Raw genomic sequence first — 139,816 nt, forward strand, 5'->3', positions numbered from 1 at the left:
TTTGTCAGTTGGAGGCTGCTTATGCTGCCCGTGGAGGAGCCTGCCTCCACTCCCAGGACCACTCACAACGGGATGTATCCTAAGTATCTAACCCTGGCGTTGGCAGAGAACGCCGCCCCTGAAGATGAGGGACTTAGAAGTGGTACTGCTCTCAGCCCTGGGTGTTCAGCCGGTCACAGGATGCTCTCTCCTGCTTCTCACACCTGTTCTCTCCTGGGTCTTGTCTGACTTTCTCAGGCAGGCTTTGGGGCTTATTTCTCTTCCTGGCCCTTAGGTCCCCAGGGCCAGGCCAACCACAGGGGGCGGGCAGGGGGCTGGCTGACTCTCTCTCCTGGTCCAGACGCAGGGGGATTCCAGCCAGGAAGAGGGTTCACCTTCTGGAACCCGGCTCAGCTTTAAGTGATACAATGCGGATGCCTGGGCTTTAGTTTAATGATCAGATTCCAGGGTGGGCCGTCTCGGAAGTCAGTTAACGGTCGAGGAGATGGGAAGACGTGCTCAGACTTCCTCATGGCTCTGGTAAACTGGCCAGACATTTCAGTCTACATTCAATTCATCCTCCTGATGCCTGGGACCCAGACACCAGGTAATTTCCTGCCTTACCCGCTCCCGCATCCTCCCACCCCACCCTGCCCGTGGGTGACAAACGAAGGGGCTGAGGCAGAGGGCGGTCCGGTGGGAAGGCAGAGTCAGTGCGAGGGTTCAGGTCTTCCACTTCTCTGCAGTCGGGGCTCGCTCATTTCCAGGCCAGTTCAGCCCAGGCACTGTCTCCCCCTGCACCCCTCCCCGCCCCCCGCCCCAGCACCAATGGGGCGCAGTTTGAGAGCTAGGCCCTCAGCTCGGGGGGTGTATCCGGCTGCCGACAGGGGTGAGACACGTGGAAAGCCTCTAAGGCCAGCAGTGACTTGTTGATGCGGCTGATGGTAGGGTAGGGAGTGAGGTCCACCTTGAACCTGGGGCAGAGAAACATACATCTAAGCCGAGGTCTGCAGGGGCACAGCCTGTGGGTGGTGGGTGGGTGGAGGGGAAGCACAGAGGTAGGGCTGGATGAAGCCCCTGGGGGTGGCCGGCGCAGGCCTAGGAAGGTGGCCCTGCTGGGCGGGGGCTCCATTCACAGGGAGCTCTCTGTGGAGCAGCAGGCGTCCTGCAGTATCATGACTCCTGCTGCCATAGGAACGGGCTGCCATGGCAGTCTACACGACTTATATGTGTAGGGCTGGTGCTGGGCACTCATAGACAGGTTATCTCCTGGCCATTTCATGAGCTTCTTGAGGGGAGGGAATGTGTCTACACATTCTTGTTGCTGCTGCTGCTAATAAGTCACTTCAGCCATGTCTGACTCTGTGCGACCCCATGGACAGCAGCCCACCAGGTTCCTCTGTCCCTGGGATTCTCCAGGCAAGAATACTGAAGTGGGTTGCCATTTCCTTCTCCGACGCATGCATGCATGCTAAGTCACTTCAGTCGTGTCCGACTCTGTGCGACCCCATAGACGGCAGCCCACCAGGCTCCTCTGTCCCTGGGATTCTCCAGGCAAGAACACTGGAGTGGGGTGCCATTTCCTTCTCCAACGCATTCTTGTTAAGTGTTTCCATAACTGTAATAGTCCCTGGCGTAACAAATGGCAACCCACTCCAGTATTCTTGCCAGGAGAACCCATTGGACAGAGGAACCTGGTGGGCTACAGTCCATGGGGTCGCACAGAGTCAGGCACAGCTGAGCAACTGAGCACATGCGTGTGCATGTGTGCGCTCACACACACACACACACACACACACACACACACACACACACAGAGGTGCTCAGCACGATGCCTTCCACAGAGAGGTCCTATCTGGGCCTTCCTGAAGGGGAGGGTCTCCTTTAGGGGTGTCCACCAGGTGACGCACCCCCACTTTGGAGCAGGGACTACGAGGTACCCCCCAGGCTGTGGTGGGCCTGGTGACGGTGTTACACCGGCTTCTTCTGGCCGTCTCCTACGGGCCAGAGTGGCTGCTGTGGCCTGGCACGGGTCAGGGTCGGGGGGGTACCTTGGCCAGTCAGGGAGAGTCTGCGTGAGATGTAGCCTCAGTAGATGCAGTCAGGGCCTGACAGTAGGAGGAAGCTGGGTGTTTTGAGGGGAGCAGCCAGGAGGAGAAAGGGTGCCGTGGTGCGCTCTTGCTGCTGCTGCTGCTGCTAAGTCACTTCAGTCGTGTCCGACTCTGTGCGACCCCACAGACAGCAGCCCACCAGGCTCCCCTGTCCCTGGGATTCTCTAGGCAAGAACACTGGAGTGGGTTGCCACTTACCTGTCAGCATTTGCCACCTGAGGCGCTAAGCACAGGTCAGCCATGGACACCTGCAAAGAAGGTCACGGGGGCTTTCATCAGGGGGCGCACCCCAGACTCATGCTGGTGCCAGTACTGGGGTGCTGGTCCCTGACGCTGCCATCTGCCTCTGGCTCTTCTACCCACCCCAAGGCCGCCTTCCCCCCTGCCTGTCTCCCATGGGCCCAGGCAGGGTCTGTCCCTTGGGTAGAAGCACTTCTCCCGGGCTACACTCCAGCTGCCCTGACAACCAGCTCTGTGGGTAGCCAGAGAAGGCCCGCCTGCCTCAGTGGACAGTACTGTCCTCGTTAAAATCCACCGCCACCACCAGCAGGTAGGGAGGGCTCCCAGCAGGGACGGGATGCCTCTGGGTGCGGGTAGGGGGGCGCTCAGGAACCAGAATTACCCCAGGGCCAGGGCCTCAGCCTTCACGAGCTGGACCACCTCTGCATTTCAAAGACGAGGGCTTCAACTTGAATACCTCGAGGAACAAGAAACTCACTTCCTCTTGAGGCAGCCGACCAAGGGGACCCGAGGAGCGCCCCACGAGCCAACTTCTGCTTAATACAGAGGACGCCCTCCCCACACCCACCGCAGCTGCCTCCTTGAGAAGTTCTGGAGGCCGAGCCTGTCCCGGGCTGGAGGGAGGCGGCTGAACCTAAGTGGGAGCCAGTGGCAGCCTGAGGCGGCCTGAGAGAGGAGCTTACCTCGTCCCCCACACAGTACCTCCCCGCCGTGCTCTGCAGGATCTGCTCCAGAGCTGTGGAGAGGCAATACGGCGACTCTCACTCTGGGCACAGAAAGGGGAGACTTGCCTTTCTGGGCTTTGGCATCCATAGCTGTGACATGGGCAGCTGTCTTGAGTGGCAAGGCTGGAGTGTGTGCTGGAGGGAACGTGGCCATCGGCCTGGAAATGGATGACGGGGTGCGGGGGTGCCTGCCCTCACCAAGTACAGCTACTGTTCCCTCCCCTGAGAGTACAAGACCTGCCTCTGGCCAAGGCAGCGGTTCTCACGCTGAGGGGTGGGTGCTTTGCTTCCTGCCTGAAGTGGGCAGTGGAGCAGAAACTGGGCCACGCACATTCCAAAGGCCTCGGGAGTGAGGGTCCCAGAAGCACCAGCGGTTTGGGTCAGGTTTGGTTGCTGCCCAACCCACTGCCCCCTCGGCCCTGCCCATCCATGCCACCACTGTCAAGGCCAAGGAGCCTGGGAGGTTGCTGTAGATGCCCGGGGCCCCGGGTGTGAGGGCCGTTTCTCTAAGAGGTCACCAGGCAGCAGCTCACAGGAGCAGGGACTCACCATTAAAGCCAGAAGTGATGGCCTGCTGGGCCCAGGTCAGCTGGTTCTCCTGTCCCACCTGCTTCAGGACAGACAGGTTCTGTGTGGCCCAAGGAAAAATCAGGGGTGAGCTCTGGGAGCCAGGCTGAGCCCACCCACTCTGCCAAGGCCCCTCAGGCAAGCCCAGTTCTCATGTGGCCCTTGACTATACACCTGTCCTACCCTGGACCCCGTGAACTCCTTCCCCCCATCTGCACTCCAGGGTAGAAAGGAGGTGACGATCCTGGGGGCCACCTTCTCAGGCTGCCCTAGAGGCCCCTGCAGTCCGGAAGCCTGTGACTCTGGCAGACATGGAAGGTGGGGGGTGCAACCCAAGGCCTCTCTCCCTTGCATCCAGTGCTTCTCCGTGACATGGTCCCTTGTGAGGAGGGGGAGTTGATACAGGGTAGGGGGCAGGATGGGGGAGGCACAGAGGACTAGCTTTCAGATCTGGATGTCTGTCTACTCTAACCTCCTGTGTTAAAAAAAAAAAAGCAACAAGGGGGCACAGGTGCACAGTCAGGGGCCTGTCACACTTAGAGGGACTCTGCAAAGTCACTCCACCTTCCTGGGCTATTTTCTTTTTTTTGGATCCTTGAGACTATACAGTCCATGGAATTCTCCAGGCCAGAATACTGGAGTGTGTAGCCTTTCTCTTCTCCAGGGGATCTTCCCAACCCAGGGATCGAACCCAGGTCTCCTGCACTGCAGGCAGATGCTTTACCAGCTGAGCCACAAGGGAAGCCCTGGGCTATTTTCTTATTTGCAAAGTCACTCCACCTTTCTGGGCTATTTTCTTTTTTGCAAAGTCAGGAGTTAGCACAGATGAATTTTTTAAAAAACAGATGAACTCTTTTTTAACACTTTTCTGCTCTACCAGTGAAAATTAAAAAAAAAAAAAATTCTGAGGCGAATCCCAGTCTATGACACAGAACAGGTGAAAGGGAGGCTGCTCTGGGTCGAGGCAGGACTTGGGTGGCTCACCTCTCCCTGCCTCCTGGCCCGTTCCCACCTCGGAGGGAGGTGGTGCCTCTGGAGGTGTCCTTGGAAACCTGGGGCATCTTGGAGTACAGCTGGGTTCCAGGGGGATGGGTGTTTTCTGGCTCCCCTCCTCCCTCTGCCCCACAATCCGGGGCCAAGTCCCTGAGGGTCCCTCTGTCCTCTGTCCCCAGCCCCCGCGCACTGACGAGCTGGGTGCCGCAGGGTGGGCTTGCAGGAGCGAGGGGAGAGAGGGAGCGCACACACACAGAGGAGCTGCACCTGCAGGGGCTGGATGCCGCTGGCGATGAGGTCAGACACCATGCGCACCTGGGCCCTCTTCTTCGGGTCCCGAGGCAGGAGTCGCGGTGTGGGCCGGGTCTCCTCCAGATACTCGATGATGGCCAGCTGTGCAGAGGGGAGCAGTGAGCCAGGGACCAGCGGGCATGGCCGACTCCTCCTCCTCCACTTCCAGCACCGCACTGCGTTGCTCAGTCGTGTTGACTCTGCAATCCCATGGACTGAGGCTAGCCAGGTTCCTCTGTCCGCAGGATTCTCCAGGCAGGAATACTGGAGTCGGTTGCCATGCCCTTCTCCAGGGGATTGTCCCGACCCAGGGATCGAACCCAGGTTTCTTACGTCTCCTGTGTTAGGCGGGTTGTTTACTAGTGCCACCCGGGGAAGCCCAAATCACCACCCCACCTTTTTTGTCCTTCTTACCGTCCTCCCCTCAAGCCCCGTGAAGCCAAGAGGCTCCCCAGGAGGATGAGCTCATTTTGGACTCTTGACCTGCTGAGCATGGGCTCCCCCTTATGCTTAAGTCTCCCCTCACTTCCCAAAGCAAGCGGGCAACCTCCCTCCCTCCCACGTCCCTCCTCAGAGCTGGGCGCCTCGGGTAGACAGGCAGGGAAGCACTGTGAGATCCTCTTGTCCAGGCCCCACACTCGTGCAGGGTCTCCCGAAGCTTCCACTTACGGACTGGCCGATGGTGATTCCATCAATCTTCAGGGCTGGCACCTGCTTCATGGGATTCAGGGCCTGGAATCCTTCAGAGAACTGTGGAGACGAGGCTCTGGTGGACTGGGCAGCCTGGCCTGAGCTGGCTGAAGCAGAGAGAAGCAAGCAGGAAGCACCCAGCCTACTGCCCATCTGCACCCCGCTCCCCCGGGGAAGGCCCTGGCTCCGAGCCCCAGGGTGACACCTGGGGGAATCCGTGCAGAATCACGAAGCCCAGTGGCGGACTAGACACAGGCTTTGTCTCAATGGCCTGGCTACGTGCTTGTCCCTGTACCTCGTACGTGGCCACCAAGGCACCTCCACAGGGCTCACCACCCACCCTCCTGGAGTCATGCTATGGTATGGCTCCTGGAACCTGGGCCTCCCCATGGCCCCGGCAGCTGCTGCACAGCCTGCCGCCCTGTCCCACGAGGGAGAGCCAGCAGCCTCCTCTAGCCATGGGGACTACAGGGTGCAGAACTACAGGGTTCATCTCTCATGGGCAGAAGTTTGCATCCACTGCTGGGCCCCTCTCCAAGGCCTCTGCCTCCTATGTCGTGGCCTGGGGGTGGCCTCCTTACCTGCTGGCCCCCATCCTTTGTGAGGTTGACAGCTACTGTCTCATAGTCGATGTTTTTCAAGGCCAGAGCTAGGAGAGACAGCAGACGGCAGTCGGGTGACCACCTCCGACCACATTCCCCAGGGTGACCAGAGATGGAATCTTCTTTCTCTGCACCATTGGAGGAGTCCTGGACCCTGCTTTTCATCTCCCTTGACCAGCACCTGCTCTCCTACCCCAGGGCCCTGACACTCTGCCTCTCTTCCTCCTGGGCTCACTGTATCCCCAGGGGAGCCCTTGTGCCCCCATGCCATGGGCTCCTGGAGGACAGCAAGAAGTGTCCCCGTCATCTCTGCCCCCTGCAGGGCCTCACCCAGCAGTGAGCGGGGCTGATGTGTTGGAGACATGCACTCATTCCCCCAGCCAAGGCCGAGGGAAGCCGCTCAGTGACCAGGCAGGGCCCACGTGGACCAATGACACTCTGGTTCTGTTTAGAGAGGAAGCCCTTTCTAGCCCATTCTCTCCGTTCTCCGGGCTGTTGACCACAGATTCAAAGTAGGGCGCCCTCTCCGGTAGTCTCAGCGGCATAGCTGGGACTCCCAGTGGCTGGATTTCCTCTCCTCCTCCTTTGATGTTTCCTCACCCCCCAGCAGCCCTCCCGGCAAAGTGAGGGCAAAACAGTCAACCGCAGTGGAGGAGACTGTGTAAGTGTGCACACCTGTGCGTTAAACTGTGGCGATGGCCGGCATCAGGCGAAGGGAGGAGGGGAGGAGGGAGCCTGAGGACACCGGGCTCCATCAGCCGTGGCCAGCTCCACTCTGGAGGGTGAGCATGGTTGGGGCCAGGCCAGAGGCCAAGGCACACCGGCCCGCAGAGACAGCGCCCACCCTCCCGGTCTGGCCCAGACAGGGCAGAGGCTCTGGGCCGGGGGAGGGCATCTTCTTCGAGGAATGTGTCCTCAGGCAGCCCAGTGCTCTTGCCCACTGAATCTAGCAAATACCAGGGGCCTGTGGGAAGAGGGGGTCATGGAGGATGGCTTCGCAGTCAGGACCGGGCTCCTGGCAGCAGGCTGCCGGGTTCAAACGTCATCACGTTCACCCGCTGGCCGCGTGGCCTTGGGCAGATAACTTCATGAGCCTCTCTGCCCGTTTCCCAGCTGACGGGCAGTGCAGGGTAGGAAAGAACATGGACTCTGGACCCAGACTCGCTGGGTCAAATTCCAGCTCTGCCCCTTACTAGCTACGTGACTTTGGGCAAGTCCCCTTGGGCAACCTCCCTGTGCCTGTTTTCCCACCGGTACAATGGTGACACCAATAATACCTCCCTCCTGGGGTTGTTCAGATTTAAATGGAGTCATGGACACAAAAGCACTCAGCACCATTCTCTCTCGGCAAAAGCCTGTAACTCTGAGCTTGGCCAAGGGCTGAGTGAAGCTGAGGGAGAGAAGGTTCAGAAGAGGACTGAACCAGAAGGGCCACGGTTTCTTCTTCCCTGAGGCCTCTGGGGTTGACACTGGCCAGTTCTGTTTAATTTGCCAGATCAAATAAGATAAGAAATGAGGAATGCCATCTGTTCCCTGCCAGTTACCAAGGACCTCTGCGTTCTCTGAGGTTGCCTGAAGCATGGTTGCCACGGGGCTTTGGAGAGCAGTGTGGGAGAGGTAGCGGGTTCAAGAGGAAAAACAGCCCCTTCCTTCCACTTGTTGGCTTTCCGAGGCAGATATGCCTTCAAGGCTGAGGGCTCCAGGAGATCTGCTGGGGGTGGTACCCTGAAAAGCTACCCAGCTTTTCACCCAGGCTTCCCTCCACCCCACCCCACCCCAGCTCTCAGCGGAGGCACAGCTCTTACCTATTCGAACTCTCCAAGAGCAGGAGCTTCGGAAGTAGGAATACAGGATGGGCTGAGAAGAGAGGACGAGGAGGCATGTTAACCCACGCTTGGTGGGCTCTCAGCCCCAGAAATCCACTGGAGGGGGGGCAACTCCCAGCCAGGAGGCTCCCAGCAAGCAAGGCCTCCTTCCTTAGGCCTGCATCGGGAAAATTCAGGCCAGACTCAGAGCTCTCTGGGATACAGGCCTTGGGGGTCATGTGGTGACTCCAACTGTGCTGTCCCTGAGGTCCCAGGGACTCCCCACAGGGGAAGCCAATGTGCAAATGCTTTCCTTACCTTGCTCGACTCAGCCATGCTGCTGTGGTGACCCCTGGCCTCTCAGGGAACATCCACTCTCAGAGAGCTGCAGGGTAGGGGGAGGAACCCTAAAGGGGTGGATCCTACTACCAGCCAATGGGAAGCTGGGCTAAACAGGCATCAGGGGAACTTTGCGTCGGGTCAGAAAGGGCCTCTTGAACTTGTGGGAAGCTTTTTATGCTTCTGGTGGAGCCGGGTCTGGTGTCCTGCGCAGACAGGAAGGCCTAGTTTTGAAGCAGTAGTTCATGTGGTGCAGTGGGCTGGGAGCTGGCATACCTGGGGTCTGGTCCCAGTGCAGGAACTAGCTCTGCGTGACTGGGCACAGAGACCTGCCTTCTCTAGTCTTCAGCTCCCTCATCTGTAAGACAAAGGACTGCCCTAAAATGATAGCTTAATACCTTCCAACAGTGGCAGAGAGATTGGGAAATCTAATTTTCTGAGCTTTGGTGCCCCTCTCTTTCAACATTCCACCTACCAGTCCTCCATGCTCTCAAGTGATCTCATTAAAACAGCCAGGGAATATGCCCACTGACTCCAAAACTGAGCTGGCAGCCCACAGTGTTTTTGGTCTACGCTGTATTTAAAAACCTTTCAATTAGTTGCTAACATTAAAAACCACATTGTTTTATATATAAATCCTGTTGCCTGTTTTTCCTAAAAAAAAGAGATCTGGCAATACTGGCCTGTTTTCTGAGTAGCAACACTGACCAGAGACAATTAATAACCCCCGTTAGAGAAGGCATGCCCTCTCAGATCTGCCATGGCCCCTTTTCATTTTTGTTGCTTAGAAGCCCCTGAAGGCAATAGCATGTGAGACATCACCTCTAAACTTTCGGGGACTCAGAGTTAGTTTCTCTGGTGCTTCCAGGTACCCAGCATTTCAAAGCAGAACCCAGGACAGAATTACCAGTAGTTACACGACTGAAGTGACTTAGCAGCAGCAGCAGCAGCAGCAGCACTCATGAATCTTCCAGCAGACACATTGTAGCCTTATGGATGAGGGAGAACTCAACAGAATTTCTCAGATTACCCTTGTGTACCATCTCTCTATAGACACCTCACCCAAGTTTCCTCCTGCTTCTGCATGTGCCAAGCTGCTTGCTACCTGACCCTGCTTTCATCATCCTCGAACTACCCTGCTTTCATCATCCTCGAACTACCAACTCTACTTTCCATGCGGGTAAGGACACAAGTGGGAACCCAGTCCTCCTAAATTAGTTCCTGAGCCTGAGAGTTCCAGTCTATCCTGAAGGCAACTTTCATGGGGAAAGTGAAGATAGTTCTGGCACAAAGGGCAAGTGATAGGCAGCAGGCATCCTTGGAGGAAGAGTTTGGTGGCCACAATTAGATGTACCCTGCTCCAGGGTGCCTCCCTTTCCTTACTTGGTTAGGCTGAAGGGGCCCCTGGGGCCAAGAGGCAGCAACTGCTGAAACAGAATGGAATCTCTAGAGAGCCGCAAACAGTAGCTTAGAATGTCTGAAGAAACCCCTTACCTAGTTACTAAATGTTATACCTTTGACCTAAGGGTGACCACAGAACCACTGTAAATGCCATTAAGTCCTCACATTTCCTACTTATGGGCCACCAGCAGATATAAGGGTGGTTTCTGATCTCTCTCTTACCAATGATACCTGCATAAACCATTCCATGTTCCTTTTTGCATTTGCAGAACTAAATTTTAAAAGTTAAGAGTGAAGTCGCTCAGTCATGTCTGACTCTTTGCGACCCCATGGACTGTAGCCCACCAGGCTCCTCAGACCATGGATTTTCCAGGCAAGAATACTGGAGTGGATTACCATTTCCTTCTCCAGGGGATCTTCCTGACCCAGGGATCGAAGCCAGGGCTCCTGCATTGCAGGCAGACGCTTTACCATCTGAGCCACCAGGGAAGGTGGTATAAAGCTATGCTATATTCCACCTGATGTTCCTGCCACCTTCCTTTGAGCTACAATCGCTGTTCTCACTCTTTAATAAAAGAGACTGATACAGCGGTTTGGGGACAGGCCTGGGAAATGCAAATTAAAACCGGTAAGGTCCCCAAATGATTGTTATGACCATAAGTGCCACCACCTCCCCTTGGCACTCTCTCAAAATGCAAACAACCCTGGAAGGCCATTTGCTAACGGTTAGACCCGATTTTGAAGCTGAAACTCCAATACTTTGGCCACCTGATGCGAAGAACTGACTCCTTGGAAAAGACCCTGATGCTGGGAAAGAATGAAGGCAGGGGGAGAAGGGGACGACAGAGGATGAGATGGCTGGATGGCATCACCGACTCTATGGACATGAGTTTGAGTGAACTCCGGGAGTTGGTGATGGACAGGGAGGCCTGGCGTGCTGCGATTCATGGGGTCGCAAAAGGTCGGACACGACTGAGCGACTGGACTGAACTGAGACCTGTCGGGCTGACCGCGGGGAAAAAGTACGCAGGGCAGTTTGCGTAACAGGGAGACGAGAGACGACGCTAGGAAGCCCCAGCGGGTCGAGCTGGGGGGAGGCGAGACTAGCACGGAGGGTACGACTAAGACAACCTACGTAACTTGAGGTCCCGCGCCTCGGGGCCAATCCCCCCCGCCCACCCCGACCACCCCGACCACCCCGACCACCCCGACCACCCCGACCACCCCGACCACCCCGACCACCCCGACCACAGTGCAACGCGCAGGCGCAGAGCCGAGTCCGAGCGGCGCACGGCCTGCTGGGAGTCTTTGTGGGAGCTGTGGGCGGGGCCGAGCGTCACCTTTGACCCCGGCCCCAGGGTCGCCTCAGTGTTTCTAGGCAGCGGCCCCTCGCTCCGGGTACGCGGCACAGACCTTCCCCACTTGCATCTCGCGTTGCGGGCGGCCCCTCCTTCCGGGTCAGGAAACTTCGCGCCTGTGACTCTCCGACTCGGCGACGATTCGGGCCCAGTGGGACCCCAAAACGTCAGAACTTCGGTTTTGGTCTGGGTAGAAGCGAGGGGCCGGACCCAACACGTCAGGACTTCGGTTTGGGTCAGGGTAGAAGCGAGGGGCCGGACCCAACCCGTCAGGACTTGGGTTTTGATCTGGGTAGAAGCGAGGGGCCGGACCCAACCCGTCAGGACTTGGGTTTCCGTCCCGGTAAAAGCGAGGGGCCGGCCGAGCATGCGCCCCAAGGGCTCCGGTAGCTCGGCCCGCCCCGCCGCCGCGCCCCCAGCCCTGGCGCCGCTGGGAGCCGCAGCTCCCTGAGCCCGCCTTCTGCCCGCGCCGGCGCCGCCCGCGCGTCATGCTGTGCGCCACTAGTCGCCTCCTAGCGGCCCGGGCGGCGAGCGCCCTCCCCGCCCACCCCAGAGGCCGGGGCCCGGCGCCGCGCAGCCGGCGCAGGGAACTACATTTCCCAGGGCACCCCGAGCTGCCCCCTGGTGACTTCTTGGCGGGGCGCTTCGCGAGACCCAGCGTGCTTGCGGGCCGGAGGGCCATCCTGAGGAGGGGAAGAATGCCGCCGGCCGCGGGCGGAGGCCTGGCGGGATCCGAACTGCGCCCCCGGAGGAGCAGATGCGGGTCCCGGGCGGCTCGGGCCGCGGGCCGGGACGGGGCCACGGAGGCGGCTACAGCGCGGAGCCCCAAACGGCCAGCTCCTCCGAGCTCGCGGCGCTTCGAGGCGGCCGGCCGGTGGGCCCTGCTGGCCCTGGTGACGCTGACGTCCTTCGCCACCCGCTTCCACCGTCTGGACCAGCCGCCGCACATCTGGTGAGTGCTGGGAGGGCCTGGGCGGGCTCCGTGGCCACGCGGAAGGAGGGGCGCGCCTTCTCATTGGCCCGGGGTCGCGGAGGGGCGGGATTCACAGTGGGAGGGGCGGGGCCCGCCGCAGGGGAGGATACAGGTTGCTGTTGGTGGCCTCTGGCCAGGTGCATCCCTCGGGAGAAGGAATAAATAGATTTTAGCTCTGGTGGGTGGCAGTGGGATTCCTCAATATGTGAGGAAGCAATCTTCCTGTCTTGCAGATTATGCTGCAGTGTCTTACGTGGCTTTTAAAGATTCTCTGAACTTTCCCGGGAGAATTGAAAATCCTCAGTGTAGAATTTCCTCAGCCAGAGTTCCTAATCTGCAGAGCGTCCGCAGGGTGTCTGCAGTGTGTCTCAGAGGGCAGCGGGTGGTGGTGGGAATGTTCCTAACTGGTTCCTAACAGGCTCTCAGGAACCTGAGCAACTTTGTGTGTCCATGGGTGATAACAAGGGTCCCACCTGGCAGGTCTGGGGTCATCCTGTGAGGAGAGACATATTTTCTTAAAGATTTCATTGGACTGAGTTGCAGGAGTCAAATTCATTTAAAAAGCTTCAAGAGCCTCCTGCTGGAAGGAGGAAGAGCTTTATACGATCTGAAAATGGTTCATGTGTTTGGCCAAAAAGTGTTCCTATGTTTTCTCCGCATCACTGAGGAGAAAGTTAGTGTAGAGGTTGGTAGAAATGGAACTCCTTGACAGATACTCCTAACAGATTATCAGGTCACCCCACTTGGAAGCTAAGGAATTAGCTTGTTATTATTTCATGAGTGCTGACTGAAGATATGAGACTCCTGGGTTGGAGTCAAAAGACACTACTCATGGCAGAGGAAGCAGGATGAATATGGGCAAGTTGGAATCAATTTCTCATAGCCCGGAAACCCCACATGGTGGTGCTATGGACTCAGATGGATGACTGCACACACAGTGGGTTGCCTTGCAGCTAAGGAACAACAAACCCAAGGGATTTACTGTTTTACAGCAAGCAATAAGCAAGCATACTTTTTGTCCTAGAGAGAGACGTTATCTCATTTCTCAAGGCTGCTGGATGCAAATACAACTTTGGGAAATGGTCCATGTGAAATGTAATCAAGGTCCTGCATTCTGGGCATACCCAGCGAGATATGTGGAAGTACAAGAGAGCCATGGCGGACTGTCTTTCCCAACAGGCTCACCGCTTGATTTTAAGCTGTCTTGGCTTCTAGTAAATCTTCATATGAATGTGCAGCTCCATTGGCTACTCTGCGTAGCCTGACTCACAGAGGCATGGACCAAGTCTGTTTAATATGTCTCATACAAGACTTGATTAAGGCTCTTCTCAGCAGGACTCAAAGCAGCAGGGTGAGGCCAACCTGTGATATTAACCTATGCCCTCCAGGGTCCTGGATTCGACCACCTAGGAAGAATTATATGTGTGAGGAGTGGGGAGGAAGGACCAGTAAGTCTTATTTCAGGTAGCTGGGATGTAATCTAAGGCTGGTCTGTTATCCATTATGGTCTGTACACAGATGTTTACACTGACCTCTGATTTTTGGTGTCATTGCCAATAATTAGGAGTTCCCTCTTTAATAAAGCAACTCCCATGCCCAATGGAAAGACATTCCAAGGCCCAGTTCTTCCCTACATTCTAACATATTACCTGAAGGGGTGTGTGTCACTGCAGTTCAGGATTTTCTGTTAAATTTTATTGGGATTGCCATCAGATTTGGTTTAGACCACCATTTCAGTGATTTGGTTAAAGCACATGGGCAGTGAGTGTCACTGAGTAGTTGCAGCGTCAGTCACTATATAAGGCATAACCTAAGATATAAGCATCTGAATGCAGAGTTCCAAAGAAGAGCAAGGAGAGATAAGAAAGACTTCCTCAGTGGTCAATGCAAAGAAATAGAGAAAAACAACAGAATAGGAAAAACAAGAGACCTCTTCAAGAAAATTAGAGATTCCAAGGGAACATTTCATGCAAAGATGGGCTCGATAAAGGACAGAAATGGTATGGACCTAACAGAAGCAGAAGATATTAAGAAGAGGTGGCAGGAATACACAGAAGAACTGTACAAAAAAGATCTTCACAACCAAGATAGTCACGATAATGTGATCACTGACCTAGAGCCAGACATCTTGGAATGTGAAGTCCAGTGGGCCTTAGAAAGCATCACTATGAACAAAGCTAGTGGAGGTGATGGAATTCCAGTTGAGCTATTTCAAGTCTTGAAAGATGATGCTGTGAAAGTGCTGCACTCAATATGCCAGCAGATTTGGAAAACTCAGCAGTGGCCACAGGACTGGAAGAGGTCAGTCTTCATTCCAATCCCAAAGAAAGGCAATGCCAAAGAATGCTCAAACTACCGCACAATTGCACTCATCTCATAGGCTAGTAAAGTCATGCTCAAAATTCTCCAAGCCAGGCTTCAGCAGTATGTAAACCGTGAACTCCCAGATGTTCAAGCAGGTTTTAGAAAAGGCAGAGGCACCAGAGATCAAATTGCCAACATCCGCTGGATCATGGAGAAAGCAAGAGAGTTTCAGAAAACCATCTATTTCTGCTTCATTGACTATGCCAAAGCCTTTGACTGTGTGGATCACAATAAACTGTGGAACATTCTGAAAGAGATGGGAATCCCAGACCACCTGACCTGCCTCTTGAGAAACCTGTATGCAGGTCAGGAAGCAACAGTTAGAACTGGACATGGAACAACAGACTGGTTCCAAATAGGAAAAGGTGTACGTCAAGGTTGTATATTGTCACCTTGCTTGTTTAACTTATATGCAGAGTACATCATGAGGAACGCTGGGCTGGAAGAAGCACAAGCTGGAATCAAGATTGCCGGGAGAAATATCAATAACCTCAGATATGCAGATGACACCACCCTTATGGCAGAAAGTGAAGAGGAACTCAAAAGCCTCTTGATGAAAGTGAAAGAGGAGAGTGAAAAGGTTGGCTTGAAGCTCAACATTCAGAAAACAAAGATCATGGCATCTGGTCCCATCACTTCATGGGAAATAGATGGAAAAACAGTGGAAACAGTGTCAGACTTTATTTTTTTGGGCTCCAAAATCACTGCAGATGCTGATTGCAGCCATGAAATTAAAAGACGCTTGCTCCTTGGAAGGAAAGTTATGACCAACCTTGATAGTATATTAAAAAGCAGAGACATTACTTTGCCAACCAAGGTCCATTTAGTCAAGGCAATGGTTTTTCCCGTGGTCATGTATGGATGTGAGAGTTGGACTGTGACGAAAGCTGATCACCGAAGAATCGATGCTTTTGAACTATGGTGTTGGAGAAGACTCTTGAGAGTCCCTTATATTGCAAGGAGATCCAGCCAGTCCATTCTAAGGGAGATCAATCCTGCATGTTCATTGGAGGGACTGATGCTAAAGCTGAAACTGCAATACTTTGGCCACCTCATGCGACGAGTTGACTCACTGGAAAAGACTGATGCTGGGAAAGGTTGGGGGCGGGAGGAGAAGGGGACGATGGAGAGTGAGATGGCTGGATGGCATCACCGACTCTGTGGACATGAGTTTGAGTGAACTCCGGGAGTTGGTGATGGACAGGGAGGCCTGGCGTGCTGTGATTCATGGGGTCACGGAGAGTCAGACACGACTGAGCGACTGAACTGAACTGAAGGACCCTAGGTTGTCAGGAGAAGCATATGAATTTGTATCAGTCATACTTCACAGGTGGCTCAGTGATAAGGAATCTGCCTGCCGATGCAGGAGACACAGGAGACTTGGGTTCAATCCCTGGGTTGGGAAGATCCCCTGGAGGAGGAAATTGCAACCCATTACAGTATTGTTGCCTGGGAAATCCCTTGGACAGAGGAGCCTGGTGGGCCACTGTCCATGGAGTTGCAAAGAGTCAGACATGACTGAGTGACTGAGCATTCACGCATACTGATAGAAGGTGGTATCATTCTGTGTTTTTCATACATGTGAAGGGAGGTCCATGTTGGGGTTTAGTGTTGATATCATCAGGTACATGAGGATAGTTCAAGACTGGCCATGTACACATGAGTTTTTCTGATTTCGTAGCAGGGTGACAGATTCAGCAACAGGTCCGATTGCTATGTACAGCTGCCAGTTGCCTTAGTTGTACCATAGTGTTTTGGCAGTATGGACTCTGGGCCTAAGAGGCAAACAGCATTAATTATTTCCCTTCTCTTTACATTTTCAGGGGCCTAAGATGTTCCTTCCCTAGGTGGCAAGGTTATTTCTTTCCTCCCACTGCCATATAATCCCTGTGTCCCACTTAGTTCCTGTAATTTCACCTTTACTCCAATTATTGCCTACTACTAAAGCGACTGAACTGAACTGAACTAATATCCAGACCTTTCTGCCATGAACACTGTCAGAAACTGGACAGAGACTTATGCCTCCCACCTTGGCCCACGTGAGCTACTGTAGAGGGACTTCACAAGCAGTGTACTCAACCAAATGATCTTTATTTTTACCTCACTGCAATGAGAAAATCCAAGTAACTGAACTAGAATTAAGTTAGAATCCTGTAAATCCTGCACCCCCACCCCCCACCCCCAGGCTGATCTGGAGTTGCTATTAAGGGAGACAAACCAAGCCCAGGAATAGTCAAGGAAGAATCTCAAATTTTACAATAGGTTTTTATAACGCTCCACCCTTTTTATCCTGATCATTATCCAGTTGGTAGCCAAGAGGAGATAAACACCTAGTTTTAGGTGGCCAAACTATGAAGTGTATGAACCAAGTGGAGGTGAGGGAAGTATAATCAGAAATTTTTTTGAGAAGGCTGTTTATAGTGCTTGACAATAGCAGATACCTGTGGATGGTCTGGAGTTGGAATGTCATTGGATAATTTGACTACTGGGCCATCGCAAAAAAAAAAAAAAAAACGTACACCATTGTCAGACTGTAGATGGTTAGGAATGCTAAAAACATGACACAGTTTAGTTCAAGGGCCACAGTGGTGTATCTACAGTAAGATGATTGGACTGGAAGAGCAGTATCAACACTGTAACCTGAAAAAGTGGCAGCAGCTGCAGGGCACCAGTGATAGCCTGGAGGGGGGAACAAAGTCCTGATATGGTCAGTTTCCTTGGAGTGGGCAGGGTCAGTGCCCCATGCAGTGTGGCTTCTGTCACTACAAGCCAAACAGGCCTGCTTTTGTCAGGCAGCACACATTACCACACTGTAGCAACGGCCTCTGCCTTGGAAACAGACAGTCCTTTACTTTGTGCCTCCGTGGCGGTGGATGTATTTCCATGCCTGGTGTGTTGGTGGCAGCAGGTGGTATGGCAGCGATGGCAGTGGTCAGGATGGTACAGGTTTGATCAGCAGCTTGATTCTAATCAGTCTTATTAAAATACTGGCTCTTACTGGGGCTGTCTTCATGAGAGATCCAGATTGTCCCATTGACAGGCCGCCATGATTTTTTTCCATGCTTGGCTCCAAAGAGGGGGGCTTTAAATTTCTTAATATATATAGCCTTACAAAGTGACACACCAGATGGTTAGGCCAATGGCAAAAGCCTAAGAGTAAGTGAAAATATAACTTGTCTGTTTCTTAAGAGTATCATCTAAGGCACTGGTGTTGACTTTTGATTCAGTGCATTGTGCTAGTCAACCCTTTTTGCAGTCGTCTTTCCAGAGTTGTCAGTGGGGCTGGATGATAGCTGCTGCCCTGTGGCTACCATCTGCTTTTAGTTTAGCCAAACCATCAGTAAACCAGGCACAAACATTGAGAGGAAACTCTGGGAATCAAGACCTCACTGAGTCAGGGGCTTTGCTGCAGGTAGTGGAGTGGAAGATAGTTTCTTCCAAAGGGACAGCTAACACCTCTGTTTGAAAAATCAAGATGCTTCTAGGGCCAGGCCAGATATGCTGTTGAATACACCACTTCCGTTTCACCGACGAGGCTTACAGAGCCGTTTCCTTGCTAACCACAGTTTCAAAGCAGCATGATCAGGCCAAAGACCATGGTTCAGGCTTTTAATTTCAACGAGAGCTTAGGAGTAGGTTGGTAGTTGCTTCTTTAAAAAGGTATGTACTTGAAGCCTATGTCCAGCAGATGGCATTGCTTTCATAGAGAACCCGCCCCCCCCATCCCTTTCCATCTTTAAAGCTGTAATGTCCCTTTTTTGTGATTATATTGTTCCTCTTGGACCCCTTGGGAGGGGACAGGATCGCCTCTCACTATGCAGCAGATCCTGAATGGGATAATCTTTGACATGTGTAGGATAAATACAACTATGCATCCGGCAGCAGGAGCCACAGCAGTAGTTTCAAGGGCCCCACCCACAAGGGCACTTTACCTTCCCTTCCCAGATTGGAACTTGGCTCAGACCCTGTCAGTTGAATTTGGGTGCTTTCCCCGCTCTTTGAACTAACAAGTCTAATCGGCCTGCATCAGGAGCTACAGTAACAGCCACCTAGAGATTACGCCGCTCCCAGGTGGGGAGTCTGGGCAGTGCTGGATGCAGGGGGCAGGAGGAAGCCTTTGCCCCTCTTCTTCACAGTGTGCTTTCCTGTGTCTGGTGAGCCCCTGGGCTTAGGGGCCCTCTTCTTTCCGTCCCTGTGCTCACTGCTCTAGTCCTCCCTGCAGTCCTCAACACCTCTGGTAACCCCCTCACCTGGCAGATCGTCTCCAAAACTCTAAGGGATTGAGTAGGGCGCTCCTATATCCAACAGGACCTTGAGCTTGAGTCCCCTCTCCTCACCATGCTACGATGGGTGTGTGTGGCCTTTATAGTCCCCTTTAGGGACAGGGAGACCTTAACCTCACCTTTCGTCATTTTTCTCTTTGAAGCAGCTCAGATTGTGGCAGAGGGGTGGGATCATGGGACCCAGAGGGACAGAGTGGCTCCGAGTCTCTGAGCAAGGCACACTTTTAGCTTGAGCACACAGCTCACCCAAGGATCTTTCAATATTTTTACTCTACCCAGAGTTCTATGTGGAATAGCAGGGTCCTTACTGCGGGCACCATTCAGGTGAGCTTTGGGAACGCCATGATTCTTCAGCTGCATCCATATTGCCTTTTGATTGGGGCTCCTCGGCTCATTGCCCCATACTGGGACTGGATTACATCTTTTCCTGCTTTTCCCCAGAAGAATGTGAGCAGTAACCAAGACAGCATTCAGACAGTTTGTTTCCATTCTGCCTCACTCCACTCAGCCACATTAATAGGTAGGCCAGTGGAAGAGTCTTACTACCTCCCTTCCCCACCACTTGGGCAAGAGCATTTACTACCAGATCCAGGGAGACTTCTGTCATCCCCTAGCCCTGTCCCTGAGGGGCCTTGTCCTTTCTCTTAAGGAAAGCTATAACTCAGCATCCTATGCTCATCAGGGTTTAGGGTTTTATTTTTACCCTGTGTGCATGTGTGCATGCTTAGTCACTTGTCATGCCTGACTCTTCGCAACCCCATGGACTGTACCCCACCAGACTCCTCTGTCCATGGGATTCTCCAGTCAACAATACTGGAGTGGGTTGCCATTCCCTTCTCCAGGGGATCTTCCGGACCCAGGGATCGAACCGACATCTTCTGCATTGGCAGGCAGGTTCTTTAGCATTAGTGCCACGTGGGATGCCCTTATTTTTACCCTACTTACCAACTAATCAGTTAGTCTGTCACTGTTTTATGGATGCTGCCAGGAGACAAAGTCCTGGATCAGAGACAGCCGATTTCATTTCTCACCGTACAGCAAGCAGGATGGGCATCGGTATGTTGGCATCAGCTCCGCTTGCCCCTAGTGTCCCATGTGATGCCCTGGGCCTGGATGAATGCCTGCACATGTAGTGGGTTCCATCACAGCCAAGGTGTTTGGAGCTTGGGGAATCCGCTGTTTTATAATAAGCAGTAAACCAGATTGCTTTCTGTCCCAGAGGGAGATTCTGTGTCTTCCTTTAGGTTGCTATCAGGACCTTGCGTTCTTGGCATATCCTGCAAGGTCTGTAGGAACAAGAGAGAGCCTGGGAGGACTATCTCCCACCACAGACACGCAGTGGAAGCCAAGAGGAAGTGTGAATATTACTACTAGTTTTACTTGAAAGTAAAAATCTTATACTCCTTTATCAGTATGTTTCCAAACACACTTTGAAACTAACCACAAATGTTGGGACAGTTTAAATAGTGCCGTGCGTGTGTGGGACTATAGTCTGCAGAGCTCTCTCACGTGTGTTCCTTGATAACTCCCTGGGAGATGGACTGGTAGATGCTATTACTGTCTTCTTCATGTAGGTGAGAAAAGAGATCCAGGGAGGGTGAGTGACTTTGCAGGGTTATGCTCACCCACTGGGTGGTGGTGCTGGGACCAGATTTCATTCTCTTTTTTCTGCAAATCTGTTTTGTCGCACTGCTTGGAAGTTATTTTCTCTGTTTGACATCACCAGGTCACCGTCCTAATTTCATGTCGAGCCATGTGCTCAGCAGATGCAGAAGTAGATTTACCCTTCTGCCTAGCTATTAGACCCAGTGAGTAAAACAAACAAAAGAACCCTGCACTTTTGCTAAGAGCATGTTTTGCCCCTCATGTTGTAGGTCAGCGATAAGTGCTTATTGAAGCTGACCTGGGGATGGATGGTCACTGGAAAGCAACTGCTCCTCTGAGCTGCAGGGAGAGACTGACACACACAAATTGCCAGGTTCTGCTGAATAACTGGCCTGCCGCTCTAAAGCCCCCATGTAGGGTGTGGAAGGTTCATTGTGGTTTTGTAGAACAGGATTTTTACATTGTGTTTAAAAGCTAATGTGTTAGAATCCCTTCTTTCCTTGCAAAGTAATTTGCAAGTAAATAATGAGGATGGGTTTTAGGTTTTAGTGAGAAAGCTCTCACCTTTTATATACTGGTTCAGTTCAGTTCATTTCAGTGGCTCAGTCATGTCCAGCTCTTTGTGACCCCATGGACTACAGCATGCCAGGCTTCCTTGTCTATCACCAACTCCCAGAGCTTGCTCAAACTCATGTCCATTATTATAGTAAGATCAAAGTTCACAGTCAGAGGTTAATTATCACAAGGTTAGGAGCAAAATCAGACTCCAGCCCACAGTGTAGTTTGTAACAGCAAGAATAACGTAGTTTTTGTAGTCTTGGGGTTAGAAGTTAGCAGACTTGGAAGAAAACTTATTGCAAAACTTTTTATAGTATAGGAAACTCTTTGCCTTTTTAAAATAAATAGAAACTCAAGATACAGAATAAGTATAGATTTAACTTAATTTATGATGACAGGTTGGTATTTGCTAGCTTTTATCTTCTGTCTAAATATAGGTTAAGGACCAGCTTGATGTCTTGTTTCCTCAAACTACTTGCATTAAAAGCACTTTTTTTAAATCCAGATTTTCTCATTAATTGCTTGAAACTTGTAGACTTTGGTTTTAACTGTAAATTTAGCCATGCTGTATTAAGGCTATTTGAGTTGTATGATGATGTTAAGAATTTCATTTCTCTTTCTGTTTTCTTTTTAGTTGGGATGAGACTCACTTTGGAAAAATGGGAAGTTACTATATCAATCGCACCTTCTTCTTTGATGTGCACCCACCTCTGGGAAAGGTGAGCAGTGTGGTGGACTGCACTCTGCTGAGGATTGGGGCCCAGTCTTAGGTTGGGGTTTAATTCTTGGTCTTGTAGAAAGAACCCTCTGTCATCCCAGAACAGCTGCTTTCATGGGAAACCTTTGGTACTTTTAGGAGTTCTCTGGGCTCGGAAATGGAGTTAGAATCCATCAACTGAAGGGTGGATACAGAATGTGGTATTATGTATAAGATGGAGTATTATGGAGATATGAAAAGAAAGAAGTATTGACACATGTTGCAACATGAATTAATCTTGTAAACATTATGTTAAATGGAAGAAACCAGACAGACCACATATTATATGATTCCACTTATATGAAATATCCAGAATTGGGCAAATCCGTGGAGAAATTTAGATTAGTGCCGGGGCTTCCCTGGTGGCTCAGTGGTAAAGAATCTGCCTGCAATGCAGGAGACCTGGGTTTGATCCCTGGGTGGGGAAGATCCCCTGCAAAAGGAAATGGCACCCCACTCCAGTATTCTTGCCTGGAAAATCCCATGGACAGAGGAGCCTTGTGGGCTACAGTCCATGGGGTTGCAAAAGAGTCGGACATGACTTAGCGATTAAACAACAACAAGCGGGAAGGAAGATTGGGCAGTGACTGCAAATGGGTGTGGAGTTTCTTTTTGGGGTGATGAAATAGTCTGGAGTTAGGTAGTGGTGATGGTCACACAACCTTGTGAATAAACTAAAAGCCACTGAATTGTACACTTTAAAATGGTGAATTTTATGGTATGTGCTGCTGCTGCAAGTTAGTCGCCCAGTTGTGTCTGACTCTTTTTGACCCCACATAGCCCGCCCGGCTCCTCTGTCCATGGGATTTCCCAGGCAAGAATACTGGAATGGGTTGCCATTTCCTTCTCCAGGGAATCTTTCCCACCCAGGGACTGAACACATGCCTCCCACTTGGCAGATGAATTCTTTACCACTGAGCTACCTGGGAAGCCTGGTTTATGTTACATGAATTTTATCTTATTTGAAAAAAAGAAGAAAAAATAAATGGAGGGAAGGATCTGTTGCCGAAATAGTTAGGGGAGCTGATTGTCTACAAGGGCAGGGAACTCTTTTCCCCTCCCCGCTTGCAGCACGTTGCTTGGCCTCTTCCTTTCGCATCGCTTCCAGTTAGAAATTCCACCCATCAGAATTCATCTTACTCTCTGAGAAGCGAACAATCCTGAGAAGACTAATGGATTAGCCCGGGTGTTCACTCAGTCCTTTCTTCCTAACTGGAGGCTGAGATTTTTGGTTCCAAGGGGACAGGAATTGGCCTGGTATGAAGTGTTCTTGGAGTGTGGAGTACTTGGAGCTGAAGGCAGGGGGTGAGAGGCGGCAAGGGGTGGTGATTTGTGACAGGTGGGCTTAGGGGCAGGCACCAAAGCATGGGGTGGGGACCAGGGAGAAGGCCCTGCAGGTTTCAGGAGAGGCGAGGAAGATGAGGTAGGTGACCTATTTCAAAATTAGCTCCAACCCAGAGAAGAAGCAAAAAATGTTATGCTTCTTTTTGTCTCCTTTATAACAACAATAAGAGAGCAATTGAACAGTCTCTTTTAGTCACTGTAGATGCATTAACTTACATAATGCTCAGAACAACCTTATGCAGTAGGTACTGTTCTATCCTCATTTTACAGAAGGGGAAAGTGGGACTTAGAAAGTGGTTTGCCATAGGGAGTATAGCCAGTAAGTGGTAGAGTCCAGGTTCAGACTGGCTTATAGTCTGCTGTCTTAACTTCATACAGGTGCCTCTTTAACTTGCCTCGCCCCAGTACTGGGGCAAGTACATCCGTTACTACTGTAGACTTAAGCCACAGTGTTGAATATTTGCATTGGTCCAGCCTGAGAACCAGCTCCACAGAGATTTTTCATAGGAAACCCAGCCCTGTCTTGCAGCTGGAGAGTGCCTGTCTGTTTTTGGAGTCCACTGGTGCTCAGCACATGAAGACGTGAGAACACTGGCAGTTCTGTGTTTGCGGAGGCCTTCCCTTCCTCCCATCTGGCTCCTGTGTGAAGGGAGAAATGGGAGGCTTCTTTGTAAGGCTGCCACCAGGGAATGCAGTCCATCTGCTTGTGCTCTACCTGCTTGAAAGAGACTGATGAGCAAAGCATCTTCTATAGGTTCTGAAGCCAAGCTAGTCAAAGAATCAGAAAGCCCAATGGGAGCTGGTGGTCCAATGGTTGACTTCATCTTTCAATGCAGAGGGTGCAGGTTCAGCCCCTGGTCAGGGAGCTAAGATCCACATGCCCTCAAGGCCAAAAAGCCAAACCATAAAACAGAAACAATATTGTAAAAAATTCAATAAAGACTTTTAAAAAAATGGTTCACATAAAAAAACAAACTGAAAAGAAACAAAAACCCCTTGAAGTGGTAACTAGGAAGTTTTCTCCTATAGTACTGAGGCCAGTGCCTGCTGCTTCACACTGGCCCCAGCCCTGAGTGCCAGGGGCTCGCGGGAAATAGGTGCTTCAAAAGAAATAAAAATGCCTGCACATAGCAAGAAATTTGATTCGAATAGAAGGAAATAAAAGGTCAAAAGCGACCTTCTCTCACATTTCTATTCCTCAGAGGCCACCAGAGTCACCTTTATTAACATTTCCTCATATATCCTCTCAGAAACTTTATACAAGTGTGTATACATTTATTCACATGTATGTATTAGTACACATGAACAGCACATTATATATGCAAATAGAACAGACTAAAATTGAGCAACTTGTATTTTAAATATATCTTACTTTTTTCCCACATCAGCATATAAAATGTATCCCATTCTTTTTAGTGGCTATATAATATTCCATTATACACATAAGCCATAAATTATTTTGCCTCTCTTCTACTGGTGGGCATTTTTGTTACTTCCAGTTTTGAGTCACTACAGAAGATAATGCAGTGAACTTCCTTGTAGATGTGTCTTTTCATAGTTGTGCAGGTGTGGCTAAAAGAGCCCCAGCAGCTGAACTGAAGAGGCGAAGGATGTATACATTTAGGTTTGGGTTAGACGTTGTTACCCTGCAAAATGCGGTAGTATATGCGCTCCCACCAACAGCGTGTGAGGGTGCTTGCTTCCCTCACCTCATTGCCAGCACTGGTGTGATCGCACTGCCAGAACTTTGCCAGTTTGATAGTAAAAATGGTATATAAGTGTTTCCATTTGCACGTCTTCCTAAATTAGACGGGAAATTTTTTTTGTTATGTTTGTTAGCCATTAATGTTTTTTTTTTTTTATGACAGCATTTTTTTCTAGTAAATTCCTCTTATTCATACTGATTTGAATGAGTTCTTGAGTTAGAAAATTAGCAGAGTGGGCTTCCCTGATGGCTCAGATGGTAAAGAATCTGCCTGCAGTGCAGGAGACCGAGGTTTGATCTCTGGGTTGGGAAGAGCCCCTGGAGAAGGGAATGGCAACCCACTCCAGTATTCTTGCCTGGAGAATCCCTTGGACAGAGGATCCTGGTGGGCAACAGTCCATGGGGTTGCAAAGAGTCAAACGCTTTCTTTTTAAGTTTTATTACACTTTTTATATTTCTAATTTAATTTTTTATTTTTGACTGCTAGATTTTTGTTGCCGCTCAGACTTTTCTCCAGTTGCAGCAAGCGGGGGCTACTCTTTCTTACAGTGTGCAGGCTTCTCATTGCCGTGGCTTCTCTTGTTGTGGCGTGCTGGCTCTGGGGCTTGTGGACTTTAGTAGTTGTGGTTCCCAGGCTCTAGAGCACAGGCTCAGTAGTTGTGGCTCACAGGCCTAGTTGCTCCACGGCATATGGGATCTTCCCGGACCAGGGATTGAACCTGTGTCTTCTGCATTGGCAGGTGGATTCTTTACCACTGGGCCACCTGGGAATCCCCTCAGGACTACTTTTAAGCTTATGGGAACTGAGAGGGAACTGAATTTTGAGTGCTCGTTAAATGCTTGGCAGAGTACCAGGTGTTTTACCTTTGGCATCTGCTCTAAGCCTTACAGTCATCTGCAAGGAAGGTTTTATTACTTGTAGTTCAGAGAGTACTAAGTATTGTCCCTGGTTAGAGACCTCATATGGGAGGCACTGAAATCCATGTCACCTGTACATTTCCTCATGCTTTGCCACCAGCCCAGCTGTCTGGGAATTTATGTACCAGGTGGGCTTGTCCTCTGAGATCCCAGGTGGAAAGGAACATTCATTTGATTGTCACTTCTCAGTTTAAGTTCATCTGGGTATTCGGATGGCTCTGTCTTCTCAATACCTTATATTACTTCATATTAAATTAATTGATATTAAATATAATTTCTGGACTCTGGGATTCCTCTTTTTTTTTTTAATAAGGATTTATATTAATTTACTGCTGAGTTTTGGTTTCTATGTCTTGACATGGAACTATGGAGAGTGACTCTGTTTAGAACTACTTAGAGAAAAAAGTGAGTGAGTGGTCCACTTCTGAGCCCCCAGAAGCAGCGTTGCTGGGCAAGGCTTTCCCTCCACACAGCCCAGCTCGAGTATAGGGGTTGGGCCCAGGCAGCCTGGGACTGTTACTGATGCTTGGTATTTGCTGACAGTTCTTAGCTTTTAGCTGCTTCTGATTATATGTGTGAAAAAGCAAGTTTTACACTATTGATGGTCAAGGAAAGAGAAATGAAGAGGCCAATCCTCTCGAGTGTTTTGAGGGATTCACGACTCACATGCTTAGTTTGCAGTTGATGTGTTCAGTTTGGGGATGTGCCAGGGTGGCCTCCCTTTGGAAGACTGGCAGTAGGAGAAACCAGTCCCTGGCCTTCTGGCATTGTTTCCACCGAGACTTTTCCCTTCCCCTTCGGGGAAGTGCATCCATCCGCGTCCTGCTCCCCATTTTCTCCCCTTCTCTCTATGCCTGCTGTGTAGCCACGTGGCCTCTTTCCTTTCTCCTCATCCTGACTCGGAGCCTCATTTTCCTTCAGTGGTGTGGTCTCCCAGGAATCAGCCCCTGCCTACAGCCTCCGTCCATGAGCTGTTGTGTTTTACTTCACAGCAAGTGAAAGAAGGCTGGATGAGGAAGCCCCTCACTGGCCCTGCCCTTCACACTGGAATTTTCTTCTTCTTAAGTACTCAGTCTTCACTGTTCCCAGGGACTTGGCCTTAACACAGGAGAGGATTTGTTTCAAGCCATGAGCTCTGTAAACAAAAGAGTCTTTGCTCTGCAGCAGCTGCCGGAGAAAGTGTCATACTGGGGGCTCCTCCTGTGGACGGTTGTCAGGGAAGCCGAGGTCCGGGTGCAGCTGGGAGGGGAGTGTGGAGGCGACGGAGTCTTCCCTCCGAGGCCTCTCATCTTTATGTTCCGCCTCTCTCCTCAGATGCTGATTGGTCTGGCCGGCTACCTGAGCGGGTACGATGGCACCTTTTTGTTCCAGAAGCCTGGGGACAACTATGAGCATCACAGCTACATGGGAATGAGAGGAGTAAGGCTTCCTGACTTGCAGTTGGCTACCTGCGCCCTGGGGCCACACTCAGTCAGAAATGTTAACAGTCAGAAGCCCTCAGGTGGTGGCAGGTCTAGGGAAAGGGACTTTGGGGAGGAGGGGGTGATTGGACCCGCGCCCTGTAGTCAAGATTCAGAGCTGGGGTGAGTAAGAAGAGCTAGAGAGGACACAGGTAATTCGGGGATGACGCAGGTGGGAGCAGGCCCAGCCTGTCACCTGTTCTCCTGCCCATGAGCAGCATCAGATTTCAGATCGGAGGGCGGCCAGGAGGCTGCCGTGGCCCTAATGTGGGCCTCAGCACATTGGCAGGCTACATGTCCTTCCTCTGTGGCCGCAACTGCTGCAGTACTGCCTCCCTCTAAGGCCTTTATTGACACGTCAGCGCTCCCACCCACCGTGACCAGGTTCTTCCCTCTTTTCCCCATGAAGATTTCAGGCACACACGGGTCTTCTAGTCTTTTAAAGGAAGTGTATATTTGCCCAGTCCCACTGTGCCCTGAGTCCAAGCACCAGTCCTGACAGAACATGGCAGGGCCTAAAGACCCAAGTGTCTGGGCACCCCATGCTGCTGCTGCTGCTAATTCGCTTCAGTCGCGTCTGACTCTGTGTGACCCCATAAACGGCAGCCTACCAGGCTCCTCCGTCCCTGGGATTCTCCAGGCAAGAACACTGGAGTGGGCTGCCATTTCCTTCTCCAATGCATGCATGCAAGCTAAGTCGCTTCAGTCATGTCTGACTCTGTGCGACCCCCTGAACAGCAGCCTACCAGGCTCCTCCTTCCACAGATTCTCTAGGCAAGATTACTGGAGTGGGTTGCAGTTTCCTTCTCCAGGGCACCCCATCAGTTTAGTCACTCAGTCGTGTCCCTAGAGCTAAATTGGACCTACGGGAACCATCCTCCAGTCTGGAACTCTCAGAGCAGGTTGCATTTGCAAATCCCTTCCCTCAGGGAGTTCAAAGCAGTTTAGATAAAGGTCATGTGATTATTTGGGCTCTAGTCATCGGCTTGCTTGTGCAGTCATATCATATTGTTTTTAACAAGGAGTGCCTACTACCCTCAAGTTCATACTCTTGAGTGATTCTGTGTCTTCCTAATGATGTTTGATCACCACCAAGCATACAGAATTGGATATCGGCCTGACTACAAACTTGCTATGGAAGTGAGAAGGCCAAATATAACAGCCTGTTGCCTTTCACACCAGGGCACATTGCTTTCTGCTAACAAAAAGTGACAGCCCAAATGTGAATTTCCATTCCTTTGGGTTTGTCTGATTACTTTTGATGGGTAGGGTAGGGGAACAGAGAGAACACTGGTGGTTAAAAACGAAACAAAACCGAAAAACAACTGTCCAGATGCTAAAGTGTCAAGCTGTCTTTTTTCTAAAATCAAAATACAACCTATAGATTAAAGAGTGGTTCCTGGTGTGATTGGATAAAAGGACCAAGGGAGGAAAAGCAGAAATAGCATTAGAATTCTCTAAAATACTGATGCTAAAGCTGAAACTCCAATACTTTGGCCACCTCATGCGACGAGTTGACTCACTGGAAAAGACTCTGATGCTGGGAGGGATTGGAGGCGGGAGGAGAAGGGGATGACAGAGAATGAGATGGCTGGATGGCATCACCGACTCGATGGACATGGGTTTGAGTGAACTCCGGGAGTTGGTGATGGACAGGGAGGCCTGGCATTCTGTGATTCATGGGGTCACAAAGAGTCGGATATGACTGAGCAACTGAACTGAAAATATTAAAATACCTTCAGAGAGCTATTTCCCTCCTTACACCTAGTTTTGTAACAGAAGCTAGCGTCTATCAAGAACTTTCTGTGTGGTAATAAACTTTAGCTCATTTAATCTAAAAAGTAAGCCCTGGGGCTCCCCTGGTGGTCTAGGGGTTAAGAATCCTCCTGCCAATGCAGTAGACATGGGTTCAATCCCTGCTCCAGGAAGATTCCACATGCCATGGGGCAGCCAAGCCCGTGTACCACAACTACCAAAGCCCACGCACCTAGAACCCGCGCTCCGCAACGAGAGAGGCCACCACAGTGAGACGCCTGCGCACCGCAGCTAGAGAAAGCCCACACCGCAGCGCAGACCCAGTGCAGCCAGAACTAAACAAACACATAAAAATGAAAAAGTACACCCTCTGAGGGAGGAACGCTTATTTTTCACAGACGGGGAGGCTGAGGTACAGAGATATGACTTTGTCAAGGTCACAACTAGCAGTGATGGGTTGGTCCAACTCCAGAGTCTCCCACTTAAAACCAGTGTGCCCTCCTGCCCACACCTCCCTGGCTGAACTTTGCTGATTTCATGTCAGTGCACAAGTTGGTGCTCAATGGGAACGTAAATGTTTCTTGATTTGATGCTTCACTATTACACTACCCCTTTCATATTTAAATATATTCAAAGTCATCAAGTCATGCCATCCGTCATCAGGGCCCTCCATCTCAAAAGACCAGTTTGTACCAAATCAGGTAGGTCCCTGATGCTTTGCTTAAGTTGGTCCCTTGACTGCTTTCCTGTCCTTCCCTAGTTCTGTGCATTCCTTGGCTCCATGCTCATCCCCTTGGCCTACCTCACTGTGCTCGAGCTGTCCCGGTCTCTCCCAGCAGCGCTGCTCACAGCCGCCCTCCTCACCTTTGGTAAGTTGCCCTAGACCACGTTTCTTGGGAAATCGACTGCCACTCTATGAATGTAGCTAGAAATCAATGCACTTGAAGATTCTTGTCTGTTGGCCCAGTTCTGAAGTAACCTTAGGATTGGGTAAATATATTCCAGATTTCCTTTTACTCACTAGTGATACTTACATATATGGGTACTTGTATGTAGCAAGCCTTTATAGTATTGGAGGTGTGAGGGGGTATGGGTAATACCAAGGAATAGATTATCTCTTAAGCTATCCGCATTTGAGTTTGGAATGGATAATACGTGTATGTGTGCTTGTGTGTATGTGTGTGTTTGAAGGAGGCTTACAGTTCTAATTCAACTAGTGTTAGTTTGCAAGATTAGTTTGCATTCCTTAAACTAATTTCACCTGAATGCAAGGGTATATGCCTCCGAGGCAGCTGAGTGACAGAGGAAAACAAAATAGAAATTTAAATTATTTCTGTGGATAATCCTCACATGGATAATCGAGAGCTGATCTGTAGAAATTGATCCTGTTGCTAGCTGGGCTCATATGAGAGTGAATTCATGACCTCATTGAGCTTAACATTTAAAGAAGTCCAAACCAGTTTAGATGGGTACTTTAGGGGTGATTCTGACTTTGCCCTGACAGATAAGGTTGCAAGATTATAGAATCTCCCTGTAGAGGACTGATGGCTTTTTCCTTAGGTCTTTAATTTCCCTCCTCAGTAGTTCATTTATTCATTTTTCATTCAACAACTGTTTTCAAGCATCTGCTTTGTGCTAAGCCACTTTCTTGGCCTCAAAGGTTATGCTGATGAGACAGGACTATCATGGAGCTTGCTTACTAATGGGGCAGATGACAAACAAGTAACTTAGTCTCTAGTTTAACATTTTAAAGAGTAAGTACAACGTAGAAAATAGGATAGGGTAAGGGACAGAGTAATACGGGGTGATTCTGTTTTAGGGTGGTCAGTGAAGAGCGCCCTGAGGAGGTGGCCTTGAGCAGGTATCTGAGGGGACAGCATGTACTGTGGTCCTGGCACGAGGCAGCCCTTGGTAGATTCAGAGAACAGCAAGAAGATGAGGCCAGAGCAGAGCATGAGAGCAGAGGAGGCTGGATGGGTAGGGAGGCCATGGCCGTCTTGAGGAGTTTGTTAGTCTGAGTGAGATGGGAAGACATTGAAAGACTTAAGTCAGGCCATGATGTAATGACATTTTGTTTAAAAATAGAAAATCACTTCACCACCTGCATGGAGAGTCAACTCCCAACGAGACTTCATCTGAAATGGTTAAGATTCTATCCTGGGTATATGTAGTTTGTAGCTGTGTAAGCACGATGGCAGAACTTTGGATGGTGGCAGTACTCAGGATCACTCTGTCTGAACGAATGACATGATCCCTTCTGCGGTCACCCTGAGAGTGTGAGATGCTCTTTCATATCTCTGGGCTTTGGTGTACCCCAAGGCTGTGTGCTTCCGCTCTCCAGTTGACCCACTTGCCCATCTAATCTTGGCTGCACAAACGCTTACGTGCAGTTAAGCCCAAGGGGCACTGTTTCTTAACGCTGGGGTGTGTTGCTCTCGGGGGCGCCTGTCTCTGATCCTGCTTCTTGACTGAGCTCGTGTTTTTCAGACACAGGCTGCCTCACGCTGTCCCAGTACATCCTCCTCGACCCCATCTTGATGTTCTTCATCATGGCTGCCATGCTGAGCATGGTCAAGTACAACGCCTGTGCCAGCAGGTCAGCAGCACCGTCTTTGGGAGCGGGTGTCAGAAGCTGTGGCAGCTTTAGAATTTCTATAACATCCAGGGATGGGGTGGGTCCAGTGCCTAGAGGACTTGTCTTTAAGCTGAATTTCAGGCAAGTATACTTTAAAAAAATATTTTAGATTGCTCATTTTAGATCATCAAAATAGATTTACAGAAGTTTTCTATAGATATTTTTATTTTTGCTATCCTAAGACTAAGAAAATATCAGTTGTCTTTTTCAAGAGCCTTGTTATTTTTACAACGGGGGTGGATTTGGGTAGGGGTTTATGTTACTTTATGAAGGGGTCCTAGTGCCTTCCCCCACCCCACCAGCTAGTCACTCTTGAGCACCAGTGCTGGTTAGGAGATCCCAGGACAACTTCATTCTTCACGTGCTTTGTCCTAGAGGGGAGGGCACCAGAGTAGGTGTTTCCTGGGAACTGTTTGTCTCCCTGCCCTCAGTCCTGAACCAAGGATGGGAATGATGTACATAGAGGTTGGCTTGAAGGGTCCACAAGGATCAAGAGGATCCCTGCAGGCCCTGGTCAGTCCTAAAGCTGCTCTGGAGGGCCTGGTCTTCTTCCAGAAGAGTCCTTTCCGGATCATCCTTTGCCTCTAAGAGAGTAGAATAGGTCATTGCATCCAAACCAAAACAGCTGGCTCTGCCAAGGCTTTTCCAGAAGCAACCTGATTTCACTGCAGCCAGGCCGTGACTTCCAGCTCTCTCTGGGTTTGGCTTATCTTCTGCCTGCACCATATCCCCTCCCACCTGCCATTTCTTGAGTACATACTATGTGCCAGGTACTGTACCCAGAGCTGAGGGTAGGAACACATAGATCTTGACTGTTAAGGAGCATTTGCTCTGGTGGGGGTGAGGGTGGGGAACCTGAGGGTCTGGAGCTCTGAGCACTAAGTGCTCTAATACAGCAGACCTTGGAACTGGTCGCCTGACTTAGCACCGTGCTCCACTTTTGGTGGCTGTTACATGACCTCTCTGTACCTCGAGTCCTCGTCTGGAAGAAGAGGCTGATGACAGGCTCTGCCTCCATGGGGTTGCAGTGAAAGTTAAAGAGTTAATACGGGGTGCGGTAATGGGGCTTCCATGGGGCTTCCCTGGTGGCTCAGTGGTAAAGAATCCACCTGCCAGTACAGGAGATGCGGGCTCCATCCCTGGGTCGGGAAAATCCCCTGGAGGAGGAAATGGCAACCCACTCCAGTATGCTTGCTGGAAAAATCCCATGGACAGAGGAGCCTGCCAGGCTACAGCCCGTTGGGGTCGCAAAGAGTCGAACATGACTGAACGACTGAGCACCCATGCACACACTAGTAAAGTGCTCAGGGCAATGCCTGACACATAGTAACACTCAGTAATAGCTGGCTTTTACAGGGGACAGTCTGCCTGAATCCAGTGGGCTTCTCTGGATTTTCCTTTTTCTTCCACTTGATTGGTCACCACTGAAGAATAAGCTCTTGCTTACTTGACGCCCCTTACTTAGGCAGGGCTGCCATGACCCTCCTCCGCAGAAGAGTTGTACTCTCACACCGTGCTCCTGCAGGCTCGGGTTTCACAGACCACATCCACCTCGGCGCCATGTGTGGTCCCTGAGGTTGCGAGCCCTCATGAGAAAGGCCACAGGGCAGCCTCTCAGAGTCCGGGGACCTCTGCCTCTCCCCGAGCTGCACTTGCTATTGAGTTTGGTTCCAGCCGCCAAGCTGAACTCTGTCTTGTTGGTTTTCAGGCCCTTCTCTGCCCCCTGGTGGTTCTGGCTCAGCCTGACTGGCATTAATCTGGCTGGCGCTCTGGGGGTCAAGTTTGTCGGCCTCTTCATCATTCTGCAAGTGGGGTGGAACACCCTTTCAGACCTTTGGCACCTGTTCGGAGACCTCAGTCTTTCAATGGTGAGAACCCAAGTGCTTGTAGAAATGTCTTTGCTCCCTAGAGCCAGTGGCCTTTCTCCACTTCTGCTGCAGGGGGCAGAGTGGCTGTGTTCCGGGTCCCAGGTGGGCTGGAACCAGCTGCCCTCTGGAGGGCGCAGGGCAGCAGGGGCTGGGCCATGACCGATGGGCTGGAGAGGGAGAAACGGAGAGGATGGACTGACATCCTTGGGGTTCTCTCTTGGCTTTCATTCCTGCATTGGTTTTTAAATGCTCTACAAATGACTCATTTGAAGAAACCCTGATGCTGGGAAAGATTGAGGGCAAGAGAAGGGGGTGACAGAGGGTGAGATGGTTGGATGGCATCACCGACTCAAAGGACATGGGTTTGAGCAAGCTCCGGGAGATGGTAAAGGACAGGGAAGCCTGGTGTGCTGCAGTCCATGGGGTTGCTAAGAGTCTAACACGACTGAGTGACTGAACAACAGCAAATGGGTCGAGGGGGTCCTGTTCCGCTGGGCTCAGCCACGGGTATGGCAGACGCTGACTGCATGGGGCTTGAGGAAACTCAGTGGGCTGACTTTCTGAACTTACAGTTTTCTCTTCCTGACCCAGCGTCTCCGGACTTATAGCTTATTACAGTATTATTTATTAAGAGCTGACTCTGTGTCCTGCACTATGGAAAACGCTTTACCTTTATCATCTCATTTCCTCCTCATAACAGTCCCATGAGGCAGGTAGTTGTTACCCCCATGACAGGTGAGGGAAACTGAGACCTGGAGAGGTGGTGTTGTTCCCAGGGTCATACAGGTAGTGAAAGGCAGGTCTCGGACTCAGAAAGGAGGGGCTGACTCCACACCTACTGCTTTGCCGCAACACCCCTCCATCAGCTCTGGCCTTAAGTCCCAACAAGTTCATTTAGAAAATATAGACAGGCCATCCACTGAGTGTGAGACCCAGAACATGCAGATGAATAAAACAGGATTCCTGCCCTCTAGAGACAATGGAGACAGAGAGAGAAATAAGAATGAAAAGAAAAATATAGTCATGTTCCAGCCAGCAAGTGCTGTGAGAACAGAGAGGAGGGCGTGAGCCCAGGCTCAGGCATTCCAGGAAGGCTTCTGGGGGAAAGCTGAGGCCCACAGTTAAGATCAGGAGCATTTATTCATGTTCACGTGGTGGGTGTGGCCAGTGCAGTGCAAGAAGCGTAGGGAAAGTGCAGGTGTCAGTGTGACTGGGAGGGAGAGGGAGTGAGGATGATGCCGCTGAAGATGCAGGTCACGCCTCGTCAGCAGTCGGGACAGCCCCGGGCCCTGGGTGAGCATGTGGACAGGCAGCGGCGGGCTGGCCGGCGTCAGCCCCCGCAGTGCTTGGTTGTTGGGTGTTATAAGAAGGCTCGGTTTCCACAGGCCTTTTTCTCTGGATGGCCCTTAGTTTCTCAGTCGTTTCTGATTATGACTTACACATGTGCTGATGTGCTTGGTCGCGGCTGATTCTTTGTGACCCCATGGACTGTAGCCCACCAGGTTCCTCTCCATGGAATTTTCCAGGCAAGAATACTGGAGTGGGTTGCCATTTCCTTCTCCAATGACTTACATGTAAATACTTAGAAATAACACACACCTCAGGCATAAGGCATAGCTAAGCCTCCTATGCCCAGTGCCGGTACTGACTGTTTGCAGGTGACTTTGGGAAAACACCTGACCGCTCGCATCCTGTGCCTCATAGTGCTGCCACTGGCTCTCTACATCGCCACCTACGCTGTCCACTTCATGGTGCTGAACAAAAGGTACCGCCAGAGCCTTGCCAGCGTCTCGCTTCTGTCCTTCTCTTGTTGCTAAGCCCATGGAGGAGCCCGTGACTTCCTAGGTCTGTGGTTAGGATGACCCGAAGGGGACCCAGGGTTGGTTTCCTCCTGGGTTCTGTCTTCTGGGTACCCTGGCCTGAAGGAAGAAGAGAAGGCCTTTGTAGCCAAACTGCCTCTTATCCCTTAAAACAGTCCCCTTGTGCTAACAGGGATGGGGGACCATGAGCACGCACAGTTGGAGTGAGGGTAATAAAAACAAGGACACCAGCAGTTCCCATTTAGCAGGTAGCGACTGTGTCAGAACTGTGCTCAGCGTTTTGCATACATTATCTCATTTAGTCACAACAGTTCTTTTGATTTTTTAAAATCCCTGATTTATAAATGAGACGTTGAGACTCAATGAGGCCAGATGTCTCACAAAGTTCCCCTAACTAGCAGGGGGGCTGGTGTTTGGACCCCAGTGTCTCTGAGTCCATCCCCCGTGTCTGTCCACGACCCCGCACCGCCACTCCCATGTGCATAGCGTGCGCAGTGGCTCAGTCGTGTCTGGCTCTTTTGTGGCCGCGTGGACAGTAGCCCGCTAGGCTCCTCAGTCCGTGGGATTCCTAGACAAGAATACTGGAGTGGTATGCCATTTCCTCCTTCAGGGGATCTTCCCAACCCAGGGATTGAATCCCCATCTCCTGCACTGGTGGGCGGATTCTTTACCACTGCTCCACCTGGGAAGCCCACCACTCCCTTGTACATCTTTTAAACCAACCACTCAGCGCTCTTCCCAGGGCTCCTGGAAAATCCTATTTTCACTCCTTTAACTGCTCCCTTCCACTCGGCCCTCCCCTGCAGCGGTCCCGGTGATGGCTTCTTCAGTTCTGCCTTCCAGGCCCGGCTTTCAGGAAACAACCTTCACAATGCATCCATTCCAGAACGTGAGTGTCTCTTGGCCTTTATGAAGAGAGAAGGGCAGGAGGGATTCCTGGGAGTTGGATTGGAAAAGACGATATGATAGCCTGAGTTACTTTAGATGGCAGAGTGGGAGAAAGATCCAGTTAAATCTGGTCTGAGCACTCATGAGAGTGAACAGGGACACAGAAAGTGCAGAGGAGGGCGTCCTGAGCAGTGAACTCTTTGATCAGAAGATGACTTATCCGATATGGCTGTGGGAAGACAACAGAGAGAACCTGGGGGGTACTGAGCCCTTTGGGGTCTAACGGTCAGTTCCCACCAGAGTGTCCTGTTCACAGAGAGTAGTTGAGTACGTGTTAGCCATGTTGGAGGCTGTAGGGCCCGGAGTAGGATCTCTCCGTGATGTGGCCATGTGAGCTAAGTATATAAAGAGGGAGCGCAGAGCTGTGGGGATCGAAGGTATAAGAGATCACTTCTGTAGGGGTTCAGGGGGCAGGGATTAGAGGCACACAGAGTGAGATAGGCTGGGCCCAGGAGATTGCTTCCTGGAGTCATGGAGAATGTCGTGTGGTCTCGCCAGGGCCTGCAACACAGTGGGCCCGCCCAGACTATGGAAGGAATGAGAAATAGGAAACCAGGTAAAAATTGGCTTGGAAAGGGAGATACTGGGTTCCACGTTAGAGAGGTTGGCTTTGAGAAGCTTGAGGAAATCCACGCAGCGGGGCCTGTGGGCTTGGAGCTGTTTTCAAAGGAGTCCTTTGAAAAGGGACAGTTGATGCTGGCGTTGGCTGTGGTCCGAGAATAAGCTTTAGAAAGAGGAGAGGACAGGAAGAGGTCAGGTCACCGGGGAGTGCTGGGGAAGGGCTTTGCAGGAGCAGTCCAGGAGGGAGCGTGGGGTTGAGGAGGCAGACAGCCCAATCAAGATGCAGCCGTGGCCAGCAGCATGCGGGGCTGTGTGTGCTGGCCAGCACGAGGCCTTGGAAGGATGGCGCTGTGGAGTTAGCAAATGCCTGCTTGCCATTTAAAAGGCCCAGTTCAGTTTCGCTCTCTTCATTAAGCCGTCCTCTTCTCACCCTTTGGGCAAGAATTTATTCCTCCCTTCGCTGGGCTCCCACCATGTCACACATTGTCACACCTTTGCTGGAACACGGGCGCATCGTCCTATGCTGGTCACTGTGTGAGGTCATCATCCCTAAGACTGGACTCTGCCAGGTCCACAGCCAGGCCTCCTCCACCTTTGCATCCACTGTGTAATTGATTCTTTTGACCAAAAGGAATGAACAAAAGAGGACAGGAGCGGCCATCTCAGGTGCAGTGAGACCTGTTTCCCTGGAGTGGGAAGGGCGGGCAGCCGTACTGCAGAGCATGGAGAGGAGGGACAGTCCTAAGCAAAGAGGCTTCTTTCCCATAACCCAGGGCCTGTGGTGGGAGGGATGGATGCTCTTGGTTAAGCTGTTTACTCTGGGGTTTTTTCCCTTAAATTCAGATTAAAAACCCAAAATACCATTGAGCAACTACTGCATGTGGTAGATTCAAAAGGCACAAAATGATACACGGTGAAAAGTCTATCTTAACAGCCACTCTGTCTTATCATTATATCTTGGAGAACGTTCGAGATGAAGACATAAATACTTTCTCCTTCTTTATTCCGTGGAATGTATATAGTAGACCTTGACTAAGGGACAAGTTGTTTCTGGTCTTTGCTGTTATAAACAGTGCTTTGATAATAGCATTGTGAATACCCAGCCTCTACTGAAGTTCTTCGGAGTGGGGAGGGGCGGGGAGGGCGCAGGTGAGACTGTGGTGACCTCCCCCTTGAGGTGACTCCCTTGGGGTGAGGAGGCAGCTGCGTGTCTTGCTTTCCGCAGTCCTGGGCCCAGTGGAGTCTGTTAGAGGGTTGGGGGGTCCTGTGGCTTCAGAGCTGCCCCCAGCCCAGTCAGGGGCTGCATCCACCCTGGGCCAGCTCAGACCATCTGCTGCCCTCCTCCTCCCAGACCTGGCCTACGGCTCCGTGATCACTGTGAAGAACCTGCGGATGGCCATCGGCTACCTCCACTCGCACAGGCACTTCTACCCCGAGGGCATCGGCGCCCGCCAGCAGCAGGTCAGTGGCCCTCTGTGCATTCGTGCTGCGGCCGCACCGCGCTGATTGCTGTGCCCAAACCCGCCCTTCTCTTTTTGCCTTCCCATCCTGTCCCGCACTGTTTCCCCTGCTGGAAACATCCTGCCCTCTCCTGCACCCTTTTCTCTTTCCCCTAGCTAGCTCCAGCTTCCCAGGCTTCCACTGGGGACTTCCCCTCTGACCACCACGTCCCGCCTCTTCCTGGTCCTGGGTCAGGTGTGTCTGGTGTGGGCGGCGTTCTCGGCACCCTTGATGAGCCTGTGTAGTAAACCTCTTCCCATTGAGTTGGGAGCGCTTCCATCCTCCTGTCTTCTTGCTGTTCGGCTGTTGGCTCCTGGGAGGCTCGGGTGCTTAGCTTGGTGGCTCGGGTGCCAGCTCTGTGGGCGGCACAGAGTGGATGACGAGTAGAGCATAAAGGTTATGCACACAGACTTGGGAACCAGACTAGTGTCTGAGTTTGAATCCTGGTTCCACAAGACTGTGACTTGGAACAAATTCCTTACACTTTCTGGGCTTCTGTGGGCTCACCTTTAAATTAGGGAAAATAAATGGTACTTCTCTCCATCTCTAAAGTTGTGAGGATTGAGGGAGATAATCCATGTGAGGTGCTCGTTGAAGGGTTAGCCGTGAGCATCATCTGAACGAGTGAGGGACACTGTCCATGTCCATGTGACAGGGGGGTCAATGTGGCAGTGGGGACAGTGCCTGAGAGGGAGGAGGGTGTTGGAGAGATTGGTGGGGCCAGCTTGTGAAGAGGCCTCCAGTAGATTTAATTTTGTTCTGCCTACACTGGGGAGGCATTGAAACTTATTAAGAGATAAGATGTGATTAGTTGCTCGTTTAGAAAGACAGCTCTAGCAGGAGTGTGATGGATTGGAAGGAGGAGCAGACCAGAGGCAATAGTCATAACAAAGGACGGTGAACAGACCTCAGGGAGAGGTGGGGAGTGATTCAGGGCCCAGAGACTGACAGATGTCAGGGGTGAGCCGGATCAGGTCTGTAGTCTGGGGGTCAGGAGGTCAAGGTGTATGTGTGATGATGCTGGTTCACCGTAATCAGAAAGAGAGGAGGAAGTGTGGCTTGGGAGATGAGTTTCTGGTGTGTGTTCTAGGCCTGGGGCCTGTCTCAGGAAGGAGGCGTGAGTGTGCAGCATACAGGTATCAGTGGCACAGTGGCGTTGCCCTGAAGGGGTGTTCAGTGGGGAGGGCAGCGTGTAAAGAAGCACTAAAGGCGCTCAGAGTGGCGCTGGGAAACAGCTGAGGAGGGGGGAGTGGACGGGGAGGCTGGAGGAGCCGAGGAGGGGTGGGACCGGCAGAGTCTGGGGGGCAGGAGGTGCTGGCAGTGCAGGTGCTGCAGAGCCCGCGGAATCGGCCTGGGCAGGGTGGTGTGGGAGGCCTGGCAGCTCTGCCCAGGAGGCTGCTGTGGCCTGGCCAGGGCCGAGCTCTCAGATCAGTGACCTGAGGAGAGAGAGGGAGGAGGGGGCTGCAGGGCTGGCTGCTGTCCTGAGAAGCTTGAAATGAGATTTTTCTTCCTGCAAAATGGGCAAAATCTTTACTCTGTGAGAAGCTGTTGTATGTCAAAGTGTTTTATTATTATTATTTTCTTATTTACTAGAAAGTTGACTCAGAGTATTGTGTTGTGGTATCAGTTTCCCATCCTGGGCTCTCTGCTTCTCTCTAGCGCAGTGGTTTTCAGCCCTGACTGCGCTTTTTTCATAGAATCCACTGGAGAGCTTTTAAAAAGTTCTGAGATTCTTGCTTAATCAGTCTGGGATGGGGTCCATGCCTTGAGTATTTTTGTTTCAGTTTTAGGCTTTCCAGAGGGGCCTAACATACACTTTGCCATTCTGTGGTGATACCTTGCTGCTGATGTCATGTAGTAACAGATGTGGTGACTAGGAACCTCTATACCGTGACTTCCCTGGTGGCTAAGGTAGTAAAGAATCTGCCTGCAGTGCAGGAGACCCGAGTTCGACCCCTGGGTTGGGAAGATCCCCTGAAGACAGGAATGGCAATCCATTCCAGTATTCTGCCCTAGAGAATCCCATGGACAGAGGAGCCTTGGCAGGCTGCCATCCATGAGGTTGCAAAAGAGTCGGATACAACTGAGCAACTAACACTCACTCATACTGTGCAAAGAGCCACGTTCTGAAAGGCCCTGTGAAGCTGGTCCTAGTGTTACCCACTTGAAGCCCATGGGTGGAGACATGAAGTTGTGAGGGTCATCTAGAGCGAGCATGTAGGCCGAGGGACAGAGAGTCTGACTTTGTCACTGACTGATTCTCTGAGCCTTCCTCACCGGTGTCTCCATCAGTAACTGGGGATTGGACTTAAGAACCTCTAGCAGCCCTCCCTGCCCTGCAGGTCAGTGTCTTGTCAACAACTCTAGGTCTTGATTTTTAAATGTTTTTAAAAGCATAATGTTTATAAAGTAAAATTGGAAAATGTAGAAAAGTATTAAAAAAAGAGTTAGACGTAATCTGAGGACCAGTGTTTACCCATGTGGATTGATGTACAACATTCTATTGTAATAGGATAACTATGTTCCTAGGAGACCTCATATTATAAAAAAAACTTCATTGTAAAAATAAATGTTTCAGTGGGAAAAAGAGGTCATGGACTTATATTCATAATAACTAAATGACTTTTCCAATAGGAATTTTAATAATAATGATTTTTGTAAACAAACAACACAGAGTGCACCCATGAGCACCACAAAACCTTAACATCCTTGAGTAAATTCAGGTTGGGTGAAGTAGATGTGTGGGCTTTTGTTCCAGAGTTTGAGCTTAATTTCTCTATGGCTGCCAAACTTTTAACTTCTTGTATGTTCTTAATACTATTGTCCCTAATTTTTTCTGAGAAAGCAAGAGCCACTGAAACAAAGCAGCCATAATATATGCTTATTTTTTTCCTATATGCTAATTCCAAATCACTTTGGAAGTAAATGTCATGTTTTATCCAACCGGAGTTATTAAAACTCCCATTGTAAGAGAGGCATTTATTTCTGTTGCTTCTGGGTGTTCATGTGCTTGTTTACATGCTTGACATGATTGTATGTATGTAGTCTATCCTGGGAGCTTTGGATTAGCTGGCTGGGTTTGAATCCTGTCTCTCTGGCTGACAAGCTGTGTGACCTTGAGTGGAATTGCTTAACCTCAGTTTCCTTGTAAGTAAGGTGAGGGTAACCATCGTACCTACAGCCTAGAGATGAGACGTGCCCAGTGCTTAGCACAGGGCCTGGCAATACATGGTATCCGTTTCCACAGCAGCATTTTATAAGCCTTTTCCTGTGCTGGTAAAAAAAAAATGCCCTGAAATGTTTTCTGTGTAATATTCTTTCCTGTGGACATTCCATCATGTTAACCATTCCTTTGTTATTGAGGTTCCCAAGATTTTTGCTGGTGATTCATCGCAGCATTACATACGTGTGCACGGGCATACACACACACATCATTTTAAACATTAGCATGTACAAAATGGCTATGGCTAAAATTTCAGGCTTCTAGGACAAGATAGTAATAGAGCTTTTCCCATTTCATTTGGCCACATTCTAGACAACATGACAGCCTGAATGTTTCATTTAGAGAGTGTGAGGCACGGTCTTGATGACCTTTTAAAATGCACTGAATCCTCTTTGCGTGCTGTAGACTGATACACTGTGTTGTCATGGTTCCCGCCTCTCGGAGGCTGGGACTTGAAAGACACGATGCAGGGAGGCACAAAGAGACCAGTCAAAAGGGCTTTTGTGGGAAGATGCCTCTAAGTGCTGAAGGAAGGAGAGAACCACACTTACCAATCACTGCTTCTGCCCCTGTTGGGAAACACAGCCCCTTGGGTGGGTGGCTGGGGCTTCTAAAAGAGCCTGGAGCAGTCCTGGCTCACTGCTGACTGTCCTGTGGCTGACTGCGCTGATGGTAACATTCTCCTCCCTCCCTCCTCCTCCTTCCCCCACCCTACCCAGGTCACCACCTATTTGCACAAGGACTACAACAACCTGTGGATTATCAAGAAGCATAATTCGAACTCAGGTAATGTGGCAGAGAACTGATGCTTCTATTGTTACTTACTCTGAGCCCGCCTTAACATTTCTCATGCTTCCCAAAGAATGGTTCTAGGATGGGCTTTCCTGAGCATTCTTTGCCATCTTGGCCGATCTCAGTTATCCTTTCAACAGTGATTTATTAAGCCCCCGCTATGTCCCAAGGACTGTGGTTGGTCTAGAGATAAGCAGTGAGCTAGAGTGATAAGATCGGGCCCTGAGAGCTGTCATTTTGAAGCCAGAGAGCAGGCCGAGGCTCAGACTTGTCTGATTTGGAGCACAGCAAGCCTTGCAGATCCCAGCGTGTGGTGCGGCTCGGCTGTCTGGATGTGCTAGAGGGCTGCTGCCCACTGCTCGTCCCAGGCCTGGGCCAGACAGTGGGAGACCCGTGGGCCTGCCAGCCCTCTGGCTGGCCTTGTCTACGCCTGCACAGCTGCCTCTGACTGGCCTGGGTGAAGCAGCTCTGAAGCAGACCTGTTGGGCTCCTGGGGCTTTGTGACGAGGACCGTGTCTGTGTCTTCTGGTTTTGGACAGACAGCTCACTGCCTGCAGACTGTGCCTTCTGCTGCCGTTGGGGAGAGAGGAAAACAGGGCACCTCCCGGTCACCTTCCAGTTGTCCTATGCCGCAGGTGTTCTCTGTGACTCCTTGGCAAACACCACCTGGCTCAGCCTGTCTCGAGTCAGCTGCTCCTGGTCTTCGTGGGGAAGAGGCAACTTCTCATAAATTCATCGTCTCTGTTCCTTTCCCCAGCTCCTCTGTTGCCGTGGTTTTCTGACTAGAAACGTAACCGACATGACCAGTGCCTTTGCACCTACTCCTCAGTAATGTGAACTGTGACACCATTGTGTGCCTGCGTGCTCAGTCGCTTCAGTCATGTCCAACTCTTTGCGACCCTGTGGATGGTAGCCTGCCAGGCTCCTCTGCCGAGTCTGTTCTGTACCCTTGTAAGACTGGTATAGATTGTGCTTTGACTTAACAGGCCAAATATAAGGGGTCTATTGAATGAGGATTTATGAGGGAAGACCAGCTTTCTTTCTAAAGTCAGGTGGGCACAGACCAAATCTTTAAAAATCCCTGTTCTGTTACCCTGTTGTAGCTTCCAGGTTAAGGTGCTGCATTTCACCCGGTAACGAAGGACTCATGTGAAGGCAGATTGCCTCAAGCACTTGGGAAGTGGGAACTGTCTAGATGAAGATCTCTGTGTTCTTGATGGCCGTGAGTGCCCCTCCCCCATAGGCCCCTGGGAAGTAAAACTTCCCTCCCCGTTGACATATCTGATCTGTCATCTTGCTGATTATTCTTTTTAAGAGACCTTAGACGGCAGCGTAGGAATGGGCATCTCTCCAGTTGAGTTCTTGAATTCTCTTGTGAGCCAGTGATTTGTCCTGGCAGGTCTCTTTCCTGACCGTGAGTGTTGGTGTCCACTCCTGGGACAGAAATTTGCAAGGATCCTTCTGTATTGCTCTGATTACTGCCACTTTCCTTTTCCACTGTCATCACTTCATTAGATCCTTATTGGTCTTGACTTCTTGATGATATCGAACAGTCCTTTTCTTCCATCATTTTCTTTGGCTCACCTTGATCAAATCTATTGCCAGAGACAAGATGATTATGATTATTATTACAGCAAAATATGCAGGGTTTAACATTTGATTTTGAAGAGAGCTGCGCAAATGATCACTTGCATGGAATTAATATTTGGAAGACTTTATTTTTACTGCCCAAAAGGAAATCTTATTATTTATCTCACAGCTTAAAAATCCTCTAGTTGGGGGCTTCAGTGCTTGGCCGATAAAGGCCACGTTTCCCAGCCTGGCATACACAGTCTTGCCCCACTTGTCCATCCCCTGGCTGATTCCCACTCCTTTTTGCCCACCTTAACCGTGTGACTCACTGGAAAAGACTCTGATGCTGGGAAAGGTTGGGGGCGAGAGGAGAAGGGGATGACCGAGAATGAGATGGCTGGATGGCATCACCGACTCTGTGGACATGAGTTTGAGTGAACTCCGGGAGTTGGTGATGGACAGGGAGGCCTGGCATGCTGTGATTCATGGGGTCGCGGAGAGTCGGACACGACTGAGCAATTGAACTGAACTGAACTGAACCATGTGAAGTCATTTGCCATTGATCAAATGAGTTTTTCTCTTTCATACCTCTGTGCCTTTTCCCCACTCGTTCACCTGACAAAATTCTCCTTTAAGAGTCTTTTCAAGCATTATCTCTGGGACACACTTCCCTTCTCCTCTCAGACAGTTGGCTTTGGTCCCACAGCATTCTGTCAGCTCCTCAAACAGGAGTTACCACGTTGTAAATACTATAACTCTTTACTGGTAGGGCCTTGGTTAATGCTAGTTTAATGAGGGAACGACTTCGAACATCAGTGCTTGTTTCTTCTCAGCAGATCCCCTAGACCCTTCACTCCCAGTGGAGTTTGTGAGACATGGAGACATCATTCGACTAGAACACAAAGAGTAAGTAAATTTGCTGTTTGGCATAAATGAGTGGTTTGAGCGCCAAAGGTAGGGAGCTCTTTTAAGCAGGAAATAAACAGAATCAGATGTGGACCGAGGCCCTAGTAAATGGAGCAAGGCTGCTATGCTAAAATGGGAGAATGATTACTTTGCCTGTTTTGGCTTTCGAAAGCTTTGGACTTTGAGGGTACCTTTCAGTTTCACTTTGCCCAGGGTTGGGGGGGACAGTATTTGAATGGCCCAAAAATTTGAATGGCCCAAAATTTCTTCTTAAGGGGTTGCCTTTAAAAAGATATAAGAGTCTGTTTCTGAATATGGCAAACTAGTTCATTTCACCAGTGTTCTCCCTGAAAATAACTAAAAATGCCAGAACAATGTAAAAACATTTTCTGAAAAGCATAAAGAACCAACAAGATAGTAAGGAGTTACTCCATCACAATCTCAGTGAAAGGGGAAATACAGAGGGAAAGTGGGATACTGTGCCCCCTTCTGCCTTGAACCTATGATCTGGAGTTTTGAGCTTTGGCTTTTGACTGCCTCTGGAGAGAAGAAGTTTTGAAGGCCAAGCTCTAGGCTCACCCAAAGTGGTGAGTTATTGTGATCTTCACTTCAGATTTATAACCCCCAAAGGCTTGGTGTTAGGGTAAATCTGCCCTATCTACCTATATTCCGAGTTTGTTTGGGAGGTCAGGGTGCCCTGGGGGTTAAGGTTTGTCAGGGAAACAAAATCTGGTTCCTGAGAAGTAGTGGTTACCAACTGATCTTCACATGGATTTGCAATGCAAATTCATTTCACATGAATTATCTCAAAATCTTCAAGGCATGAATTTAAATGAACATAATCCTAGATGTGGTAATGTCTCCTAGGTGCCTGGCCAAAAACAAATGTGAACCCTCTTTTGGGGAAGAATGTTGTTATCCATTCCTATAAATAGTTTTTCAGTAATAGTGCACCCAAAAAGTAACCAAACACTCAAGGAAATAAGGCACTATGTGCAAAATGAATGGGAACAGTAGACAGAAGCAGCCCTGCAAAAGCTTCATATGAATTATCACATACAGATTTTTAAAATAAAATCAGTGGTTATTATATGTATATATAAAAGCTATAAGCGGTGTTTTTTCCCTAGTCAGTAGGATTATGGATGCTTAAATTTTAATTTTATTTTTATAATGAACATTGACTACTTGTATGGATAAAAGTAAGGTTTATTACAAAAAGCAAAAGTGAATAAAATCTCAGTTAAACTCTCCACTTCCTGCACAGATCCCCACTTTGTAAAACTGACAGGAGCAGAAACAGACGGGAGGGAGGAATTTGCCTGTCTCTGGCATTGTGGATTACAAATGTTAATTTTCTTCCCCCTAACGCTGCCTCATAAGTCAAACTAGTTTGCCTCAAACCACCAATGTGTTCAGTCATCCCCTCTCTCCCCTGCTCAAGTTATGGGTGAACAAGAAGTGAAGCCTCTTTCTTGGCATGTGGTCCAGTATTCCTGTTGGTCTGTCCCTCCTGGCTTGGGCAGCTCTCCAGTTCTCTGGGTATTTCTTGTGAGTGAATGGGCAAGAAGGTCCTGGTTTGTTGGATTTAGTAGTTTGGATTCTAATTTTTCTGGCCTGAACAGATGACTCTGAATATCCTGGGTAAAAGAAGAAACATCGCACATCTCTTTTCTTCAAAATAATAGCACTTCTCTCTCTTCATTTCCAGGACTTCTCGGAACTTGCACAGTCACTATCACGAGGCCCCCCTGACCCGGAAGCACTATCAGGTCACTGGCTATGGCATAGTAAGTGAACCACTCGAGTGTGAGCAGGACGCCAAACATCGTGGGGCCTGGCTCAGCGCCATGAGGCAGAGCATGGCCTTCCCAGCATTCTGGAATGTTCCTAACGATTGGCTGCACAGGGACTCTTAGCATTTAGGAGCTTTCTGACTAGGCTTGCTGTGGGAAAGGCCGCCTGTGAAGTCTATTTTTTTCCATCTCTTGCCTCTATAATAACCATGCCATTTTTATGTTCTGACACATAATAAATGTCAAATATGAATACTATTGGAGTCTCTTTTAAAATCATATTGTACTTAGAAGCCACAGGGCCACAATATAAACCCAGAGGAATATACAGGTCTATCCTTTGCCAGATCCCAAATTCTCATTGGCTTTATTTTTATGGATTACCTCTCTGTTCTGCAGAGGAATATTGTCCACCTTGCTTTTGGATTTTTACTTCTTGGGGTGATGCAGCTTATCGAGGAAGCTCTATGAGTAATTACGACTTGGGGAGGAGTTTGAAAGCAAAAACACCTAGTGGGAAGGTAGATTTGTGACTATCTGTCTAAGTTCCCTTCCAAGGGCTTTGGTGCTTCAGTAAAGACTCTGGGTTCCTTAAGGTAGAATTCCTGATTCTTTCCATTTGCTTATCCCACGTTATACTAGAACCAAGACTCTGAACTTCATCTTTTTCTGGTGGGCATCTCCTGATGAGAATTAGACACAACTGTCTTAATTTCCACAGTATGATATCTAGGCTAGACATTCCATAGATGGATGAGTGTCCATATGGCCATGGTGACGGATGCAAATGACCCAAATTTGTTTCTGTTGGCTCATGGTGATGTCTTGAGTTTAATGTAAGGGCAGAAGCATCTATTTAGAACTTAAACTGTAGTTCTGTGAAGTGAAGAATTGGATTTCAGGTTCCAGGCTTCATACTACTTTTCTTGGTTGTGATACTGAGGCCTGGGGCAATGGCAGTCATGTAGGATGTCACTTGGGATGTTTCTCTGGGCCTCTTTTTCTCCTTTCTACCTTAGTCACTTAGGCCAGTTTGGTCTTTGACCTCTGTAACATGATGGCATCTGAAAGGCTGGCCATCTCCCTTTTTTGATGCGTCTTCTCTGATGTCATCTTATTAATATTTTCTTTGTATTTTTTTCTTGATTTCTGTGGCAGAATGGGTCAGGGGACTCGAATGACTTCTGGCGGATTGAGGTTATAAACAGAAAATTTGGAAACCGAATCAAAGTGCTGAGAAGTCGAATTCGCCTCATCCATCTGGTCACAGGTTGTGTCCTGGGCTCCTCAGGAAAGGTCCTGCCCAAGTGGTAAGTCTCTGGGGTTTTGGCGTCCCAACAGTGGCTCATGCTTTTCCTTTCACAGTTACAAGGAGAATGCCCCAAACTTCCATTCCCGAATGATCAGTGTTCACCTCGTGTTTGCTTTTTCTTTGTGGTGGATGGAGGGAGAAAAGGCATCAAGAACTTTATGGAGCCCAGAGCTACAGAGTTCCTGTGGTATTTTACATGTTGTAATAGTTGAACATTAATATCTCTGGCCTGTGATAACTCTCTGGTTCTATGTCTCTAAACTGGGCATAATGTAGGCTAGACTACTTCTGGGATAGTCATGGAATAGAAAAGTGAGAGACTGGAAAGAGCATGGCCGCTAGGCTGGAAAGAGAAGAGTTCCATGCAGCTGACGGTACTGCTGTCTGGTGAGTTTCAGGTCTTCTGAGAGACATCTGTGACTCCTTTTCACAGGGGCTGGGAGCAGTTGGAAGTCACATGCACACCATACCTAAAGGAAACCCTCAGCTCCATCTGGAACGTGGAGGACCATATCAATCCCAAATGTGAGTGAGGTCATGTCCTGGACTGGCTCTGAAGGGAACATCTCTAAGTCACACTCATCTGAGGAAAATAAACCTTTACAGATTCTGCTGTCATGGTATCTTATTGTTGCCCTTGTCTTCCTTTTTTAAACCTAGTCTCTTCATATGAATTGTCTGCATGGGTAGCTCCTTTTTCTCCCTGTTCACTTAGACTTCCTGTCCTTCTTAAACTCTTTTCCCACAAGTGACTGGTGGCCTGACTCGGGGCCAGAGCTGGTTGCCTCTCACTGGATTTGACTCTTCCTGCCACCTGCAATGCTGGTCCATTTGCTTGCCTCCTTCTGGGCTCTCTGTCTCCTATGTGGTTACCTCCCTACCCTCAAGGCTCAGAGCAAGCTGGTGCTTTCCCTTTCTGCCCCTGCGTAGGCTCCTCCCCTCCCCACATCCAGCCGAGGCTATTACAGAAAGGGATGGCCGCAGCGATTGAGCCTGTATTCATACTCCCAGGCTCCTATTTGACATTTCCGGTCCAGTGTCATCTTCAACTCCGCGAGTGTCTGAGCTCATCATCTGCCTCCTAAACTACCCCCTTTAGGCTTGATTTTTCTTCTTCATGCTTCCCACTTCATTCTTACCACCTAATTTAACCAACCAGCTAATTAACTAGCTAATGAACCAATTCACTGACGAGTATGCTGGGAGCCATACAGGGCCCTGGGGATGCCTTGGTGAATGAGATAGGCTGGGGCTAAGTCCTCACGACCTGCTTCGAGTGTGGGAGCTGCATTTGGGGCAGCACCATCATGAAGGGTGACGGCCCGAGGGCTGTGGGCGCCTCCGGTGGAGGGTGCGGTGGGGCGGGGCTTTTCATCTGTTGCCATTGCTTCCCTCAGAATGCCTGCTGAGTGCTACAGGCTGAGGGAATGATGGAGAATTCTTCAACACTTTCACAGGCCTGTTAGCTTGTCAGGAAGATTACACTCAGACCCTGGCAGCAGAGTGGATATCATGGACAGACAGCTGTGAGGAGAGGCTGTGTGAGGAAGGTTCACGCCTCTGTCTTTCTTTTTCCAGTGCCAAACATCAGCCTGGAAGTGCTGCAGCCCAGTTTCCCTGAGATAATGCTGGAGTCCCACATGGTGATGATCCGGGTACTGTGACCCCTTCCCACTGGGCAGCTTCTCTAAGAACTCTCAGGCATCCGCAGATTTGGGGCACAGATCAGTAACCATGGTATAGGCCCGCTGCCCCCTTGTGGAGGACTCTGAAAGTGGCTTCACATACTGACTTAAACTTGGTCTTCAAAGGCACTAACTGATGGTGGTGATGCTGCTGGTGGTAACTGTGTGAACACTTATGTAGCTCTTGTGTGCCAGGCACTGCTGTAAGCACTGCGCATGTATTAACTCACTCACTACTCATCACAGTCCTCCAGAGATTACTGTCCCTAGTTTACAGAAGACAGAACTGAACACAGTGGTTAAGGAACTTCTTACCCAGGGTCACAGCTAAATGGAAGTGGTGGATCTAAGCCTTCAGAGTCAGCGCTAGTGACCACTATACTCCTCTGCCTCTGAGTGATTCTCAGATCTGTTCAAGTGGCAGAGCCCCTGAACATCACAGTGCTCTTGGTTGAAAATCATGAGCCACTGATAGTTCTATCATATGAAATTAGAATCAGCTAGGATGAAAGGCCAATTTGAGTGTGTTGTTTATATGCAGCATGAAATCCCAACCAGGACCCCACTCATGTTCCCAGAGGGAAACAAACTGCATAGCGGGGCACGGTTGATGCTTCTCAAGGTTTTAAAGACTCACTGTTTGTACTCTATCATTAGTAGCTGACAGTTGAGAGACAAAATCTTTAAATTGGGAAAATTTTACCCACTAGCTTAAAATTTCCCCTTTGAATTGGAAAAGCCCTGCTGCAGTTTTGATGTAGAGGGGACACCTCATCACTGTGATTTCTGGAAGACTGGCGCTCTGCAGGAGCAGTGTTTAGAACCAGATTTGTGGGCCTCTGCGTTGATGCAGAGAGCAGTAGCACTTGTTATTTCTCTCCTGGTGAGCCAGTGTCAATTGGTCTCTCCTGGAAGTGATTATGTAAGCAGCACTTGGTAAATACAGTTGACTTATTTCAGCAGATTAAATTTAAAAATTCAACTTTTATCATTTTTGTACATTGGGAGGTGATGAGTTGACAGTAACCAATCTCCAGGTCACTTCTTCCCTGACTCTGCTTGTAGCTGTCACTGTGGCCTGATGACAGAGCTCTTTTGAATATGTGCCTGTCAGTCAAAATATCATTTTAGATCTGGGTAGAATTTTAAGACTAAGTCTAAATAAATAGCCTCATTTCTTCTTTTATTATCTAAGAGGTGGAATCAAAGAAGAAAAGGGACATAAGGAAACTTTCTTATTCAACGGATGTAGAGTCACAATGGGGAGAGAGATCAAAATTGTCTGGACTCTAGAAACCACAGGGCATCTGTTAGCCGAGCAGGGGCCTCAGGCCTGGGCAGAGAAGGCACCTTGCCTGCTGAGGTTAGCTGAGGAAGCCCCCTGGGTACTAAGCACAGAGAACAATGCACAGATATACAGATTTTCCTTGCTTCCATTTCTTGGTTTACTAAAGGAGCTTGGTTTCTGAAGAGTTTAATGTGTAGGATGCCCTTGGCTTGTTCTAACTCTGGCTGGAGTCCCTGGGTTTAGGGCTGAACCATACTGGCTGGAAAGGATTGATTTCCCTCAGCAGCTGCTCTGGGGTCCAGAATGATTCATTCTTCATTGTGAGGTTCTTAAGATGGCCATATTGGTTGAGGGGCTGTGCAACTGGCCCCTTTGGGTCTGACACCCCCCTGTACTCTCTACCCTGAAGGAGTAACCCAGCCACCCAAGGGAGGCCTGCAGACAACTCCCAAGCCCTTGAGGCGTTGGATTAATAAGGCCCTGGCTGGTGGTTCAATGAACCAGTTTCTTTCTTGGGCTAGACCTGTGGTAGAGCACGGTTTGTGCCTCTGAGGGGGTATTTAACAATGTCCGGAGACGTGTTTGGCTGGCATAATGGGTAGGGGTGCTCCTGGTATCCAGTGAGTAGAAGCCAGGGTTGCTCACCACTCTACACTGCACAGGCCAGCCCACACCGGAGATGTCTGCAGCCCAAAGTGTCATAGTGCCCAGGTGGAGAAACTTTGACTTGACTCCTCCTTGGGAAATGCCTTCTCAGTCTGTCTGATGAGGAGGCTGGTGCCATCCTGCTGGTTAGCATCCGGGATCCTGACCCTTCTCCTTCTTATTGTAGCAAAGGTCTGATTTTGCCATGTGAAGACAGGTTACCAGATATTCTTGGCTGGTGGACTGAAGGGACTGGGACCGAGTCCTTCAGACTAACATGTGCATCCTCAACCAGGGGGTAGTGTGTTCCTGGAGGCGGAAAAGAGGAGACAGTGCCTTAATGTATAAATTAGATAAATAGATGTACGGAATACCTATAGTGTGAAAATGTCATGGGGGAATTATTCTGCTGATGGTTTTGCAATATATACCAATGTTAAGTCATTATGTTGTATACTTGCAACTAATGTTATAAATATACCACAATAAAAAAAATGCTTTAAATGTCACAGGGAGGGAGTGTAAGGAAAATATATCTTAAAAAGATTGACTGAGGACAAATAATAATGAAAAAAAAATTACTGAGAAACACTGGGCTAAAGTAATTTTTTCAGAGTCCAGGAACTTAAGAGTTCTGGGTTTGGGTTTGAAATTGGCCTTTCAAGGAAACAAATAAGGGAGCCCCCATTTTACACGCCCCTCTCCTCATCCTCTTGACACCTTATCCTTGGCCGGGAAGATGGATATATATTTTGTGCCAAGGGAACAAGTCTGTCATGCCTCTTTCCCTCGAGCAGAGAGAGTCTGAGCGGACTGTCTCTGCTGGGACATGGAGGCCTGCTCGTTGGGCAAAGTGGGGCAGCTGTGGTCGGCAGGTGTGCGGTAACTGAGAGTGACCCCTGACTCTCCCCTGCCAGTGAGGGAGAGGGCAGAGGAGAGAGGGCTTGTCTTGACACATGGCCACACGTCAGAGATGCCTGTCCCTCACATTCCTGTTGGCCTTCTAGAGCTCTGTCTGGACCAGCTTTTTCCTTTCCACTTTCCTGCAGGGGAACAATGGCCTCAAGCCCAAGGACAACGAGTTCACGTCCAAACCCTGGCACTGGCCTATCAACTTTCAGGTAGGGCCCAAAGCAAGAGCTCCTCCCTGGGGATGGAGCCGAGGAGGAGGCCGTGGAGCCTTGCTGGCAGTGGGGGCGCCGGGGTGGGGTGGCAGGCCTCGCTGGGCGGAGGGTGGCCGGAGATGGGCTCTGCTTGTGCCCGGCTGGACCCACCCCTCCCAGGGAGCTCACGGAGAAAGTGCCTGCTCTGAGCCTCCTGCCCAGGCTCCCTGTCTGTGAAAGGTGGCCCGTCTTCCTCCTGTGGTGACTCGTGTGGCTGGGAGGGGCTGAGCCCTGTGCCCACCCTGTGTCCTCTACTCCACAGGGCCTGCGCTTCTCAGGGGTCAATGACACTGACTTCCGAGTGTATCTGCTGGGCAACCCGGTGAGTGCCCCGTGCGCTGCGGTGGGGCCCTGAGCATGCCCGCGGGGCGCTGCTGCCTCCTCTCACCCACCCGTGCCCGTCTCCCTGCAGGTGGTCTGGTGGCTGAACCTGCTGAGTATCGCCCTCTACGTCCTCTCAGCAAGCGTCTTTGCTGTGGCTGTGCAGAGGGGCGCGTGTCTGCCTGCCGAGGTTGAAGGTCGGGTCCCTGGGCTCCCCTGCCCCCGCCTAGCGACCCGCAGGGTGCCCGCACTTGGGGAGTGCTCGCCTGATGATGGGCCATCCTCTGCCTTTCCCGCTACTCTTCCCTTCTCTGTGACCTTTTAGAGCTCAAAGTGCCAGATGCCTAGTGCTGTGTTAAACCCTGTATCCTCCCAGCAGAGTTTATTACCTCTGTTTATGGATTAGGAAACCAGGGCACAAGGAGGTTAAGAACCTTGTCCCAGTAGGTGACAGAACTGAGGTTCACAGCCAGGTGGTCTGCGTTCAGAGCCTTCTCTGTTGACCTCTACACTCTATGCACGACTGCCCATTTTTTCTCTTCTGCTCTCCTGTCTTCTAGTCAGGAGGAAAGCAGCCCCCAGGCCATGGGCCACAGCATCCGAGTCGCTCACACAGGTTCTCTGCTGTCTCTGCAGCTCCGTGTTTGCAGACACGGTCCCAGGCCACCCTCACCAACCCCCGTCCTCTCCTGTGCCTTCACCCCCGCCCCGTCTGGCTGCAGAGATCTGTGTGGCAGCAGAGATGCGGGAGCTGGGGCTGGAGGCCAGGCGGCCTGCTGCTGGGGTTGGGCGCCCCTGCCGGGGGTGCCCAGGCCTCCCGGGCCAGGGAGTGAGCAGTTTCTTCTCCTGCCAGCCGCTGTAGGGTTGTTCACCTGGGGGGTGAGGGACGGCAGGCCCACTCAGATGACGTGGCTTCTGTGAGTCACACGGCAAGGAAGGGGCAGAGCTGCATGGGGCAGGCTCCGTGCCCATCCCCGTCGGCTGACCGGGCTGTGCTGCTGGGGGTCCAGGGCTGTCCCAGGTCCTGCTGCGAGGAGGTGGGCAGCTCCTGTTCGGCTGGATGATGCATTACTTCCCCTTCTTCCTGATGGGCCGGGTCCTCTACTTCCACCACTACTTCCCTGCCATGCTCTTCTCCAGCATGCTGACAGGTCAGCGCTGCCCTCCGGGACCTGGGTGATGAGGGTGGGCGGGCGGGACGAGACCACCGTGGAGCAGCAGTGCCAGGGGAGCCCGTCTGCCTCCCCGGAAGACGTCCTCCGACGGAGTGGTGCGGGGTTTCCCTTCCTCCCCAGGCCTTCTGTGGGACACCCTCCTGCAGCTCTGTGCCTGGAGCCTGGCCTCCTATCCACTGGCCAGGTGCGTGCACGCGCTGGGCATCCTGAGCCTGCTCCTGGGAACTGCCTACAGGTGAGTGCCCCCTGCATCTGCATGGCCGATCCCCCAACCCCGAGGCCTCAGCCCCAGGTGCGTTTTGGAACCCCTGTTGAAGCACACTGGTGCCTGGGCTCTGTCTCCAGAGGTTGGTTCTGGTTCTGTTGAGCTCAGTTTGGGCCCTGTCAGCCATGGTTTCCAAAGCCCTCCACGTGACCCGAAGGCGCCGCAGGTGGAGAAACATGGACTGACGCCCTGCATTCTCGCCTCTAACCCGCGGCTGTCAGCTCTGCACCTCTCTGGCCCATGTCAGAGAGCACCCCTCTGCAGCCACCTGGCTCCCAGCTGGCGTGGCTCTGGGGGAGGGTGCAGGCGGCAGAGGGTCGCTGGGGGTGCAATGCAGCTCAGAGTAACTGCATGGAGGATGCTGTTTGGCAGGCCACCCCCTCCCCCATCTCATGGTCTCACAGATCTGCGGTTGAGCATCACTGGCCTTGAGGGGCCAGGGGCAACATAGTCCTGAGCTGGAATAGGGGACCTGTGACCTGAGAGCACGTCCACATTTTAACAGAGAGTCTGGGCCACACAGTCCATGACCAGACCCTGGCCTGCTCTGTCTCCTGGACCTCTTAAGAGCCCTTTTCCCTTACTGTCATTAAGTCGGTCTCTTTCAAGATCCCAGAGTATGGTGTCCCCAGGTGGTGAAGTCACACAGGCGTGCTCACACCTCGGGGTGGGTCCTGTAGGTCGAGAAGGTCTGAGGAGCTGAGCATCAGGGGTCTCAGGGCTCCCCGCCTCCGCTGAGGCCCTAGGGTGCCAACTGCCACCCCCCCCCCGGTTTCTCCCCTGCAGCTTCTACCTCTTCCACCCTCTGGCTTACGGGATGGTAGGTCCCCTGGCCCAGGACCCCCGAAGTCCGATGGCTGGGCTCAGGTGGCTGGAATCGTGGGACTTTTGAGGCCACTGCGAGGACTCCAGCCTGAGACCAGGACCTTCGTGGGGATGACCAGCTGTGGAGCCAGTCCCTGGACCCTCCCAGCTGTGGAGGAAGCAGCCTGAGGAGCCTGTGGACTTCTGCTGCCTGCCGGCACCCCACCCTGGGAGCTCAACCCGCTGGGGAGCACCACGGTCCAGCTCCTCACAGAGGCTCCTCCACCGGGTCTGCTCAGCCACGATGACTTCCCTCTCAGGCCCGTACCCCGTGAGCGGCGTGAGAAAGGATGAGTGTGGGAGAGTGTGGGGGTGAGTGTGAGTGTGCGTGTGTCCGTGTGCCTGTGCAGTGTAGACCATGACTGTGGACAGCGGAGCATCATAAACTCGAAGAAATAGTCCAGGGCTACAGTAGTATTTTCTGGTGTTTTTTTCTCACTGGATTGGGTTGTAAGATTCATCAGAAATTCTCAACTCCAGGAAGGCTGACTGCACTGACCCGCCTTGGGGAATCACCTCGGGTGGAGCCAGCAGGATTGTCAAGGCTATGCCGCCCTCCTTCCCACAAAGAAGCAGATCCCTAAGCCAAACACCCCAAGGTGGAGGGCCCGCCTCCCTGTGCACCCCTGCGTGGCTGCTGCTGGGAGTGTCCCCTGCAGCCGCAGGCAGATGAACCCCTGCCCACAGTGTGTGCTCGGGGGCCCAGGCCCCAGCGCGAGGCAGCCCTGCTGGCCCTCCGCAGCCCTCAGCTTCTCGCCGTCTGGGAACGCCAGACGTGTGGTTGGCAGGGCGGGCACAGCGCCCCGTCCCTGGTGCTGGGTCCTCAGGGCCTGTGAGCTAGGGGCGACTAGTGGCTGCCCATCCCCTTCTTTCTGCATCCAGCCTGGCTGTGAGCTTGGGACCCACGCGCTCCCGCCGGTCCCTCTCCTAGGACCCAGGGTGAATGTGTGGCAGACCAGGGCCATGTGTGGGGTTGGGCTGGGCTCCCGGTGGGGCGTCAGGGGCCGGGTTGCCCTGGCCTTTCTGAGCTAGTGGTCCTGTCACTCACTAAGCTTTCCCCATGCTTCCTTGGTCCCCAGGGCTGATGCCCTCCTTTCACTGTTTCACTCCCCTTTCTCTGGGTCAGTTTCACCAGTCTCCTTTTCCCCAAGGCCCCAGAGTGCCTAGGCATGCATCAGAACTTCTCTTTACCACCTTGAAGCCCAAGCAAGCAGTTCGGAGCTGTTCCTTTTACTTCCTCCTCAGATGAAAGAGAGAAAGAAAACCCTTGGGCCAGTACTGAACTAACCCAAGGCCAATCCCTCAGCCCGCCTCCGTCCTCCTGGTGCATTACAAAATATTTTTTTTGTCTCAGAGGACTGTAATGCTTCAAGGTTTAATGATGAACCTCTGCCACTCCATCTTCCCTCCTTTGTGGCCCCCACGAGCTCTGCCAAGGTCAGAGCTCTTTCGAGCATCTTTGCTCGGCGGTTGCCACGGAGACTGGAAATTGGTCCCAAGGACAGGCTGTGCTACCCACTGGGTGGTGGGGAGAGAAGCTTCTGGCTGTGCTCGGACGTTCAGACTGACCATCATTAATGTTAATAGAGGAAATGCAGTCACATCCAAAGCAAGGCAGGTTTGTTAATTAGATCTGGGGCCCCTGTGACCTCCCTTTCCCGGGGCTGCAGCCCTTTTGACTTCCCCCAGCAGGAAGTGCTGCTGCCGGGTGCTGAGTCTGGGCTGCTTACTTAATTGTGTTTCTGGAAGGGAGGGAGAGCAGGGATGGAGAACCTCTGTTCTCCAATGCCCCCCAAACCCCCTTTTCTCTCCCCGAGGCCAGGTTGCTTTCTTCTGAGCTTGGGTGGGGGCAGCCCTCTGGGTGGGCTCTCCTGGAGGTGGAATGTGGGAGACCCTGGGCTTGACTGTTTCAAAAACAGTGGCCCCATGCTGACAACTGGGAGGTGGTGGCTGTTTCTCCCGGTCCCTTCTTACTTCCTAATAGGAACTCCTAATTGGAAGGGAGGTGCCCTGAAGGAGCCAGAGGGGCAGCCACTCTGGTGAGGGCGAGGAGGGCGAATGCTCAGGCGGCCTCCTGCCTGGCCGCCCTCCTAATCTGGCCACCCCAGGGACAAGAGTTTGCTTGGTCTCTTCCACTGCTCTCTGGAGAGGGTAGAAGAGCTGTCTGCCTACCCCACCCCCTCCTGTGCTCAGGCTGGCACATGCTTGTGTGGCTGCATGGGCCGACACAGTTCCAAGGACTCAAGTTGTGTTGGAAGATGCTGGGGAGAGGGGCTGTCGGAGCCACGCTCTGCACACGGGCTCCAGCCCCCCGGAGAATGTGACACATCCCGCAGACATGCTGGTGGAGGAAGGAGACATCTGCCAGCTCAACCTCCAGCCAACTTCTTAAACCACATTTTATATTAAAAAAACAACAATTTTTCCACGGATAATCAGAGGCCATTTACTTTTGTAATAAATAGCTCTTATTTTGAATGCCATGTTGTTCTTGTTGTACTTAATTGAATCTGACTTGCCCTCTGGCTCCCAGAACAAAAAGAATGTTTGGAGTGCAAGAACTGTTCCATTGTGTCTGGAGTCTGAGCCATTCTGACTCCAGCAGAGGCCCTGGGCTGGGCAGGTGAACCCAGCTATAGCAGGAGACACTGAGGCCCTCTCATGGAAAAGGTTACTTGAGTAATGTTGGTCATTACTTGTATTTATTTAAACTTATTCCCAAATAAGCAGGAAGCTGGACCTTATTTTTCCTTCTTGTGACCTCGTCACTCAAGTATAAGAAGGAGAGAGAGAGTGCGTCCACTCAGACAGCTGAGCGGCCCAGCACTGCAGCACCAGTGTCCGTTCTGCTCCCCAGAGGCCCCCGTCTTGGCAGGCGTTTTCTGATCAGGGGTCACGTTAAGGTCCGAAGGAGGTAAGAGCCGATGTGTTTTGGACCGTAGCCGAGGGAGGAGAGGAGTCCAGTGTACTGTGAAACCAGGGGTCTTTGGGGCTCCCTGACCCCCACTCCTGCTTAGGACCAAGGGGAGCTGGAGGCAAGAGAGGGGGAGTCCTGCAGCCCCTCGGGAATAGAGCTGCTGAGGACACACAGGCTAGGAAGGACCAACCCTTCCTGGCGCAGCTTGGTTTACTGCCTGCCGACACGTCTGTGACACCCGAGTCCTCATAAAGGCCCAGTTAAGTCACCACCGTTTTTGTCCCCGTTCCACCCAGGAGGGATTCGATTCCTTACCCGAGGTGCCACGATCAGTCAACGTAGAGCCGGGGCTGGGTTTCCCAGGTGGCGCTAGTGGTAGAGAGTCCTCCCGCCAGTGCAGCGATGTGAGAGACCCAGGTTCGATCCCTGGATTGGGGAGATATCCCCTGGAGAAGGGAATGGAAAACCCACTCGAGTATCCTTGCCTGGAAAAATCCCACAGACAGAGGAGCCTGGTAGGTTGAAAGGAGGCAGACACTACTGAGCACTCAGCAGGAGCAGGGCTGGGCCTCGGCACTGAGTTGGACCTTTTCTGCTTCTCCAGCCTGGTGCTGGGACTAGAAGCACCTGCCCAGGACAGCCTGGATCCCCTGAGGAGAAGGCATAGCCTCAGATGAACACGTTCCTTTGCACCTGCTGCCTAAAGCATCAACAGCTCGTCCAGAGCCTGGTGTTTGCTGGTGCAGCCAGACCAGTGGTCTGGGAGGAAAAAAGCCCTGATTTGTAGCATCTGTCCAGTCTCGGTGCAGATGCTTCACCGTGGCCTCTTCCAGGCCACTAACTTGATTGACGTCACTGAGAAACTGGAAAGATGAACCCAGTTGGCTCTCCCAAGCCATCTAAGAGCCAGTTCCAGCACCCTTTTGACCCAGACCCGGTGACCTTGCCTTCGTCAGAACTATGGATGCAGCTCTTGGTCAGGTCCATTAAAGTGAGGGAGGCAGTGGAGCACAGAGGTCTGGAGGAGGGGCCAGGGTCAGCCTTGGGGTCAAATACTGGCCCCACCACTTCTGAGCCAGTTACTTAACCTCGTTGCCTCCATTTCCTCAACAGTAAGAAGGGCAAAATAAAGAGGACCTGCTTGACAGAGTTACTATGCGAATGAAGACAGGTAATGATGCAAAGTCCCTTGCACAGTATCGACATGGATGCTCAAAATGTGTTAGCTCTATCGTTGGTGATAAAGCGGCCTCCGTGACAACACTGGCCCTAGAACACTGGCCTCTCAATTAGAAGCTCCTGCCCAAGTCTGTGGGCAGATGCCGAGAGGGGGGCTTCTGTGACTTTCCCCAGCCTCTCAAATGGGGAGTCCACTCCCGTGTCTCCTGATTGGAACACATCACCCAGACAGCAAGGCTCAGCCAGGTTCCTGGGCCTTTTTGCTCAGGGGAGTGGAGATGAGAGCATTAAGCTCTCTCCTTCTGCCTCCTTCCAGCTCTAAAAAGGCAGAGGGAGTGCTGACTCTACCGCTTACTAGCTAAGACCATCAACTCGCTAACCCGTCAGACTCCAGACCCTGCCCAAAGGAGAGAAGAGGCAAGCAGCGTCCCAAGAGTAGACTGTTGTTAGGAAGTGCGAACTGGGTGGAGTGGGAAGCCTTAGATGAGCCAGCAGGCCTGCACGGAGCCCTGGGCATCTGGGCACCGAAAGATAAAGGTCCCCAGAGACATATGTGGCCCTCCCCATGACCTGCCAAGCTGGCTGCAGGGCCATAGGATGCTGACCTGGTAGTCTAATCCCCGAGCACCCCAGCTTTCTCCCTTCAGCCCCCAGGCCCTTTGTGTTCTCCCTCAGGGATCTCCTGGACGCCTTAGGGCACACACCAGCTGCCTTGCAGCTTTGCTCCCCTGCTCCAGCCCAGAGACCTCCAAGATGTGGGGAGGGATGGGGAAGAGAGAAATAGGTGTGCTCCAAAGTCCCACATCCCTGGAAGAGGGAGAGAAGCGAGATGGTTTTGCCAAGCTTGCCTGGGAACAAGAAGAGTACTGCTGAGGCCCTCAGACCTGATTCAGGGCCAGCAAACGCTCTAGAAGGCAAGGATTCCATGCTTCATGCCCAACAGAGGGTTGGCACAGAGCCTCAGCCAGTTCGTGACTGAAGGGTACACCCACCTTGTACCCATGGACCAAAGGAGGTGGACTGAGAGGTTCCTGGAGACCCCATTCCACCCCCCTTACCACACTGCTGAGGAAACTGGAAAAGAGAGGCGGGCCGACTGACAGGAGATAGGCTTGGAGACGACATAATGAAAGATAAGTGAGGATCTTGTTCTTTAAAACACGGACCACTAGGGCTGGGATGGGGCCTAAGGCACTTTCAGGCTTGAAAGAGAAAGGTTCAGGTCTAACTGGCAGGTGACCAACCTTACACCCTGAATGGCAAATTCAGGAGATTCTGTTTCCTGAACTTCAAATTAAAGACAGAAATAGTGCTTCTATTTAAACGTGTACGAAAGTCTATTAAAAAATCACTGAACAGGAGAAGGTTCTCGCTGAACCCCCTCAGTTGTCCAGGCAGTGGAGTGCTCACCATTGCTGCACCTGAGACCCCACCCCTGGCCAAGCACAGCTGGGGTTAGAATCAGAGCTGACAGACTTCTAAGGATGGAGCCTCAAGAAAATGCAGGCCTGGCTGGACACGACGGTGGTCTTGGCCCTGTCCCTAAAGCTGAGCGCCCTGGTGGCCCCCGATGGTGCCCGGGTGCTTCAGTCAGTAACCAGAGCTAGGGCAGATGCTGCCCTTCGCGCCCCACATCCCCCCACCTTGTCACACAGGCAGGCACCCTGGCCTTCTCCCACCCCCACCTTGGGGCAGCAGGAAGGAGACCTGGTGCCAGGGGTCGGATGCCTCCAGGCAGCGTTTGCGTGGGGTAGGGTAGAGGCGAGCAGCTCCAGCTCCCTGCCCTAACTGCTACTGCTGCTGCTAAGTCGCTTCAGTCGTGTCCGACTCTGTGCAGCCCCCATAGAGGGCAGCCCATCAGGCTCCTCTGTCCAAGGGATTCTCCAGGCAGGAATACTGGAGAGGGTTGCCATTTCCTTCTCCAACGCATGCATGCATGCTAAGTCGCTTCAGTCGTGTCCGACTCTGCGACCCTATGGACAGCAGCCCACCAGGCTCCTCTGTCCAGGGGATTCTCTAGGCAAGAACACTGGAGTGGGTTGCCATCTCCTTCTCCTTGCCCTAACTAGTAAGTGGTAAAATTGTCAACGGATGACAAACCGAGGTCCCCAGAGGCTCGGCGATTTCCTTGAAGCTCTGAAGCCCTGTCCTTTCCCAAGCCGCCGAGTCCGCGGCCAGAGTCAGTGGCCCGGAGATGCGCGTCTATCCGGACGGAGAGGGGCGGGGGCCGCGGCGGCTTTAAAGAGCCCCAGGCGGGCGGCGCGGGGCGGGGCGCAAGGCACAGCGGCCGGGAGCGGGGGTCCCTGGAAGCGCCGGGCCGGCGGGGGCGCCTCCACCTGGGCGGGGAAGGAGCGGTGGCTGGGCCATCCGCGCCCCCCCAACCCCGGGCGCCCCGGCCGAGGCGCAGGGGCCGTAGGAGGCGCCGAGTGGCCGCGTCGCCGCGGAGATGGCGCGGCACGTGTGGTGACGGTGCCCGCGCCCCGAGGGTCCCAGCCCTGCGCCCCGCGTCCCCGGGGCGAGCATGGAGCGCCCGGAGCCCGAGCTGATTCGGCAGAGCTGGCAGACGGTGAGCCGCAGCCCGCTGGAGCACGGCACCGTCCTGTTCGCCAGGTGAGGGCGGCCCGAGCGCCCCCGGGGGTGCGGGGAGCGGGGTGCCTCTCCAGCAATGGGTCGGAGGTGGCCGAGCCGGCGCCAGAGGAGCGGGGCGCGGCGACCGGTGGCGCAGCCCCTGCGGCTCTCCCCCCGGCGGCCGCGGCGTCTCGGCACACCCCGCTCCCAGCGGGGCTCTCTGGGCGCCGGCCAGGGTCCGCTCCCGCCGCCCATCTCCCTACACTCCGGGCCCCGCGCTGCGCCCCCTCCCCGGCCGCGTGCCTCCTGAGTGTTCTTTCCTTGGGCGATGACTGCAGGGGTGCCCACCGCTGCCCCTAAAGAGAGATACCGGGGTGTCCCAAGGGCCTGCGTGGGAAGGCTGTACTGGGCACGGTGTCTGGGCCCCGGAAGTGTGCGCTTCCAGTAATCAACTTCAGGATAAAGCTTTCCGAGGAAACGACAGGCTAGGACCTGAGACCTTCCAGGGAAGGGAGGACAGATGCCCAATTCTCACCACCCGAGAGAGAGGGGTGAGGGAGTGTGCAGACCCCAGAGGGGAGGGGAGGCAGCCTTCAACCTCAGCTTGAGTGTGTCTAGGTAGCCCCTCTGCCCTCACCAAGGAGAGGATGTCCCCTCACCATGGTTTTTTCAGGAGCCTTGGCTCCTTTAAGCCAGCCCAGAACTTCTGCAGAGGTTTCTGTAAAGCCTCCGCCTCGCAAACAAAAAGGGACTAAATTTACAGTCTCGGCCCTCCCAGAAACAGATGAGAGTTTATACTTGGGCCTCTCAGCTTTCCCCAAACCCACTCTTTTCTCAGGCGCCCTCTGGCCATGCTGCTCCCAAGCTGTGTGACCTGAGACAAATGACTCAACCTCTCTGGGCTTCTGTTTCCTCCTCTATAAAATTGGGTAACGGTTACACCCACTGTTTAGGATTGTGAGAGGGTACCTGAGTAAACCACGTGCAAAGTACTCAATGCTCAGAAAGTGTTAGGGCTTCTGAATACTAATTATTATCATTGCTGGGCCAAGCGCCTTTGGACAGGATGGGACTGGGGGCTTCTGATCCAAGAATGGGAGGGAGGGGAGGAGAAGGAGACAGCGGGAGGGGGAGCCCCCACCACGGACTCCGGGCTTCCTGTTTGAGGACCCCTGCCTGTCCCAGCCCACACCCCTCCACGGTTTATGGGAGGGGCTTCCCTATGAGGCCTGAGGAACGCGTGTTTTCCACAATGCAGAAGAGGTAAGAGGGACCAGCAGCAAAGATGGCCAAGTGGTGCGTGCCAGGCTAAGGGTGAGCTGGAGTTTAGAGCCCAGGCTCTGCGCACCCTTCCCCCGCCGCAGGGCAGCCAGGGCCCATGGAGCCTGGAGGGGCGACCCCCAGGGCTGACACCGGGCCTCCCCACGCAGGCTGTTTGACCTGGAGCCAGACCTGCTGCGCCTCTTCCAGTACAACTGCCGCCAGTTCTCCAGCCCAGAGGACTGCCTGTCTTCCCCCGAGTTCCTGGACCACATCAGGAAGGTGAGGGGAGATGGCGGGCCTTCCTGGGGGAGAACAGGAGAGGGAGAACCTGGGGTGGGAGAATTCCTTCCACATCCTGCCCCAGCCCCGAGCAGTGCCCCTTCTCCTGCTCCTTCCTGTAGGAGGCACCTGTTGCTTTCCCTCTGTACTGAACCGGGCAGAGTTGGGGCACCCGGTCGGCCAGCTGCTCCCAGCTCTGCCCTTTGCCCTCGGCCTCGTCCCTTGACTCCTGTAGGCGGTGTTGGTGGTGATCGATCAGGGCCCAGCCCCCTGTAAAAACCAAGCTGGGGTTTCCTTAGAGGCTGGTGGCTCTTACAGGGCCTTAGCGTTCCCCCGTCCCAGGAGGATAACACTGTCCACCAAGTGTGTCCGCCCCTCAGCAGAAGGCAGCTTCCTTCACGTCCTAATGTTAGTAGTCTGGCCACCATATGCTGAATGCCTGCTATAGGCAGACACAGGCTGCCTTTTGTCTCTGATCCCGGATAAGAGGGTCTTCTCTTCCTTCTGGTTGGGACCCCCAGGTTCTGGACTGGTTGTGAACAGGGGTGGGAAGTTGCTCTGATCTCCATTTCACTGCGACCTTGACCTTGGCAGGTGATGCTGGTGATCGATGCTGCGGTGACCAATGTGGAGGACCTGTCCTCCCTGGAGGAGTACCTGGCTGGCCTGGGCCGGAAGCACCGGGCAGTGGGCGTGAAGCTCAGCTCCTTCTCGGTAGGTAAAGGGGCCCTTTCTCTCTCCAAAGCTCCTGGCCTGAGGCCACCACTCTCTCCCAGGTCCCTCCTATCCACCTATTCATCTCTCCCTCTCCTAAACCTTCAGGTGACTGCAGTATTAGGTGTTTTCTGTGTGAACCTGACACTGCCTTGACCTCTCTGAGTCTCCAATTTTTCTTTTCTGGTGTGGTTTCTCTTGGAACCCATAGAAAGTGAAGGAGCCTTTGGGATTGCTGCTCAGTTTTATATCGGCATGCATAAAACCATCCCAGAACCAAACTAGCTTAAAACAATGCCTTCTGATTTCCCTGGGCTCAGTTGAGAGGTTCTTCCATCCCACATCCTGTGGCTGGAGTCACGCGTGCACTGTGTTCAGCTGGGAGCTCAGCTGGGGCTGGAGTGTCCAAGATGGCCTGTCATCCTTTGGGATCTCTCTCCCTGTGGCCCCTAATCATTCGGCAGCAGAGCTGAGCTTCATTCCAGAGTAGCTGCTGAGCTCCAGGAGGGAGTATTCTAAGAGGACAAGCCAGCTTCTGCCTGTATGCCTCTCTCGCTAATGCCCCACTGGCCAAAGCCAGTCACATGGATGAGCCCCGTGTCAAGGGCGTGACTCCTTGAGGGCCCCCTCACAGGGGACCACTCACCTGATGACCCACCACATGGTCCAATCACCTTGTCAGATGTAAGTACCTTGAGGAAGGGACTGAGTTTGTCTTGTCATTCTCTCCATCCCCAGAACTAGTATAGCTTCTGGTCTTTAGTGTGTATTCAGGAAATATTTGTGGAATAAATACACTGTATTTTATAATTAATAATTAAAAAATGAGAGCCATCATTATTGCTGAAGACTTACTGGGTATAGATGCTGTGCCAAGAGCTTTTAGTAGATGATCTCTTAACCATTCCAACAATCTGATGAGTTGAAAATTTCGCTGATGAAGCAACTGAGGCTCAGAGAGGTTACCTAACTGGCTCAAGGTCACACAGCTCACAAGCACTAGAGTCAGAAAGTAAACTCAGGATGGCAGTCTGTGCTCTTAACCTCATGACTGCTGTCTTGCAGAGGAGGAAACGGGAGGGACAATGACTTTGCTTGGTGTGAGCTGGAAGTTCCAGGCGATGCCTCACCCCGCCCTCATGGGGTGGTTGTGAGGCTGGAAGTGGAGCCTCACCTTTAAGTGGCACCCAAGGACTGGGGGACAGAATCCTGCTCAGGAAGCATGGACCCCGTGCAGGAGAGCCAAAAAGCCCAGGAGTCCTTACCAGCCCCCAGCCTCTGTTTTCTCACCTGTGGAATGGGGGCATGCCTGCCTGCACCTGGGAATGACAGGTGGCCTCCTTGCCTCTGCAGACGGTGGGTGAATCCCTGCTCTACATGCTGGAGAAGTGCCTGGGCCCTGCCTTCACACCCGCCACGCGGGCTGCCTGGAGCCAGCTCTACGGGGCCGTGGTGCGGGCCATGAGCCGGGGCTGGGGTGGCGAGTAAGAGGCGGCACTGCCCCGCGCTTTCCACCTGGTGGCCCCCGCCTGTCGTGTCTGTCTGCTGGTCTGCGTCCATCGTAGCCCAGGCCCCCCTAGGCCTCCCTGCCTCGTGGTCCTCGTCCCTTGGCCAAGCCAGGGAGGTGACGGAGCAGGGCTGGGCCTCAGTCCCTCTCACCCCCAACCACGGGTGGGGTGGCCTTTCCTTTCTGATTTCCTCGCGTTTCCCCTAGCTTCCAGCCTTCCCCTCTGGCCTCCCCACCCCCTCCTCCAGGAGAAGGAGCAGCATTTTGACGGCAGAGGTGGCATGGGGCCCGGCGGGGGTGGGGGTGGGGAGAGGCAAGGGGCTTTGAGGGGTGGGTGCTCCCATCCTCTTCTCTGCCTGAGTGAGCCTGGGCTGAGGGGTGCAGTGGGCTGTCTGAGCTTCGCGCACCTTCCCAGCTCGCCTGCCCTAGGCGCGTTTCTCTCCCAGCGGTGTATTCGCTTTGCACAAGGAGAGCAGCACGGGACAGCTCCAGCCTTCGTGGCATTCCCCCAGGCAGCCGGAGCTGGTGGCCGGGAGACCAGCTGGCTCTGTGACCTGGGGCCCCTCCAGGTCTCGGGGGGGCAACCTCTCAGATGCCCTCCAACAAAGTAGTTTTTCTTTTCTCGTGTCAGATGTGAACTCCCCTGTATCTCTGTAGGAAGCAGCTATCCATCCAGGGTGGGCGGGCTGGGGAAGGGCCAGGAAGCTGGGGGCCTCCTCCCGAGAGACCCGAGTCTCTTCCGCAGCCCTGACTCCTGCAGAGCCTGAGGCTTATCCCCCACCCACCCCCCACCCTTTCTGCCTCTGCCCACACTGAGGCGGGTCCAGGGCTCCCATATTTAATACCTGCTGTGTGCCTGTACCTGGGCTTCCCAGGTGGCTCTAGTGGTAAAGAGCCTGCCTGCCTGTGCGGAGACGTAAGAGATGCAGGTTCACTCCCTGGGTCGGGAAGATCCCCTGGAGGAGGGCGTGGCAACCCACTCCAGTACTCTTGCCTGGAGATTCCCCGTGGACGGAGAAGCCTGGCGGGTTATGGTCCATAGGATCTCAAAGTGTCGGACACGACAGAAGCGACAGCACGCACGCACATGTGCCTGTACTTAGCAGGGTTGATAGACAATAGCAGGAGAGTCCCCCTTCCCACGCTCTGAACTGTCTCCACTTTTATCTTTTGCTGTGTGCCGTGGTTGTATAAACTTACGAGAAATAAACCTGTTCTGTGTGCCTCTCTGACCCTCTGGAACTGGTCAATTCTTTGGCACTGGCTTGTGTCCATATGAAGCTGCAGGGTGGTGGATGGAAGGTAATGTGGGAGGTCAGGGTCAGGAGGATCAAGGCCAGAGTGGGCGGAAAAGAAGGGAGGGGTGTGGGGAAGCCAGTGGCTGAGATGGAGCGAGGGGTCTGTGGTGGAAACTGGCCGGCAGGGCACGCAGTCGGGTTACATTTCCCAGTGTCCCTTGCATTTAGGTGAGACATGTGACTGAGTTCAGGCCAGTGGACTGTGTGGACATGTGTACCACTTCCAGACCTGGTCCCCCCAACTCCTGCCTGCCCTTCTGCGCTCTGTCATCCTCCAGTCATTTTGATGCAGATCTCAGCGACCTTGAGGGCCATGCCTTGATCGTGGCAGGCTCGCAAGGTGGAAGGAGCCTGAGTCCTGGATCACTGCTTGGAGGAGAGCACCCCCTAATTAGAAGTGCCTTGCAGTGTTCAAGCGCTTCCCCTGAATGTAGTGCTCATTCATTTTAATTTTACAGGAAAGAGACAAACTTCTGTTTGTGCCATTACACATTTGGGGGTTGGTTTCTTTCAACACACACCCACACTAGTCTGGAGTCTGAAGCAGTTCACTGGCTGGGGGTCTGGAAGCCCACCCGCTGGTGGACAGAGTGAGGCCACGAATTGAATGGGCAGCACACAGCAACAGATCTTGCAGGGTCTCCAAGGAAGGCTTCTAGAACCTCTTTGGAGAGGCAGGTGCCAATCCCAGAGTGGACTTTTTAGGGAGACTAAATTGTTAAGCTGGGGTGTATATATTGGAGTCGAAGACCAGCTGTGAGTGTAAGTGTGTGTGTGTGTGTGTCCAGAGGAACAGGCAGGCCACCATAGAGAGACAGGTTGAATGGGGAGTGAGTGACTTTAAGAGTGGCCTTCATCCAAACAGGCTTGGGGTTACCCCCTCCCTGCTCCCCACTTACTCCTGGCCTCCAACGTGTGGGGCCCTGGAGTTGGGCTGTGAATGGCTGGAGGGCTGCACCCAGGCCAGCTGTCCTCACCCCGAGGTCTGATTTTCTCAGCCCAGACCAATGCCACCAGTGCCAGCAGAGCCTCCCTGGCTGCAGCCAGGGCTTCACTTTTGTTAAGCTCTGGGGGTCAGGCCTGCCCGGCTCTGTGACTGCAGACCTTGGGTTTGGGGAACGTTAGGAATACTTTTCCCCACTGGAGCATCAAAGGGGGTTTTCTCTTGAGCCCCACAGGCTCCCATGTGGGGGGGCCCCTCTGCTGTGTGCCCAAAGAGTGGCTCAGACTCAGGTGGCCATGCTTAGCCTCAGGCTCCTGAAGGCTTGACACCCATACCGGAGACGGGGTGACCTGGCTCCAGATAGGCCGCACCCCCTCCTCCGATGTGTCTGGAGCCATCCTAAGCATGGGTGCTTTTGCCTCTCTTGAAGGTCTTTCTTGTACTTATGCACGTCTCCAAAAGAGTTGTCCTTCCTTGTCCGTCTCACGTCCTTACCCCGTGAGAGGAAGGGAACCCATTTCAGCCTGGCTTTCGTTCCCCCGCCCCCAGCTCACCATCAAGGTCACCAGCCGCCTCCATCCTGCCCAACTCAGGTCGCATCCCAGGCTTCATTTTGCTTTTCTGCTCAGCAGCGCTTGGACGACTTGAGCACTTTGGTGAGCACTTTTTTCTTTATTTTTAAACTTTTTATAGTGGAGACATGTTAACATACACAGAAATCAGAGCCTGACGGACCTCCAGGTACCCTTCACCCCTGCATCCGCATTGAGCAACTCAAGACCTCTTCCTGACTTCTAATTTTGCTGGACAGTTTCAAAGCTAATCCCAGATTTCGTGTTATTCCACCCATAAGGTCTTCCATATGATTTTCTAGCCAGTTTTTTTTTTTTTTTACCCTCTTAACCCACGCCATCAATGTACCAACCAGGATAAACAGTTATCTCCTCAACACTGCCAAATGCACCGTCCATATTTGAGTTTCCCTGGTGTCTCAGAGATGTCTTTCTGCAGCTGGTTCATTCAATTCAAGATGCAGTCAAGGGCCACACACCATATCTGGTTGTGCCTCTTAAACGTCTCGTTTTCTTCCAGCCTCTTTGCTCTCTGCCCTGTGCCATTGATCTGTGGGTGAATCCTGGTCGTTTGTTCCATGGCATATCCAGCATTTGACCTGGCTGGTGCTCTTGGTGACATCTTTGAGCTCACCCGTCTCTGCCCCGTATTTACTGTCAAGTGTGGTTTCAGATAACCCCACACCCTCCCCTCTGAGTCCCTTTCTTCCCTGACTTCCAGGAAGCCAGGATCTCCCGGTTTCCCCCCTTCTCTCTGCGGCTCCTCCTCAGTCTCCCTTGCAGACACTCCTCCCCTCTCCCTCTGACCTCCTCCTCACCTCCGCCTGCACCCCTGGAGGTTGCGGCCAGTCCCACGCTTTCCACGCCATCTGGATGCTGAGGGCTCCAGAGTTCACCCCTCCAGCCTAATTCGCCTCTACTCCAGACTGTCTCCAGCCACCCGCCCAACATTCACATCAGGCACAATCTCACAGGGAACACAACCCAGGTGGAGCTCTGGGTCTTCTTCCCAGACATGCTTCTTTCCAGCTTTCTCCACCGTGGTGAACCAGTTTACTTAGCTGTTTGGGCTGAAGAACTGGGAGTCATCCTTAGCTCCTTGCTCAAACCTCACGCCGAATCTATCCAGGAATCTGCAAGCCCTGTACCAAATCTCACTTCCTCTTTCTTTGACTTGCCCTCTCCTTGTCTGAGCTACCATGTGGTTGCTCCAGGCTGCCCTCATCAGAGCCCCCCAAGGGGGCTTTCTGCTTCTGTCTTGTCCCCTCCCTGTGGCTTGTAAGGGGGTGCTGTCTCTTCCCTGCTATGAATCCTCCAATGCCTTGGCCCACGGAGCCCCGTTGCCCCCTCAGACCCCAGCCCCACCCTTCTGCCCTTCGCTCACTCTGCTCCGGCCACGGCAGCCTCCCCGCTGGTCCTTGGCCCCTTCACACATGTTTCCCTGCCCCCTTCATGCCACTCCACTGGCTCACGTGTCTGGTTCCCCTGGAACTTGTCCCAAATCCTCCCCATCTCCAGACACTCTCTCATCCTGCTTTGTTTTTTTCTTCATAGTGCCTGTCCTGACATCCCACTACGTAAATGTATTAATTGCACTTACATTCCATTGCAATCGACAAGGGAAGGCTATCAGGAAAGGCACTTTGGGCTCTGTGTTTGGAGGGGAGGGGAGGCGGCGTTCACACCATGGCTGAAGGTGCCGAGCTGGGCGGAAGTGACCCCCGAGGCTGGTGTGTGTCTCTCTCCGACCCAACAGTAGTACTTATTGCCAAGGAAGGTGATTACAACAGAAGTCGTGCCCACGCTAGGCATTAATCACTGTAAGTCCAACAGCAAATGCTTCTTTGGGCCTAATCTTTGGTTACCTGCCAGGCACCTGCTATTTCAGCTCTTTGGAGGCAGAGTGAAGGGACCCTGTGCATTTGTAACTAGGTACGGGCTACCGGGGGCTTCGCTGGTGGCTCAGCATCACGAATCTGCCTGCCAATGCATCCCTGGGTCGGGAAGATCCCCTGGAGAAGGAAATGGCAACCCGCTCCAGTATTCTTGCCTGGAGCATCCCATGGACAGAAGAGCCTACAGTCCATGGGGTCACAAAAGAAGTCGGACATGACTGAGCAACTAAACGACAACCGGCTACAGGGCTACCCCTTCCCGGAGGTGAGGGCGGTGTGAGGAGCGGGGACCAGATGCCCTGGTTCCGTGAGGCTGGGACGGTTTCCTGACGGCTTCAGGAGAGCCTCTCCCACTCAACCCTCCTGCACCCCAGAGTCACTGGGGGGATTATGTGAAACAGTGGTGATCAGGCCCCACCTCGTAAATTCTGGCTTGTTCAGGGAGGCAGCCTGGACGTTGGGATTGTTTACAATCTCCAAGAAGACTTCCACCGGCAGCAGGAATGAGGATCCCAGTACTTGAGGCTTGAGAGAGGCCAGGCTGCTGGTTGTCAAGGCCATGGTATCTCAGATGTTCAGAAAACAGCCTCTGTTGAAAAAATAACTTGCACGCTGTCTTCCCAGAAGCCAGACTCCGCCATGCTTCCCCAGGGCCTTTACAGAGCGAGCTTCACTGGCAGAGTCGGCCAGTACAGAGTTCCCCAACGGCTTTGGGAGGGTGGCAGGGAGCCGCCGGAAGCTTGGCCTCCACAGGCAGAGCCTCCGGGAGCCCAGGGCACTTCTGCTTCCTCTCAAGCCCTGCAGACCCCAGCCCGGCACTCAGGGTGGTGCTCCAACACCCTCTTGGGCAGAGCCCCATGAAGCTGGCATCCTGGGCCGTCCTGGCACCAGGCCTCCCACCCGGCCATCTTCCCAGTTCCCCCTCCCCAACACCCCCCACCTCTGTTTCCAGGCCGTGGAAACCAGGCCCTCTCATCCAGCCAAGCTGGTCTTCCTGCTCCCCTCTCCACTGAAGCGTCTCCTGTGGATTTCATCCGACTCTACTTGGAAACAAATAGCATTGAGGGGAGAGGGGTCAAGGGTGTGGAGCCTGGGCCCCTGGCCAGGCTCACACCATGGGGAGCTTTGAGCCCATGCCCACGAGTGGACCATGAAAGCTTGAGGAGAAGGTTCAGCAAGGGTGCTCCCGAGCACCCCTTGGGAATCGAGCCCTGAGTGTGTCCTCTGCCCTCACAGGGGGCAGCGACAGAGGAAGCCCCCCCTCCATGCCCCATTCCCTCTGTCCCTGAAGCTGAATCTGCCCCATTCATAATAGATCGAGCGATTGACTTCCCGTTCTCCTGCTTTTAGGATGAGGTAAACAGTGCAGGGACATCGTGCTGCCTAGAGAAAGGCCTGGTCTCCTAGGCGAGGACATGTCATTGTCCCCCAGGGTAGGGAAGTTTTCTTCCTTGTCATGGGCATGACAGCTGACATAACTACCCTTTGCTAGAGGATTTTCTTGTTCCTCTCAGGCCTGACGCAGCAGCCCAAGTGCCCAACCTCTCCCTAACCTCTCCCTGCCCCTGTGTCGCTGGCTGAGGCTGGTATAGACCTGAGTCCCGCCTGCTGCCTCTGCTGGGGGCCTCCATGGGTCAAGTCCAGCTGGTCATCAGGCTAAGAGCCAGCTCTCAGGGCGCAGTACTCAGCCTGGGGCTTGTGCTGCCCAGGGGAGGCTGCCTGATGGCTTCTTGGGTAGCTCAGGGACCAGAAAGTTCTCATCTACTTCCCAGGTGGTACAGTGGTGAAGAATCCATCTGCCAATGCAGGAAACACAAGAGACACGGGTTCGACCCCTGGGTCAGGAAGATCCCCTGGAGTAGGAAATGACAACCCATTCCAGTGTTCTTGTCTGGAAAATTCCACGGACAGAGGAGCCCGGCTGGTTACTGTCCGTGGGGTTGCAGAGAGTTAGACACAACTGAGCACACACCTTTAGCAGACTGGTCAGGGGGCTCTCAGAGCACCCTCAGTGGAAAGAAAGAGGCAGGTTCACTTCTGGTCTCTCCAGGAGACCAGGGAGCACTTGCCAGGCCTTCTTCCCCTGTGAGGCCAGGGGCAGAGAAGGCCTCTGGGCTCAAGGGATTCCCCGGGGGACAGCTTCTGGTCCCAGGCGCCAAAGCCATAGCCCAAGACATGTGCTCCAGCCTGGCCACCTCCAGGAGCTCCAGCTCTTTCCAGATGGATGCGAGGCCCTGCTGGGCGGGTTCAGACACAAAGGCACAGGCCAGTCAAGGTTGGGAGAACTTGTTTATTCAAGGCACGGTCATAGCGTTAATAACAAGAAGGTTCAGCGTTCTGGCACATTCCTTAAGTGGTGTTGACCAAGGGAAGTCCACATGCCCCACTGGGGTCCCCAGAGGATGCAATGCTGCTAATAGGCACTTCGCTTCCAGAAGCGTCTGAGGAAGAGGCAGGCAGGTGTGGAGCTGCCCTAGGCCCAGGGAGGGGCACTTCTCAAAGACTCTAGGCAATCCCCAGTCTGGGAGGCAGCTCCCTCCAGAGAGGAGCAGGTCTGAGGCTATGGGGCTGGGGGGAGGCCATGGGGGACAGATGGGGCAGGGGGCAGGTGGGGAAGGGGGCCGTGGATGGGGTGGATAGTGGTAGGCGGAGGCCAGCGGATGAGACCCGCCTGGGCCGAGGGTGCAGGTTGGAAGGGAAATGCCCGAGGAGGGCCTGGCTGTGCCGTGGCGGGCCCCAGGCTCACCCACGCCCCCAGCAGCAGCCCTGCGAGGTGGAGCGGCTGTGGCCGGGGCCCCGGTTGGTTGCCCTGGGTCTCCAGGAAGAGCAGAGACTCCAGGGGACTTGAACGCTCCCAACACCCTCCCCATCTTCTCTCAGAACCAGGCCGCCTATGACCCAGGTTCAGAGCGGGCAGCCCCAGCCCTGCTGCCATGTCATCTGCTGGGACCCTTCCCATACGCAGCTTCTGCAGACTTAGGGGGACGAGGCGAGAGCACCAGCCGAAGGAACAGTCTAGCGGGGACCGCGAGACGGGGGCTGGATGCCAGCATGTGGTGCCAAGAGAAAGGGAGCCCTCAGGCCAACTTCTGGCAGGATGTGCCCGCCAGACACCTGGGGGCTGGCGGTGGGGGATGCTGGAATCGCCACCTCCCTGTGGCGGACAGGGCTCCAGTCCGGGGGTCCTGACTGCTCTGCTCTGGAGGGGACCCTTCCCCTTGACGGCTGGTGAAATGTTTGGGGAGCAGGCCTCTGGGGCCTGGGTTTATGAGGATAATTTCCTCCTTATTCTGACCTGGACGGGGTAAGACCCCCTCCTCCCCAGCTGACCCATGCTGTCTCTGGAAATTAGCCCTCGTGCCGAAGTCCGGGCCGAGGTCTCGGTGGTTGGGGCGGTGCGGGGAGAGCAGGGCTTCTTGCCCCTCAAGTGCTATTTCTCCTCTAGGGTCAAGCTTGGAGCTTCTGGAGCCAGGATGTGGCCAGCAAGGGGAGCAGAAGTGAGGCTCAAGTGATCTGAGCTCGGGAGCACCCATGTGCCTAGGAGCTGGTGGCCAACACCCAGGTGAGGGGGACCCGAGTGCCTGCCTTCAGGAGGTTGGCCGCAGGTACCCAGGCCTTTGGAGGACGGAGCTGAGGAGAGCGCTAGGGCGCACAGAACCCGCCTGATGTGGCTCATCCCGGTCCGCCAAGGCCCCTGCAGCCCTTCTCTGTGTCTCCCTCGGCCTGGCTGCCTGGTGGTCCTGGTGGGTCACCTGTCCCCGGAGGCCGAGGCCTGCAACTCCCTGCCTGGGACGAGGGTGCCACCAAAGGCTCCTCCGGGCCCCGGGTGGTGGCTGCCTTGGAAGGGCAGCCTGAGTCTGCCTGTCCATGGGGGACAGGGCACTCCTGACCCCACCGCCCTCAGGGAATCCGCAGTGTCTGAGCCAGGACCACGCTGGAGGCACTCTTCAGTCCAGAGTGCAAGGCAGCCCAGAGAAGAGACGAGGGTCCCACTTGGAGCCCGGGGAAAGGCCAGTCAGTGCCTGGTCCACAGCGTGGGTTTCTCACCCTAAGCAATGCCCCCCACGTTGGCTGGGGCTTAGGCACTCAGATGGGTATGAGGCAGGGGCAGCTCTTAGCAGCCACATCCTTGACTTTGGGGGTCCTCTCATTAGGCCCTGGGGCTTGGGGGAGGCATATCTGGTTTCTCATCACTTGGCATTTTGGGAGAAGACACCCCCTCCTCCCCGCCGCCCTCACCAACTCTATGAATTCTGCCTCTGCCCCTCCCGCCTGACAGTAACCAGCCTGGGTTGCTTTCATCAGAACGCACACAGGTCCCATTTAATGAGCCCTGCTACCCTTGCAGGGACAGACGAGAGAACAAGTCTCTACCCTGCGGCTCCTGGAGACCCCTGACGAGGAGCGGGGGACACAAAGGGGCTCAGTCGCCTCCTCCCCGTCTCTGGTCTCAGCCATTCCTTCCCGCTGGTGGGGTGCACGACTTCTTCCTTGCGGCTCTCCATGCAGGGAAGCTGGGAGGAGGTGGCCCTCTGTGTCTTGGGTCCTCCGCAGACTGCAGGGGAGGGATGGGGCTGGGAGGAGGGTGGGTGGGGTGGCGGGGCAGCCGCAGAAGCTCCTCAGACAGGGCAGCTGGTGGAAGGGTGCAGAAGACCCCAGAGGGTCTTCTTCCTGCCTCCTCCCTTAGGCGCACCTTCTCCCTCGTGACCCCAGCAAAGCCCTCCAAGCCTTGTCTCTGTGCTCAGGGCTGCAGCCACTGTTGCCAAGAGGTGGGGCTTGCCTGTATCCTCCATCCCATCCTGGGGGGCCCTTCTAGACTGCACAGCATCTCCCGTTCGGGCTGGTCAGCAGGCTGGGGCCTCCATGTGGCCGAGAGATACAGCCAGGGCTCCGCTGGAGCCTTCCCAAAGTCTGCAGGATGTGTTGGGGGGGCGGGACAGGGCGCCCTGCTGCCTCTCTCTGCCAGGCCCTTCCCCTGGCAGCCACTCCCAGCTGGAGTTGCCAGGTGGAGGCCTGCGTCCTGGTCAGTGATACTGGCTCTGGTCCCCCAGTTCCAGCCCTTCCTGGAACCGGGCCGAGTCCAGCTCCCTCGAAAAGGCCCTCACACCGCTCTCCTCTTCGTCCTCTTCCGGCTGCCTGCTCATGGTGCCGTAGGTGGGCCGGGCTGGGGAGGAGGCGGGGGTCAGGTTCATCTCCGGCTCTTGCAGCACGGTGGCCACATACAGCTGCTCAGGACAAGGAAGGGAGACGGGATGAGGTCACACCCGGGGCAAGGCGAGGTCACGTCTGGGCACACCCTCCCCCCCGCCCCCCCCGCCTGGCCCGCCCTTTCGAAGGGCCCCCACCCTCTAAGCTGTGGCTCCTTCCTCCTCCCCTGGAAGCCCGCGTCCTGGCCACCCTGCCCAGTCTGCCTGCCGGGTTGTTCTCGAGCACCTCGCGGGCATCTACGTGCTCCCTGGACTAGGTAGCGGTCTCCTAACTCCCAGTCCACTGCTCCTTCAGCACATGTGCAGTTCAGTCTCGGTTCCAGGTCCAGCTGAACCCAGGGGGAGATGACAGGCTCCCTGACACTGGGGTCTGGGGGGGAACCCCCATTCCTGAGCTAGTGTGCTTTCTACCACAGCTTCAGAGATGCATCCAACATCCTTGGGCTGTGTCACTGGCTGGCCCGTGAATTAGGATTTGAAACTGAGGCTGCCGTCTGAGGTCTTGGTCATGAGACCTGTGAAGTCCAGGCCCGGGCTCAGGAATGCCTGGGACAACAGTTGAATAGAAAAACACAAGAAGTAACAGGGATGGAGCTGTCTGTCGTCCTTTGAAGGGACTTTGAAACCTACTCATTTTGGAAACAGGTAATTATTGGATAAAATGAAACCTTTTCTGTAGGAGTTTATTAGAGTGAGACCTAACAGCCCTGGATGATGAAGGAACATTTTTTTCTGCAGTAGAATTTAGATATTTTCATAGGGCCAAAGTCAACCCCACAGATGACTTTTGGGTCCTCCGGGAAAAATGGTAACTGAAAAATGGAAAAAGCCAGCAGTCATCCCTGAACCCGGGAGTCACTTTACCATTATTAATGGCAATAAATGGGATATTATATATCTCCTGGTGTGACACATAGCACTGCCTGTAATGTTCTAGGCCCTCGTGTTGAACTTGAATCTTCAATTCCAGCCTTTGAATCTAACTTCTAGTTTTCAGGAAATACAGAAGATACTGTAACCTCCTATAAGATGCCATGAAGAAACAGCCAGAAAAAGCCAGAAGATGGGGACTTCTGCAGGACTACAGGCTTGGTCCCTCCAACAAGTCATAAAACAGAGATGGTAATGAAATAAAAGGGTCATGGGCAGGGGCCAGATTAATCCAGCACAGACCCTGGACTGGATCCTGGTTTGGACGAGCTGTAAAATATACTCTGGAACTGTAGGGCAAATTGAACGTGGACTAGGTATTTGAAGAGGTAAAAACATATATATGCAGGAAGACAGAGATTGCTAACTAAAAACACAGGTTATGAAACAGTGTGCAGTATTATGACATTTTAGAAGAAATATATATCTGCAAGAATATACATTGAGGTATCAGTGGTCATTGTAGGTGGTAGAAATATAGACTTTCATTTTCTTATTTTGGCTTTTTTCCCCATAGTTACCTACAATGCTCAGACACCTCTGTTATAATAATGAAAGATTTAAAAAATCAATTCCGGTAATTTCTTTTAAAAAAAAATGCTCAAACTCTGGAGTCTAGCAGACCTGGTTCAAACTTTGTTCTGCCGTTTTCTTAGTACCCCAGGGTCTAAATTAAGTCAGGTCTTTGAGCCTCAGTTTCCTCGTCTGTAAAATGAGGATAAAACCCCCCACTGTTTGGGTTAAGCGTAAAGATCAAGAATGGGGAAGCGTCCAGTTTGCGAGGTTTCAGTAACCAGCTGCTGACTATATTCTGGAAGGGTCATCTTAGAAGGGCCCCAGGAGAAATGCTACATGGAGAGAGACTCCTGCTTCGAAAGCTTTGTCATCTCCTGGTACTGAAGCTCCGTCTGCCCGGCCACCTCCCAGAGCTCACTGGGCCCCATCTGTGGGGCCCGGTTGAGAGCAAGGCCTGCAGTCTGTGCACCCGGCATGGGCACGGCCTCCCGCTGTTGGTCTGGGCACTTTCGCCCAGCTCTGCCACGACTGAGGGGCCCCCTCTCCCACCCACTCTCCGAGTGCTGCCCGCTCTGCGGTTGCACCCGGCCCGAAACTGTCTTTGGCTCCCCGATGCCCCGGATTCTCTCTTCTGGGCCTTTGCACAGGCTGGCCCTGTTCCTCGAGTGCTCTCCCCAACACCCTCTTCCATCCGGCAACCCCTAACTCTCCCGTGCCTGGAGTCTGATTAGACCTCGCCTCCTCCAGGAAGCCTTCCCTGAGTGCCCAGGGCTGGCTGGTGCCCTTCTTCAGTACTCCTCCAAGGCACCCTGGCATCGGGGCACGGGCCGACCCGGTACCCAGCTCAGTGCATGCCTTGGCAGCCCGGCATCCACCCTTGTGGTGGGTTTTGGGCGTGCGCTCATGCCCGTCTCCAGGCTGAGCCACGGGCGTGGCAGCCAGCGCCAGCCTGCTGGACCCCTGCACTCAGAGTCCAGCCTGGTCTCTTCTCAAGCTGATGGGCTCACTCGTCTTACCATTCCATGCAGACCTCCAATAGCTCGCGGCAGCTCTGTCCGCGCCACGCTGCCTGGCACCCGTGCCCTTGGCAGCAGCCTTTGGTCCTGAGGCCGAAGGACCCCAGCAGGCCCCTGCGTCTACACGACTGAGCTCGCTGAGGCTGAGTGCTCCCTGCCCTTTCTCTTCCTCTCTGAGCTCCTTCTATAGAGTGTCCTGGAGAAATTCCTGGATCTTGTATCTTTCTGAAGGCTCTTCAGCCAGGGCCACGGCAGCAATCTGACCTGGGCCAAGTCCTGCTGCGTCAGAGAGGGGAGTCCCGGGCACCCCGTCTCCTCCCCGATACCCAGGGTGGACTGTAACCTCTGGTGCCCCCACAAGGCTGCTGGAGAAGCCCATCCCTGTAAGCACCCCACCCCCACCCCGACCTGTCCCAGGGCAAAGGCACTGACTCACAAGGGAGGTTGGCGTGGAGGAGGTGCTGCTAGGCTCCAGGTCAAACACGGTCTCCATCTCCTCGGGCTGCGGCGGTGGGAGAAACAGACAGGGTCAGTGAATGCCACCCCCACCTTCCCCACATCCAGGGAAACCCGGACCCTAACCTCAGGCTTAAGGGGCCCCCCACTCCCCTACAACTCAACTCATCTTCTGTTTTTCCAGACCTGCAGCCCAGCTGGCCGGGCTGAACCCTCGGGGGACACAGTGAAGACCGGGATGCTGGGGAGACCCTTCTGGAAGGTTCCATCCCCAAGGACCACGATGAGAGCTGTGGGAGCTGTGGTGCAAAGATGAGCCTGCTGCTTTGACTCCAGGAGAAGCCCTGACTTCAGCAACACCCTCTTCCCTGCCAGAATTTCCCTTTTATCTAAGATGAAGGTCTAATTCCCCTGTCACCTTCTCTCTCTAGAGTGGACACTTCAGCAACCAGATCCCACGACATTGTTGTATTGGGAAAAGCCAGAGATGTTGTCTGCCCAGGTGCTTCGCTAGCATGGACTCAGGCCAGGGGATGGAGGAGGGTCCGGGAGAAAGGGAGTAAGCACCTATGCCAGGGTCCCAGAGATGGGATCACTGGAAGCAAGAAGATCCTCTTCTCAGAGGCTCCCTTCTCCGGTTCAGTAGGATGCTAGTACTTGAAATCAACTTTCTTTTTTAAATTCATTTGAAAAGGAAATAATTCACTATTATAAACAGAAATCCTGTGTCAGCTGCCATAAACAAGGTCAACTAGAAAAATAAAGGTGTAACCATGAAAAACAGAAAATGTTTCGGTCCACTGGAAATCATTCCAGCACACTTCTAAAGTCACCCCACTCTAGGAAGTGCTGATCCAGAGCACATAGTTCTGTTGGCATGGATGGGTTCCCTTCTCTAATAACTGGCTGGGCCCCGAGACCCTGATGCTGGGAAAGATTGAGGGCGGGGGAGAAGCGGGCAACAAAGCATGAGATGGTTGGATGGCATCACTGAGTTAATGAACAGGAGTTTGAGCAAACGCCGGGAGATATGAAGGACAGAAGGCCTGGCGTATTGCAGTCCACGGGGTTGCAAAGAGTCGGACACGACTTAGCGACTAAACAACAATGCTAGCAAAGAGTCAAAGGAGTCACGGGGCCCAGAGAACCAGGCCTCCCCTCCAGACAAGATCAGAGTAGCCTGAGATTCTTCAAAGTGAAAGGACTGTTCCCCTTCCCCAGGGTGTCATCCTTCCCACCCCCTCTTTAACTCCTTCACTCCATCCTTTCTCTCAACCCTGCATCCCTTGGAATGGTCCCAGCAGCTCTGTGGCTGGACAGGCGCACATCATAGGAGGGATGGGCCAGCAGCCTGTGGTTTGGAGGAGACATCAGAGCGGGGAAGAGGAGAGGACAACTGTCTTCTGCCCTGGGAGGCATGGTTCTGGGGCCAGGGCCAGGACTCACACAGTACGTACACCCAGCACTGTCTGCCCGTCCCACCATCAGAGAGAAAGGCAAGAGCCTCTCATCGCTCTGATGCTGCGGGTGCCCCCGGCAGGAGGGGGTCCTCAAGCTGTGTGCGCCCTGGGGAGAACTTGTGGGAGGAAAGGCAGGCTGGCAACTCACCTCATAGTCAGTCATTTTCGACATCTTCCCCATGAAGGTGGCAACGCAGGCCACTATTATGGAAGCAATAAGGGTGGTGAGGGAGAAGATGGTGATGGCATGCTGGGACCCTGCAAGGAGAAGGAGAGGCGTCGGCTTGGCGCCTGAGGACCAGAGCTGTGTGTGGGGCGCTGGCAGAGATGCTGGCCTGGCTGACATATGCCTGGGACTCCGGCCTGGCACCCGTAGAAGAGTTTGGAGCCCGGGGCAGAGATGTCTCTGCCCAGCTCTCCCCTTAACCACATAATCAATGAGCCCCACCCAGGGACATCATTCCTCTGTGCTACCTGACCAGTTAGGAATTTGTCATCTGGCGGATTCCACAAAAAAAAAATTCATTGACTTAAACAGCCACTTATTAAATGTCACCCATTAAATGTCCCCCTAGCTGTCAGCTACCTTCCATATCACGGTCCCTGGGAAGTGTCTGAATCATTTATGTTACTCCCTCAGGTCACTCATTTATGTCCCTGTCTCCAAACGCAGTGATTGACCCACACCTTTCCTTGTAAGCCCTCCCCCCCTTTTTAAAAATTCTTTTAAATTTTATATTGGAGCCTACAGTGCAGGAGACCCAGGTTCCATCCCTGGGTCAGGAAGATCCTCTGGAGAAGGCAATGGCAACCCACTCCAGTATTCTTGCCTGGAGAATCCCATGGACAGAGGAGCCTGGCGGGCTACAGTCTGTGGGGTCACAGTCAGTCAGACACGACTGCGTGACTGACGCAACTGCTACTACAGCTGATTAACAATGTGCTGTTAGTTTCCGGTGTACAGCAAAGGGATTCAGTTGTTCATATACAGGTATCTATTCTTTTTCAAATACTTTTCCCCATATAAGTTATTACAGAATATTGAGCAGAGTTCCCTGTGCCATACAGTAGGTCGAGTTTGGTTATCTGTTTTAAAAATAGCAGTGTGGACATAACCATTCCAAACTCCTATTATGTCCCTCCCTGCTATTCCCCCCTGGGAAACATAAATTCATTCTCTAAATCTGTGAATCTGATTCTCTTTTGTAGATAAGTTCCTTTGTATCATTTTCCGCATATAAGCAATATCATATGAAATTTGTCTTTGTCTAACTCTCATAAGCCCTTTTGAAGTAAGCATACTCTATTACATTTGCTAATAGCACGGAAAAGCAATTCAGAATTTAAAAGTCACTTCTTGCCTGGAGAATCCCAGGGACGGGGGAGCCTTTTGGGCTGCCATCTATGGGGTCGCACAGCGTCGGACACGACTGAAGCGACTTAGCAGCAGCAGCAGCAGCATGTTTCGTTTGGGGATGTTTGGTAACTTTTTCATGGCAGCAGTTTTCTAACTACATGAATATTAAAAATCAGTCTTTACAGTCAGAAGTTATTGCAAAATGATGTTTATCGTTGTGCTTTTATAAATGCAAATAATGGTAAACAACTTCAATATCCTAACAACGGTGAACTGACTAAAACTGGCAGAAATTAATGCAGCCATTAAAAGACACGTGCTCAAACAGTGTTTTAATAATGCAAGAAACTGCTCAGAGCATAGTGTTCAGTGACGAAACTCAGGATATAAGTCTGACTAGAATAAAGTGGATCCACAGCTCTGTAAAGTCAGTCAGTAACCCCCGCCTACTGTGCCCTGTCCTCTAAAACGCAAGCACAGAGAGGTCTGGGAGCAGTAGACAGCAGGCTTCAGGTGAGACAATAGTCATTCACACTCTAATCTTTCCATTTCCCCCCTATTTTTGATAATAAATCTGTAATCTTTTATACCTCGCAGAAAAGTCTTATTAAAAAATGAAGTCTGCCAGGGCCTTCCCAGATGGCTCGGGGTAAAGAATCTGCCTGCCAATGCAGGAGATACAGGAGATGAGGGGTCGATATCTGAGAAGATACCCTGGAGTAAAAAATGGCAACCCGCTATTAATACTAAAGGAAATCAACCCTGAATGTTCACTGGAAGGACTGATGCTGAAGCTGAAACTCCAATACTGTGGCCACCTGATACGAAGAATGGACTCATTGGAAAAGACCCTGATGCTGGGAGAGACTGAAGGCAGGAGAAGAAGGGGACGACAGAGGATGAGATGGCCGGATGGCACCACAGACTCAATGGACATGAGTTTGAGTGAACTCCGGGAGTTGGTGATGGACAGGGAGCCCTGGGGTGCAGCAGTCCGTGGGGTCGCAAAGAGTTGGACACGACTGAGCGACTGAACTGAACTGACTGGTGACAGATACTATAATATTTTATTTCCTGCCAGCCTTGAGTTAGAATGAAGGAGTAAGATGTTTTTGTTGCTATTGTTGTTTCCCTGAAAATGGTAAACTGAAATGTATATGGTCTGGATCGCACCGGTGCTACCCTTAACTTCCAGGGTCAGCTGGGACTCTAACACGAGCCTGCTGGGTGTGGCCATGCTCCCTGAGGAACACCTCGCTCCTCCCGGGGCTTGGTCTGCTTCGACAAGCATCGTCGGTGAGGGGCGCCGGGGCGGTGGGGGAACAGACAGAGGTGGGGTGGCCGGGGCTCCGCACGTACCTAGGCGCAGGATGGAAAAGAAGAGCATCCAAACCAGCCCCAGCAGCGGTGCGCAGATGGCCTGGTGGATGGCGGCCATGTGGATCTGCTCGTTGAGCTTGGTGGGCGCATATGAGTAGTACATGTTATAGCGGTCCGTGATGTGCTTCATGCACAGGTAGAGCAGCCCTGGGGGCCAGCAGACGGAGGCAGGCTCAGAGGCCTTCCCAAGACCCTCCCCTCCCTGGGCCCGAGATGCCAGACACAGGTCAGCCAGCGTGGCAAGGGGGCCAAGGCCAGGCTGTGGGAGCCCCGTGGAGCCGACCTTGCGTGCCTGGCTGCTTCCCTTGAATCCCAGAACCCATTCTGTCATTTTGGTAAGTGGTCATTCCCTAACAAGCATCCTCTGTAAATAGCCATCCAACCCCCGCCCCCCGACCGACCTGGCCCCCTGCTCTGCCCTTCTGATCGGCTGGCCCTGGGTCTCCTCCTGAGCCAGGAGGGAGCGGATGCTCTGGGGCTCCCAGTTGCAACGGGATCGGGTGCAGCTCCCCCTGGGGGGCGCCTCAGGGACAACTCACCGAAAGGAGCAATGATGGGACAGGTGATGCTGTATGCCATCACCACGCTGAAGACATTCATCATCCACGCGTACTCGCGCCCGTACTGGAAGTCCATGGCCTGGTTCTGGGGCAGAAGGCAAGGGCCACTTGGCTTGGCTGCTTCTGCAGCTCCTCGTCCGGCGAGGCAGCCTCCCCTCCGAGGCTGGTGTCAGAGGAGCACCTCGCCCCTCTGCCCACCAGGCTTCCCAACCTCAGGTCACTCCGCACTGCTAACAGGCACCCCCCACTCCAACACCCACCCAAGCAAAGATCCGAGGGCTGTGTCAGGGAAGGGCCTGGCCCTCACCATTCGGATGTGCACTCTCTCTGGCTCCGACCTGGAGAAGACGAGGCGGATGGTGTACAAGAAGAGCGACCCCAGGCGCATAAGCTCCATGCCTGTGCCGATAAAGGCCGCCGTGATGACGTAGTTGACAAAGAAGGCGCCGTTGTCTGGCAGGAACACACACCTGGGTGTAGGAGGGTGGGAGATGGCCACAGAAGTCGGAGAAGAGGGAGAGAGCAGAGATGTTGGGAGCAAAGAGGAGAGAGAGGAAGAGAATTGAAGGGATGGGCAGGGGTGGAGGTAGAGATGGGGAGAAGAGCTTTCAAACACAGTCATTCCTTGGTATCCACAGATGGTTGGTTCCAGGAGCCCCTGCGGATATCAAAATCCAGGGATGCTCAAGTCCCTCATATGAAAATGTCAATAATATTTGCAGATAACCTATGCCCATGCTCCTGTGTACCATGTCTCTAGATTATCTGTAATACCCAACACAATGTAATCAGCTGTAAATACAATTAAACACCACGCAAGTGGTTGCCGACACACAGCACATTCAAGTTTCGCTTCTGGACACTTCCTAGAATTTCTTCCCCTGAATATTTTGATCTGCAGAAGGTCAAATCTGAAAATGTGAAATCCATGGATATGGAAGGCCAACTGTATACATGTGTTTCCAGCCCAATGTAACTTAAACAAGGGCCCTTTTGAGCAAGGATAAGGGTGATGTACAGCAAGTGTGGATGGATTAGGAGACACATATACTGGCTTGATCTACAGAACGGCTGTTAAAGAAAACAAAAATAAAGAAGAGCTGTTTGACTGGATCTACAGACCCTGGAGAGTTCATAGGTAGACTTTTGGAGGTCTGTGACCTTGAATAGGGAAAAGATTGCATCTTCACTTTCTGCAGTTTAGCATTTCCTTGCATTAAGAGCATAGGCAACAAATCACGGGCATGTCAGCCATGGCTGTGAGTCTGTCACCAGTTGAAGTGAGGTATTTTCATATCATGTTGTATTTATTGCTGAGCTCTCACAATACCATTTACACTCATCATCTCTTCAAAATGATGCTAATTATTAGGTCACTAAATTAGACATGTTAAATTCACATGATTGAGATGTTCCTGTCTGCACACATGTAGCTAGCTTAGCTGGCCAACTTCAACTAAGAGCCATTCAGCCACCTGAATGGACTGTCACACTGCCTGTTCTCACATTGGTGACCCAAGCACCTCTGTCGTCTATACAGCTCTGATAACTCCCTCAAGAAGAAAAATCTGTGAGCCCCTGCACATATTTCAGAACTCCTTCAAAAGGTATTCTTTCTTGAGGGCATCAAAGTTGAGTCATGAACTCACAATTCTTCTCCTTCTCATATATTTACAAACTGTATTAAAAATCATGACCTAGCCAAAGATGAACTCACTCATCTTGGGAAAAACTAAGCTTATTACAATTACAGTTTAATTGTAGAAAGCTTGGAGAATTCTGGCTCTTGCCCTAATAAAGCAAGCTATGAAAGCTTGCATGGCACTGGCAACAGCACATCTTTGAAAAATTGGGACTTTCAACATCTGTAACCCTAAAAACAAAGCAAAGCCAAACAAAAAGAGAAACTGGCTGGATGTCCAACAAGACCTTCAGGTTGCCTTGTCCAAAATCCACTCCTCTGTTCCAGTTGAATGTTCTTCTTTTAGCTAAATAACATCGGTTTTCACACGGATGGCTTTAAACCAACAAAATGTAACTTTTGCTTGCTTCCATTTAGAATGCATTGACCTATTATTAAATGTATTAACAGAGATTGTATCATACATGTGAATTCTAAAATATTTTCAGTAACTATATTTGACATAACCAGTTTTTGTTATAGCCCAGGTATTTTGTACATTTAAAGAACTCTGGGCTTCCTGGGTGGCTCAGTGGTAAAGAATCTGCCTGCCAATTCAAGAGACATGGGTTCAGTCCCTGGTCTGGGAAGATCCCACATGGCCCGGAGCGACCAAGCCGTGCATCTTAACTATTGAGCCTGTACTCTAGAGCCGGGGAACCGCAACTTCTGAGCCCACTTGCCGCAACTACTGACACCCGAATCCTAGAGCCTGTGCTCCTCAACAAGAGAAACCACTGCAGTGAGAAGCCCCCGCTGCAACAAAGAGCGGCCCCCACTCTCAGACTAGAGAAAAGCCCATGCAGCAATGAGGACCCAGCACAGCCAAAAATAAATACAATTTTTAAAAGAAGTCTAATCAGAATCAACCCAACATTGTACAGCAATTATCTTCCAATTAAAAAAAGAATATATATATATATATATATAAGAAATCTACTCATAGTATATATAAAACTGGCAAAATCTGAATATGCTCTGTGGATTGTACCAATATCACTTTCCTGGTTTTGATACTGTACCTTAGTTATGCAAGATGTGACCACTGGGGGAAGCTGGATGAAGAGTATATAGGACTTTTTTTTTTTTTTTTGGCAATTTCATTTGAATCTACAATTATTTGAAAAACTTCATTCAGAGGAGTCATCCCTGGGTTTCACCCCCAAAGGGGTTCATGGCACAGGAAACGTTAAGAGGCTGCCTAATGAGAGTGTTGGCACGCATTCATCTCTACTTATATGAGCAGATAAAGGATACACATATCCAGCTGGTATGAACCCACCAAAGCCCTGGTGAACACTGGGAGTACACCTGAAAAATGCACTCTAGTACTCACTGGAACCTGATGGATGCCTGCTCCAGATAGTAGATGTCAAAGAGCCAGTGCAAAAAGACGTCCAAACTAGAAGCAAGAATAAAGCAGACTTCCAGTTAGTGAATCGATGAACTGAGGCCTGGCGTTCAATTTCTCTTGGGCTGGCTTCCCTCCTTCCAACCTCCCTTGCCTACTGCCCAAAGACTCTCGCACCTTAATATTCCAGCTGGCCAATCCACACTGCCTCTCTTCTTAATGCGGGGCCACCCTGCCCCTAACTGTTTGACCTTTCCACTCAAGGCCTCCCCTCTAGCAAACCTTCGCCAGTCATTTCTCCCACAGCGCGCTCTCCCTCTTCTGAATTCCTACGGCACATTTTCCCCACCTTGGGCTGCCAGGCAGCTGGTAGGTATGGCTTGTCTCCCCAGCTGGATGATAAGCACTTTGAGGGCAGAGTTCATGGCTGACAGCTTAGAGTTCACATGATACCTGGCTCACGCTAGGCTCATGACAGGCACTGGACTGTCATTTGAGGAATGGATTTGCAGCAACCACAGGTGGGCCTAAGTGTCTGAAGGAGGAGGTTCCGACTCTAGGGAGAGCCTGGCTGAGAGAGGAGAGATAATGGGAGGTGAGGTACCTGGTCAGCCCCATGGAGGGCAGAATGACCACCATGAACACCAGAAAGATATAGCACTTGTGCACTATGATCAGATTCTGACTTGTTCTAGAAGGAAACAAAGAGAGACACGGTAAGAACCAAATGACTGACTGCAGAATGGAGGCAGAGACAGCTACCTGGGCTAGAAAACAGTCTCAGAGCGCGCACCAATGCCATCTCCACAGAGCAGCGAGAGCCGTGCTGTCTGGGAGCAGCAGGGAAGAACGGCATGATCAACTAGTGATGTCTGCCTTGGGCAGAGCAAAGGGAAGGGAAGGCTCACACATACCATACACTTGACGCCCCTGTTGCAGACATCACTAACAATACTCAGAATCCTTGCAGCGTTTCAATAAGCAACATGAGCCTTGGCAGTAGGAAAGCCCAGGAAGGATTTCTGTTAAGAGAAACCTCCTGGCTTACTGCCTGATAGGATGATAGAAACTTTAGTGGCAAGAAATAACTTTTGAGACCCATGCAGCCTTCAGTCCAGAGCAGGTCCATTTTGCCCCAAGATACAGTAAATACTTCCTAACTAATTAGCTCCTACCACAGAACTATTAGGGCTAATAAACAGGGAGGGGCTCTTTGATTGTTTAAAATATGGCACCGTATGGGCTACAAGGGTCTTCAGTCAGATCGAGGGCATGGGCTCCTCTGCGATGACCGTAGCAGCCCTTCTGACATTTTTCAAAGTCTGCTCTCTCGCTCCCATCCTCCACCCTCTCCCTGGCATTCCTGGCACTGGCCATCTCTGCCCACAGCTCCAGGCCCTCAGTGTGTGACCGGAAGATGAGGGAGCAGCCTGAGGAGGGCTTGGTTTCAGGTAGCTCAGCATCCCTGAGACAAACCAGTCCCCTCTTTTCAAAGACAAAAGTATCTGTTATTTTTATGGGATGGTTTTGGGCATCAGAGCCATCCCACATCAATCCCACTCCCCAGGTGAGACAGGAAGCTGGAGCACCGGGCTGGTGGGGATGGGGAAGCGGGGGAAGAGGGAGGCCCCAGCTCACCTGGTCCAGTGGGCTTCAAGGAAGGCAGAGAGGTAGACGATCAGAGGCATCGTCACCGTGAAGGCCCAGAGCAACACAGAGGGGAAGAACTGGGTCACGATGGGGCTCTGTACGGGTGGGTGGAGGTGGGGCAGAGAGACGTCAATGCAAGAGGCCCTCTCCCCCTCACAGGCCTCCCCGGCCTTCTCCCACACCTCTGGCCACTTCTCCAGCTCAGTCCCAGAGCAGGCCTCGTGTCCCTGAGGTTGCACAGTGGGCTGGGGCCCTTCCCACTCAGAATCTGCCTGGCTGGGGCAGCCAGAGGCTGACACCTCAAGGTCAAGGGGCATCCCCAAGGGGTGCAGGCCTCCTATGCTGAAGTCACTAGAGGGACAGCCTAGGCTGATCCCACCAACTTGGCCCCAAGGCCACAGCCACCTACTGTCACTCAGGGAGGAGACGCTCAGACTTTAGGGAGGAGACACTGCTTTTACTGCGATGTTGTGTGAGACGCGGTGCAGAAGGGGAGGGTGTGGTATGAGGATCCCCGGGCAGAGTGGTGGTGCTCCAGCCTGGGGCCTGCTGTGACGCTGACAGAGGAGGGGAGCAATGGGAAGCAGCAGCACCAGGGCTCGGCTTGACTGTGTGCACATGTGTGCGTGTGTGCGTGCGTGTGTGCTGTGTATGCATGTGTGTGTATGCATATGTGTGCTGCGTGTGCACTTGTGTGTGTGCGCCTGCGTGTGCTTTGCTGGAACAGGCACGGGAATAACATGAAAGCAGGGGCCTCCGAGGATCACTAAGTGTGCACGTGTGTGCGTGTGTGTGCATGTGTCCCGTGTGTGCACATGTGTGTGTGCCTGTGTGTGTTTTGCTGGAACAGACACAGGGATAACATGAAAGCAGGGGTCTTCCAGGATCACTGCAAGTGTGCATGCGAGTGTGTGGGTGCGTGTGCGTGCATGTGTGCTGTGTGGGCATGTGTGTGTGCCCGCATGTGTTTTACTGGACCAGGCATGGGGATAACATGAAAGCAGGGGCCTTCTAGGATCACTGCAAGAGCCCTGAGGCTACAGAACGTGGATATGGGCTCATCCAGTTCCTTGGAACTCCTCTATGCATATGGCAGGGGCGGCTCTTGTGGACCAACCCGGGGTCTGTGTGTCCAGAAGTGAGGCAAGTGGAACCAGAGCCAGAGGGCCTGCTCCTCTTGAAGGGCTGCCCTAGAACTAACCTCCGTCTTCCCCACCCTCGCCTTATCTTCACACCAAGGACCTCAGCTCTAGAGAACGTGGGATGAACGGAGCTGTCATGCTCGCCCCACCCTCTGCTGCTCTTTTGTACCTCTAGCTTGACCCAGTTGAAAGAAGTCCTCCAAGTCCATCCCCCCAAATGCAGCCCAGAACTTGCCTAACGCTCCCCCACCCTTTAGCCCTAGTCCCTAAGTTGGGCAGTGGCCCACACGCATCCTCTTTAGAGCAGAGGAGACCCCAGGCCACCACGTACGCCGCTGCCAGGGCCACAACTGCGTGCGCTCTGGAGTCACGTCTCAGTGGACCCCCCATCCCATCCTCGCCGGAGCTCTTTCTTTGTCTCCCGGGGGCCCCCATGACGGGCCTGAGCGGAGGAGGCACCTGCAAATTCTCGATGGGGCGGGTGACGTTGTACAAGTCGATGGTGTTGATGACGATGGCCGGCGTGGTGAGGAAGAAGAAGAGGAAGAAGAGGAAGGTGTTGATTGCGATAAAGCGGGCCCACCAGTAGAAGCGGCGGATGGACAGGTGTTTCCTGGGTGCGAGGGAGGAGGCGGACGCACTTAGGACCTTGGGTCTCAGCCCTCAGACACAGCCACGCTGCTTTCTGCGTGCCGGCTGTGGACCAGGCTGCCCTGGTCTCGTTCAACCCTGGGGGCCCACGCCTGCATGCGACAGCCCTAGGCCTTCTCCTATCAGGCCACTTGTAAGGCTCTGAACACATCCCACAGGTGAGCCAGAAGAATGATCTGAATTCTTTCCGCAGGAAAAACCTTTTCCCCAAAGGCGGGGTGCCTTCTGTGCTTGTGGTGGGGTGGGCTTGGGGGCGGGCAGAGGCTGTGATGCCCAGGAGAGACACAGCCCAGCAGGGGCCATATGTGAAGGAGGAGGACAGGCCCTGATTCTTTTCCCCATCCTACAGCCTTCTTCCATCCCAAAGGAGCTCAAGGGAGAGGAGACAGACAGAGGGGGCTTACCAAATAATGTCCCTGGGGTGTGGGGCACGGACTACCCTCCAGCGGTAGGATTTGACGACGGTGGTCACTGAGGACTCTTTAGGGGACATCCCACAGTGGGTGAACTTGTAATCCTGCAGAATGCTGCGGAGACGGGGGAGGAGACAGAGGTCTGGGGGTGAGGAATTCCTGGAGACTTGGATACGTCTCTCCTGACCTTATAGGTGGGCAGCTCCTCAGCCCTGGTCAATGGCGGAGAGGGCGTTAGAGGGATGGACTGCCCAGGAGAAGAGGGGACCACGTAGTTCTCAGTTCATGTCTTGTCCCCCTAATGGTAGTGGCGGCAAAAAGACAAGCTTTTTCTGTGAGGTTGACAGGGGAGGCACTCATTTAGCCTCCTCTTACTATCAATAGCTACCGACTGTTTAGCTCCACCCAGTACCTACACTGTGCTAACTGGTGAGTCACATCATCGTAACTGCATAGTTCATTGAAGACACAACCAAAGAGGGGCAGGTGCTGCCACTGGAGCCCCACTGTGGGTTTCCTAACTCACATCTGCTGTAATTAAACCTTAGATCACTCTACTGAACGATGGTTCTCAGAAAGATATGCAAATGTCTCACACACACTAAACAGAACACACATTCCTTCTTACCCTTCCAAGAGGTGGGCAAGGAAGATATGTCACCAAATTTGATGAATAAGAAACTCGAGAATGTAACTAACTTGCAAAATTGCACGTGATCTGTTGCCCTGAATTCTAGCCTGTGCCACTGTTCCTTTGAAGGGTCAGGGCAGGTGAGAACAAAGCCTTGTGAACGATCAGGCTCCCTCGGGGAGAGGATGGCTCCATTGTCCTCAAAAGACTGATTCTGAGGCTCCTATGTATTTGACCCAGGCCTAAGAGTCCTTCCAGAACATTCCAGAGCAGACCTCATCCATTCCTTATCAAGATGGGGCTGCCAGTGGCTGGGGCAGAGGAGGGAGGAGCCTGGAAAGCTATGAAACAGAGAAGGCTTGCGGAGGAGAGGAGAGGAGTAGGAATGGCAGTTGGGTCTTCTCTAGGCTGACTGTCACTCGCGGTGAGGGGAAGGGTGACGTAGGGGTGACGGGTAATGAGAGGCGGAAAATGGGTATCATTCTTGTCAAGGCCTGGAAGAGGAACCAAGAGGTCAAGGGCTACGCTGACCACTTCTGGGCTGAAGCAAGGACGTATGGGGGTGGGGAGCCCAGGGCCTGGGCGACTTTGGAGACAAGCTGAGCCCGGCAGCTGAGGGAAGACACACGCGGCCATGCTCTGGAAAGCAAGGTGGCGGCGGTGATGCCCACGAGGAACAGGGCGGGGCCGAGGGCAGGAGGGCAGAGCGCGGCGCGCCGCAGGGGGGCGCCCTTGAGGTCAGGAGGGCAGAGCGCCGCAGGGGGGCACTCTCCCCTCCTCCCCTCGGCGGGAGTCGGGGTGGAAAGGATGGTTTCGGAGAAGCAGAGGCCCGCTCCTGGGGCCGGGCCGGGTGCAGCAAGCAGCTTCCCGCCTCCCCCAACCCGGCACTCACTGCTTGGTCATCCTGGAGTCCTGGAAGGTGACGAAGATCAGGTCCAGACGGTTCAGCCGCGCGCGGTTGAGCTCAGCGTTGAACTCATCAGTCAGCTGCTCCTCCAGCTCGCTGTAGTACTGTTCTGCGTCCACCTAGGGGGCCAGACGCGGCCCTCAGACCTGGAGCCGCCGGGGCTCCAGGAAGGGCGCCTCTCTTCCCCGGGCCAGTGCGGAGGCGGGGCGGGGCTTAGTTCCGTCCCCAGCTCCCTAGGAAGCCTGGCAAAAACGCTCAGGACCCCAGGTGGGCTCCCAGGTCCCAGCTCTCGAGGACGAAGAGGCTATCACTCTGAAACAAGCTCCCTGCTCTTAGATCTGGGGAAAGGGAGGCTTCCCCAGGAGTGAGGGGGTGCCTTTGGCCTCGGGGTGGACTCCGGAGGAGCGACAGAATGTGCCTGCAGCCTTTTCAGGCGAGGGAATCATGCTTTTTTTCTGAACTGGCTAGATGAGTTCAGTCCTGCCGAGGCCTCTTTCTGGCCACACAGGTGGGGTGATAAGATGGAACCCACGGCTTTCAAGTGTTCCCGTCCCAGTTCTGTGAACACCCGAGGCCTGGCAGCCTGCTGTGTCTTTGCTGGTCCTCCCCACCAAGCCCCAAACGGAGCAAGAACCAGCCCCGTCCTGGATCACTCTGGGAGGGGGAGGCCCAGAGAAAGGCTCCTCTGCCTTCTCAACAGGGAGACAGGACACGCCAGAAAGGAGAAGGCGAGCCAGGGACCGCTCTGAATGGAGTCTGCGGCCCAAGGATGCAGGCCTGGGGTACTGCCTGGGGCCGTGGACGGAGCCTGGAGCCCCGGTGCCCCAGCCCCTGTGCCATGTCCCCTGATGCCCGCGCCAGTTACCTCTCTGAAGCAAGCCCAGCACCTGCAGAAGCACAGCCGGGAGCAGGGGTGGATCTTGATCATCACCTTCCCCTTCTTCTTGGCCTTGGCAGTGTAGTAGAGCCGGCCCCGCATTGCGTGGCGCCTGCCAGCAAACAGGCAACACGGTGAAGGGTCTCGCAGTCAGAGGCCAGCAGAGCCACAGCCTCCCCTTCCCTCCCTGCCCCAGATCCAGACAGGTCCCGCCACAGCCTCACCTCTGATCGTCCAAGTCAATCAGGGTCCTGACGTCATAGCAGAAGTGAACTCTGGTCACTACGCACCCTGGGTAGGCCTCGCTGAAGCCAGAAACAAAGATGTTGACCCAGCCTGTGGGGCTGGGGACTTACCCCTTCCGCTAGCGCTACAGCCCACAGGTCTAAGGGCACAGCTCCCAGGGGTTCCCGGTGATTGGGTGGTAGAATCCACCCCCTGGCTCCTAAGCCTGGACATCAGGGTTGGTCCCTGTTAATGAGAGATTTTCCATGTCCTTCCCAGATGACACAGAACAGGGCCAGGGAGCAGAGCTGGACATTACTGCTCATGGACATATGATTGGCTTCTAGGGTTTGGCACTCAGGTCACAGGAGGGGCCACAAGATAAGATGACCTACTCTAGACTGGGCACCATGGCGGGCAGGTGACCGGGAGGAGGCAATCCGTGCCTCAGCCGCCCCACCCCCGCCCCACTTACTGGAAATGCTTCATGATGATCTCTGGGTCTTGGATGTCCGTGGGGACATAGGTGATCATTAGTGTCCTGGTAACCTAGTGGGGAAGGTCAGTGGAGAAAGAAGACTGCTCGTGCAGGAATCCTGGGTCTTCCAGTGGCCCTCAGTCACCTGGAGTAGGCTGTCTACTCACGTCTGGCTGCCTCCTTGCTGGGTAAGCCAGGTGCCAGCTTCCCCACCCAGCCCACGTCCTCGAGGTCAGCAGGCAGGCAAGCTACACCTCTGTGAATCCCTGTGCCCCCCCCCCACAACTGGGAGACCCCTTGCCATGGGTGGCTGTAGTCAGGGGAGGAAGAGTCAGAGGCTGCAGGGAGAGGTGGAGGGCTGGGGGAGGACCAGAGCTCCATGACCTGCAAGGGCAGCTCATGCTGTCTTGCTGACTTCCGGTCTCCACTGTTCCATGTGACGCCCACCTCGAGGGGCCATCCCTATCATCAGACCAGGGATGGGGAGTTGGAAGGTGAGCTGGACTGTGGGGAGGGAATGGGGAAGCCCCTCAAAGTTCACATGTTACTCTGTGAGTGGGACATGTCTTCCTGAGCCATCGCCTCGTGGCAACCGTCTATAAACTGTGCTGCTAGAGAGGGGAGTCTGGGCAGAAGCTTCTGGTGACAAGACAGAAAACTGATGTGGCTGAGTCCAGATGGGCCAGGAGTGCCCAAGCCTCCTGGCAGGCTGAAACACTCGGGGTTACCTTTCAAGGGTGTGAGTAATTGCATTCTGGGGTGTGTGCAATTGCATTCTGGGATGGGGTAAAAGAATCTGTTCTTTAGGATGAAAGGCTTGAAGGAGCCCATCTCTCCTTTATCTGCCATCTTCCCTCCCGCTAGAGACCCTACCTGCCTAGTGGTCCTTCCTGGGATCACGTCCCAAATAAGTGAGTGCTACTCAAACCCTTGTCTCAGGTTCTGCTTGGGGGGTGGGATGGGAGAAATACAAAGCAAGACAGTGAGGACACAAAGAGGCAGCCCATGCGTTTCTGACCTCAGGGAGATGGTGGAAGGTAGGAGTTGGACGCAAGAGTGGGCAAAGGAGTCAAAGTATCTACCCACTGAGGGCACTGGCTGTTGAAGATGGAGGTCACCCCCGCCACAGTTAAACCTTCAGTTTTCCAGTGGTGGGGAGGTCCCGGGGTCCTTGGAGAGGGTCCCGGGCAGCAGTGGTGTAGCGGGAGGATGTCCATAGGGGCAGCTATTCACCAGCTGGTTTGGAAGGGTCTCAGTGGTTTCACAGCCCAGACGGATGTGCCAGGTGACAATTCCCAGGGATAAGCAGAGGAGGCCTCCCTGCTCGGGCAAGACTGCCCCCCAGAGGGGTGCAGACCACGCCAAGCTGGGATGCTTCTGAAGGCTGGGAGTAGGATGGTCCGGCTGGGGGTGGGGGGTCGGCGGGGGGGCTCTAGGTGAGAGGGCATGGTCCTGGTAGTTCTTTTCACTCACCGCGTAGCTTTTCCTGGGCACAAATCCTAAGCAGTGATGAGTCATGAAGAGGAGGTTGGTGATGAAGTATAAGAGAGCGAAGAAGCTGTGTAGCCACAGGAACTTACTCCTGCCAAGAATGAGACACGGGAGGCGTGAGACCCCCACCCCCACGCCTCCCACCTCCCCAGGGCCACCCTCCGGTGCCTCCAGACACGCAGGTGCCTTGGAAGGGGATGGAGGAGGGGCTGTCCACTCCAACAAACGAAGGCTAACATTGATCGAGTGTTTATTGTATGCCAGACCCAGGGTGGGAGGAGATGCTCTGTGCACATTTTCTTGCTAGACTCTCGGATCGTGTGAGCGCGGTGCTGTGAATGTCTTCCTTTTACTCGTAGGGAAACGAGGGCCAGAGTGCCTGCCAAAGGCCACACTTGGCCGTGGCGGTCCCAGGAGGGGGTGCCCAGAGCTGCAGAAGCACTTACACTCTTCATATCGTGTCGTGTTGCCCCATGCCCACCCACCACAGTGCCCCTGCCACTGCACCGCTGACCATGAGGCCAAGCAGAGCAGGCCTGCAGAAAGGAGGGCCTGCAGATTCGGCTCACTTCCCTGGGGCAGGAGGTGTTTGGGTCCCAGGGTTCTGCACTCACGTGAAGCTGTCCCAAGGCACCAGGCCAGGAAGGCTGTTCAGAAACAGGGCCCGCCTTATTTGGTGCAGTTTGAGGACAGAGAGGCTGCCTGGCTTCAAAACATCTCCTCATCACCGTCCCGCCACCACCTCCGCCTGGCATTTTACTGAACTTTCCCCATCTGGCTAAATGCCTCTCTCTTCAGGTTTCTCAGGGAGGGCAAGGTGACATGGTCCCTGAGGGACGCTCCAGCTCTCTGGATTTAGGAAAGTTGAAGGGGCTCTTGGCTGCCCTATTAGACTTCACTTCTTGTTGGAAGTTGTGGGCGCTGCACTTACAGTAGCAACTGGCTGGGGAGAAGCTGCTGAAGCTCTGCTCTGGCGCCGCCAGCACCTGGGGCCCAGCCTTTCTGGTGCTTTTGGAGTTTGGTGGGGTTTGCAGGGGTGCGGGGTCAGAAGATGGGGTGGGGTAAAGGGAGGTGGGGTTAGGAGCACGCTAGCCCACTCATCGGAGAAGGCAATGGCAAGCCACTCCAGTACTCTTGCCTAGAAAATCCCATGGACGGAGGAGCCTGGTAGGCTGCAATCCATGGGGTCGCTAAGGGTCGGACACGACTGAGCGACTTCACTTTCACTTTTCACTTTCATGCATTGGAGAAGGAAATGACACCCACTCCAGTGTTCTTGCCTGGAGAATCCCAGGGACGAGGGAGCCTGGTGGGCTTCCGTCTATGGGGTCACACAGAGTCGGACACGACTGAAGTGACTTAGCAGCAGCAGCAGCCCACTCACACCTGCTGGAAAGGCTGCTTCCACTCTGTCAGGAAGCCGGCCACGAGCCCTGGGGGGCCTGTTGTCTCGGCCGGGAGCAGCAGGGCCGTGTCTGGCTCCTACAGATTGCTCTGGCTGATGTTAACGTCCACAGGCTCCTGAACCATGAGAGCCGGAGGGGCCTTAGAGCTCGTGTCCAGCAGCCTTTCCCCCAGACGAGGGATGAAGCTCACAGGAGGAGGGCGCCCAGCCGCAGACCCAGGGCCGGCAACGGCAGAGCCGGGGCAGGAGCCTGGGTCCTCAGTCTCGCGGCTGCGGGCGTCGGGCCTGTGCTCCACTCGGTTCCTTGAGGCCTGAGCTGACCTCTTTTGTGGGCAGAGGAAGCAGTCCCTTAAACCTCCATTTTCTACAGTGTTTCTGCCTACTGGGAGCTAGACACACCAAGCAAAGACCACCACATTGCTAAGGCTTCAGGAGTGACTGGTTTAGCTAGTTCCATCCATTACAGAAACGGGGACACAGAGGCACCAAGAACACTTCCTCATGAAGAGAAGGCAGTGTCTGGCATCCCCCTTGAGACCTGGGTTCCCAAAGAAACCAGGCCTTTCTTGTCAGCAAAGAGGAGCCCTTGTTTTAGACTCTCCCCAGCAACATCCACACCCCCTCCCCTGACCCAGCCAGTAGAATGGGAGGTAAGAGGATCAGGTACCTACTCTGTGGAGACATTGACAATGGTGGTCCGGCCAAAGTGACTATCCCGGTCTGAAAGAGAAGAAAGTTGCCAACCTCAAGCCTGCCTCCTTGACTGGTTGGGCACCAGACCTCAGGGTTCCCGAGTGAATGCCTGGGGCCTAGAAATGCTTGCCTACATCCTGCGCTTCCTTTTAGTTTCCTAGAGCTTGTTGCAGCAGATGCAAGAGACATGAGCTCCATCCGTGGGTCGGGAAGATCCTCTGGAGTAAGAAATGGCAACCCGCTCTAGTATTCTTGCCTGGAGAATCCCCACGGACAGGGGAGCCTGGCTGGCTGCAGTCCACGGGGTTGCAAAGAGGCGGACACGACTGACGTGACTGAGCACGAGCACCAGTGGCTGAGGAGAAGCAGCTGGAAAGCTGAGCGGTCGGTGCACCTGGCTGCCATCTGGAGGTTCGCACACCCCCGAGTTGTACGGCCCTTGTTCAGCCCTGTCTCTGCACTCACTAGCGAGATACTGGCTGCTGTTCACTGGGCACCCACTACAGGCAGCGCGCGAGGCATGTGACATGCATTGTCTCTCGATCCCTATGCCCATCGAGGAGACCGAGCCCTGGGGACACTGTGTAAGATGAAATAATCTTCTGGGAAGCAAACGTGGGTAAACAGTGCGGAACCACGAGTTTTCCGTCTCTGAAGGCCAAGCCCTCACCCGCCACACTACTGTGGCAGAATCTACCCTGTTAGAAGAAATGTCGATGGACTCCAGATGAGAAATTCTGCCCCTACGACGCTGCGTCCACCAGAGTGGGTACAGCGAGAGATCCGGTCCAGGGATCTTGGCAGTGGGTCACACGCCATAACAAGGCCTCCACGAACACCTGGCCAGGTACAATGTGGGTCATGGATAACGGACAAACATTCGGTTGTAGACTGAATTACTACCATCTGCCTTCTCTGCACCAGGCCCTGGGCCAAATTGGTACCCAGAGCGGTATCACCTCTGGTTTCCATGTGAGGGACCCGGAAGCATGGGTTGCCTGACGTCCCATAACTAATCCTGAGCAGTGCAACTAGAAGTTAGAGTTTGAGATGCCCAAGCCCCGAGCTCTGTCCTGCCAGTCGGGCTGCCTCTTAGGTCTAGTGGGCCGGGCCCGGGGTCCACGGAGCTCCACCTACCCAGAACATCTCCAGTGTAGTTGATGGGCAAGATGATGCCCAAGGAGGGGATGCAGAGGATGAGCATAAAGACGATGAGGTGGTACTGGAACATGATGTAGATCCGGGCGTCATCTCCACACCTGCTAATCAGATCTTCATTCCTGGAGGAGACACAGAGATGGGGACACTGCTCAGGAGCCAGTGTGGCCACAACTCAAGTCAGGGGCGGAGGGAGCAAAGGGAGAGGAGATGACTGCCCCATGCCACGTCTTCATCTTCAGAAACATCCCTCTTCTCAAAACTTATTAGGCCCGAAATGGGTTTCACTGAATTTCACAGGCGTATCAAAGAAAGAGGCTGCAGATAACGCACTTGGGAATCCAGAAGCACTCTTAAATCAGGCATTGATTTCCTCTTTTATTGCTTCTTCAAACATTCCTAGTGCCTGCCATGGTACAGGTACTGAACAAACCATTAGTGATAACAAGATTCATCCTGTTTTTCAAAAAGCTGCACATTAAATTAAAAAGGGACACTTAAAACCACAATGAGGTATCACTCTGTACTGCCAGACTGGTCAGCGTTGGAAAGCTGGTGAGGAAAGTTCTGGGAGGAGGTGCTAGTGAGGGTGTGGGGTGCTGGGAGCTCTCTCACACTCATGGGTACTGACTTTGGCATGGCCACTTTGGATAACAGTTGACATTATCTGTAAAAATTGACTATATGTACACCCTATGGCCTAACAATTCCACTCCTAGGTTAATAACCAACAGAAATACATGCACATGGGCATTAAGAGACAAGGATGAGAATCTCAGAGATGCATTATTTGTAATGGCCCCAAACTGGAAACAATCTAAATGTCTATCAAAGGTGGAATGGACACAAGAATTGAAATACACACGCAGTGAGCTATATACATCGCATTATATATATATGTAATGAAATACTATACAGAGATAAAAATGAATGACCACAGCTGAACTTCACAAATGTAACATTGAGTGAAACAGGACACACACAAACAATACATGCCATATCATTTCACAAAGTTCAAAAATAGGCGATACTGAACTGAAGAGTTAGAAGCCAGGATGCTGGTTCCCTCTGAAGAGCAGGGAGGTGCTAGGAGATTGGGAGGGTGCAGGAGGAGAGATTCCGGGCTCTTGGCAATGCTCTAATCTTTATCAGGGGGGAGGCTGTGATAATTGAACTGGACATTTATTTTTGGGTCATGTCTCTGCATGTTTGTTAACTCTAATTAAAAATTTTAAAAGCAACACATGCTTATAATAGAAACTTTGGAAAATATGAAAGAAGAAAATCATTCGCCTACAATCTCATCAAACCTAAGACAATGGGTATTAATCATTTTGGTCAATTTCCTTTAGTTTCTTATTATATTACTGGTTTAACTTCGTGACTGTAGTATAAACAGCATTTGGTGGCTCAGACAATAAAGAATTTGTCTGCAATGTGGGAGACCTGGGTTCAATCCCTGGGTCAGGAAGATACTCTGGAGAAGGGAATTTCTGCCCACTCCAGTATTCTTGTGTAGGATTTCATGGACAGAGGAGCCTGGTGGGCTACAATCCACGGGGTCAAAAAGAATCAGACACAACTGAGCAATTAACACTTTCACTTTTTTCCCACTTTCTTTCATTTAGCATTTAATCTTAAGTGTTTTCTGACAGCTTAACATTTTGGCTAAACATTTTTATGACTGCACAGTGATAATGGTGACAATGACCTGTTCATGGATTATTTGTTCACACTTGGCCCCAAGGTGTACCCCTGCCCCCCCAACTGGTGGACGCACCATAGTTTATCCACCCTTGCCCTCTGATCAGACTTGGAGGTGGTATGCAACTTATAGCATCCAGTCCAGTATTCAGATTTATTTGTCAACAATACTACAATGTACAGCATATCTTCAAGGCTTTCAGTATCACCATTTCAGTAATTATTTAGAGCTCTCAAACTTTTTTTTTAAACTTCAAGCTGTTAAAACGCTTCCTGCCCTGCATTTGAGAATTACATCCCAAGAATGGGGTGGATGAGGAGTGGTGAGAAGGGAGAATGGGGGGAATGTCCCTCTGCAGGCTTGGGGTGCCCAGATCTGCCCACATGGTATAAATAGTGTGCCTGAGGCAGGGTGAGAGCCTCCAGTCAGACAGAGGGCAGAGGGCTGGATGGGGCCGAGAACACAAGAATTTCATCTCTGGGCCAGCAATTCCCTCTGCCCCTACCGGGCTCATTGTTCCATCTGCACCGGAAAATCCAGGCTATACTCAGCAGCCTGCGCTCCAGTTCGAAGGGAAGCCTGAGTGTTTGAGCCTATCTATATTCCTCCGTTCAACTCTGTCCTCGTCCCACCGCTCTTTAAAGTGCGGCCGCCACGACGTTCCAGGCACCGCCCTCTCTGCTGCTCATGATTAATTCTTGTCTCCGCTCCAATTGCTTCCCCTCCTCTGCCTCTTACTGGAGACTCGCTGTACCTGGCACCCTTCTCTTTCACCTTTAACACCTCCTCTCTCTACAGCCACCCCGACTTCTTCCCTTTCAACGACAGCCAGGTTCAAGCGCCCATGTTTCAGTCTTAGAAAAACCCGAGAAGCTCCTCAAGCATCTACTCCTTCACCAGCTTCCCTTCGAGTTCCACCCAATATCCTTACGTCCCTGTCCCACCCACTTCTTGAAAAATGATGACTTCCTTTCTCAGCCTCTACTCCTTGGATGTCTCCTCATTCCAGACCCGCCCTCCCAGGGGAGACCCAAGTCTTCAAAGCCGACGTCCTTTCCTGAGTATTCATTCTAGTCCGGCTCACAAGGCTGGAGGCTGCAGAGCACACCATGTCTGGAGCCTCGTGCCTGTCTGGTTACAGTGAGCTGCTGCCCTAAAGAATGCTGCCTTTTTCTCCTGCCCCAGCTATTCTCTCCCTTGGATCCTTTCTGATCTTGCTCCCTTGGGTGAACCATCTGCTCCCACGACTTCAACCACAACCTCTTTGCTCCCATATCCCAAGTCTAAATTTCTAGCTCCAACCTTTCTCCTAAGCTTTATTTCTGTTTTTTAATAGCTTGACCGTCAATTCCCATACTTGCCCTGGTTCTGTGTTATCAATTTCCCAACTCATTATATCTCCTCACCTTCCACCTAACGGGATCACCGCCCTTCCCAGAAACAAGACCTCAGCTTTTCCCTCTTTCCTAACCAGGTGGAGGCCAGATAGAAACCACGACCCGCTGATGCTCGCCCAGAGCCTCCCTTCCCACGTCTCCTCCACGTCCATTCCCAGGTCATCACCTCCTCTCACCCGGACACTGGGAAAGCCTTCTTAGCTGCTTGCATTGCCTTTAGCCTCTTCCAACTGCCATTCACCCCTCAAACTCCCGCCTACAAACAGACATCATCCTGAGTTTCCTGCTCAAAAACAGGCACTGTCTTTCTGCTGCCTCTTCAGCCCTGGAGAATCAAGAATCAAAAGTCAAGATTCCCGCTGAAACTTCCAGCCCAGTCTTTTATCTCGTCTCTTTCTACGTACTCCCGTTTCTAGCACACCTGACAAGATTTACCATCTCTGGACCCTCTCTGCCACCTCCACCCCAAATCTTTGCCCCCACAGTCCTTCATTTCTGATTGGGCCCTCCATATCACAACGACCAAAATTCTTCCCGTTCTTCAAGGCCTCGCTCAAAACCATGCTTCTTCCGAACCCCAGTGTTGGAATTAAGTTCTCACTCTCCCAAATGCCTTCTGCACAGCAGTTATGCTCTTCCCACGAGAAGTTCTGTGTCGTGGGTCTGGTTAACCTTTGATTAGACTGAGTGGGCTTTGTGCCCTGGGACTTCGGCTTCTGCAGGAAGGGAAGGTCATGAAATGGATGAGAGACTGCAGGTGAACTTTTATGTGTCTCTTAATGAAACTGTATTTATGAAAACTTGCGCATGCTTTTCAAAATAAAGCAAAACTAGAGAAAGTGCCAAGAAATAAAAGTCTTCCCTCCACTCCCTCAACATGGGGCTAAGAGTCCCAACCCCCACACAAACTAGTTGTATCATTTCCTGGGGACTCTGGTGAAAGACGAAGGAAGGCAAAAGGCCAAGGCCATGGGGAGTCCTCAGGGCTGGGCCTCATACACCAGAGACTGCCAGTCCCAAGGCCAGCTCTGGATTCCCAAGGGCCAGTCAGGATGCCCTGCACCCCTGTGGGGGTCCCAGGTCTGGGGAAAGAGAGGTGCCCTGGTATGGCTTGTGTGGGCTCAGATGGGGTCTGGGGGCAACATCTGAACGCTCCCAGCAAAGCTCTTGAATGGTGGACATGGAGACACACGGTGGAAGAAGCTCTAAGGCCTTGGCAAAGAACCAAGTGAGCAGGTCCAGGTGGACCCTTGTGCAGTGGCCTCTGAGGAGCAGTTAGGCTGCCCCTAAGGCAAGCATCCCAGGCAAGCCTGGACCCTGGAGAAGGGGGTCAAAGGACGAGAAAGGCAGGCTGGATGGGAGCTATTTAGGGAGCACCCAGGAACATACAGGGCTCTGAGATAGAGACAGAGCCGTGTGCACACAAGTAAGCGTGTGTGCACACATGTGTTCATGCAGCAGAGACACAGAGCTCTGATAAGAGTCTGCTCTGCTCCGCTGAGGTGTCTGGTTGGTATGAGGCAATCAGAGATGACAGGTGCCTGGGGGGTCTCTCTCCTTGCCACGGGGGTCTGACACTAAAGAGATCCAGAAGATGCGGTGGGCCGGGGGTTATCCCTCCAGAGCGGGCACAGAGTCTGGGAGACAAAGCCTGCCCTTCTCTCCTGTGGTTTTTGTTTTTTTCCATCTCGGCAAGTATGAGGAATGACGTTCACAGGAGAAAAGCAAACAACACGTGGGAAGGACTTCTTTTTCCTCCTGTGGCCTTCATAAAAGCATTTTTACAAGCCTGTGAAAGGGGTCCTTCCCTGGGAACTGTGGCAGAGGGAAAACGGGCTGCGTGCACCCTCCAGTTCCCCTTTCACCAACTGGAAAGCATCCTTTTTCCCGGGCTGGGCTGCAGTGGGCAGCCGGGAGTGGGGAGTGGAGGCTGGGGCACAGAGTTCGGGCCCCAGGTCCGGTTCTGTGGAGAAGGAGACCCGCCCCCCACCCTCCAGCAGATGAGGGCCCACGGCTCAGAAAATTCAGGCACTTACTTCATAGTGATGGTGTTGAAAAACCAGGAATAGAAGCCCTGGGGGAAAAGGAGAGAAAGTGTGAGAAACCAAGCACTGGGACGTCCAAGGCACCGAGGCAGTGTCCGGGGCTTCGTCCCCAGGTAAGGCCCGGACCAGAATCCGTGCTGAGGGGGATGTCTTTTCGGAAGTCAGGCATCCTGTGACAGGAAGTGGGGGCCTAGAGGGGGGGCCTGGGACTGGAGGGAGAGAAGGGACTCGGGTGGACACCGGTTGCTTTCTGTTTGTCTCTCATTGCTTCCCTCTGGAAAATGCCCCTTCCCCAGGCATGTGGCCCAGTGGGCTGTCCCTCAAGAAGGCTTCTGACAGTTGACCAACAGGGGCATGACCCAAGTGGGGCCAAACAGCATGTTCTTAAGGGGATTGACATGGCGTGGCTTCCTGTGGGTTCTTGCCTCTCGGTCAACACCAGGCAGCCTGGAGGGGTTTGGTGAGTCTCTAATGCCACACTCAGCAGTCTGCCTGAGAAAAAAGCCCAGTCAGATGAGGAAGGACCAGAGAGGGATCCTGGTGGCAATGCTGGACCTCCTGGATCCAGCCGGACCTGAAACAGACACTGCTGCTAATTTCTCCACACTCAAGCCACACGTCACCCTTTTGTTACAACTGTGAGCTTGAGCTGGTTCCTTCTTCTGCACCTGAGAGTCCTGTCAATTATGCCTTTCTCTCAAGGTCTTGCTGTCTGGAGTTCCCGGGTGATGGGAAAAGGTGGCCTTGGCCAGAGACTCGGGGCGGGGGGAAGCCTGGAGAGGGAGTCTGCTTAGGATCTGAGTTCGAAGATGAGTAGAGGGCCGTGGCTCTAAAAGCCACCAGATGTGGTAGCTGGGTAAGCTGCTCTGACGCATGCTTGCTTCTGCGATTCCGGAGGGTTTGGCAAAACCTTAAAAAAGGTTGCAGTTCCTGATTGACCCCATTTGGGCCACGAGCGCATCAGTGAACTGGGCAGCCCCCTTCTCAGTTGAACCACATGGATTAGGGAATAGGTGTTCAGAATGTGGTGCTGGAGAAGACTCTTGAGAGTCCCTCAGACTGCAAGGAGATCAAACCAGTCAATCTGAAAGGAAATCAACCCTGAATATTCATAGAAAGGACTGTTGCTGAAGCTGAAGCTCCGATACTTTGGCCACCTGATGCGAAGAGCCGACTCTTTGGAAAGGTCCCTGATGCTGGGAAAGATTGAGGGCAGGAGGAGAAGGGGACGACAGAGGATGAGACGGTTGGATGGCATCACCAACTAGATGGATGTGAGTTTGAGCAAGCTCCGGGAGTTGGTGATGGACAGGGAAGCCTGGCGTGCTGCAGTCCTTAGGGTCACAAACAGCTGGACACGACTGAGCAACTGAACAACACATTTCCCAAGAGGAAGCAAGGAGAGGCTGGTAAACACGAAACAAAAGGAAGTCCCTTGCTACCTTCGGTGTACGGCCCACCTTCCAGGCCTCCTCGCTGTGTTGGGTGGGTTGACAGTGGGAATGCCTGTCGGGGGAATCATTCCCCTAGCTATGATCTGGGGAACTAAAACAGGGATAAAAGCCTGGGTATGAGGCAGAGCATTGAAGGGCCAGGGTACGATGGTGGCAGCGCTGACTCGGAAAGTCCAGGCAGGGGGTGAACTGCTAGACAAGGCTGGGCTTGACTCTCAAGACTGGCCACCTCTCCCCACATGGAGAGCCTTTCCCCACCACCCACCACTGGGCCAACCTGCAGTTCATTAAGATAGCAGGCAGGTTTGCTGACAGACCCTAGTGATGATGTGGCACGGAGGACCACCAGTGAAAGGGCAGAGGTCGTGAGAAGAGGTGTGGTCTATACACTCGTGCAGAGTACATGGACACAGATGTGTGAGTGACCACGTGTGGATCTTTCTCTCTTTCTCTCTCACTCACACACACACACACTCTCCTGCATACACACCACAGCTCTGAAAGGCATAAACCATTCTGAAAACTTAGCAGCTGAACAGCGGGCCTGAGAAGCAGACGTCTCTTCTCCCCACCCTGAGGAAATGGTCACAGGCTCCCAGGAGCCAGCTCAGCTGACAAGATTGAGTGACGGTGGTCAGTCCACCCACCTCAGTGGCCCCATCCTCCCCGATCCTGCCACACTTGTCCCGACTTGCTCACGGCACTATGGGGAGACCGGTTGGCTTCACTCATGCTGCTCAGCCAGGCTAGGGGCTTGCCACCTGCCTGGGACCCCTCACCACGCTCTCTCTCTGTGTAATTACGACCCTCATCTGTTTGACTGCCCCACTGCTGCTATAATGATTTATCTTCTAGGTATTTTAAAAATAAAATGTCACTGAAAAAAACACTACAAAGCCAAAGCGATGTTTTCAAAGGTAAATCTGAGAATCACCTTGCAAGATAGGCGTGACTGCCCTCATTCAACAGAGGAAACCTCCAAGACATGAACTGTCTAAGGCTCCTGGCCTGGCCTGGGGCAGGTCTTGGCAAGGAAAGGGACTGGGCCTCTCAGAGGGATGAAAATGGAAGGAATAGGGTTCTACCTACTCACTGCCTTCAGCAAATATGTATCAGATACTAATGACATGACAGGGTGGACCGGGGACTGGGACAATGGTGAGACCAGAACAACACTGGTCTCAAGGGGGGAAGTGGGCACACTTGATTGCCTGTAGGATGGGGAATTGTCACAGTCTGGACTAAGAGCAGTGAAGAAAAGGACTGTGTTTTCTATGAGGCTATAACAAGAGATCGGGATCCAGATGGAGTGGACAAGGATCCCGGGAAAGTGGTGCTTGAGCTGAAATCTGAACAAATCGAGGGTGTGTTGGCCAGAGAGGGGCCCGTGGGCAGTGGGAAGGGGAGAGCAGGTGAAGGGCGTGGGGTGAGAAGGAGGGTCAGAAAGACGGCCAGTGTGGTGGAGGGTGGGGCAGTCGGGAGGGGAAAGAGAGACTGGACAGGTGGCAAGAAGCCCAACCACAAGCCCGTGGCAGTTGATTCCAAGAGCATTAGGAAGCCACTGAAAGCTTACACAGGGGGCCCTGTGTCCCTGTTCATGGAGTTTACTCTGGATGGAGTAGGGGGCACGGGTGGATGAAAAGAGATCAATTAGAGGCTACCATGCTCATCCAAGCCAAAGACTGATGGAGGCTGGACTGGGGGATGATGGAAGAGGTGGAGAGAAACAAAACTGGGAAGGTGCAAGCAACACAATTTGGTAACAAGCCGGCCATGCCCAGGGGCTTGGATGAGAGCAACGACACGTACCTGAGTGGATGATGGGAAGAGTCTGGGACCAGGGGTCCAGGGACAGGTGGTTGTGGGGGATGAAAATCACAGCATATTGAATCTGAAACACCCTTACAATATTTTGAAGGCCACTGGATAAATGGGGCCAGAGCTCAGAGGAAGGTTTAGCTCGAGATAGGAATTTAGGAGGGATCCATGTAGAACTGGGGCTTCCCTAATAGCTCAATAGGTAAAGAATCCGCCTACAATGCAGGAGACCCCAGTTCAATTCCTGGGTCGGAAAGATCTGCTGGAGAAGGGATAGGCTACCTTCTCCAGTATTCTTGGGCTTCCCTGGTAGCGCAGCTGGTAAAGAATGCGGGAGACCTAGATTTGATCCCTGGGTTGGGAAGATCCCCTGAAGAAGGGAAAGGCTACCCACTCCAGTGTTCTGGACTGGAGAATTCCATGGACTAGATGGTCCATGGGGTTGCAAAGAGTCGGACCCCATTGAGCAACTTTCACTTTCGTGTAGAACTGAAGTCATGAGTGAGTACGGATGACATGGCCTGGGGCTGGCCGACAGAGGGAAATCCCAGAGAGCAGGATGCCACGAAAGCAGCCGGAAGTGCTTTCCTCTGTTCAAGAAGGGAAGGTGGCACACAGACTCAGGCGGCTCTGAGAGATGAGATGAGAACCGAGGAGAGTCCATGGGTTTCGGGACGTGGGGCTGTGGGTGACTCTGGGGCTGTCTGGGTGGGAGCCACGGGTGAGAGGGAGGTGAGGAGTGGAGATGGCAAGCCAGACCTCTCTTCCGAGTTCTGCTCAGGACCACCCAGCCCGAGCGCCCGCCATCCAGAGCACATGAGTGCCACCCCGTCGTGTGGTGGGCCGCCTTGCTCCCTTTATCCTGTGCCCTAACCACCATTCTCTCGGCGCCCTAGGAGGCAGCTGGGGTCAGTGGCTCTGTATTTCCGCTGGGGAAACAGGCGTGGCAAGGTTGAGGTATTTGTCCGAGGTCACGCTGCCGGGAGTGCTCGGTGTGGCCCCGCCAGAGCCGCGTGCCCGTCCCGCCCTCCCCGCACCAACCACCCCAGCACCCACCTTGTCCCTGTGTTCCATTTCCAGGGAGATGTCCGAGGGGGACGTCTTCTCGCTCTGCTCCCCATAGACCAGTGAGGTCAGGCTGCGGCCAGGAAAGGGGAGGTGCACAGGGAGAGAAGGCTCTTAGGTGCCTGCCTCGCGGTCTCGCCCGCTCCCCGGGTGGAGGGCCAGGGTCCCCTCCCGCCCAGGAGCAGATACACCAGCTCTGGGCATCTTGGGGAGTCATGATCCAGAAAGTCTGAGGCCTGAGAAAAGAGTGGCCTTGGGTCCAGAGGGGGCTGCCCTCCGGAAGTCACCTCTGTGCTGGGAGGGACGAGCAGGGTGGGGGTGGCAGTGAGATGCCGCTTGCCCACGCCGGTGCGGCTCGGGCGCGGGTTGGAGTCGTGCTCTGGCCACGGCAGCACACGCCCTGAGGCAGCGAGACCCCCACCCCGGCCCCTCCTCACCTGTCGTTGTGTATCAGCAGAGCCAGGCGCCCGTAGTCCCACGCGGCTTTCCGGAGGAAGGAGTAAACCACCACGATGACCTGCCAGGAAAGGGGCGAGAGAGCTCACAAACGCCTTCCCCGCCACTCACCCCTGCATTCCCAAGGGGAAGACAGTCCCTGAGGGCCCCAGGGGCTCCCTCTACGTGGCCAGCTCTGTCAGGGTGGGGGTCATGCCTGTTTCAAGGCCCAGTGCCCAGCAGCATCCTGGCACAGAGTGGTTGCTCAGAGTTGGTTGAATGAAGGTGGCACGTTTAGAACAATGGATGAGATGACTCCTTGAAGAAACCATCAAGGGGCCAGATGGGAGGCTCAAGGGCACTGACCGGGGGACCTTCAGACAAGGGTGCAAGAAAGAGAGTCAGGGATTTGGCTGTACCCAAAGCCCCCTCTTCTCCAACGTGCATCCGCCCCGGGCCGCCCCGGGCAGGCTGACATTCAGATGGTTCCCGCCGCTGTGGCTGGTGGGACACAGCTACAGACAGCTGGGGCCCCTTGTATCCCTTGGGAACGCTGGACCATGCACCCCGGGTGAGACCCCTCTGGTTTGCCCTCCGCAGTGCCCAGCACTCACCACCCACAAGATGATGTTGAGGAACAATACAGTAGGGATACCCCCAAAGGGCTGCCCCTTTAGGACGGTGTTCCGAGAGTTGAAGCAGTCATCCACCGTGAAGTTCCGGGGCTTTCCCACCATGTTCAGGATGCTCGGCAAGACAGTCATCCTGGGAGGCTCCCTGCTGGAGAGGGGTCCCCAGGTCAGACATGAGGCCTCCCTCCCCGCACACTGTGCAAGATACGGAAGCCTGTCGGGGAGCTGGGAGGGGTACGCTGAGCTTATAACTGGTCAAGTCAAGCTCAGCCCTCAGACGGCACGCAGGCCTGTCCTGTAAGAGACCAACTTCCTCAAACCCAGGGCCGAGATGGAAGAATAGCCCAGATACATTGGTAAACGCACATCCAGTGGGCCTTCTTACTTCGACCTCTGTGGTATTTCTCTTGAACAAACCTCACAAAGGTCTCAGGGAGAACATATTCAGTTTAGAGGATAGAACCACCACATCGTGGGACACCTGTGTGGACAGGGCCATTAACAATCGTCTTTATCATCTTACAACTCTCTGGTCCAGTTTCCAGGGAAGGCCAGTCACTTCTAAGACTAAGTAATTAAGACTGTAGAGTCCTGACACACCTCAGGGACTCTCTATTCCACCTCGAACTTGACCAGAGAGATCAACACCCCTTCAGGCTTGTGAGCCAATGCAGTGAGCCTGAGTCCCAGAGGCAGGGTTCACGGTCAGGGGCATCCACATTCTTCAGGCTTAGGTAAGAGCGGAAAGTGTGGGTGAAAACTGGAGGGAACCTGCAGCTGCTTGGACTTATCTGCAAAGTGACTCCTATTTGAAATGATCACTTGTTTTGGCTTCAGACTACTACATCACACCCTAGAGATTCTTCACTCCCATTCAAGAAAAGCAGGCTTGTTCATTCAGCAAATACTTGGTGAACAACTGCTTCGTGCTAGACTAACAGTGAGCAAGACCAAAAAACCCCTGCACTCATGGAATTCTAGTGGGGAGTGTCAGTTCAGGGGTGGGAGTGAGGTTAGGTTTGTAAAGAGGGTGATTAGGGAAGGCCTCACAAAGAGGAGGCCATCTGAATAAAGACTTGAAGAGGGAGCAAACCATCCAGCTGTGCGGGAAGGGTGCTGCAGGCAGAGCAAAAGCCTGGGGTTGGTGGATGGAGTGGCAGGGGTGGGGATGGGGGTGTTGTGTGGTGGTGGAAGCTTGCCTGGAGCGAGGAAGAGTCAAGGGGCCAGTGTGGCTGGACAGGGGAGAGTGAAGGGCGTGGGGGTGCCTGAGCAAAGGAGTGACATGAAGTGACTCACCGTTTAAAGGGGTCACTTGTACTAAGACTAAATGGGGGTGAGGGCAAGTAGAGGGGGTCAGTTGGGAGGAATCTGTGGCAAGCCAGGCAAGAGATCTTGCTGGGAAAGATTGAAGGCAGGAGGAGAAGGGGACGACAGAGGACGAGATCGTTGGATGGCACCACCGACATGATGGACATGAGTTTGAGTGAACTCTGGGAGTTGGTGATGGACAGGGAGGCCTGGCGTGCTGTGATTCATGGGGTCGCAAAGAGTCGGACACGACTGAGCAACTGAACTGAACTGAATCGAGGCAGGAGAGAGTGGAAGCCTGGACTGGAATGGGAGCCATGAATCGGTAAGAAGAGGGTCAGACTTTGGAAATAATTTGAAGGTGGAGCCAGCCAGATTTGCTGATAGACTGAAAAGGAGCGTGAAACAGAGGAGTCCAGGATGACTAAGGCTTGTGGACGAAGCAACTGGAAAACTGGAGGTGCTGTTATTGGATGGGAAAGACAGGACATGCTGGGTGGGAGGTGCAGGGCGGGGCGACTGGGATCTGCGTTGTGGACACGCTGGGCAGGCAGTGGGCTGTGTGCTGCAGTGCAGAGCAGCGATTGGAGACATGACAGGGGAGTGGCTGGTAAGGAGACAGATCTTGGGTTTTCCTACTTTCTGCTCCCTTCTCTTTCTGCCTAGGTTGCCCACCATTTTATTACCCCACGTCACTGGTTAACACATTCACACGTGTTTGGCCAAATGTACAATTATTGATAGTTTATAGTGAGCACAATACATTTTAAACAGTAAGCCATCTGCTGGAGAGTCAGAGTAGAAGCTGTGGCATTCCTGCGGTCTCTTGGCCGATGGGCCGGCATCTCAGCCTTCGCGAGCTCGGGGTCAGCTGCGGCATGAAATGACAGTTCTGCAAGTGGCCACTAGGGGGAGCCTTGGGGAGGAAGCAGGTGGAAAAAGAAAGCAGGCGCGTCCACTAAGCATGAAGGCCTAGGGGAGAGACTTTGCCTACTTGAATCAGTTCTCCAGGGAGCCTCCCAATCAGGCCTGGCGGCCCGACTCAGCTACCCGGGTGCTGCAAAGAACAGACGCAGTGGCGAGTCCCCCAGACTTAGGAACCCAGGCTGTCTTTGCCGGTGGCACCCTCCCCCAGACCCCTTCTCCTCTTTAAGCTCCAGATGCTCTTTCTTTATCACATGTGTGTTTCACAGATAGTTTTTAGCCGTCTTGCTTGTTTTTTTAATTTGTGTCACGGTATCTTTTGAAGCGCCAAAGTCACAAATTTTGACAGTCCAATGTATCAGATTTTCTTTTATGGGTCATGCTTTTGGTACTATGTCTAAGAAATCTTTGCCTAACCCAAGATCTTAAAGATTTTCCTTGATGTTTCTGTCTTAGAGTTTCTGCTCTTACATCAAAGTCTGTGATCCATTTTGAGTTAATTTTTGCATATGGTGTGAAGTAAGGGTCTAAGCTCATTTGGGGGAGCATGTGGCTGCCCAGTTGCCCAGCACCTCTAAAAGGAGGAGAACAATTTATAAGCCCTTCTCTGGGGACTGGAACCAGGCCAAGGATGTGAAAGAGCTTGGTGAGCTGCTGTCCAACCGCAAGGACTCAAGACTGTTATTATTTGGTTGATGCTGTGTGTGATGAGCCCGGGAAGGGATCCCTGGGCTGTGAAGAGCTCTGGTTCCCATCTGGATCTAAGAAGGTTTTCAGTTCTGGATGCTGTTCTTTTTGCTCGTCAACTCCCACTACGTTAGTCTCTCTTATTCCGAAAGAACCGCCCCCTCTCTCCCTCCATTTCAACCTTCCAGAAAGAAGGACTGCATACTTACTATAAGCCAGGCATCATGCCAGGCTCTAGGGGCCTGGCAGACATGGTTCCCACCTGCATGAGGCTCCAAGGCTCACTGGGGAGACACACAAGCACACAAGGCATATGCTTCTGAACTCCAGCACTCCCATAGCCCGGGGCCATGGGGAGGACTCGCCATCAAGTAGTCTACACAACCTTCTGTGGGAAAGTGACCTCTGTGCCAGGATAGCACAGTGTGGTGGGGAAGCGTGGGCAGAGGAAACCGAACTGGCAAAGACGCAGAGCAGAGACAGAGAACAGAGGTTTGGGAAAGTGAAAATGAATACTCGTGGCTCCAGTGTCAGATGGGTCGCTGGTCTGTTCTTTCATTTGTTCATTTTTTCATTCAACAAGAATTAATTGAGCATCACTCTCATCAGGCCCTGTGCAGTCTCTGGAAGTACAAACATGCGTTCCTCCTCTTTAGGGAGTTCACAGCCTCTGGGATCCGGGGAGAGGAGTGCTGTTGAGAGGCCTGGCCCAGACTGCTATTCTGCCTGGGAGGACCCAGCTACAAGGTTCCAGCTTCTAAATTTAGAGTGGGGTGGAATCTAGCCAGCAAGGTTGGGTCAGGTGCGGGCTTTCAGCTTATCTGCAGCCCAGCTTTAAGGGGAGGTGAGGAAGGAAAAGAGGGAGGACAGCCTCACCCCCACCTCACCACTGACCTCAGCTTTCTCAGCAGCAAGTAGAGGCAGTAATGAGGGAGGCTGTTGCGTTGCCATGGAAACACATAGTAGCACCCAACCTTCTCTCCTCACCCCTACACCATGCCTGGACCTTCCTCCTCCCTTCTTTCCAGAAGGTGAGCATTCTGGAGGTAGAGCTAGCCCTTGTGTGTGAAAAAGAGAACAGAGCGTTTTCTGGCGATCAGAGCATCAGCCCCTGAAATAATAAAACTTGAAATCTGAGGGTGTTAAAGGAGCACAGAGCAGGGCACCAATTTGCCTGGTGCAGTAGGCATCAAGGAACTGTTCTCTTTGAGCATGAATTTCACAGCAGAGCACAAGGATGCTGGCTCTTCAGGGCATCTCTCTGGAGCCAGACTGCCTCGGCTTAAGTCCCAGAACCATGCTTATTAGCTGTGTGACCCTGGACAGTGACTTCACCACTCTGAGCCTCAGTTTCCAAATCTGGAAAGTGGGGATAATAACAGAACCTCCTCTCAGGGTTACTGTGAAGATGAAATAAGATAATCTGCACAAAGCCCTTCACATGGTGCTTGGGAATCTATGTGCTCAGAATGAGCCAGCACGAAGATCACTGTATTAGCTTATTTGTGGGATGAGCGGCCCAGGCCGGCTCATTCCTAGCCTCCTTGTCCCACTCTGCTCTGCAACAGGCAAAAGGAGAGACAGAGAGTGAGGGAAGGACTTTACCGGATCCCCAAACTGCAGCCTGTGGGTGGTGCTGCTTCTGCTCTTCCTGGACTTGAAGAGTAAATGTCAGCCTTGCTTTTTGGACCAAGGAGGGGCAGCGAGAGAGGATGTTAAGGCTGGCTGGTGAGTCGGGAGTCTCAGGTCCCTTCAGTTGCACATCTTATCTGATAGGGAAGTGCTAGGCCTTCCTCGCCTCCCATTTCTGCCCCACCCTAAAATATCTACTTCTAGCTTTATTGATTATGCCAAAGCCTTTGACTGTGTGGATCACAACAAACTGGAAAATTCAAGAAATGGGAATACCAGACCACCTTACCTGCCTCCTGAGAAATATGTATGCAGGTCAAGAAGCAATAGTTAGAACCAGACATGGAACAACAGCTTGATTCCAAATTGGGAAAGGAGTACGTCACTGTATGCTGTCACCCTGCTTATTTAACTTATATGCAGAGTACCTCATGCGAAACGCCAGGCTAGATGAAGCACAAGCTGGGATCAAGATTGTCTGGAGAAATATCAATAACCTCACATACACAGATGACACCACCCTTATGGCAGAAAGCAAAGAGGAACTAAAGAGCTTTTTGATGAAAGTGAAAGAGGAGAGTGAAAAAGCTGGCTTAAAACTCAACATTCAAAAAACTAAGATCATGGCATCCAGTCCCATCCCTTCATGGCGAATAGATGGGGAAACAATGGAAACAGTGACACAGTTCATTTTTGGGGGCTCCAAAATCACTGCAGATGGTGACTGCAGCCGTGAAATTAAAAGACGCTTGCTCCTTGGAAGAAAAGCTATGATGAACCTAGACAGCATATTAAAAAGCAGAGACATTACTTTGCCTACAAAGGTCCATCTAGTCAAAGCCATGGTTTTTCCATAGTCATGTATGGATGTGAGAGTTGGATTATAAAGAGAGCTGAGTGTCGAAGAATTGATGTTTTTGAACTGTGGTGCTGGAGAAGACTCTTGAGAGTCCTTGGACAGTAAGGAGATCTAACCAGTCCATTCTAAAGGAAATCAGTCCTGAATATTCATTGGAAGGACTGATGCTGAAGCTGAAACTCTAATACTTTGGCCACCTGATGTGAAGAACTGACTCTTTGGAAAAGACCCTGATGCTGGGAAAGATTGAGGGCAGGAGGAGAAGGGGACGGCAGACGATGAGATGGTTGGATGGCATCACTGACTCAGTGGACATGAGTGTGAGTAAACTCCGGGAGTCGGTGATGGACAGGGATGCCTGGCATGCTGCAGTGCATGGGGTCGCAAAGAGTTAGACACGACTGAGTGACTGAACTGAACTGAGTCTCCAGAGGCACCAGCTGGAGGCTCAGCAGTCCCAGGCCTCGGCAGAGTTGAACTGGCTTTGCCTTTATTACTCCTCTTGCCCATCATCACTTCTAGGCTTCCAGACCTGGCCTGCTTTCAGCTCCTGCTGTCCCAACTAGCCAGGCCAGCACCTTCTGCCATGGTTCCTTCCAGGAGAGCTGGCCATCTCAAGGCCAAGTCTTCTCTGCATGCTCAGTCGCTCAGTTGTGTCCAGCTCTTTGCAACCCCATGGACTGAAGCCCACCAGGCTCCTCTGTCTGTGGGATTTCCCAGGCAAGAAAACTGGAAAGGATTGCCATTCCCTTCTCCAGGGGATCTTCCTGACCCAGGGATTGAAGTCATGTCTCTTACATCTCCTGCGTTGGCAGACAGGTTCTTTATGACTAGTGCTACCTGGGAAGCCCCAAGTCCTCTGTGGTGGAGCCCAAATCCCAGAGTTTAGCTGGTTCAGGAAGCCCTAGAAGGGGCCAGTCTCATTAACAGCTAACATTTATTGAGCACTTATTTTAGGAAAATAATACCAGCTCATGTAATAATCAGAAATACCCAACGGTACTAGAATCACCCCTAGATGGAAGAGAAAGTTAAGGTTCAGAGACGTTAAATAACTCACCCAAGGTCACGATGCTGGTAAGTGGCAGACCCGACCCTTGAATCCAGGCAGTTCATAACCCTCTGCTCTGATACCCCCAGACCCTCTAGGCCTCTGCTAGGTTGGCAGAGCTGGGCAGGAGTCAGGGAGAGGGAATGATCTTGCTTACGTCCTCATCTAGAGATGGAGCCTTTCCCAGTCTCTCAGGGAGGGGCAGAGGAAGGTACTGTGGACTGAGGGATCCCAGGGGAGCTGGGCTCTAGGCCACCTGTTGGCAGGTGTCTTCCCTGCTCTGGCCTCCTGTCTGTAAGATGAGGGGTTTGGTTGGGAGGTCTCTGAGGACCAGGCTGGAGCCAGGATCCCAGGCGTCCCAGAGGTGCAGCCAACATGCACACAGCCGGCAGCCTGAGCTGACTCTGTTCCACGATCCCCATGAGTTCTCAGGAACTGGTCCACAGGGCTTGGCCATTGATTTGTAGACGAGAATCACTGCAGCCACTCGCAATGTCCCAGGGGAAGGAGCTGTGGATAGAGAGCCACCCCAATCCTCTCCCCCAAGCCTTTCCTTACCAGAGCACACGAAGCCACAGAGCATGCCCTGCACCCTCCTGCCATCTGGCCTTCTCAGCCTCTTCAATAATTCAACACCTTTTGTTCACAACAAGAAAGATTATGTTTCATGGTTCTGGACTTAAAAAAAAAAAACAACAACCCAAAAACACAGCATTCCTGGCCTTGGGCACCAGTCCAATTTCCCCTTCTCTCTGGGTCTTTCCTTATATCCCGTCCCTGCCCTCCGCCCTCAGATTCTGCCCCCACCACCACCCTTCCAGGACAAAAGGTTCACTGTCACCACTGGGGGGTTACTCTGGGGGACAGGGAGGAGGGGAAGTGGCTGTTACAGTGAAGGTTCCAATTCATATCTCTCCCTCCCCGCCATGTCGGCTGGCTATGAATCTTCCCCTAAGTGTCAGTAAGTCCTTCCTTGTTCTAAATTGCCCTTGAGTCTCCTCATATCTTCACAGCTAAGGATGGGCTTCCCTGGTGGCTCAGAGGTAAAAGCATATGCCTGAAATGCGGAAGACCCGGGTTCGATTCCTGGGTCAGGAAGATCCCCTGGAGAAGGAAATGGCAACCCACTCCAGTACTCTTTCCTGGTAAATTCCAGGGATGGAGGAGCCTGGTGGGCTATAGTCCCTGGGGTCGCAAAGAGTCAGACAGGACTGAGTGATTTCACTAAAGATGTTTTGCCCAACATTACAAATGGGTCACCAGCAGGGTAAGAGATTTGCCTAAGGGTGGGGAAGTTGGGCTTCCCAGTGGCACTAGTGGTATAGAACCCGCCTGCCAATGCAGGAAGAGATGCGGGTTCGATCCCTGGGTTGGGAAGATACTGTGGAGAAGGGAATAGCAACCCACTCCAATATTCTTGCCTAGAGAATCCCACGGACAGAGGAGCCTGGTGGGTGATGGTGGGTGATGGCCCACAAAGAGTCAGACACGACTGAAGCCACTTAGCCCGCACGCACGGGGAAGTTGGTAGATTTGGGATCAGAGCTTGAGTTTTCTGGCTCCCCATTCAGCACTCTTGGGCATGGACCAGTGATCCTCAGCCTGGGGGTGGGGATACTGGAATTACCTGGAAGGTGTTAAGTAGATCCAGAATACTCATGCCCCACTCCAGACTTCAGATATGAGAATTTCCAGTCAATTTTTATGTGCAGCCAAGAAAGAGAAACAGCAGCTTAATATTTCTAGGGTTATTTGATCTAGATAAGGGGTTCTTGAAGATCTGAAAGGTTTTCTGACTCCCCCTAAATAAGCAGTGAGGAGGATGTGGTTTGGGGATAAAGGACTGCAGCTAGTGTTCCTAAAGTCATGTCGCTGTGGGGCAGCTCATGAGACTGGTTCTTATATTCATCTCTCAGGAGATCTCCCTTCCCCTCTCCTAGCTTGTTCTGAGTCAGTGGAACGTTCGCCGGAAATCTAAAGAGACCCGCACCACCTCTTCCTTTGAATCCCCAAACTCGTGCATTTCTCCCTGGGTCAGAGATCAATGGCCTGGCCACTTCTTCCTGGGCCACCATGCCTGCCTGCTGTCCTGTCCCCATCAGTCTCAGGGCTGCTCCTCCTGCCCTGATCGAGCTTGAGCCACTTCTTCCTGGCCTTGGCTGGAGCCGTGGTCTCATCTGCAGTACAGCCCCTCGGTCCAGCTCAAGGTCTTTCTCCCATGAGCGGCCTGGGCTGGACCTGGTCCCCAGTCTTTACACTGCCTGGCACACTTCTTCTGGTTTTCCATGCACAAGAGTTGGCGATTCCCCTGACAAATCTGTGGGCTCCTTGATGGCAGCAGCTACATCATTGTGGTTCCCCAACAATGAAAGATACATGGGCCTTTATCCAAGGCCACATTTGGGGCAAGAAATAAAATGTAGGTCATTTGCACACATTTTGCATACTGTGCAGAGAGTACCCAAGTCATTCATTTTTGCCTCCCCATGGCACATTGTTGGTTACTGAGTCTTGCTCCTCATGTCACAGCATAGAGTAGAGAGAGCATGTGATTTGGGGTCAGGAGGTCTGGCATAGACCTTGTTCTATTATTTGTTAACTGCTACTGAACTTCTTGCTGTTCAGCTCTCCATTTTATAAAGTGAAAGAGAAAGGGAATTAACTCAGTCCTGTCTGACTCTTTGCAACCCCATGGATTATACAGTCCATGGAATTCTCCAGGCAAGAATACTGGTGTGGGTTGCCATTTCCTTCTCCAGGGGATCTTCCCGATCCAGGGATCGAACCTGGGTCTCCCGCATTGTAGGCAGACACTTTACTGTCTGAGCCACCAACGAACATAATTACATCTATCCTGCCTATATCAGAGTCGTTATGAAGATTGCTTAAAGGAGACAGTACATGGAAGCATTTTTATAAACTATAAGTACCCCAAATGTGGGTTGCTGCCTTTGCTATCTTCTTTCTAGGATTAAAGTCAGCCTCCATTCAGAAGCTCATAAATGATCCCCTCCATCACCCCTGTAGCCAGCAGCCCCAGCGTGGGGTGAGTGGGTTGGGGTTCCATTTCGCCGACTCTCCCGCTAAGATCAGAAGCGCACTCAGCACCACGGACAGCACCAAAGCGCACTCAGCACCACGGACAGCACCACACCAGGCCGCTCCTTTCTGGGGCTGCTTCTCTCTGCCAGGGTCCTGTGAGCAGTGCTCGACGATATCCCTGGCCCAATAATAATGCCAGATAACAGCTCCTGAATGAGTTCTGTGTGCCAGGCACTGTGCCAAGTCTCTTAATGCATCAACCGGGTTAACAACAAACCTATCAGATTGCCTGTTGGGCACGGTCGATGGCCTTCGGCACTCATGCCCTCCTCTTTCCAGTATACCTTCCTATATTGCAGAAGCTAGAAAGCTCAAAACTACATTTACAACACTCCCTTGCAGCTGGGGTTTTCAATAGAGATCGAGTTCCATCGATTTAGATGCACTGGAGATAGATTTATAAGGTGGAAGCCATCTTCCTGCTGCCCTCGCTGCGTTCTGCTGACAAACAATGTTGAGGAGGGGAAGTAGTTCTCTGCAGCAGATCAATGTCCAGTCTTTGGCTCCCAGAGAGGAGGGGTGAGAGAACACTGTGGGGTAGGTTGCAGAGGCTCCTAGGTCCTGGCTTGCAAGAAAGGGAACATAGAATTCATGGCTCTGGTAGTTCCATCTTGGCTGTGGCTCAGAAGCAGTTAAATCAGCTCTGCTCTGTTTTGAAGACCCAGGTTCTAGTGTTAGAATTACAGAGTAATTCTCTGGTTTACATTCTGTTTGCTTGAGGTTCTTAGAGTGGTTTTTGCTTTCTGTACTAACAATGGGGAGGTACTATTATTATCCCATCTTGGGTACAGAGAAGTTAAGTGGTGGCCAAGTTCAGGCAGCCAGCGAGCAGTGAGACCTGAGCCCGGCACAACTGACTCCCCAGCCCCCTTCCCGAGCATTTTCCATGTGCCACCCCCAAGGCAGCAAACACCAGCAAACATCCCAGGAAACAGGAACAAAGCTCCCAGGAGGCTAAAGACAGAAGTTAAATGGGGAAGAGAAAAAGCTGATAGAGAATCCCAGGGATGAACTCCAGGCCCAAGTGGACACAGCCCGTGACAAATCCTCAGGAGGAGGAGGGGGAGGAGAGGACACGGATGTTTGTGGAAGGCCAGATGGGGCCCTGTCCGCCTGATCACCACACATGCCTCACAAGCCAGGTCAGAGGCGGTAGCCTAAAAGGTGGGTATCAGTATCCCCATTTTCCAGGCAGAGAAACTGAGGCTCACAGAGGTCAAGAAATGGGCCTAAAGCTACACAGCTGGGGAGAGACAGAGGCAGAATTGAAGTCTAAGGGTCTGGTTCTGCCACATCACATGACCTCTGAAGGTACCATGCAGGCAGACAGCTCCCTTGCCCATTTGGGGAAGGCTGTATTTCTGGGCTTCAGGAAGACAGCACCCCTCCCCCCTCCATTCCCCCAAGGATCTCTACTACATCCCAGGGGCTCTCCTCTAACCGGGAGGAAAGGTTGCGGGGGCAGAGGGGTCAGGAGCACAGCCAGGGGAGACTGCAGCCACTTGGACCCAGGCTGCAGCTGAGTGTGTCGGCTCCCCCTTCACCCGCCTTCCCTCTGGGTGCCCCCCGCCCCGCACCCTGCAGGAATCCTTCTGCTTGCTGGGAATTTTTCTTCCCTTGCCCTCCAGACTCTGCACCCACACCTAGAGCCCATGACTTTTTGCCTATGGCCCGGAAGTCAGTGAGCCGCCATAACTGTATCCAAACAGGGCTGGAGGCGGGGGAGAGGCAACAGTGGGAACAACATCAAGACCCTGCCCCTGGGAGCCGGGCAGTGACAGCGACACACCAGGAGAAGGAGGGACAATGCCCTGCTTGCGCTGAAAACACAAAGTAGGGAGTGAAAACAGCAGGCTATAATGATGGCGAACTAGATGATTTCAGTTCAAAAAGAAAGGCAGGGGTAGGGGTATAAAAAACCAAAATTATACCGTAGAAAAGAAGACCATCTATCTCTGGGTGGTGGGACTATTTTCTTTCACTAGCATTTGAAAAGTATTTTCTGAATTTGAAAAGCCTTTAAACATAAGCATGTATTATTATTTATAATTTTAAAAAATCCTATTCAAAAAGGCAGGCTTGCTGTTTCTAGTAGTCATGTATGGATGTGAGAGTTGGACAATAAAGAAAGCTGAGCGCCGAAGAATTGATGCCTTTGAACTGTGGTGTTGACGAAGACTCTTGAGAGTCCCTTGGACTGCAAGGAGATCTAACCAGTCCATCCTAAAGGAAATCAGTCCTGAATATTCATTTGAAGGACTGATGCTGAAGCTGAAACTCCAATACTTTGGCCACCTGATGCGAAGAGCTGACTCTTTTGAAAAGACCCTGATGCTGGGAAAGATTGAGGGTGGGAGGAGAAGGGGATGACAGAGGATGAGATGGTTGGATGGCATCACTGACAAAATGGACATGAGTTTGAGTAAACTCCGGGAGTTGGTGATGGACAGGGAGGCCTGGCGTGCTGCAGTCCATGGGGTTACTAAGAGTCGTACACTGAGCAACTGAACTGAACTGAACACACAATCAGCTTCCCCTCATTTTTTGGCATCAAATCCTTCTCCTTCCCCCCTTGAGTGGCCTCATCATGACCAGCTCCCACTCAAGCTTGTCAGTGGGGCAGAGAGGGTGGAGAGGGTGCAGGGGCCAGCCCCTTGGGGTGGCCCAGGGGTTCCGGTGCCAGCTGCCAGCTCAGAAAGAAGAGGCCACTTTCTCCCTGCTCTATCCACAGGGCCTGACTGGGCCAGAGGCACCATGTGGGCCAAGGTGGCCATTAGCTCGCCCTCCCTCCCCAGGTCAAGAGCTCCTCCAGCAGCTGCGGTGCTGGCTGCATGGTGAAGACCCAGGTGCAGTAACCAGGGATGGGGGCTCCGTGGCTCCCCAGGGCAGCTCTCACCTAGGCAATTGGGGGCCAGCCTCCCTGCTGGCTGCCCAGCCTCCCTTCCCAAAGACCCCACACCAATCAATCAGTGGAAGACCAGGACCACTAAGGCCCCAGCAGCATAGTTGGGGGCAGTCTAAGCCTAGATCCCCATGGGGAAAGGAATAAAGGAGAGATAGGAGCCTCCTGGGCTGGGCCTGGTCTCTGGACTGTCTCCACGGTAACTGACGGGGGGCCCCGGGGCACACGTTCTTTCAGGTGACGAAGTGTGTTTACAGTCATCATCTCACCTGACCCCCAAGAGCCCCATGACAGCAGGGGTAATGACTGTCTCCATCTAACCCAAGAGGATGCTGAGAGGGTGAGGAGTCTACCCAGGGTCACACAGCCCACAGTGGTAAGGCAGATGAAGGCAGGAGTCTGAAGCCAAGGCCTGAGATTTTCCAAAGCTCCTTCTGACATCTGAACTCTTGGCTCCTGGCCTGCTCCAGGCAGAGGCCCCCTTCGCCCCAGGACTCCTCCAGTCTCTCTCCCCTGTCTCCCTAGAAGGAGCCTCAGCTCCAGTGGATGGGCGGCCCCCGTCTCTCAAAAGGCCTCGGCTTTCTCTGCTCCCCCCCCCCCCGGCTCCTCCAGCTAATCTCAGCTCTATTTCTGCCTCCTTAGTGAACAGCTCCCGGAGAAGGCAATGAAATGGCAAGCCACTCCAGTACTCTTGCCTAGAAAATCCCATGGATGGAGGAGCCTGGTAGGCTGTAGTCCGTGGGGTCGCTAAGGGTCAGACACGACTGAGCGACTTTACTTTCACTTTTCACTTTCACACATTGGAGAAGGAAATGGCAACCCACTCCAGTGTTCTTGCCTGGAGAATCCCAGGGATGGGGGAGCCTGGTGGGCTTCCATCTATGGGGTCACACAGAGTCGGACATGACTGAAGTGACTTAGCAGCAGCGAACAGCTCCAGTCCAGGTCAAACCCCCACATCTCATGCTTCAGGACATCCTGGGAGACAGACAGAGCTTGGCACTTAGGTGTGGGACCGTAGTGAGACTGGACTCCTAGGATCCAAACCTTACTTCTGCTGTTTCCTAGCTCCACGTCTTTAGGCAAATGTCTTAACCTCCCCGGGCTTCAGTTTCCTTATCTGTAAAGTGAGGATGTTAGTAGCATCTACCTGACGGGGTGAATGTGAGGATTACATGAACCAATTCACATGAAACACTCAGAAGAGTGCCTAGCACATACCCAGGCTCAGTACAGTGAAGCATCATTTCCGTGTGAGTAACTGCTGCATGCGTGCTTGCTCGGTTGCTCAGTAAGGTCCAACTCTTTTGGACCCCATGGACTACAATCCGCCAGGCTCCTCTGTCCATGGAATTCTCCAGGCAAGAATACTGGAGTGGGTTGCCATTTACTCCTCCAGGGGATCTTCCCAACCCTGGGATCGAACCCACATCTCCTGTGTCTCCTGCATTGCGGGCAGACTTTTTACCATTGCGCCGCCTGGGAAGCCCCTGGGTACCTAGTCCCTCTGACGTTTATTCATGGAATGATACAGCAAATGGCTGCCTCCCTTGGTGGATGGAAAGCTCCTTGATGACAGAGCCCAGGGGCTGTATTTGCTCATTATTTTCTCTGCTGTGCTGGGTAGAGCACAGTGCTCTACAAATATTTGTTGAAGAAGAGGATGATCAGCAGCGGGACTAGGGCGGGTCTCATCTGGCCCCGTGATCTCAGACTCAGCATCTTGGCTGGAAAGGTTCTTACAGACCGTCTAAGACAAGCCCCTCCTTCCTCAGATGAGCGAAGGCTGCTGCTGGCTCGCATTTCCGCAGCTTGCAGTCTCAAGAGAAGGGCTACGGCTCCACTCCGTCCACCCCCATCCCCGCCCCGGCCCCCCACCAGGCTCTCCTCATTCAGAGGATTGGGGGCATGATGAAATCTTGGACCGAGGTATCCATTTATGTCAGAAAAAGAAAGTGAAGTCACTCAGTCGTGTCCGACTCTTTGCGACCCCATGCACTGTAGCCTGCCAGGTTCCTCCATTTATGAGATTTTCCAGGCAAGAGTACTGGAGTGGGTTGCCATTTCCTTCTCCAGGGGATCTTCCCAAACCAGGGATTGAACCCGGGTCTCCCGCATTGTAAGCAGACGCTTTCCTGTCTGAGTCACCAGGATTTAGGGGAGGGGGGAAATGGTGTCACATCATCTGGTATCTGAGTGTTGGGGGAACATCCACGCCCTCCGAAACCTGGTGAAGCTGCAGGCTTCGATTCAACCTGAGTTATTGCCGTAGTTTCCGTCTCCGTGGAAACAAGTCCCGACTGAGCTCAGCAACAGCAGGACCCCCGTCCCCCAGGCTAGGATGCCAGCAGTGCGGCTCCCTCCTCAGCCTCTTGTCTGATGGGCTCCTCTGCAGTGGACCGAGAGAGGGGGCAGCTGGGATGGAGCCACGGCGGAGGGAGGCCCCAGTCCATCTGCATCCGCCCGGGGAGGAAGGTGCCCGACAGCAGGAGTGAACAGGCGGGATGCTAAGGGGCGCCGTCCCAGCCCAGCTCCGCCTGCCGTCAGAGGGGCTCCGGTGATGGACGTTGTCGCAGGCTGGCGGGAGGCGGAGAGACCCAAGAATCTTGCAGCCAGGAGGCTGAGCCCTGGCCCACGCAGGCCAACCAGCTGCTGCTGATTCGCTGCTGTGCAGACAGAGCCAGTCTTCACTGAACGCCTTGCTCTGTGCCCGGCATTGGAACTAGGATGTGGGGAGGACGGCAGAGGGCTCTGTCCTCGGTGGGCACCCGGTCAGGCTAGAGCAATCAGATCAAAGAGGAACCGGTGCCCCTGTGAAGAGAGATGCCCACGCCACTCCCAGTGCCCCTGCCCGCATCTGGACTTTACTCAGGAAGGAAACTCAAGAAACTCTTGACGGGGCTGCCTCTTGGGAAGGGAATGAGATGGAGGTTGAGGCAGGGAGAGGAAAGATGACTTTCCATGATATCCTCCTTTCTACGTTCTGGATTTTGTACTAAGATGATAACTAACCCAACCAAACCGAAAAGAAAAAAAGAGCCCAACAAAGATGACAAGCACCATGTGACAGATCTGTGATGGGGGCAGCAACTCCATGCTAGGCCCGGGGAGCGGGGACGGGCAGCCCCGATGCCAAGAGACTCAGAGTTCCCATCTGCAAGGGGTGTGTGTGGGGGGGTCAGTCTCTGTACCTTGGGATGTGAGGACCTACTGGGTTGAAGGTGATCTCTCCAAAGTGCATGTCTACCTCCCACAGCATATAACCTTTATTCGTATAATATGTATGGTGATGGCAGGTAACTGGACTTATTGTGGTGGTCATTTTGCAATATATATAAATATCAGATCATGTTGTATAACTGAAACTAATATAACGTTATCAATTATTCTTCAAGTAAAAAAATACAACCTAAAAAAATTACAACCGTATTTAAAAATAGGGAATCTGCAGAGATACTAGGGCTTCCCCGGTGGCGCTAGTGGTAAGAACCCACCTGCTAATGCGGAGACCTGAGAGGTATGGGTTTGATCCCTGAGTTGGGAAGATTCCCCTGGAGGAGGGCATGGCAACCCACTCCAGTATTCTTGCCTGGAGAATCCCAAGGACAGAGGAGCCTGGCGGGCTACAGTCCACAGCGTTGCAAAGAGTCGGACACAACTGAAGCGACTTATCACGCAAGCAGAGAAATTAGTTAAAATGAAGCCATACTGCATTAGGGTGGGCCCGGAATTAAGTGACTGCGTTCTTACAATAAGGCCACCCGGAGAGACACCCAGAGAAGAAAACCACGTGAAGACTGAAGCAGAGATCAGCAAAGGAACCCCCAGGGTCATCACAACCACCAGAAACTGGAAGAAGCAAAGAAGATTCTTCCCTAGAGCCTGCAGAGGGAGCACGGCCCTGCCAACAGCTTGATTTTGGACTTACAGCCTCCAGAGCTATGAGAGAGCAAATGTCTGTCACCTGGTTTATGTTAATTTGTTACAGCTACTCCAGGAAACAAAGACAATAGGCCTATGCATTTGCATCTATGTATTCTGAGGTATGTGTATCGGTGTGTTTGGAGTCTGTGTCTGTCTGTGCTTGGGAAAGTATCTATGACTGTGATTTGAATTTTAAGTGTTGTGTGTATTTTGGGGTACATGCATGTTTGTGTGTTCATTTATGTGCAGTTTTGTATGTACATTTATGTGTGTGTGTATGCATGTGCTTTGGTGTGTTTGAGAGCTGATGTGTATACAGTCAACGATCTCTAAAGTCTCTTTTGGCCCTAACCTTCCAGAAGCCTGCCCTGGGGCTCCTGTGACTGCAGAGGTTGGTCTTGAGGGAAATGTGGGCCAGGGGTAGAGGAGAGGGACCAGCAACAAGGCTGGGTTGGCACAGCCCCTCCTCTGGTCTAGGGCCGCCCGGGAAAGTGGTGGTCTGCTGGGAGAGTGCCCTCCATTGCACCCATTCTGTTGGTAAAACGGTCTCAAAGTTAGGAGTGTGGGTCTTGCAGGAGCCATATCCTAGGGGTCCAGCCTGACAGCCTTCTTGGAGTCCTTCAAAAGAGCAGAGACCCCTGAGAGAGAGAGAGACCCCCTCCCATGAATCTGAGTTACTCTGAAACATGAGAGCAGTGGTTCTCAAACTTTGGTAAACCAGTATCACCCGGAGGGCTTGTTACAAGGCAGATGCCTGGGTCCCACGGCAGAGGGTCTGATGCAGCAGGTATGGGGTGGAGCCTGAGGGTCTGCATCTCGAATAAGATCTTGGGTGATGCCAACACTGCTGGACTGGGATCTTGCTTTGAGAATCACCATGTTAGCCCATACAATAAGGGATAGGGTTCCTCCTTCATCTCTCCCAGGCCTTTCAGCAGGCATCCACATCTTTTAGGACAGGCCCCCGGAAAAGTCAGGACTGGCAGGCTTAATTCTATTCTCATGGTCTGTCTCTCACAGTCACCCATACCTATTACTCGTGAAATCATTTATTCAGTAAAATAATGGGCTCTGTTCCCTGCACTCAAGACACTGACAGTCTAGGCACAAGATTCCAGTGGGTACACAGAACCATCAGAGAAACCAGGACAACTCTGCCTAAGTGAACTCCAGAGGCCCGCTGAAGGGATGCTGGGAGCACTGAGGAGGTGCCTTGGCTGAGCCTGGAGCAATCCGGGAAGGCTACCTGGGGGAGGTGTCAGCCAAAGTTAGCTCTTAAGGGAGAAACAACCGACCGTAGTCACATTAATTGAAGGCTCACTGCCAGGCACTGTGCTGAGACTTTGCAAACATGAGCTCTTTCAAGACTCACAATAGGAGGGAACTATTGTTGCTGAAGGGAGATTTGAGCCCAGTCTGCTTCTGGTAGCCATGTTCCCAACCTTGAGCCTACGTGGGGATGGATCCTGACCTGAAGACGAGTTGTGGTGTGGAGGCCAGGGCGGGGCATTCCAGGAGGGGATTGCGTGTGCACCCACGCGGAGAGGGAGGCGGGCGCAGAGGCGTCCCCCCCAGCTGGAAACCACTCCCTCGGGCAGCATGGGGAGGGACAGCAGGGAGCTGGAGAAAGGCAGAGGGAAGGTGCTCTGTGAGCACAGCTGCTCCAGCAAAGCTGGGAGCCAGATGGCAGAGGCTGTGGGTCTGGCTCACATGGTTTCCCGTGGCCTGGGGCCAGAGAGGGGACACAGGGGCCCGAGAACCATGGGGCTACGGGGCTGGGGTGCTCTATTTACAGATCGGATTGTGATGAAGCTTAGCCCTGAAGAGCGGCTGAGGGGTGACTGGCCAGCACAACCTCCATGACAGAGTGGCCCCTCGGTCCCTGGCCCCCAGGCAGCCTCTGTGTGTCCCAGACCGGCTCAGCTAGAGAACTCGCTCCCAGGCCAGGGGCCACCTCATTACAACCTTGCTCTCACCTCTTGACGGGGAGGGTAAGGAAGGCCACTCTGAGCTAGGCTGAATGAGTACTCAAATAGGGACCTGAATGCAGAGGATGGAACCAGAGGGTTTGAGGTTCAGCTGCAGCAAGAGGTGTTCTAGTCAGACGCAAGGAAGAGCACTGGCCTGGGACACTCAAGCGAGAAGAGAGATTTTCTTCTGGGGAAGAGACCTAACCTTGTGTCTTTGTGACAGTCTGTCTGTCTGGAAAACATATGGTGGGGATTTCTCTCTCCTCTTTCACGACTTCTCCAGCAAATCTCACCCACGCTTTAGTTCCTTTTCTCCTTTCCTGCTGGCCTCCCATTTCTGCCTTCTTTCTCTGAGCGGGCAAAGGCTCACCTGGGCTTGTCTCAGTGTTGCTGGGGGCCTTTGAGTTTGGGCACCCTCCACCCAGCCAGTGTTCACTGAGCTCTCCACCTGCTGGAGGTGAAAGAACCACAGACTCTGCCTGGCAGGGGAGAGATCAGACAGTTCAACCAAGGTCCACATTCAAGGCAGAGTAAGGGCCATGCAATGAGAAAGATACAAGCCAAGGTGATAGGGCTGAGAGACCAGGGCCTCAGGGGGTCAGGGAAGGCTTCAGACAGGGACAGGTGGGATTTCTCGGCTGGCAGAAGACAGTGGGGGCAGTCTTCTGTTTGGGCAAAGGGGGCAAATGAGTAGAGAAGGGAAGCATAGAGTGGAATATTCCAGAAATGGCAGGTTAGATTGACTTGACTGCAGAGGCTGGGTGTGAAGAATCTGGTATGATAACAGGCAGGTGGGGGACCATGAGGTCCTGAATTTCAGGCTGAATGATTTGCATGTAATACTGTAGGCAGCAGGGAACTATTGAAGGTTCCAGAGGAAGAGCATGGCATTACCTGGGCTGAGACTGGAAGGGAGTCTAGATTGTGCTCCTATGCTAGTAGCTCCTGAAAGGCACCTGGCCCTGATTCTGAGTCCACTGACTTCTCAGGGGGTTCCCAAGGGGAGCAGACAACTGGTGTCCCAAATGTCACTGTTTTGGTGAGGCCTGTCCTGATGATCCAACCAGTCCACCCTAAAGGAAATCAGTCCTGAATATTCACTGGAAGGACTGATGCTGAAGCTGAAACCACAATACTTTGACCACCTGATGCAAAGAACCAACTTCTTTGAAAAGACCCTGATGCTGGAAAAGACTGAAGGAGGGAGGAGAAGTGGGCGACAGAGGATGAGATGGCTGGATGGCATCAGTGACTCTATGGTCATGAGTTTGAGTGAACTCCGGGAGTGGGTGATGGACAGGGAGGCCTGGCGTGCTGCCGTCCTTGGGATCGCAGGGAGTCGGCCACGACTGAGCGGCTGCACTGCACTCAGCTGTCCCGATGATCCTGTTCATCAGCTCTGGCACTCCCCCTTTCCCTTCTCTGTGCTTCCGTCACATTCATTGCCTCCTGACACCCTTCTTCTGTGGTTTATGCTGTCTGTCCTCTGCTCTACCTTCAATGGAATGAAGGCCCCATGAGGAAAAGGTCATGTCTGTTTTACTTGCTGCTCAATATTCCAGTGCCTAGCATAGTGCCTGGAATCCCAACAAATCCATCCGTGTGTGGAATGAATCAAGAGAGAAATTCCACCCTGCATGAACCAGCGTGGTCTGCCTTGTCTCCTCCCTGTCGCTTTGCTCCTGGCTTCCTGAGCTTGGCAGCGCTCGAGTGGAAAAATCTCTGAGAAAATCAGACAGAATTCTGCTTCTTCCCTGCTGTGCCTCACCCTTGCCAGAAATCTGGGAAGATTTGGACTGTTCCTTCTCCCTTCCTCTGCCAAAAACACTTCCCTTCGTCTTGGAGTAGGGGCCAGGCAAGGAAAATTTCAGTCGAGGGAAGCAAGAGGCTCACAGGCCTGAGGCAGCCCCACCCAGCAGCCTGGAAGAACTCTGATGGGCTCATTGGAATAACTGCAAATTATTTTGCAGTTACTAACAAGTGCCCACCCCAGCATGCACTGTAGAGGAGCTCTGTGCAGTTTCTTCCATTTGTGTCTCCCATTAACCCTATGGAATGGGTATTATCTTTCCATTCTACAGATGGGAAAATAGAGGCTCAGAGAAGCTAACTGATAAGGCCGAGTTCTTCCCACCAGCTGACGGAGCCCCAGTTTGAACACAGGTCTGTCCTCCTCCAAGCCAGTGCTTGCTCCTCTATGGCACACAGGCTCTCTCCTGCGAGAGAAGCAGCTGAGATGCAGCGAGGGAGGCTTGCTGAGTTCTCTGTCCAAGGCGACGTCAGATCACAGAGGTCTCTGCTGGCCTCGGGCTTCCCACCTGAGCTATCGGGAGCTGAGGTTCTGGCCACTTCCCAACGATGGAGGAGGACAATGATGTCGCGTCTGCCACCGACCTGAGCTCATCAGAGAGTGAGAATTACAACCGCGGGCACTGACCGCTCTGGCCTGTGGCCAGGGGGCCTCTCCTCACTTCTGTGTGTGCCACAAGAGCCGCAGTCGAGGACAGGGCTCCCTGCCTTGGCGGCCCAGCAGACACCAGGGGCTCCAAACCTACCCATGTGCAGGTCCAGTGCCCAACATCCAGGGCTGCTCACAGCTGGGCCGTCACTGGGGAGGTGGAAGAGCTTGGCTCAACCCCCCAGCTGTGGACTCCCAGCCTAGGAACACAGTTAACCCACCTCGAGGGGAGAAACCCTCCCTCTCAGTAAACACCACTGAGTCCTCATGTGCAAGGAAAAGAGGCTTTCTGCCTTTGACTCTCTAAAGGACAGAGTAGAGCACAGTCACTAAATAGACCATGGGGAATCAGGGATGACTCTAGAGCAGGTGAACGAGACATCTACACGGTGGATTAGGAGGTGAATCAGGCAGCAGCAAATGTGCCTGGGGGAGAACCGGCCTTTGTAATGATTCCAGCTAACGTGTGGAACACTTACTGAGAACTTGAGGTTGTTTCAAGCTTTCCAAATACTAACTTTAATCTTCTTAGTAACCCTAGGGTACGTTGTTATTCCCATTTTACAGATGGGAAGACTGATGTAGAGTGATCTTATAAGCCTTGTAGGTGGTGGAGTTGGGCACTGAACCCACTTAGCTCCCAAGCCTGCCTTCTTTACTAGTATTTGTTGCTGCCTCTTGCAGTGATGTGGGCTGGGCAGTGGGCAGGGCCGGAGGGAGGGAAGTGAAACACTGCCTACGGTTAAGACTCCTTGCTTTGGAGAGCTCTCACAGTGGCCAGACCAGGAAATCATAAGGGAGATGTGAACATCCAGCACTTTGATCTGCATGGAAAAAAACTGTAGCAGAGATCACTGTTACTGATAACAGCAACCATCACAATGTTCTTGGGCAACAGCCCAGACAGGATAACTTCTTTCATGGAAAAGAGATTTTAGAGCCTCTCCCATAGAGAAATAATATCACAGTTATAACCTCCCTTGTCTACTCAATCCTTCCCTGGTTTTATTTATTACCTTATTTACTTAAATGGTGGCGCAGATGGTAAAGAATCTGCCTGCCATGCAGGCAAACTGGATTTGATCCCTGGGTCGGGAAGATCCTCTGGGGAAGGAAATGGCAACCTGTTCCAGTATTCTTGCCTGAAGCAGTCCATGGACAGAGGAGCCTAGTGGGCTACAGTCCATGGGCTTGCAAAGAGTTGGACGTGACTCAGGGACTAACACTTTTATTTACTTAAATGGAGGAGAAAGCCTCACTTTGGTGCTGACCTGGTTTTAATGCCTTCTAGCTTTGGATGTGTGATCACCACCAGTGCTCCTTTCACAAAAGAGGATGAGTTTCTGGGAGTCACCAGATAGATGGAAGGAGAGGGAAGGATGTGGGGCACAGGGTGGCTCCGGCCAGGCAGGGGGAAGGCAACTGCTCCCAGGAAGGGCTGCCTGAGACCCAGGGCTTCCTGTGCTGATTTGACGTGATTTACACTTGATGCCTCTGAGATGATCGGCTACATTTTAAATGACGCTGTTGATATAAGTAAGGCTTCAGAAGTTAAAAGAAATTGAGGTTGGAGTATATCAAGAGTCCTTACAGCTCCAACAGTCTGTGAAGATACCATCTGTCTTAATTGTCTCCTAAGGAAAAATTATCAAGAGGCAATGAGCGCTCAGAAGAGCTGTGTCTGGCTGGGTCTAGCCTGTCCCCACACTGGGGTCAGCTGGGCAAGAGCCACTTGGGACCCAGCTGGGAGTTCAGCCTGGGGGCATCCTAGCCAGAGCCACACAGCCTCTGGCCCCCTTCCCGGGTCTCAGGAGCCAGGGTCATCTGAGACACTGTCCTCTTGGCCTCTCCTGTTAGGTTGTGGGTGTAGGAGGGCTGGAGAGGGCCTTTGCTCAAGCAAGGAGCATAGAGCCGCGGGCCACAAGCTTGAGGAAGGAGTTGGCAGTAGGGACTGAGCCCTGCGGGGTGGGATGAGAGCAGAAGCGCTTACCTGCAGCAGCAGGTTGGGTTGGGGGGCCCCCGAGATGAGCTGTCACCGGCTTGCCCTCCTCTTAATTGGTCCCCAGGTGCTTCCAAGCGTCCCAGCTGCGTCTCTGCTTAATTCCTGACCACAAAGGGGGCTCCTCCAAGGCTCTGAGGCACCTGGACAAAGAAGTGCTTTCAGTGCAGTTGGGCACGGATCCTCGTCCTCCCTGAGCCTCCCTGAGGCTCCTCCCCCAGCCCAGGCAGGCCAGGCCCTCCCAGGTCCACCAAGCTTGTCAGCCCCGCCCCACCAGGTCTGCCTCATGGGAACTCTGACGGGGTGAGGGGCACCCCATATATGCAGCCATAAGCCCCAGTCTGCCCCTCTGCTCCACATCCAGATGGCCAGCCTGGGGTAGGTAAGCCAGGGAGCCATCCTTCATCCAAGATCAACAGAAGCCAGGAGGAAGCCGGGGGACCATGAGCGACACTATACTGGGAGTCCTGGTATCTGTGGCTGCTACTTGCCCCTGGTGAGGTCGAGCACCCCATTTTCCCTCAGTGGGGTGTGGGCTTCAGTGTAGACACACAGACACACTGCCTGCAGGGCTGAGCTGGGGAGACCAGAGGGGCCCATGAATACCAGGTGACTCTGAGTAAGATCAGAATCACCTGGGGTGGGGTCCTGCTGAACTGTAGGTTTAAGGGCCCTATCCTAGCCTGTTGAATCAGAATCTCCAGGAAGGTGCCTGGAAACGTGCATTTTAGCAGGTTCTCCACATGGATGCCAAAGAACTAGGACTCACTGGACTATGTGTGCTGGGAAAGGGTTGACAAGTCCAAGGATGAAGCTTTGATCATATGCGTGAGGGGGTCGTTGGTCCCTTTCCTAAAAGCAGCATCATAGGAGCCCAGTCTCTGCAGCCAACAGCCAGGGGCCCCGGGCAGCTCACTGAAACCCTCTCTGGGTCTCTTTTCCTTGTGGACAAAACTTCAGGTTAGAGATGATCTCCTGGTGTAAAATTATCAGTGTAAAAAAAAAAGGTGAACCCACTGAGAAATGAATTTTAAAAGGAAGTTCACGGAAGCATTTTAAATAGTATTCTCCTTGTATCATTGGTTTTTTTTCCTTAAACTCACTTTTTGAATTCTGAAAATAACATACTTATGTAAGGGGAAAGAAATCAAAGCATTCAAAGTAATACAGAATGAAGTCTCCCTGCTATCCCAGACCTCTGTTCCACTCCCCAAAATAAACATTTTCTTCAAGAATTTTCCCGTAAATACTGACAAATATATATCTATGCCTACATCTTTATTTTAAACCCAACTGGGACCATATTCCTAGTACTCTATCTTTGTTTCTTAGTTATTACACATCACAGATCTCTGCATACCAGGAGACAGATCTTTCACTCCTGTAGCTGTCGTAACATCCCACTGAAGGCTGCACTATCCTTCAGGAATCTATCCCTGTTGGCGGATGTTTGGGTTGTTTCTCTGTTTTTGCTGCACAGACAAAGCTGTAGTGAACATCTTTGATGATATATGCTTGTGCGTACATGTGACGTTAGCTATAGGATAAATCCCCAGGGTAAGGAGTTGAAGGTTAGGTGGATTTAAAATTCAGGTCTTGCCAGATTGTCCTCCAAAGAAGATGAACCAGTCTTCACTGCCCAGCCAACAAATTTTTAAACTTTGCCAATATGTGAGTTGAAAATGACATCTTGTTTCAATGTGTAATTCTTTAAATATCAGAAAAGGCAGGCATTGCTTTCAGGTTGATTGGTGGCTTTTGCATTTGTTTTTCTGCGAACTATGTTCTTTCCAAATTAACTCAATGATTTTTAAGAGATTTTTCTAAATTAAGACAATGAACTCTTTGTTATGTGCATTACAAATTGTCATTTATTTTTCTTTTACTCTATTTATGGCATCACTGCTTACAGAAATTTCAAATATTTCTGTAGCCCAAAATGTTTTCTACTAGAGGACCCTAAAAATATATGCTTGTGTTTTCCACTGGTATTGTTAAGGTTTTGTTTTTTTTTTAATCATTGTTTTACTCTTTCCTTCTTTTAAATTTTCTTTCTAGATTTTATTTTGGTGTTAGGAGTGTGGTAGGCCCAGCTTTCTTTCTTTCCCCAAGGGGCTGGTTATCTCAAAGACATGTTTGAATAATTCATTTTCTCCCCCGACCCATCCTCCCTCTTCGAGATTCAAAATATCAATTTAACTATATTAGGATGGAAAACAAAGAATCAAATGTTGATTCAAATTCCACCTTCATTGGATCTAGGAGAAGTTACCTAAAACTTCATGAGCCTCAGTTTTCTCATCTAAAAGTGAGGTTAACTTCTTTTCGGCCGGAACCGCCATCTTCCAGTAATTCGCCAAAATGACCAGTGCAAAGGAAAAGAGGCAGGGCACCCACTACATGTTCTCCAGGCCTTTTAGAAAACACGGAGTTGTTCCTTTGGCCACACACATGCGAATCTACAAGAAGGGTGATACTGTAGATATCAAGGGAATGGGTACTGTTCAAACAGGAGTGCCCCACAAATGTTACCATGGCAAACTGGGAGAGTCTACATTACCCAGCATGCTGTTGGCATCATTGTAAACAAACAAGTTAAGGAGAAGATTCTTGCCAAGAGAATTAATGTGCGTATCGACCATATTAAGCACTCTAAGAGCCGAGATAGCTTCCTGAAACGTGTGAAGGAAAATGATCAGAAAAAGAAGGAAGCCAAAGAGAAAGGGACTTGGGTCCAGCTGAAGCGCCAGCCTGCTCCACCCAGAGAAGCACACTTTGTGAGGACCCACGGAAAGGAACCCGAACTGTTGGAGCCCATTCCCTATGAATTCATGGCCTGATGGGTGTAAAAATAAAGACCTGGACTGTACAAATGTTCCTCTTAATTGAAAAAATAAATAAATAAAAGTGAGGTTAACTGAATTATGTAGGGGAAAATATAGGGAAATGTGGAGTTTTTCAGGCAGTTGACTAAGAAAAATGTTAGGTTACTTCTATGGATTTTTGGATATGTGTGATACTTGTCAGCTTTCTGACACAGTATTTGATATGACTTCATTGAAATTCTAAATAAATAAATGTTTCTAACTTTGGGGAACATTAGGGACAACAGTAGAAACACCTGCACAAGGTCACTGTGAGAGCTCAACGAATTATTTGAGCAAAAGGGAGAGGAAGCGACATGATATGCTCTCCACAGGGAGCCAAGCGTTGCTCTAAAGACATACACGGCAGCAAGTGAGACGGCAGAAAAGATATTCCACGCAAACAGTAAAGAGACCGCGGTGGCCACGTTTACATCAGACAAAATAGACTTCAGGTAAAAATCTGTCACAAGAGACAAGGAAGGATATTACACAATGATAAAAGTCAATTCCCCAGGAAGAAATAACAGTTATAAATATATATGCCCTTAACAGCGGAGCACCCAAATATATGAAGCAAACGTGAACAGAATGGAAAAAAGAAAAAGTAACGCGATAAGAGGAGGAGAGTTCAATAAACCTTTTTCAATAGTGAGTAGAACAATCAGACAGAAGATCAATAAGGAAACAGAGGATTGGATATATTCAACACTACGGACCAACCAAACCCAGTGGACATATACAGAGCACTCAGCCTAAGAGAAGCAGAATACATGTTCTTCACAAGGGCACACACAATATTCTCCATGACACATTATGTTTTAGGCTGCAGCGTGGGCCACGGAACAGTGTCTGGCACACGGGCATTACTATATGTTGGTGACTACTATTATCACCACCACATAGGAAATGTGTCTGGGTCTTAACAGGTATTTCTGTTTCCTTGGTCTATGAGCCAGTTCCATCACTCAACAAGTATCTATAATTATGTATGCTCTGCTCTAAGTGCTGAGAACCAGAGTGAGCAGCAGTAATAAGAGTCATTCTTCTCCCCTCCGGTTAGGCTCACTTCTAGTGATTTTCAGCACAGTTACTGACATTATATTTTCTTTCACTATATTGCAAAACAGGCTAAAGTTATACACAGGAAAGCTCTGCGCTTTTGCTCTAGATGCTGACTAGCAGTCATCTTAGTATGTGCATGCGAGTGTGGGCACTCAGCCGCTCAGTCATGTCCAACTCCCCATGGACTGTAGCATGCCAGGCTTCTCTGTCCATGGAATTTTCCAGGCAGGAATACTAGAGCGGGTTGCCCGTTCCCACTAGAGGGGATCATCCTGACCCAGGGATTGAACCCTCATCTCTTCCGTCTCCTGCACTGTCAGTCGGATTAACTGTGCCACCTGGGAAGTCCCATCTTAGTATATTCCTTTATTATTTCTAAGAGTTTTTCAGTGGACGGTCTTGTTCTTTTTTTCTCCTGATGGCCAAGCTTATCATCTACAATTTAAACTGATAAACTGGTCTCCTTTCGTAACCCATCTTTTCAAATTTTGTATTGGCTTGCGCTTCTAGAGAAGTGTTAAAGAACGAAGGTGATGGTGGCCACTTTTTTCTTGTGTGTATATCTCTGTACACACATAAACACAGACATACACAAACACACAAAATGTTAAGCAATATCCATCTATTCCTATTAAATACAAGTTAAAATCGGGGACATATGTTGAATTTTATCAAATGCCTTTTAGGCATTTTAGCATTTATGGAGCTGTTTATCTTATTTTCTCATCTCTTTTGAACTATGATTTTGTTCAATTATGTTAATAGTTTTCCTAATGTTGAATCTATATCTCTAGAAGACAGCTCCACTTGCTCATGGTGTATTCATTTTCTAAATATAATGCTGTGTGATTCCATTTGTTTCCATTAATATATGAATTTTGCACCAATATTCACAAATGAGATTTTTTTGAAGGTATTTTTTCTCTTTTGCCGTGTGGGCTGTTTCTGTCTGTGTTGTGCTGGCTTCATAGACTACTATGGAGTGTTTCCTTCTCTGTGATCTGGCACAGTTGATGCAGCTTAAAGAACATTGGAATTCTCTCTTCCCCGAAGGTTTGATAGAAATTAAGAGCTGTTTAAACCTGGGTGTTTTGGAGTGGAGTTTTGAAAATTCAGTTTCTTTCATGATTATTGGTCTGTTGAGGTTTTTCTAGTTCTTCTGGGGTCAAGCTGATGATTTGCATTTTCTCAGAAAACTATCTGAGCTTCCCTGGTGGCTTCAGTTCAGTTCAGTCGCTCAGTCGTGTCTGACTCTTTGCAACCCCATGAATCACAGCACACCAGGCCTCCTTGTCCATCACCAACTCCTGGAGTTCACTCAAACTCATGTCCATCGAGTCAGTGATGCCATCCAGCCTCTCATTTTCTGTCATCCCCTTCTCCTCCTTCCCCCAATCCCTCCCAGCGTTAGAGTTTTTTCCAGTGAGTCAACTCTTCGAATGAGGTGGCCAAAATATTGGAGTTTCAGCTTTAGCATCAGTCCTTCCAATGAACACCCAGGACTGATCTCCTTTAGAATGGTCTTAGATGGTATAGAATCCACTAGAACTTTGGGAGACCTGGGTTCAATCCCTGGGTTGGGAAGATCCCTTGGAGAAAGGATAGGCTATCCACTCTACTATTCTTGGGCTTATCTGGTGGCTCAGAAGGTAAAAAATCCACCTGCAACAAGAGTAACCTGGGTTCGATCCCTGGGTTGGGAAGATCCCCTGGAGGAGGGCATGACAACCTACTCCAGTATTCTTGCCTGGAGAATCCCCCTGGACCAAGGAGAATGGTGGGCTACAGTCCATGGGATGGTTGCAAAGAGTCAGACACGACTAAGCACAGCACACAGAAAACTATCAATTTTAGCTGATTTTCAACTAAATTTGCGTGTGGTTGAGCACAGTATCCTTATAGAATTCTATTTTGTCTGTATCACTGGCTGCGTCTCCATTTTAATGTTCAGTTTTACATATTTGGCTCATCCTTCCCCCTGCTCACGTTAGATTATCTACACTTTAAAAATTCATAAAACGACACATGACTTTTTTTTTCCCAGACCCTATTTCCTGTGTGCACAGCCCAGAAACAGAGGAGCTGGAGTGAGCTCAGGATGAGGACGAGGAAGGTAGCAGGGGACGGGCATCGTGACAAACACTTTAAAGTACAAAGAGGAACTTCCCTGGTGCTCCAGGGGCTAAGACTCTATGTTGTCAATGCAAGGGACCCGGGTTTGATCCCTGGTCAGAGAACTAAATCCCAGAAACCACAAGTAAGAGTTGACATGCTGCAATACAGATCCCACGTACCACAGTGAAGACCTGGCAAAGCCAAATAAATAAATGTTTAAATATTTTTTAAAAGTACAAAGAACCTGCCCACATACTCCCTGGCCTTGAACACCCCAGATCTCCTTTCCCCAACTCCCCCACCCAGTTAAACCCACCAACTTCCATTCTTCGATACCCAGCTATCACCTTTTGCAACCTTTCCTGATTTCCCTGCGAAAAGCCAGTGCCTTTCCTCTGATGTTTTAGATTACTTATTGTAATTTTGAAAAATTTCAGGCCCCAAAAGGTTAAAAGTATAAAACCAACAGAATTAACAAATGTTCACATTCTGTGGGCCCAAATCAACTTACAAGCTTTCGCACAGCAAGGGGAACCATAAAAAAACAAAAAGACAACCTACAGAGTGGGAGAAAATCTTTGCAAATGATATGACAGACAAGGGCTTAATCTCCAAAATATACGAACAGCTCTTACAACTCAACAACAACAATGAAAAACAAACAACACGATAAAAAAAATGGGCAGAAGACCTTAATACACATTTCTCCAAAGAAGACATACAGATGGCCAGTAGACATAGGAAAAGATGCTCAACACCACTATTCAGTTCAGTTCAGTTCAGTCGCTCAGTCGTGTCCGACTCTCCGCGACCCCATGAATCACAGCACGCCAGGCCTCCCTGTCCATCACCAACTCCCGGAGTTCACTCAAACTCATGTCCATCGAGTCAGTGATGCCATCCAGCCATCTCATTCTCTGTCGTCCCCTTCTCCTCCTGCCCCCAATCCCTCCCAGCATCAGAGTCTTTTCCAACACCACTATTAGAGAAATGCGAATCAAAACTACAACGAGGTACCACTTCACAGCGGTCAGAATAGCCATCATTACAAGGTCTACAAGGAACAAATGCTGGAGAGAGTGTACACTGTTAATGTGAATGCGAATTGGTGCAGCCACTATGGAACACACTGTGGAGGCCTCTCAGAAAACTAAAAATAGAATTACCATACGATCCAACAATTCCACTTGGGCATATCCCCAGATGAAACTATAACTCAAAAAGATACACGCACCCTTATGTTCATAAGAGCACTATTCACAATAGCCAAGACATGGAAACAACCTAAATGTCCGCTGACTGATGAATGGATAAAGAAGTTGTGCTACATATATATGTGCTACATTCCTCCGCCGTAAGAAAGACTGAAATAATGCCATTTGTGCTGGTCTCGGGAAAGGGCGAAAGAAAACAAGCACTGTACCATATGATATCACTTATACGTGGAATCTAAGTGAGAGTCGCTCAGTCGTGTCCGAGTCTTTGTGACCCCATGGACTATACAGTCCGTGGAATTCTCCAGGCCAGAATACTGGAGTGGGTAGCCTTTCCCTTCTCCAGGGGAATCTTCCCAACCCAGCGATTGAACCCCGGTCTCCCACATTGCAGGCGGATTCTTGACCAACTGCACTGTCAGAGAAGCCCATGAAATCTCACATATGGCACAAATGAACCTATCGACAAGACAGAAACAGACTCACAGAGGCAGAGAACAGGCTTGTGGTTGCCAAGGTCGGGGAGAGGAGGGGAGACCCGGGAGTGTGGGGTGAGCAGATGTAAACTATTACATACGGAATGGATAAACAGCAAGCGCCTCCTGTAAAGCACAGGGGACTATATTCAATATCCTGTGATAAACCATGGTGGAAAAGAATATAGAAATATGATGTCTATATGTGTATAACTGAGTCATTTTGCTGTACAGCAGATATTGGTACAACACTGTAAATCAATGACACTTCAATAAAAAGAAGTTTTAAAAATACGAACGCTAGCATTCTGTTATTTTTGCTTCCAATCTTTCTTCTTAAAAGAAGTGCTACTGACAAATTAGAAATCGTTTATTTTCCTGTCCCGCTCAGTGTCTTCCCTCCAGCCATCTAAAGACCAGCACAAGCATGAACCTGGTAGGTATTACAGCACTGCAACATGCTTGTGCCCATAAAACACAGATATTGTTTTGTGATTTTTATTAAAATTAAATTTTCACTAAAGGCTGCTGCTGCTGCTAAGTCACTTCAGTCGTGTCCAACTCTGTGTGACCCCATGGACGGCAGCCCACCTGGCTCCCCCGTCCCTGGGATTCTCCAGGCAAGAACAGCACTATTCTGCAATTTCCTTTTTTTTCACAATAATTTTTTGAGACTGATTCATGATAATACTATGAATACACGTGTGTATATACATCAGCTCTTTTGAGGCATAACTTACAAAACATAAAATTCCCCAGTTACTTATATTGTAACTGCTGCAC

The 139,816-nt window shown here is 52.2% G+C and overlaps 4 protein-coding genes and 1 pseudogene across 7 annotated transcripts; 3 read left to right on the top strand and 2 right to left on the bottom strand.

The window, feature by feature from the left end:
- Positions 1–414: 414 nt before the first annotated feature.
- On the bottom strand, positions 415–11,610 carry GSTZ1 (glutathione S-transferase zeta 1). 3 transcript variants are annotated; one of them, XM_055436031.2, is made up of 10 exons: positions 11,157–11,610; positions 8,322–8,548; positions 8,004–8,055; positions 6,178–6,245; positions 5,576–5,656; positions 4,883–5,008; positions 3,605–3,683; positions 3,014–3,066; positions 2,289–2,338; positions 415–953 (listed from the first exon to the last, which is right to left on the bottom strand). In XM_055436031.2, exons 2-10 carry the CDS (start codon positions 8,337–8,339, stop codon positions 827–829), a joined length of 654 nt encoding a protein of 217 aa, XP_055292006.1. In that variant the 5' UTR covers positions 8,340–8,548; positions 11,157–11,610; the 3' UTR covers positions 415–826. The 3 variants fall into 3 exon arrangements, with proteins under 3 accessions (XP_055292006.1, XP_055292004.1, XP_055292007.1); XM_055436029.2 differs by having other exon boundaries at positions 8,322–8,700; XM_055436032.2 differs by lacking the exon at positions 8,322–8,548 and having other exon boundaries at positions 11,157–11,605.
- Positions 11,543–57,639, top strand: POMT2 (protein O-mannosyltransferase 2). 2 transcript variants are annotated; one of them, XM_055436027.2, is made up of 21 exons: positions 11,543–12,053; positions 21,519–21,603; positions 26,923–27,027; positions 29,584–29,692; positions 31,311–31,419; positions 33,167–33,326; positions 34,985–35,091; positions 35,953–36,035; positions 38,007–38,116; positions 42,098–42,164; positions 44,576–44,648; positions 46,360–46,438; positions 47,603–47,754; positions 48,190–48,281; positions 49,335–49,411; positions 52,424–52,495; positions 52,800–52,859; positions 52,950–53,055; positions 53,869–54,009; positions 54,154–54,268; positions 55,085–57,639. In XM_055436027.2, exons 1-21 carry the CDS (start codon positions 11,590–11,592, stop codon positions 55,188–55,190), a joined length of 2,472 nt encoding a protein of 823 aa, XP_055292002.1. In that variant the 5' UTR covers positions 11,543–11,589; the 3' UTR covers positions 55,191–57,639. The 2 variants fall into 2 exon arrangements, with proteins under 2 accessions (XP_055292002.1, XP_055292003.1); XM_055436028.2 differs by having other exon boundaries at positions 11,544–12,053; positions 44,579–44,648.
- Positions 57,640–61,779: 4,140 nt separating this feature from the next.
- NGB (neuroglobin) lies at positions 61,780–65,570 on the top strand. Its single transcript, XM_055436873.2, has 4 exons — positions 61,780–61,868; positions 63,257–63,368; positions 63,963–64,082; positions 65,436–65,570. The coding sequence occupies exons 1-4, from the start codon at positions 61,780–61,782 to the stop codon at positions 65,568–65,570; spliced, it is 456 nt and encodes a 151-aa protein (XP_055292848.2).
- Positions 65,571–75,321: 9,751 nt separating this feature from the next.
- On the bottom strand, positions 75,322–108,615 carry TMEM63C (transmembrane protein 63C). The gene is made up of 22 exons (XM_055436580.2): positions 108,466–108,615; positions 107,854–107,933; positions 107,408–107,489; positions 103,071–103,108; positions 97,912–98,054; positions 96,753–96,801; positions 94,659–94,767; positions 93,183–93,256; positions 92,707–92,787; positions 92,471–92,594; positions 91,591–91,724; positions 90,059–90,181; positions 89,463–89,616; positions 87,850–87,956; positions 86,816–86,902; positions 86,197–86,262; positions 83,487–83,649; positions 83,159–83,264; positions 82,599–82,766; positions 80,031–80,140; positions 78,403–78,468; positions 75,322–75,522 (listed from the first exon to the last, which is right to left on the bottom strand). The coding sequence occupies exons 1-22, from the start codon at positions 108,613–108,615 to the stop codon at positions 75,322–75,324; spliced, it is 2,415 nt and encodes an 804-aa protein (XP_055292555.2).
- Positions 108,616–133,660: 25,045 nt separating this feature from the next.
- On the top strand, positions 133,661–134,139 carry LOC129563110 (large ribosomal subunit protein eL21 pseudogene; annotated as a pseudogene).
- The last annotated feature ends 5,677 nt before the right edge of the window (positions 134,140–139,816 follow it).

The sequence above is a fragment of the Moschus berezovskii genome, chromosome 9 (assembly GCF_049115385.1).
Source record: "Moschus berezovskii isolate FMDL1 chromosome 9, NW_MosBer_1.0, whole genome shotgun sequence".
NCBI classification, from domain to species: domain Eukaryota; kingdom Metazoa; phylum Chordata; class Mammalia; order Artiodactyla; family Moschidae; genus Moschus; species Moschus berezovskii.

Coding starts and splice junctions, on each gene's coding strand:
- TMEM63C (XM_055436580.2), bottom strand. CDS start 108,615: ATGACTGTCTTGCCGAGCATCCTGAACATGGTGGGAAAGCCCCGGAAC. Junction 103,109..107,407: donor AAATGGAACACAGGGACAAG/GTGGGTGCTGGG, acceptor CTTTTCCCCCAG/GGCTTCTATTCCTGGTTTTT. Junction 98,055..103,070: donor TTCAACACCATCACTATGAA/GTAAGTGCCTGA, acceptor TGTCTCCTCCAG/GAATGAAGATCTGATTAGCA.
- NGB (XM_055436873.2), top strand. CDS start 61,780: ATGGAGCGCCCGGAGCCCGAGCTGATTCGGCAGAGCTGGCAGACGGTG. Junction 61,869..63,256: donor GGCACCGTCCTGTTCGCCAG/GTGAGGGCGGCC, acceptor CTCCCCACGCAG/GCTGTTTGACCTGGAGCCAG. Junction 64,083..65,435: donor TGAAGCTCAGCTCCTTCTCG/GTAGGTAAAGGG, acceptor TTGCCTCTGCAG/ACGGTGGGTGAATCCCTGCT.
- GSTZ1 (XM_055436031.2), bottom strand. Junction 6,246..8,003: donor CTCTTGGAGAGTTCGAATAG/GTAAGAGCTGTG, acceptor TGTCTCTCCTAG/CTCTGGCCTTGAAAAACATC. Junction 2,339..3,013: donor GGTACTGTGTGGGGGACGAG/GTAAGCTCCTCT, acceptor CCTTCTTTGCAG/GTGTCCATGGCTGACCTGTG.
- POMT2 (XM_055436027.2), top strand. CDS start 11,590: ATGCTGTGCGCCACTAGTCGCCTCCTAGCGGCCCGGGCGGCGAGCGCC. Junction 36,036..38,006: donor CAATGCATCCATTCCAGAAC/GTGAGTGTCTCT, acceptor TCCTCCTCCCAG/ACCTGGCCTACGGCTCCGTG. Junction 52,496..52,799: donor ACTGGCCTATCAACTTTCAG/GTAGGGCCCAAA, acceptor TCTACTCCACAG/GGCCTGCGCTTCTCAGGGGT.